We start from the raw sequence: 144,179 nt of genomic DNA, 5'->3' as shown, positions 1-144,179 counted from the left end.
CCTAATGCATCACCAGGTATGATTTGTCTAATTTTATACCAATCTGAAAGTTAGTGGAATGAAATAAGCTATTAATGTGCTAGTCAGGAAAAATGAGCTTATATTAGCTTCAAATCCAGTTGGTGCAGGGTGCTATGATGAGAGGTTGTGGAGTGTGAAACAAGATCAAGCCTGAAGTCCAGGCTTGACTGACACCTATAATAGTACTTTTGTTACTGTGAGAGAGGACTACCCTCCCCTTCATCTTCACTTTAGGATACCACAGATTCATCTGTTTCCTTTTAGTTTTTCTTTAAATAATACGTCATTTAAACTATGTCATATAAAAGCAATACTTGAAATTATTTCATAAGTAACCAGTCCTAATGAGATGGATGAAGCTGGAGCCCATTATACAGAGTGAAGTAAGTCAGAAAGATAAAGAACATTACAGCATACTAACACATATATATGGAATTTAGAAAGGTGATAACGATAACCCTATATGCAAAACAGAAAAAGAGACACAGAAATACAGAACAGACTTTTGAACTCTGTGGGAGAATGTGAGGGTGGGATATTTCAAAAGAACAGCATGTATACTATCTATGGTGAAACAGATCACCAGCCCAGGTGGGATGCATGAGACAAGTGCTCCGGCCTGGTGCACTGGGAAGACCCAGAGGAATCGGGTGGAGAGGGAGGTGGGAGGGGGGATCGGGATTGGGAATACATGTAAATCCATGGCTGATTCATATCAATGTATGACAAACCCACTGGAAAAAATAATAATAATAATAATAAAAATAAAATAAAATAAAATAAAAAGAAGCAAAAAAAAAAAAAGTCAACTGCTGACTTGAGCAAGTTATTTGAGGGGGAAAATAATAATCTTGTAATCAGGATACCCATACATCCTAGTCTCCCTGGCATAGGCTGATTTAATCCTATATTCCTAATGTGATTTTTAAAAGTGCTCCTTTCATTCTCAAAAGCCCCCCATTTGAACAATAAATGGTGTGACACCCAAATTTTAAACAACTTGAAATCATGGCATGAGTCCTGTAAAAGTTCTTAGAAAGAAAATATAATCTTTCACTGATAAATTTCCTGTTTTGTGTTAAACTTCAAAAACAAAATTATTATTGATATATTACTGAATTACCAGAAAAAAGAACAATTATTTTTTAGCAACTCTAGTCTCTAGGCACATGTGGAAATAATCCCAAAAGCAAGTAACAGAAAATAAAGAATATCCTACCTCAGGCTGACCATCAACCCTACTCAAGTCAATTGACTGCCCTTTGCCTTTTCATTCCCCTTAGTCGTGTGGATTTTATCTGGACTGATATAGAGACTATTAAGTTAAGTAGCAAATTTCTAACTTGTGCCCCTGTTGAAATAAAATTTCTTTTTACTCCAGGTTTTAATTCTAAGGAAAATTTAATAGTGGGAAACAGAAAACAAAATAAGAGAAAAAATAATTCCAAGTATTGAAGGAAATGTTTAGGTAACAGTAAGATCATGGCATCTGGTTCCATCACTTCATGGGGAATGGATGGGGAAACAGTGGAAAGAGTGTCAGACTTTATTTTTTTGGGCTCCAACATCACTGCAGATGGTGATTGCAGCCATGAAATTAAAAGACGCTTACTCCTTGGAAGGAAAGTTATGACCAACCTAGATAGCATATTAAAAAGCAGAGACATTACTTTGCCAACAAAGGTTCGTCTAGTCAAGGCTATGGTTTTTCCAGTGGTCATGTATGGATGTGAGAGTTGGACTGCTGAGAAAGCTGAGCACAGAAAAATTGATGCTTTTGAACTGTGGTGTTGGAGAAGACCCTTGAGAGTCCCTTGGACTGCAAGGAGATCCAGCCAGTTCATCCTAAAGGAGTTCAGTCCTGGGTGTTCATTGGAAGGACTGATGTTGAAGCTGAAACTCCAAAACTTTGGCCACCTCATGAAAAGAGTTGACTCATTGGAAAAGACCCTGATGCTGGGAGGGATTGGGGGCAGGAGGAGAAGGGGACAACAGAGAGTGAGATGGTTGGATGGCATCACCGACTCAATGGACATGAGTTTGAGTAAACTTTGGGATCTGGTGATGGACAGGGAGGCCTGGCGTGCTGCGATTCATGGGGTCGCAAAGAGTCGGACACGACTGAGTGACTGAACTGAACTGAACTGAAGTCCTCTTGCCTTTACCTGGATAAAGCTTGGGAGAACTATATAGCCCCTAAGGTAGTCTAAAAAGTTAGTTTTTAGAAGTCATTTACTAATATTTTGAAGATTTCACTTGCAGCTTCTACTAGCATTCAAAGGGAGTCACTTCTTAAGTTTCCACACAGATGTTTAGATTGGTAGGTAAATTCAGTCATGTCTTCTGGACAGTTAGATCCTAGCCTCTGCCAAATGAAGCTTGAAATTTAAGAGTTTTATTTGACATACATTTTGTTAAGTAACAAAGCACAACTAACTTGCTCTTAAACATAACTGTATCTAAATATTGAAAATTAATCATCCATCAATTCTGTAGTCATTGACATTGGCCTGATAACAAACAATTTTCATCTGGTTTCTTTATTGTGAAAATATACTAATTTAAGTATTATTTTTAATAGTTTTGCCTATTGGACATAAACCTTTCAGGAAATGTACAAAGTGAAAGTACCATTCACTAAACAAATACATAATAAATGCCTACTTAAATGAATGTTTCTTTGATTGAGCAAGTTAGTGGGTGTTCAAAAATCATATATTCTGACCTATGATACTAAAAATCTAAGTAGAAAAGCAGAAACATAAGCACATAATTAGAGCTCAATATACGTAATTCTTTTACAGCTTTTATTATAGTGCTTGGAGTACAGAAAGGATGGAATAACTATTAATAGTAACTGCTGATTAGCAAAAGACTATTCTTTGGGTCTTGATTGAATCAGTAGGAGTTTTAAGACAGAGAAGGTGGATAGGAATACAATTATTAGCTAAGAATATTAGTGTTCATTAATATTATTTAAAATATCTAGAATCTTCAAAGTAAGCCATTTATTTTTCAGTGAGATTGTGGAACAAGCAGAGAAAAATGCCCACATTCAACACTGAATAATTTTAGAACCAAACCTAACTCAGAGGATTTTAATGCTATTTACTTTAAAATATTAGACATAGTATTAATTTTCTCTTCCCATTAAACTTGGGTAGTTATAGTAAACTCACAAAAATACCATCATCATAAAGTTTAGGAAAGAATCAGTGAAATTTTCTGGTTAGAAAGAACATTATTTTTCAGCTAGTTCAAATTCCATTCAGTACAGATATCTCTATGGTTGCCGAAGAGTTGCTACATCTATTTACACAATTCTAATGAAGAAAAACTCTCTACCTTTCTAGAATTGGGTTTTATTCTTTAATTCTAGAAAGTTTCACATTGCAGAGAGTTCAAATTTGCCTCCATGTAACTATTGTTTTTTGATCTTAAGACCTTTCTTCTAGAATAATATAATAACTTTCAAATTTTCACAAGATAATTCTTAAAGTGTTTGAAGAATCTGTTATTTTGAATATTTGAAAGTTGTGTTTTTCTTTTTGTAGTCTAACCTCAAGCTATATATAACCAGCTCCTTCAAATATTAATTATTTATTGTGATTTTCAGAACTCTATGAATCAGTTAGCTTTACTCAATCCTATTACTCAAAGCGAAACATCCATAACATTTGTAGCATGATCATTAATGGAAGGGTTTCCCTGGTAATTCAGCTGGTAAAGAATCTATCTGCAATGCAGGAGACCCTGGTTCAATTCCTAGGTAAGGAAGTTTCCCTGGAGAAGGCTACCACTCCAGTATTCTTGGGCTTTCCTGGTGGCTAAGATGGTAAAGAATCAGCCTGTGATGCAAGAGACCAGGGTTAAATCCCTGGGTTGGGAAGATCTTCTGGAGTAGGGCATGGCAACCCACTCCAGTACTCTGGCCTGGGGAATCCCATGGACAGAGGAGTCTGGAGGACTACAGTCCATGGGGTCCCAAAGAGTTGGACACAACTGAGTGACTAAGTGCAGCACAGCACAGCACATGAATGGAAATGGTTAGGAGGACATGAATGCATGAATGCATAGTTATTATCAAGGCTTGAACAATAGTAAAACCACATGATTCCATATTAAGTGTCTGGAATGCCATCTAAGTGCATACTTCTACATATTTGGTTTATATTTGGAATGCGCATCAAGAAAAATCCAGTTTATTCTCATTGTCCTTATGATCTGTATGTGCTATCATCACAAAAATTTGTATGAAAAAAATCATTTCTTAAAATCTTTGCTGTTCAGACTAGTCCATGCCTAAGTGGGTTGCTCTGTTTGTGAGATCCAATACTGTTGCTTTGTTTGCTGTAACATGTGTCTTATGTATTATTAAGGTTAACTCTCTACCTTTTTTGCAAATATTTTATTTTTTGCATTTCAAGCTATTCTTCTTAATCCAAACAAACTAGTACTCCTTAGCACTGTATTACTCATGTGCTTATAAATGACTCTGAATAAAGCAGTGTGCCAGATGGATGACATTAAAGTGGAACTTGATAGATTACACTTGAACAAAAGTATGAAGCATTTTTTAATGTCTCACAGATAATCATAAGATGGTGCTAGAAGGTTTAAAATATGAAACCTATGGAAATCATAAAGAGTAAATTATCATAAATACTTGATATAAAAAAATGACCCTTCAGTGAGATAGAACTTTTGTTTATTGTGGAAAGAATAGCCACCATGAAAGTAAAAATAAACAATTATTTATGATTTGGGTATAATTTGCTTATGCCAGGAAGGACTTGGCTAAATACTGAGATATATGAGATGAATTGAAATTAGAAGCAAGCATATCAAGGACACGGTATATAAGTTCAGATAATAGAACTGCAACAAAAAGTTGCTGAAAGTAGATAACATTTATGGGAAAATGAGTGTCAATGAAAGAAAGAAGTTAAAAAAGAATGAAGGTGTTTGGGGACTCTAGTAAATGGTAACCCTTTTCCTCACCCAAGTCCAGAACCAACTCAGAGGTAGACAAAAAGGTCAAGTCTACTATGGTAGACCGTTATACATTAGTCACCCAAGTATGATCCCTCCCACGCTGACCTCAGACTTGGTGACGTGACTTGCCTTGAATGTAGTTTACATGAATGACCTTGTCCACACCATATGCTGCAGCAGAAGTACCAAATTAAGCCCGTCAATCCACATAATTATAAGAAAGAATAAATTTTTGTTTTAATCCCCTAAATTTGGGGCTGGTTTATTATATGCGCATGCATGCTAAGTTGTATCTGATTCTTTGCCACCCCATGAACGGTAGCCCGCCATGCTGCTCTGTCCGTGGGATTTCCCAGGCAAGAATACTGGAGTGGGTTGCCATTTCCTTCTCCAGGGAGTCCCCTCAGCCCAGGGATGGAACCCGCATCTCTGCATTGGCAGTGGTGAAGAATCTCAGTGGGTTCTTCACCATGAGCCACCAGAGAAGCCTGGCTTCTTATACAGCAAGAAGTCACTAAAACATTAGTGTAAATCAAGCAATAGGGCTGCTGATGAACATGGCTTAGGCATATAGCCTAATAGGCTTAATAAAACTGAACTCAGAATTAGGTAGTCTTATGCTTGCCCATTGGAGAAGGAAATGGCAACCCACTCCAGTGTTCTTGCCTGGAGAATCCCAGGGATGGGGAAGCCTGGTGGGCTGCCGTCTATGGGGTCGCACAGAGTCGGACAAGACTGAAGCAACTTAGCAGCAGCAGCAGCATGCTTGCCCATGGAAAATGCATTTTAACTAAAAGTCCCTCCCCGTAGATGCTGAATTTCTCCCATGAAAAATGTGCAGCGTGAAGGAGTAGAACTGAATATGCCCTGTGCAGGCAGGGAACATTCTAAAAGGAAAACAAGGAGGATTTGACAATGCAAACTCAGTTTTCTCTCTCTAACTTAATTAGTTAATACTATTTCCCAAAGGGTTCAGGGAACAGAGAGTAAGAGAGGAAATGGAGACAGGAATGCCATCTTTATTTTTGTCTCTCTCAGTTCAGTTCAGTCTCTCAGTCATGTCCAACTCTTTGCTACCCAGTGGACTGCAGCCTGCCAGGCTTCCCTGTCCATCATCACCTCCCAGAGCTGTGTATCAAGTATATACTCATGTATATCGAGTCGCTGATGCCATCCAACCATCTCATCCTCTGTCATCCACTTCTCCTCCCACCTTCAATCGTTCCAGCATCAGGGTCTTTTCAAATGAGTCAGTTCTTTGCATCAGGTGGCAAAAGTACAGGAGTTTCATCTTCAACATTAGTCCTTCCAGTGAATATTCAGGACTGATTTCCTTTAGGATGGACTGGTTGGATCTCCGTGAAGTCCAAGGGACTCTCAAGAGTCTTTTCCAACACCACAGTTTAAAAGCATCGTTTCTTCAGTGCTCAGCTTTCTTTATAGTCCAACTCTCATATCCATACATGACCACTGGAAAAACCATAGCTTTGACTAGATGGACGTTTGTTGGCAAAGTAAGGTCTCAGCTTTATAATATGCTGTCTAGGTTGGCTATAGCTTTTCTTCCAAGGAGCAAGTGTCTTTTAATTTCATGGTTGCAGTCATCATCTGCAGTGATTTTTGGAGCCCCCAAAAATGCAGTCTGTCACTGTTTCCGTTACTTCCCCATCTGTTTGCCATTAAGTGATGGGACCACATGCCATGATCTTAGTTTTCTGAATGCTGAGCTTTAAGCCGACTGTTTCATTTTCCTCTCTCACATTCATCAAGAGACTCTTTAGTTCTTCTTTTCTTTCTGCCATAAGGTGGTGTCATCTGCATATCTGAGGTTATTGATATTTCTCCCAGAAATCTTGATTTCAGCTTGTGCTTTGTCAGTCCAGCATTTCACATAATGTACTCTGCATATAAGTTAAATAAGCAGGGTGACAATATACAGACTTGGCATACTCCATTTCCGATTTGGAACAACTCTGTAGTTCCATGTCTGGTTCTAACTGTTGCTTCTTGACCAGCATACAGATTTCTCAGGAGGCAGGTAAGGTGGTCTGCTATTCCTGTCTCTTGAAGAATTCTCAACAGTTTGTCGTGATCCACACAGTCAAAGGCTTTGGCATGGTCAATAAAGCAGAAACAGATGTTTCTCAGGAATTCTCTTGTTTTTCGATGATCCAAAGGATGTTGGCAATTTGATCTCTGGTTCCTCTGCCTTTTCTAATTTCAGCTTGAACATCTGGAAGTTTATGGTTCACATACTGTTGAAGCCTGGCTTGGAGAATTTTGAGCATTACTTTGCTAGCGTGTGAGATGAGTGCAATTGTGTGGTAGTTTGAGCATTCTTTGGCATTGCCTTTCTTTGGGATTAGAATGAAGACTGACCTTTTCCAGTCCTGTGGCCACTGCTGAGTTTTCCAAATTTACTGACATATTGAGTGCAGCACTTTCACAGCTTCATCTTTTAGGATTTGAAATAGCTCAACTGGAATTCCATCACCTCCACTAGCTTTGTTTGTAGTGATGCTTCTTAAGGCATACTTGACTTCATATTCCAGGATGTCTCTCTCTGGTGAGTGATCACACCAGGGTTATCTGGGTCTTGAAGATCTTTTTTGTACAGTTCTTCTGTGTATTCTTGCCACCTCTTCTTAATATCTTCTGCTCTGTTAGGTCCATACCATTTCTGTCCTTTATTGATCCCATCTTTGCATGAAATGTTCCCTTGGTATCGCTAATTTTCTTGAAGAGATCTCTAGTCTTTCCCATTCTGTTGTTTTCCTCTCTTTCTTGGGTTGTCTCTCTACTTGTGCACAAAAGTAGATGAAAGGAATCAATCCCCAACCCCACCATTCCACCAACATAGGCCAAAACAGAGGCTGGCTACAGATACCCTAACTATCATGAGACCTCATCTTGCAAGCTATATTGCTGATATAAGTTATAATCTCTTACCGTCATATATCTTGTTTCTTCCTAAGAATTCAACTCAATGTCCTACATAGGGTAGACAAGTAGGATTGAATGAATGAATAAAAACACAGCATTTCTAGTTTAAGTAAAGTCATTGAACTTACTCAATTATTTTGCATATGGGGAAAATACCCTATTGTAAAGTTTAATGTATTTTAGTGTGTACAGATAAATTAATGAATAAGATACCTAGAAGTGTTTATAATTTTTGCATAAGTCCTAGATTTATTTTTAAAATCACCTCCAACCTCTGCGCTCTTTGATGGCTATGTGGAATTTAATTACTATTAATTACTATTATTATTTCCTGATGTTCCTTATCAGAATATTTCATTTTATGCCAATTAGAGTATAATTATTAGGATAATGGACTCTACAAAAACCAATTATGCAATGAGACTAGATAGGATTTATCTCTAGTAATTGAGTCTCACAATTTAAGACCAGAATAAGTGGATCAAAATGAAAATGTAGGTTCATTAATCCCCCAGGCATCAACAATATGGTTGAATTTGCTCTTTTACCCCAAATTAAGCTGATATTTAACAATGTCACATCAGTTGATATATAGGCCCAGTTCAGCATGAGTAAAGAAAGTTATGCTCTTCCACTTACAATTCAGCCCCAGGCCATACATCTTCCATAAAACTTTTATTTATTTATTTTTTTAGAGCTTTATATTTGATCCAGAACAACAATGTAAATATGAGGTAAATTCTCATTTGCAAAGTTTAGTTAGAACTTAGTTTTAATTCTAATTCCAGTTCTAAGGTGCATAGTATCCATTTCTCTTTAAAGTAAGCAGAATGGACAGCCACTTGCTTGGTATTAGAGTATTGCTCTGGGAATATCCCAATGCCCAATCTTCAGAAACCATGATAAAATTCTGCATCCTAGAAGATTCATTTCTTTAAGTAAACTCACTCTAAATAGGTAGATAGCAATACTTTAAACTGTATATATTTGAAAAGGAAGACCTGATGTTAAGTTTCCTAGCAGGAAGGAGAAGAGAACATGAAGGCAAAGCATACCTGGGGACAGGATGGAAATGGACAATACCGAAAGACAATATTAATTTTACACACACACCACACAGGTGTGTTTCTTTATGGAACAGATTTTGATAGTCAAAGTGGTTCTAGAGAAACGTAATCTTAAGGATGTGTTTTCTAAGTTGGTTCTGGGTTTTGTTTAAGTGGTTTGAGTGACTCAATGATAAAGAATTAGCCTGCCAATGCTGGAGACCCAGGAGAAGCGGTTTGATCCCCGGATCAGGATGATCCCCTGGAGAAGGAAATAGTAACTCACTCCACTATTCTTGCCTGGAGAATTCCATGGACAGAGCAAACTGGCAGGCTACAGTCCATACGGTCACAAAGAGTTGGATACAACTGAATGATTGATCATGTATGCACTGGATTAAAGGCACTGATATGCTAATCAAATACTTACAAGAATCAAGGTTATAAGTGACCATATATTTTTAAACTCAAACCATTTTTTGTGAAAACAAGTATAATGAAATTGTTTACTTGCTCCTAATTGCAGTCGACAAAATGAGTATAGTAAAAGATGAGCTCAAGGCTTCTAATTCCCTACTCAAGTATCACATAAAAGACCTAAATTTCTCTGTCTCCTCTGAAAAAAGTCCTTATCTCCTGTAGTTGCATAGTTAATATTGCTAAAACCCAAATCTAGAGTCTTAAACTGCAAATGGCTGAATTGCAGTACAAGCAATTATCCACCTTGCAGAGTATCTACTATTAAAGTAAGGCACTGGATTGGAAAGGAAAAGGATATTGTAAACTGGAAATATGAGGAGATTCTGATGAAGCTGGAGATATTGAACCCCTAAATTCTGATGAATATTTTAAACAGTAGAAGCAGTGCTCCCCATTTGGAGAGCCAATGCTATTATTACCCTGCTTTGCTTGAGAAAATTGTGATGACCTCCTCTGAAGTAATTTCCTTGCAAGGCCCTACTGATTTTCCTCAGAACCTCCCTCCAACACTTCTCTTTGCTTCTAGAATCATAACTACATTTAAGTCCTAGTTGTTCTATGTTTCAGTAGAGCCATGTTGGTTTTGAACTTACATAAACAGAAATCTGAAAGATTTATGTGGAAATGGAAAATAAGAGTAATGGATAATAGTGAGAGGAATAAAATTGGATGCAGTTGATATCATTGATATTGGCCCACTAAGCAGAGATTCTGGACTCAGTGTTGTAACTCGGGGATAGAAGATGGTAACCATGGGAATAACTTGGCCTGCAGCTGGTGGAATCCCCACACTGCTTCCCCGACCTATGGACTGGGAGCTATTATAGTAGAAAAGTTCAAATAGAAACTGCTAGAACTGCCTCTCCCTGAGATAATAGTAAACCAAAAATAATACTCAATTCCTGGAGAGATTACAGAGATAAAGTGCCACCATAAAGATCTTACAGTTTTTAGAGCCATGATTCCCACCATATCCCCATTCAACTTACCTATCTGGCCTGTGCTGCAGAGCTTGCAAGTGACAGTGTGAAAGTGAAAGTGTTAGCCGCTCAGCTGTGTCCAGTTCTTTGTGGTCAGATGGGCTGCAGCCCACCAGGCTCCTCAGTTCATGGAGTTCTCCAGGCAAGAATACTGGAGTAGGTTGCCATTCCCTTCTCCAGGGGATATTCAAAACTCAGGAATCGAACCCGGGTCTCCTGCATTGGGGATGGATTCTTTATCATCTGAGCCACCAGGGAAGCCCCTGGAAGTGACTGTAAGTTATTGTGTAGGTAACTGTGTGGTGACTCTAATTGTAGGTGCTATACCAGATGCAATTTCATTGCTTGAGAAAATTAGCACATACCCTGGTACCTGATATGCAGCAATTTATCTGGCAAATGCTTTTATCTTGCTATCTGTCAGTAAAACCACCGGAAGCAATTTGCTTTCAGATGACAAGCCTAGCAATACAACTTCACAGACGTACTTCAGGGATATATCAAATCTCAAGCCCTCTGTCATAATCTAGTCTGCAGGAATCTTAATTGCCTTTCCCTTCCACAAGACATCACACTGATCCATTACACTTCATTTGTGGCATTATGCTGATTGAACCCAGTGAGCAGAAAGTAACAACTACCTTAGACTTATTTGGAAAACATCTGGGTATCAGAGGATGGTAAGTGAATCTGACAAAAATACAGGGGCCTTTCAACCTCAGTGAAATCTCCAGGGTTCCAGGGGTAGGAAGCATGTTAAGACATCTCTTCCAAGGTAAAGTATAATTTGTTGTGTGTGGTCCCTCTTAAATTCAAAAGAGAGGCATGGCACTTAAGGTGTCTTTTTGGGAATTTGGAGGCAACATGGTCCTCATTTGGTTGCACTATTCTCAGTATCAAGGGACTCAAAATGCTGCTCATATTCAGTGAGGCTTAGAACAAGAGAAGGCTCAGCAATGGACCCTGTGTGCTAGTCAAGTTCCTCCTGTCTTTTGGCAATGGTGGTGGTGGTTTAGTTGTTAAGTCATGTCCAACTCTTTGCGACCCCGTGGACTGTAAGCCCGCTAGGCTCCTCTGTCCATGGGATTTCCCAGGCAAGAATACTGGAGTGGGTTGCCATTTCCTTCTCCAGGGGATCTTCCCAACCCAGGGATCCAAATTGCATTTCCTACAGTGGAGGAAGACTCCTGCATTGCTGGTGAATTCTTTACTGACTGAGCAATGAGGAAAGCTTCCACTTTGGCCACACTATTCATCAGATCCAATGGTGCCTGAAGTGTCAGTGGCAGAGAGATGCAGTTTTTAGCCTTTGGCAGGCTAGCATATGTGAATCACAGCTTGGGTTCTTAGGATTTCAGAGGAAAGCCCTGCCGTCCTCTGCATAAGGATACTCTCTTCACGGGAACCATGGGCCATCAAGTTACCATGTAGCCTGAGCTGTCCACTATGCACTGGATGTTATCTGACTTTCCAAGCCCCAAGATTGGGTGTGCACAGCAGCATTCCATCATCAAGCGGAAGGGGTAACTTCACGGTTCGGCTCCAGCAGACCCTGAATAAACAGATTAGTTCACTGGAAGGATTTCTGTTCTTCATGGATATCTCATATCAGAGCAGTAGTGCTGCAGCTGTCCTCTTTTAGGTGGTGCCTGTATAAGAAACATCTGTAAACTAGGCCTGTTTTCTCTCTCTTAGTCAACTTACTGTAGAAAACTTCCTAATAAACCCGTAGAGGCATGTGGGGACATGAAGTAAAAATAGCAGCAGTAAACCATGTGGAAATGGCCCAAATGTTCATGGGGCTCACTCCTTCCCCGAAGGACAGTGGTGACAGGAATCCTCCCAGTGGGCAGAACTTTGAGCAATGCATCTTGTTATTTTACCTAGAATAATAAATAGGCTGAGGCTCAACTGTACCTCAACCACGGGATGTGGTGAGTGGTTTAGTGGGATGGTGAAGTCCTTGGCCTGAAGACTAGGCCAGTTCAAGTCTTAGGAGTTAATCAACAAGAAATAGTAGTGGACTGAAGTGAAAGTCAAAAGAAAAAAAATCACTGAAACAGCAAAAGGAAAACAAAACAATAGCAATAAAGCATCTACAATTGTTCTTATAAACTTATGTTAAATACGCCAGGCACCTTGCTAATTTCTTTACTTACTTTAACTCAATACATCCACACAGTTCTATGAGTTACCCCATCATCATGTCTTCCGAAACAGCAGAAGGTCTGTGTGGTTTTTTTTTCAATTATATGGAGACAAGCGTCATAAATCATCTGTTTTCCTCACAGATGGATGAAACTTGCTTTCATATCAAAATATTTTATGCTTTCTCCCTACCCTCTTGCCTCTGAATCGCATATTACTAAGGTTCACATGGTAGAAAAACCAACTAATTATGTTGTTACCCCCATACTCTATCAAAAATCACTCATAATCCAAGGAAAAGACAACTACGATGACACATATAATGCTGCTTTTTCTTTAAAGTATGTGTCTGGAGCTTAGCTTTGATTATTGGTGATCACCAGTTACTCACTTGCTTTCATATTAAGTGCAATTAATTGTTCGCTGATAGTTTATGATTCTGGGATAACAAAAAGAGAGAAAAAGAGAGATTGAGGGAGACTAATTTAGAAAAAAAAATTGATAAGAATTTACAAGGTGAATTTTCTTATGCCCTTATGGTAGAAATTAAAACCAGTTCAATAATAATGGACCTTGTTCTGTGATGTTATCAGTTTCCCCAAATTATATATTAATTTATTTTTAGATTATTTTTATTATAGATATTGAATTTTATATAGATAAGTGAATAGCTTAAATCTATTAATACTTATACATTTATGGTCTTTTTCTGATCTGTATTCAGGCACGTTATCCATTGTGCCACTGACCCTTGCTACATGGTCTTCTTTAGTACAGGATACTTGTGTAAGTTTTTTTAAGTTAAGATTTAGGAAGACAGAAAAGAATAAATGTTCCTATAACTAATATAATATACTGTTTCATGATATTCTAGAATAAAGAAATGCCTGACTATATATGTAACTCTTCCATTTATAGTACTTCTTTCTTCTAAGGAAAGACAAATTCTAGTGTCATAATATTTATGTATGTTTAAGTTAGAATGTGAATTTCTGCCATTCTCTATAGGAAGTAAAACTGTTGTTTATGATAGTAACATAGCAGATAATCATACTGAAGATTTCATTTTCAGTTGCCTCCAAAGGTTATTACAAGAAGTAACAAAACCTAATTTCATTATCCACAGTACCCAACTATACTTTAAAAACTGTGTAGTTTAAATTTTTTTGGATAGCCCTTTCAATGAGCCTTATTTTTTATTTATTATGTACCAGAGTTGGGAGGAAAAAAAAAAAAAAAAGATAACATTTCTCTTCTCAAGAAGTTCACAAATGTAAACAATTCATAATACTACATATTTTTATTATAATTCTCAAATTTCAAGTCAGAGGTTAAATTTTATGAATTTGAAGAGAGAGCCACTAAGAATGCCCAATTTGAAAATGTGTTAGAATTAGTGTAGAACACTCAAAGTCAAACATAGTTCTGTAAATCTTCCTTGGAACAGCAGTGTTACAGGAGAGCTCCCACAAGTTATTTTAAGTGACTTGTATTATGCTTTATTGTTCACTTTAAGACCAGCAAAGGAGACAAAAAAACAAAACAAGAAAAAAAATAAAAAACTGCATAGCCTCAATTCCACCTAATGATGTCAGATTTTACTAAGGCATTTCTTAGGCATATACATGAGATTGAAGCAACCCATGTGAGTGGCAATTAAAAGTGAACAGAAAAATATGGCATTATGCTCAAAAAGATGATATATCTGTGAATACATCATCCTTATTAGAGACTTAAATCAGTGATACAATTTGATTTATTAGAAATAATTAGTCCCTTATTTTATAAAAAATATGTAATTATTTCATGTGCCATAATACAAATGAGACTTTGAACTACCATTTATTGAGCACCTTGAGTGTGACAGGTCCTGGACTAAGAACTATATGTATATGATGTCCTTTAAGCCTTGCAACAACACTATGAAGTGAGCATATGCTATGAGTACCCATTTTATTGAGATCAAGAAATATAAGTTCAAAGATGGTGGAGGAATAGGATGGGGAGAACACTTTCTCCCCTACAAATTCATCAAAAGAACATCTGAACGCTGAGCAAACTGCACAAAACAACTTCTGATCACTAGCAGAGGACATCAGGCACCCAGAAAAGCAGCCCATTGTCTTCGAAAGGAGGTTGGACAAACTATTAAAGATAAAAAGAGAGACAAAAGACCTAGGGACAGAGATCCATCCTGGGAAGGGAGTCTTAATAGAGGAAGTTTCCAAACACCAGGAAACCCTCTCACTGGTGGGTCTGGGGGAAGTTTTTGAATCTCAGAGGGCAACCTAACTGGGAGGAAAAATAAATAAAACCCACAGATTACATGCCTAAAAGCAACTCCCAGCAGAAAAGTACCCCAGATGCCCACATCTGCCACCAGCAAGTGGGGGCTGACCAGAGAGGAGCAGGGGGGGGGCGGGGGCGCATTGCTTAGGGTAAGTACCGGTCCTGAAAGCCCTGAGGCAATCGGAGGGAGCTAACGTGAGAGAGCAACTTAAACTGTGGGATAGCAAGAGAGAGAGAGAAAATTAACAGGCAAAAAGCATGTGAACCGAACACACTGCCAGCCGTTCACAGAACAAAGGAAGGACTGAACAATTCCAGAGAAGAGCTAACCGAGGGCAGACCCGCCCATCCCCCGCTGGAGGCAGGAGGCAGGGGGGAGGGGAAAGGGACAAACTCGGCCCCAGAGATGGCATCCCCCACCAAACAGCAAACAGGCTCCCAGTTTCTAACCAAAGAGTTCCTGAGATTCTGGATGGTTGACATCCACTGGGAGGGTCCAGCTAGAGGCCTTCTCCCCAGAAGAGGCACAAAGCGCACCGGATGGGTGCGCGCGGAAACTGAGGCAGGGACCACGGAGGGGAGAAGGCGCACTGCACCCCGGGAGAGTGCGCTCGTCAAGCTCCTGGCTGCCTGAGCTGCTCGGGCGGGGAAGGCACAAAACGCAGGCGCAACCGAGTCTGCGCTTTTGTGGAGGACCCAAAAACTGGAACCGCATGCAACACAGGGCCCACCCCATATAGAGCAGCCTGGAGCCTGAGCAGTGTAGACGGGGAGAGCACACACCTGTGAGCAGGGGCAAACCCAGTGTGGCCGGAACACTGCAGGCCCTCCCCACACAGGCCAGTGACATTTGTTTGCAGCGCCCCTCCCTCCCCGCAGCAGGACTGAACAAGCGAACCTAAACAAGAGACCACCTCTGCCTGCCTGTGTCAGGGCGGAAATTAGACACTGAAGACACCTGCAAACAGAAGCCAAATAAACAAAGGGAACCGCTTCAGAAGTGACTGGTGCAACAGATTAAGATCACTGTAGGTAACACCAACTACACTGGAAGGGGCCTATAGATATCAAGAAGTGTAAGCTGGAACAAGGAGTTATCTGAAACTGAACTGAACCCACACTGCCTGCAACAGCTCCAGAGAAATTCCTAGATATATTTTTATTATTTTTTTTTAAATTAAAAATTTTTTTTTCTTTTTTTCTTTTTCTTTTTTCCCCTTTATTTTCTTTTAAAATTCCCTATTACTCCTCTATTACGCCTTAATTTTCATTTTCTTTTAAAGTCCTCTATTATTCCTGTATTACTCCTTAATTTTCATTTTCAGTTCACTATGACCTTGACAAAAAAAGACACTATTTTTAAAGCAAACTTCATATATATTTCTTAATTTTTTTGTGTGTTTTTGTTTTTAATATTGTATTTTTAAGAGTCTAAAATCTATTGTAGATCTTTAATCTTTTTTTTTTTTTCAGTATTTGATATCAATTTTGGACATTTAAGAATCTAATATACAGTACCCATTTTTACTCAGGAGTGTGATGATTACGCTCTTCCCCTTTTGACTCTCCTTTTTCTCCACAGATCATCACTATTTCCTCCCTCCCCCTTTTCTACTCAATCCAATTCTGTGAATCTCTGTAGGTGTTCTGGGCTATGGACAACACGTAGGGAACAGAGTACTGGATAGATGTGTCTATCTCCACTTGAGTCCCCCTTTTTCTCCTCCTGCTCATCTCTATCTCCCTCCTCCCTCTCCTCTTCTTCATGTAACTCTGTGAAACTCTGTGGGTGTCCCTCATGGTTGAGAATCTTTTCATCATTAACCTAGAGGATTTATTATCAGTGCTGTATAGTTGGAGAAGTCTTGAAGCTACTGAAAGAATAAAACTGAAATCCAGAGGCAGGAGATTTAAGCCCAATCCTGAGAACACAAGAAAACTCTTGACTACAGGTAACATTAAGTAATAAGAGATCATCCGAAAGCCCCCATACCTACACTGAAACCAACCACCACCCAAGAGCTAATAAGTTCCAGAGCAAGACGTATCACGCAAATTCTCCAGCAACGCAGGAACATAGCCCTGAGCATCAACATACAGGCTGCCCAAAGTCACACCTAACACATAGACCCATCTCAAAACTCACTACTGGACACTCCATTGCACTCCAGAGAGAAGAAATCCAGTTCCACACACCAGACACTGACGCAAGCTTCCCTAACCAGGAAACCTTGACAAGCCAATCATCCAACCCCACCCACTGGATGAAACCTCCACAATAAAAAGGAACCACAGACCACCAGAATACAGAAAGGCCACTCCAAACACAGCAATCTAAACAAAATGAAAAGGCAGAGAAATACCCAAGAGGTAAAGGAACATGAAAAATGCCCACCAAGCCAAACAAAAGAGGAGGAGATAGGGAATCTACCTGAAAAAGAATTTAGAATAATGATAACAAAAATGATCCAAAATATTGAAAGCAAAATGGAGTTACACATAAATAGCCTGGAGACAAGGATTGAGAAGATGCAAGAAATGTTTAACAAGGACCTAGAGGAAATAAAAAAGAGTCAATTAAAAATGAATAATGCAATAAATGAGATCAAAAACACTCTGGAGGGAACCAACAGTAGAATAACGGAGGCAGAGGGTAGAATAAGTGAGGTAGAAGATAAAATGGTGGAAATCAATGAAGCAGAGAGGAAAAAAGAAAAAAGAATCAAAACAAATGAGGACAACCTCAGGGACCTCTGGGACAATGTGAAACGCACCAACATTCAAATCATAGGAGTCCCAGAAGAAGAAGACAAAAAGAAAGCCCATGAGAAAATACTCAAGGAGATAATAGCTGAAAACTTCCCTAAAATGGGGAAGGAAATAGTTACACAGGTCCAAGAACCCCAGAGAGTCCCAAACAGGATAAACCCAAGGCGAAACACCCCAAGACACATATGAATCAAGTTAACAAAGATCAAACACAAAGAACAAATATCAAAAGCAGCAAGGGAGAAACAACAAATAACACACAAAGGGATTCCCATAAGGATAACAGCTGATCTATCAATAGAAACTCTTCAGGCCAGAAGGGAATGGCAGGACATACTTAAAGTAATGAAAGAGAATAACCTACAACCCAGATTACTGTATCCAGCAAGGATCTCATTCAGATATGAAGAAGAATTCAAAAGCTTTACAGACAAGCAAAAGCTGAGAGAAGTCAGCACCACCAAACCAGCTCTTCAACAAATGCTAAAGGATCTTCTCTAGACAGGAAGCACAGAAAGGTTGTATAGACGTGAACCCAAAACAACAAAGTAAATGGCAACGGGACCATACCTATCAATAATTACCTTAAATGTAAATGGGTTGATGGCCCAGTCAAAAGGCAAAGGCTGGCTGAGTGGATACAAAAACAAGACCCCTATATATGCTGTCTACAAGAGACCCACCTCAAAACAAGGGACACATACAGACTAAAAGTGAAGGGCTGGAAAAAAACACTTCACGCAAACGGAGACCAAAAGAAAGCAGGAGTCGCAATACTCATATCAGATAAAATAGACTTTCAAATAAAGGATGTGAAAAGAGAGAAAGAAGGACACTACATAATGATCAAAGGATTAATCCAAGAAGAAGATATAACAATTATAAATATATATGCACCCAACATAGGAGCACCGCAATCTGCAAGACAAATGCTAATGAGTATGAAAGAGGAAATTAATAGTAACACAATAATAGTGGGAGACTTTAATACCCCATCACAACTGTGGATAGATCAACTAAACAGAAAATTAAGAAGAAACACAAACTTTAAATGACAAAATGGACCAGCTAGACCTAATTGATATCTATAGGACATTTCACCCCAAAACAATCAACTTCACCTTTTTCTCAAGTACACATGGAACCTTCTCCAGAATAGATCACATCCTGGGCCATAAATCTAGCCTTGGTAAATTCAAAAAAATTGAAATCATTCCAGTCATCTTTTCTAACCACAATGCAGTAGGACTAGATACCAATTACAGGGGGGAAAAAAAAAAAAACTATTAAAAATTCCAACATACGGAGGCTAAATAACACGTTTCTGAATAACCAACAAATCATAGAAGAAATCAAAAAAGAAATTAAAATATGCATAGAAACAAATGAAAATGAAAACACAACAACCCAAAACCTATGGGACACTGTAAAAGCAGTGCTAAGGGGAAGGTTCATAGCATTACAGGCTTACCTCAAGAAACAAGAAAAAGGTCAAATAAATAACCTAACTCTACACCTAAAGCAACTAGAGAAGGAATAAATGAAGAACCCCAGGGTTAGTAGAAGGAAAGAAATCTTAAAAATTAAGGCAGAAATAAATGCAAAAGAAACAAAAGAGACCATAGCAAAAATCAACAAAGCTAAAAGCTGGTTTTTTGAAAAGATAAAAACAATTGACTAACTGTTCGCAAGACTCATCAAGAAACAAAGGGAGAAGAACCAAATCAACAAAATTAGAAATGAAAATGGAGAGATCACAACAGACAACACTGAAATACATAGGATCATAAGAGATTACTACCAGCAGCTCTATGCCAATAAAATGGACAACTTGGAAGAAATGGACAAATTCTTAGAAAAGTATAACTTTCCAAAACTGAACCAGGAAGAAATAGAAAATCTTAACAGACCCATCACAAGCAAGGAAATCGAAACTGCAATCAGAAATCTTCCAGCAAACAAAAGCCCAGGACCAGATGGCTTCAGAGCTGAATTCTACCAAAAATTTAGAGAAGAACTAACACCTATCTTACTCAAACTCTTCCAGAAAATTGCAGAAGAAGGTAAACTTCCAAACTCATTCTATGTGGCCACCATCACCCTAATTCCAAAACCAGGCAAAGATGCCACAAGAAAAGAGAACTACAGGCCAATATCACTGATGAACATAGATGCAAAATTCCTTAACAAAATTCTGGCAAACAGAATCAACATATTAAAAAAACATACATCATGACCAAGTGGGCTTTATCCCAGGAATGCAAGGATTCTTTAATATCCACAAATCAATGTAATACACCACATTAGCAAATTGAAAGATAAAACCTCATGATTATCTCAATAGATGCAGAAAAAGCCTTAGACAAAATTCAACATCCATTTATGATAAAAACTCTCCAGAAAGCAGGAATAGAAGGAACATACCTCAACATGATAAAAGCTATATATGACAAACCCACAGCAAGCAATACCCTCAATGGTGAAACATTGAAAGCATTTCCCCTAAAATCAGGAATAAGACAAGGGTGCCCACTCTCACCACTACTATTCAGCATAGTTTTGGAAGTTTTGGTCACAGCAATCAGAACAGAAAAAGATGTAAAAGGAATCCAGATAGGAAAAGAAGAAGTGAAACTCTCGCTGTTTGCAGATGACATGATCCTCTACATAGAAAACCCTAAAGACTCTACCAGAAAATTACTAGAGCTAATCAACGAATATAGTAAAGTTGCAGGATATAAAATTAACACACAGAAATCCCTGGCATTCCTATACATTAACAATGAGAAAACAGAAAGAGAAATTAAGGAAACAATACCATTCACCACTGCAACAAAAAGAATAAAATACTTAGGAGTATATCTACCTAAAGAAACAAAAGACCTATACATAGAAAACTATAAAACACTGATGAAAGAAATCAAAGAGGACACAAACAGATGGAGAAATATACCGTGTTCATGGATTGGAAGAATCAATATTGTCAAAATGGCTATACTACGCAAAGCAATCCAAAGATTCAATGCAATCCCTATCAAGCTACCAACGGTATTTTTCACAGAACTAGAACAAATCATTTCACAATTTGTATGGAAATACAAAAAACCTCGAATAGCCAAAGTAATCTTGAGAAAGAAGAATGGAACTGGAGGAATCAACCTGCCTGACTACAGACTATACTACAAAGCCACAGTCATCAAGACAGTATGGTACTGGCACAAAGACAGAAATGTAGATCAATGAACAGAATAGAAAGCCCAGAGATAAATCCACGAACCGATGGACACCTTATCTTGACAAAAGAGGCAAGAATATACAATGGAGAAGAGACAACCTCTTTAACAAGTGGTGCTGGGAAAACTGGTCAACCACTTGTAAAAGAATGAAACTAGAACACTTTTTAACACCATACACAAAAATAAACTCAAAATGGATTAAAGATCTAAGTGTAAGACCAGAAATTATAAAACTCCTAGAGGAGAACATAAGCAAAACACTCTCCGACATAAATCACAGCAAGTTCCTCTACGACCTACCTCTCAGAATACTGGAAATAAAAGCCAAAATAAACAAATGGGACCTAATGAAACTTAAAAGCTTTTGCACTACAAAGGAAACTATAAGTAAGGTGAAAAGACAGCCCTCAGATTGGGAGAAAATAATAGCAAATGAAGAAACAGACAAAGGATTAATCTCAAAAATATACAAGAAACTCCTGCAGCTCAATTCCAGAAAAATAAATGATCCAATCAAAAAATGGGCCAAAGAACTAAACAGACATTTTCCAAAGGAGACATACAGATGGCTAACAAACACATGAAAAGATTGTCAACATCAGTCATTATCAGAGAAATGCAAATCAAAACCACAATGAGGTATCATTACACGCCAGTCAGGATGGCTGCTATCCAAAAGTCTACAAGCAATAAATGCTGGAGAGGGTGTGGAGAAAAGGGAATCCTCTTACACTGTTGGTGGGAATGCATACTAGTACAACCACTATGGAGAACAGTGTGGAGATTTCTTAAAAAACTGGAAATAGAACTGCCATATGACCCAGCAATCCCCCTTCTGGGCATACACACTGAGGAAACCAGATCTGAAAGAGCCACGTACCCCCCAGTGTTCATCGCAGCACTGTTTATAATAGCCAGGACATGGAAGCAACCTAGATGCCCATCAGCAGACGAATGGATAAGGAAGCTGTGGTACATATACACCAAGGAATATTACTCAACCATTAAAAAGAATTCATTTGAATCAGTTCTAATGAGATGGCTGAAACTGGAGCCCATTATAGAGAGTGAAGTAAGCCAGAAAGATAAAGACCAATACAGTATGCTAACACATATATATGGAATTTAGAAAGATGGTAATGATAACCCTATATGCAAAACAGAAAAAGAGACACAGATGTACAGAACAGACTTTTGGACTCTGTGGGAGAAAGCGAGGGTGGGACGTTTCGAGAGAACAGCACCGAAACATGTATATTATCTAGGGTGAAACAGATCACCAGCCCAGGTTGGATGCATGAGACAAGTGCTCGGGCCTGGTGTACTGGGAAGACCCAAAGGGATCAGGTAGAGAGGGAGGTGGGAGGGGGGATCGGGATGGGGAATACATGTAAATCTATGGCTGATTCATGTCAATGTATGACAAAAACCACTACAATATTGTAAAGTAATTAGCCTCCAACTAATAAAAATAAATGGAAAAAAAATAAAGTAAAAATAAAATACACCATTTTATCATCATGAATTAATAACTGAACTACAAGAACAACCATGGAAAAAAATGTTTACTGTATATTAAACTGAAAACAATGAACAAAAAAATTAGAAATAAGTGCTGATAATGGTGATTGAAATCAAGTGAAGAAGTTTTTCCATAATAAATAAAATTACTTTTCTGAAATTTGTAAATTACTACAACCAACTCAAAAGCAAAAGTTCTGAGAAAACTGACACATGTATGTATTGACACATTAATTTTCCATCCTCTGAAAACTCTCACAGACTGCAGGTTGGAATATAGATTGGTACTTTTGAGAGAAACATGTCAAAATATAGTAAAGTTCAACATGCATATATTCAGTACTCTAGCAATTTCACACATAGTAGGTATAAATCACAGAAAATCTCATTCCTATGTGCAAAGGAGTCATGTAAATGACTGTTGAATGAAGCATGCTTGTGATGAAGCCTAGTGGAAACTTTCCCAATGTCCACTCAAAAGAGAAATGCACTATGACATTTTGTAACTTTATAAAGTGAACCAGAATTAGGTACATTAATATGAATGTGTTAAAGATAAATGAAACTTGTGCAGTCATGCCAAAATAAGAATTTATAGATGGATATATACAGATATATATAAAATACAAATGGATATATCAGGGAAGGGTGTAATTTCCTCAGTTCTGTCTCACTGCAGCAAAGATTTGAAACAGCAGACCAGTGTTACAGCTTGCTTACAGCTCAGAGTTTTATTCAGCAAATAAAGGATAGCACACCCTCAAGGTGTGTGTGTGGCGGGGGGGTGGGGGGGGTGGGGGGGAGGTGCCAACCCCAAAAAAGAGGACTCACTCCTTCTTGGCTCCCTCTTTTTACAAGTTTTGTCTGCTCCTCCCTCAGCCTGCCCTATGCAAATTGGACTAGCCAAGAAGGGGGCATGTTTGTTTCACCTGAAGTTCTCACAGTGGTCTGCTGATTTTCTTTTGTTCCTTTTTCATGGGCTTTTCCCTTTCTTTTTCTTTTAGCCACCACCATTTTGGGCTCCTTTTCCTATTCTAAGTACCTAACAAATATATATATATTCAAAGATGAAAATAAAAACTGTATATAGTTTATGGATTTATACATTTATAATAAAATCTTGTATGAAAGAAGCAAAGAATTTTAAGTAATGGCTACCTTGGTGTAAAAAGCTTTGGAAAGGCAGGGGCCTCCAACTGTATTTTAAATATTTTATTTCTTTAAGAAAATGTTTAGAGAAAGTTCTCGTAATAACCAGTAAAATTCTAAAAGAATAGGAATCATAAAGTTGGCCTTTGATGTAGTTTAATGAACACTGGCTTTCTTCTATTTTGCTCTGTTTGATTTTCACAGTGAATTAACTCTCAATGTGAATGTTGAGGCAATACCTTGAATAAGAAAATAATAGTTTCCCCTACCCATTCCTTACAAAATGTGTTTATTGACTAGATGTTTAAATATACATCTGTAAGTCACTAATTTAAATGAGTGAATGCAAGTCATGAAATGACACTGCTGCCATTCATTTTCTCTATCTTTACCGTTTTAAAATATGCCCCTGGGGGAAAAATGTTTTTCTTTGAAAAACTGTTTTGCTTTTTACCCTCAAAAATATCCCAACTTATACCTTATGACACTTTAAAATAATGAAATCTTTCACTTTCAGGATAAACCAATTCAAAAAATATGGGATTTTATGTTAACCAGTTTCCAGCTAATTTTATTATTGCTGCTGGATGTGGGTGAATGTATCTATTGCCTTTGACACTAACAGAGTTTTAATAATGACAATAGCAAAGCTGTGGGTAAGTCAGTCTCTACAGTGATTTCAAAAATGCCCATTTGGTCTACAAATTAAAAGTATATTTTAGATAAGAAACAGCAATTTCAACATCATTGATTATGCTTTCTTCCCAGTCTTCTCCCATCTGGCATATTTCCTTGGCATCAGACCAGAAAATCTGGAATTCACAAAAAGTTTCAAGAAGAAGAAAAAAAAAAAAAAGTAGATTTCGCAGCATTGACAGAGTTGGATGGCAGTGGGAGAGGTGCTTATGAGTACAGGTCTCAGTTGGGTGACAAAACAGAAATAGAGGATTTTCCCCATGATAGCAAAGCTCTCAGGCAAAAGATCTGCTTTGAGAATGAGAACACTGAGGTACATTAATTAAGATCTTGACTGACAAAGAATGTAAGGGAAGCAACTAGGAGATGCTGTGAGCTTACTTTCTTGGTTGGTATAATATTTTATGATCTCTATGCTCAAATCAAGATATGAACCATAAAGGAAAGAAGTTTAGGTACCTGTATTATATTTCCATACATTTTTGTTCTATTGCATTTTGTAGTTAAACTGAAATAATTATACATGCTATTCCTGTTCAGAAATATTTTTGGATCCTTTTTTCTGTATTTTTAAGACAGCTTATCTTCAAACCCTGATATTACTTATTTATTTTAGGCAAATGATTGATGGATAGATTCTGAACATTAATATATCTCCTCATTCTAATCAGAAGAGATTCAGAAACAATGTTAAAAGAGAAAAACTGTAGCTTTCCAGATTTTCTGCAATATATAGTGAATTCAATTCTCAGTTTTCATGATCCAGTTTCTGTTAGGACAAGAATTTGAGTGAACTAGTGTTATACATGAATTTTGAATTTATTGTATATTTTAATTTCACCATATATTTAATTGCCTGCACTTATCTTATACATGGGGCTTCCCTTGTGGCTCAGCTGGTGAAGAATCAGCCTGCAATATGGGAGACCTAGGTTCGATCCCTGGTTTGGAAAGATGCCCTGGATAAGAGAAAGGCTACCCATTATAGTATTCTGGCCTGGAGAATTCCATGGACTGTATAATCCATGGGGTTGCAAAGAGTCGGACAACACTGAGTGACTTTCACCTTTGATATTTGCTTTCTTTGGAAAATTCTTCCCAAAGATTCATGACTCTCTCCATCATTTTATACTTAGTACTTTAAAAAACAATGTTGTTGAGTGGTAATTTTATTTCTGTTTGTAGGCTACTAAGTATGGATATTTACATGTGAGTATTTCTAGTCGTTTATCTCAGCTTCCCGCTATTCCATTTAACATACACTTACATCTATATCCCTTTCTTTCTTTCTCTGTTTTTTGGGTGTAGAGTCTTCTATTATACTTTACACTTTCAGTTTTTCTCATGTCTCTTTGGCATTGTATTTTAACACTCTTTATTAGGCCTGCTTCATACTCACACTTAGGCAATTGTAGCCACTCCTGCAATTTAATTTATTTTTTATATAATGATTCTTAGGCATATATATATATATATACATGTATATATAACATGTTATATAAGTATATATATGTATATATATATTACCAAACCAGAACACACACACACACACACACACACACACACATATATATACTGTGTGTACAAAGAGACAGAGCTTGGGTGTATTTTGTATTTCTAACTGCCAACCTGTTATAGTTATTGGCTTTATCTCAGCACATCTAAAATTGAACTAATTTTGAACTAAGTCCTGCTCTTTTCCTATTCCTATCTAACTACACAAATTTTCTCTTCTTACAACATTAAATTCTGCTAAGTGCCTCCACTATCTGTGCAAAAAAGAACCAGCTCTGTTCAGTTCAGTCGATCAGCAGTGTCCAACTCTTTGGGACCCCATGGACTGCAGCACTCCAGGCTTCCCTGTCCATCACCAACACCCAGAGCTTACTCAAACTCATGTCCAGTGAGACGGTGATGCCATCCAACCATATCATCCTCTGTCATCCCCTTCTCCTCCCACCTTCAATCTTTCCCAGAATCAGGGTCTTTTCAAATGAGTCAATTCATCACATCAGCTGGCCAAAATATTGGAGTTTCAGCTTCAGCATCATCTTTCCACTGGATATTTAGGACTGACTTCTTTTAGGATTACTTTTCTCCATATCCACCAAAATTGTCTGAGTCTGAGCCACCATAATCATCTGTCTGGACTTTTTGCCATCTCTATTTTTTTTGCTGTCCTCCTGTTTTCTCATATTGCATATAATTACTAACTAGAGTGAGTGATTTCTCCAAAATGAGGAATGAATCACATTACTTGCTATTTACCTTCAGTGCCTTCAAATCCTTGTGAATAATATTCAAACTCTTTATTGTAATTTCCAAGACAATGTTCTATTGTCTCTGTCTATGTCTCCAGATTCATCTCTTGTTATATCACCTCTCCACTCTAATCTCCAACAATATTTGCCTTTTAATTTTTGAATCTACCTAGTTCTTTTGGCCTCCAAGAGTTTGTATTTGTCAATAGCTTTGCTTACAATATGTCCCCATGTCTCTTCTCAGCCTGGACAACTCTTAAGCATCATTCAGGTACAAATTAATGACCATTTTTTCCACGATACTTTCCTTATCCTTCCAGGCTAGAGTAGGTCCTATTGTGTTTACCATGTCATCTATCCTGCATTTCCCCATCACTGCACTTACTATACTTTTTAAATTGTCTTCTTAACTGAACTTTAATCACTATGAAAGCAGGGACTATATTTATCTTGCTCACCATTTATCTTGCTCACATCTATGATCAAAAATTTGCATAAGGCTTAGATGATAGTAATTATTTTTTTAAGTGTGCAAACACAATAGTGAACTAAAGGAAAACACTGAGGCATATGCTTTTGGATAGTTAGGCAACTTTGAAACATCTATTAAAAAATCACAAATGATCAAAATAATTGGATATATGTATATATTTGTTTCACTTTATTGTGCCAAAGATTAAAATATTTCCATAAATTTATTGACAAGTAAGTGAAATATTTTCCCCAAGGCACTCTGATGAATCTAGAATTTCAATCAATTCTAGCCTTTTTTTGGTTTAATATTCCCCCTCTTCGTATTTTTTGACATTTTCTTTTGCTCAGTTGTTTGGTAAAACTATGACATTCTTTACATGCAAATAAATAATCCATGGGACAATAATACATACAGATAAGATAATACATGTAGATAAGAATAATTCTTTAAAATATAATATCTATGCAATAAGAATAAGTGGGATAGATTAATAAAATTGCTCTTTCAATATTGAACACAATTATTAGATTTAGCTAATGGGTTTTAGTTTGTGTGCCCCTTCTGACCAATTGCTAGAGGCTGTTTAATATTCAGTTGGGAGGAGAAGTGAAAAGGCATGTGATAATTAACAAGAAAAAATAACATGATTAATTATTGATTTCAACCAGGAGGGTGGGAAACAAAAGTGATGGCACGTCTGCCACATATTTGCCATCATAATATTGTACAATTATTCAGTAGAGAAATAAAAATAAATGCCAAAGGACTTCAGTAGCTTGCATAAAAGGGGTAGAAATTTGAGCTAATAGTACTTAGAAATGCCCTATGTATAGCAAGCATACATTATATACACACATATACTCACAAACTCACACAAACTCTTATACACATATAAAAGGCTGTCATTAGTTTATGATATTATAATATTTCTGAGGTAACTCTATTAAGATTCAATTAGAAAAATTGTAGTGAATCTTCCAAATCTGGTTTTATAAATGAGCTAAAATATAATTATATATTTTACAATATGCTCCACTTCTAAAAGCATAAATAGAAATATTTTATGAATTTCTATGTAAATGTTATATTAATAGAACTTGAAAAGTTTAAGATTTAGAAACAGTCTAAATTTAATTCAGTATTTGCCTTCCCTAAGCAAATATAGAGGCATGATTGTATTGTAATAAAAATTTGTGAAAAGTTGAATTTTATAAAGCTCATTTTTTTCCTTTTATTTAGAATAGTTACATAATTTCAAATGTTTTTAAAAGCTTTTATGATATCAAACAGCAATACTTATAAAATTTACTAAAAAAATTATCTAATACCTTACATAATTGTCTTTTATGATTTTTAAGAAAAAGTATTATAATGCCATTGAATGTTGAAGTATATACTTAAATTATGCTTTTAACTCAGAGGATTAAACCTTTCCCAAATAAGAATCTTTTATTATAATTAAATTTTATTATGTTTTTCTTAAATGATAAGCACCATAAATAAAGATAGTATTCTGGATTTCTTTTTCATGTTACTCACTTCTATGCATAAATTACATTGCCTGGCAAATAGTTTGTACTTAAGAAAATTTCAAAGGCTACGTCACAGAATGTACATTCATGACATAATTAATAAATGTGGAAATATACACACAATGAATGATAGTACTGATGTTTTTTAGAAGACAAAAGCATAACTTTGATTTAGTGGCTGAAAAACTGAGGTCAAAGGAGATTAAATAGCTATTTATGATGCAGAAGTTGAATTCTCTATTCTCTGACTAAAATGTACTTCACAGAATGTAATAATTAAATTAAATCTTTCTATAAAGAAATTGGTTATATTTGACTAATTCCGTAAAAGAATTCACTTACAACTGATATAATCTGTTAACACAATGTACCCATTTATGCACTGATGAATTACCTACATAACAGCTCTTAAGTAAATCTTCAAGAGAATTATTTGAGCCCTAGAGCTGGAATCAGGCCAGGGATGTTTAATTAACTGGTTTACATCCAGTCATTCCACAAGATGGCAGTGTAGCATTACTACAAATAATACCCCTCCTGCAAATTTGTGAAAATTTAATAAGTAAATGAGAAATTGTTTTCACACACATTAGCAAATTGTTTTGCTCCCCCCCTCCCATATAAGATATCTTGAAGCTAAACAAATTCTAAATGAATATTAGACTTCATAAATTGTACAAAAAGGACAAAATGAGCTTGTTTTTGATCCCCGCATGATGCAGACAATCCAAGATTTATTAAGTATCATTTCAATATCTTGAAGAGAAATCTGACTTTATTTAAATAAGAAATATCATGTATATATGATGAGGAAACAATGGATTTTATTTCTTTCAGTCTTACCAAACCACAGTATGTTGAAAGTGATGATTTCTCACAATTTATACTGGGCCAAACTAAACTTAGGGCTTCTTTGGTGGCTCAGTGGTAAAGAATCTGCCTGCAGTGTCTGAGACCCGGGTTTGATATCTGGGTTGAGAAGATTCCCCTGGAGGAGGTCATGGCAACTCACTCTAGTATTCTTGTCTGGAGAATTCCATGGACAGAAGAGCTTGGCGGGTTACAGTCCGTGGGGTTGGCACAGAGTCGGACACGACTGAAATGACTAAGTGGCAGCAAACTAAGCTAGTAGTCTGCTTTTAAATTTTAATTTCATATTTGCCTATATGCTTTGCTTATCATGAGCAAGAAAAAAATCACATAATTATTGCATGTATAAATTGATATCGCCAATAGATACTTCTATTTTAAACTATAGTCTTTTAAATAAGAATCACTAGAGTCATACAAATCAGTAAATGGAAGGGTTTTTGTTTGCTTTATTCATTTTCCAACCATAATTTTGAGTTACAGGAACCAATCTAAGTCTCAAATAGAATTCAAGATGGTCAGTTAATCTACACAAATACCCGAAGTGTATCTCATCAACACTTGGTATTTGTAGTTTTCACAAAGTGACTAAAGTCATCCTCTAGTGTTCCTGATACTCAACAGACTGCACGGGCAAGGGGGTTAGTTGTGAAGCTTTCAACACAGAAACATCGAGATTTTGGCAGATAATTTATGATATATTATTTTGTTGTCCTTCTTGTTTCAATAACTTGAAGTGAAATATGTTTGAAGTCTTATGTGCTGTAGACAAAAAAAAAGTGTCTATAGAGAAGCAATTCTATTGCATATCTTTACAGAGTTATATACAAACTAATGAATGCATAAGATAATAAGAACAATTTTATCACTCATCTTCTTTATTTGCTTTCTTCTTTTTCTAAGTCTCATTTTCTGACCTAACCAGTAATTGCCTACTGGAAAAAAAAAAAATAGTTCATAAAGTGTGAACTATTATAATATTAAGATTTCCTGAATTTGGTTTGATCTTTCCACAATTTGGTCTTTTCACTTTTTAATGGTAATAGATACTCCTCTTTTCTCCAGGAAAAAAAAAAAAAGGTATTTTTCTTCTACTTAATACTTTTCTGAAGGACTTCCAGTTATAATGCTCAGACAATTTAGTTATAGGGTTGAATCAATATCCCAGACCTAGCTAAACATTTCATTCATGCCTATGATCAGAAAAAATAATTTACAGGCAGACTTATTACTGAATCCAGGCCAATCACAGACCTTCCCTGGAACACAATATAATAGAGTTTAGAGAGAGAGAGAGAAAGAGAAAGTTCAACTGCCATATGAAAGGATTTAGCCGAGCAGGGAAAAGATGAAAGAGGTTGCAGGGCAGGGAGTAGAGAATCTTGACAGTACAAGATAATTCTTGTTTATCTTACGTTAACTCTAAGTCACCACAGAATCTTTCCAATGAATGCCATTTTCTGCTTCACTTAGTTTATTTGGGTTTCTGTTGCTTGCAACCAAAAGAATTCTGGCTGGAACAGCTATTTTTCAAGATACTTCTTTATTAACGTACAATATATTTTAAACATTTGAAGATGATATTCAAAAAAAAATGTCTTTTGATCATCTGGAGTAATACTCTAGATAAATCACAAAAAGTATAAATAGCCTAAAATGTATAATGACCATATAGACCCTTATAAATATCAGATTTGGAAGTAGAATTACATTGCAAAAAATATATTAAAAATAAACAAATATGTTGTTATAGTTTAGACACAATTTTAACTTGATAAAGGGTTGTGTTTCTTCTTAATTCAGTTTTCAGCACTACATCAACCTCTCCCACACCCCATACCTTTTCCCCCAGCACAAGTATGCAGGGGAAAGATAAGTAAGTGAGGAGGGAAAAAGGTCAAAAATAAGAAATATGTTCAATGTTATAGACTGTAAAACAAAGAGCAGAAGCCTGGAGGGATGATAACTATGGAAATATCAAGGAAATAGCAGATTCTGTTTTTATGTGGAATTAAGGAGAATAACCAAGTCAATGGCCATGAATAACAAGATGCGTGAAGACCAAACTCTAGAACGTAAGAATGGTATTGTAGAAAGGAATGGTAGGAACCAGTAGAAATAAGGAAATTATGGAAATATGGGGGTTTATTAAGGATATTTGGATATTGTAACTTAATTATCATGGAGAGCATCTTCTTTGGCAAGGCATATTTTGGTTTATCATTCTTCAGCTTTGCTTTTAGTTTCTTGCACTCTTTGTTTTGCTTGTTCTGACATATTTTTAAGAGGCAAACTGTGTATCTGTTTGATTACAAATGAAGATTGTCTTAAGAGTCACCAATTTAAAAAGAGAAGTAAAAAAGATTTAGATCTTGATACTTTTATAGTCCAAGAAAATCATGTTGTCTTTTACATCTAGATTTTTTTATAGTAGTGTGTAAAGTTAGTTGAAAGCAACATCTTTATCTTGTAATAAAGGTGGCAAGAGTAATTAAATAACCATTTTGAATTTGGAGAACAATGAAAGTGCCAATATATTTTTGAATTAGAAAACATATGCTATTGATCAGAAACAAAATCAATGATAGTGCTATGGTTATTAAGTTTTCAAGAGACACTTTGGTTCAGAAAGACAATATCAGAAGAAAAGGGCAAAAATCTCATTAAAGGACAGATTGTACTAGTGTTCAATTCTACATTTTCAGTGCTTCACTGCCAATTAAGAAAAAGCAATGAGATAAAAATTCCATCAGACTATGGGAGATTAGGTTTGCTACCAGTGTGGAAGATAAATATTTTTAGGCCACATTGATGGGCATATGTAATGAGGGAAAAACAATTCTTGACTTTTCCCCAAAATTCATTCTTCCTATTTTCATTAAACAAACTTAGTGAGTCAGAAAAAAACCTAGTTGATCTCTTCCAGATACATGTCCTACATAATGAACTTCAATTATAATTATTCAGAAAACCTCAATTCTGTATTAGTGTTTCATTTTTACTCTCAATCTAAGCCATTATCATGCTTCCCATTCTTTTTATTCCCTTTAGTGAATACAAACAATGGTGATATATCTTGATTTGATAGCATATACTTTGAAATATTTAATCTGGAAAAGTTAAAAAAACAAATAAATGCAAGTTGTTTTATGTTTCATTTTGCCAAAATGGTAATTTGTCCATAAGAGTATAACATCATTTTTTCTGGAATTATGATATAGTGCCACTTTTTACTTTTAGGGAAAAAAAATGAAAATAGTGAAGCTGTTTTCAAGGAGACCTACAGCATTATATTCCAATCACAACACTGAAAGAAAAGCGAAACCTTTAATAAGAGTTACTATTGCCAAATGCATGTTTAACAATGGGGTATCGGTTGTGGCAAAAAAATAAAAATGGCATAGAAATATTTTTGAGTAAAAAGACTGAAGGAGTGGAGACAGTACAAAAGATTATTATTTGGGCAACAATCAGCACAAATGTCTTTTTCTCAGTGCCAGTCTGAGAGAAGAAATATGATATTTTTTCCAAGAAACCTCAGAAAGCATTTTATAGAAGACATTCACCTGCCAAAACTTTGGACATATTCTGTTGAAGAAAAATATAACTTTAGTAGTATTTTTATTTTCTACACAGATTGAGTAATCACCATTAGGATCAGAATTAAGTATGAGTAGCTAAGGAAAAACATATTCAAGGTAATTCTATTTTTAGTAATTTTTAGAGAGATTGAAATCTGTATCACAGCCTGTATAGCAGAAAGGAACCACATTTGTTAATATATTTCACTATGAAGTATAAAATATTATAGGATATCAGGAAAAGTAAATCTGGGCCATTCTGATGACTTCCAATTAAGAATTTGAATAATCTCCTAATTAAATATTGAAGTGGTCATAATAAATATACAATAAGTATAAATGTATATTCTCTGAGCTTATTTTAATAATACTTTAATAAGACATATATTAAATAGAATAATAATTATGTAAGAAATCATATGCAGGTTTTCCTGGTGGCTCAGTCAGTAAAGAATCCACCTGCAATGCAGAAGACTTGGCTTCAGTCCCTAGATCAGGAAGATCCCCTGGAGAAGGAAATGGCAACCCACTCCAGTATTCTTGGAGAGAATTCTATGGACAGAGGAGCCTGGTGGGTTATAGTCCATGGGGCTACAAAGAATCAGACATAACTAATCAAATAACACTAATGTGTGTGTGCTAAGAATATACAGTTAATTCTTTCCTCAATATATCTTTTCTAAACAATTATGTTGTTTTAAAACTAAGTTAACATTTCCATGCATACATTACTAATATTAACACTTAAATCCAGTAGACCCAGCAATCATAAATGGTGACTTAGATGTAACCTTAAATTTTGTAAATATTTAAGTATTTTATTTAAAGCTAATTTTAATTTACTATTCATTTGTAATATTTATGAGATATTATACTATAATTATAGTATATAATATATATACTACTAATATATAGTACTACTAATATAATATATAATAATAATTATGAGATTATACTATATGCACCATATCAAGGGCTTTCCTCATAGCTGAGTCGGTAAAGAATTTGCCTGCAATGCAGGAGACCCAGGTTCAATCCCTGGGTCTGGAAGATCTCCTGGAGAAGGAAATGGCAACCCACTCCAGTATTCTTGCCTGGAGAACAGAGGACAGCCTGGCAAGCTACAGTTCATGGGGTCACAGAGTTGGACACAACTTAGGCAACTAAACCACCACTACCACCATATTAGAAAATCTCAAAATGGTAAGATTTTAAGTTTTCACCTTCTCTAACATATTCATGGATTCTGGAACATATTCATGCATATTTCCTTTACATGAACTTTTTAAAAAAGTATTAGAGACTTCAACATTTTAGTGCAGACATCTGTAGACATCATACATAATTAAACTGATGGTACTCCCCAAAGAGCTATAAAAATAAATGCTATTCAGTAACTGTTTTCAAGTTCATATATTTAAGAAGGTACAGAATTGTCGTTTAGTTCTGTGATGTCAGTGAGAGCCTTAGAGATCAATGGTTACATGCTGTCCGAGGCTTTAACTACTAAGTGTCATGTTGCAGATTCTGAATGGTGTTTCTAAGAATAACCGTAAGAGAGCATCCATATCTCAGAGATTCAAAACCAATAAGGCACAGAGTGTCTACCACTTAGCTTAAGCCACCTCTTTGTGGGGAAATGATGATGAATTTCCTGTGAACATGCTCAAATGACTTAGGAAATGACTGAACGGTAGTTGATATTCCAAGATTCAAGCATCTGGTGTTCGAATAAACACAATTTAACTGTGTCCTATTTCTACAAATTTGTTGTCAAGACAATTTGGGCTAAGCAGTATGGTCATGTACTTATTCCAGAGCACAACAGTCTACTAATCTAATTACAAATGGGTTCTAAGAAGAAGAAAATTAAATTAAGAAAAAATGTTTTGCATAGCAGTGATTTATAGCCTCCTTTACTCGCCAAACTTGTCAGAAATGTGAACTGCAAGATATTTGGAATATGATTTTAATAGTAAAGAGGAAAAATTTAGTATGAAGAAAAGGGGAAAAAAATAAAAACTCATCAAACTAAAACTGGAAGTCATACATCTACTGTTTTTAATAGTAGCATTTGAATAATAATGTTTCTTTATTCTTGTAAATAAAATATCCATTATTTTTCAAGTATAGCAGATTAGTTCAGTTTCCCGATTGTAGTGCAGTATAATTTTAACTTCTTGTGTATGCAAAATATTTATGTATTGATAATGTGATTTTTCTTATTATATATTCATTTCCAAGTCCTGATTATTTAAATTCCTCTGAGCTTCCTACTCCATGAAATTAGTCTTTGGACTCAGATTAGAATGTTCTCTCATATATCTCACCTAAATTAGGTCCAGTTATCTCATCATAATACTGCATGCTAAGCCATACTATATTAAATATATAAATCAAAAAGTGGTTAACTGTAGGTTGCAACATTTTCAGGCTGAAAGCATATTAGAAATATTGTTGAAATTAAAGTTTCACATACTTTACACTGAAGGGATTTTAAAACAAAAAGTCTCACAAAATGTTAGATCAATAAGTGATTTCATAGTGAAGTAATTAAATTATTTGGAAAGTTATTTTCTCATTCTACTATAGTGTCAATCAAAATTCTTCCCTCCCACTTCTATCTTTTTCTCCTTTCCTCCTTCTTTCTTTTCCTTCTCTTTTCTCCAAATCTAATATCCAGAGATCACAATTCCCTGTAAAGTTGTTATGGGCTTAATTGCCAAGTGAAACACTACTTCCTAAATTTATATTTTTGGTCACATTCTCTCTAATGAAAGGATGAAAACTATGCAGACTTATTACAGGAAAAATCATTTGACTATATAACTGTTTTACAGATTTATAAAATTATAAGATTGCTCAACCAAGCCCAAACACAGGCACCACAGTGACTGATTCTTGAAACTTCTCTCTTAAAAAGCACTTGAGTGTATGTTATTTGAAATAACTGAAAGTTAACTTAACTTCTCAAGACAAGCAGAACCTCACTATACTCTATGAAAGATGGAGAAATAGGCTAAATTTTATTTTTACTAGAAATATTCGCTGACTTTCAACATACTGAATTTTATGCATCACATGTAAAATCATGATTCATCCAAAAATTGTTTTTCAAAAGTTGTTCATGTACTGAACAACTACTGTGAAATAAGCATTGGTTTTTTTTTTTTACAGGAGTATAATTATACAGATATGCTGCTGCTAAGTCACTTCAGTCATGTCCGACTCTCTGCGACTCTATAGAGGGCAGCCCACCAGGCTCCACCATCCCTGGGATTCTCCAGGCAAGAACACTGGAGTGGGTTGCCATTTACTTCTCCATTATACAGATATATGTATATCTGTATAATTATATATATTAGTTCAGTTTAGTCACTAAGTCATGTCCCACTATTTGCGACAACATGGACTATAGCACGCCAAGCTTTCCTGTCCATCACCAACTCCCAGAGCTTGCTCAAACTTATGTCCACAGAGTTGGTGATGTCATCCAACCATCTCATAGTCTGCCTTGCTCTTCTCCTCCTGCCTTCATTCTTTCCCAGCATCAGGGTCTTTTCCAATGAGTCAGTTCTTCGCATCAGGTGGCCAAAGTATTGGAGTTTCAGCTTCAAAATCAGCCCTTCCAATGAATATTCAGGACTGATTTCCTTTAGGATGGCCTGGTTGGTTCTCCTTGCAGTCCAAGGGATTCTTAAGAGTCTTCTCCAACACCACAGTTCAAAAGCATCAATTCTTCAGTGCTCAACTTTCTTCACACTCCAACTCTCCCATCCATACATGACTACTGGAAAAGCCATAGCATTGACTGTATAGACCTTTGTTGGCAAAGTAATGTCTCTTCTTTTAAATATGCTGTCTAGGTTGGTCATAGCTTTTCTTCCAAGGAGCAAGCATCTCTTAATTTCATGGCTGCAATCACCATCTGCAGTGATTTGGCGTCCCCCAAAATAAAGTCTGTCACTGTTTCCACTGTTTCCCCATCTATTTGCCATGAAGTGATGAAACAGGATGCCATGATCTTCATTTTTTGAATGTTGAGTTTTAAGCCAACTTTTTCACTCTCCTCTTTCACTTTCATCAAGAGGTTCTTTAGTTCTTCTTCCCTTCCTGCCAGAAGGGTGGTGTCATCTGCGTAGCTGAAGTTATTAATACTTCTCCTGGCAATCTGGATTCTAGTTTGTGCTTCATCCAACCTAGCATTTTGCATGATGTGCTCTGCATATAAGTTAAATAAGCAGGTTGACAATATACAAACTTGAAGTACTCCTTTCCCAATTTGGAACCACTCTGTTCTTCCATGTCCAGTTCTAGCTGTTCCTTCTTGACCTGCATAAAGATTTCTCAAGAGGCAGGTGAGGTGGTGTGCTATTCCCATCTCTTTCAGAATTTTCCACAGTTTGTTGTGATACACACAGTCAAAGGCTTTGGCATAGTCAATAAAGCAAAAGTAGATTTTTTTTTTCTGTAATTCTTGCTTTTTCAATGATCCAACAGATGATGGCTGATTCCTCTGTCTTTTCTGAAACCATCTTGAACATCTGGAAGTTCATGGTTCACATACTGTTGAAGCCTGGCTTGGAAAATTTTTAGCATTACTTTGCTAGCATGTGAGATGAGTGCAATTGTTTGGTAGTTTGAACATTCTTTGGCATTGCCTTTCTTTGGGATTGGAATGAAAATAGACCTTTTCCATTCCTGTGGCCACTGCTGAGTTTCCAAGTTTGCTGGCACATTGAATGCAGCAGTTTCACAGCATCATCTTTTAGGATTTGAAACAGTTCAACTGGAATTCCATCACCTCCCCTAGCTTTGTTCATAGTGATCCTTCCTAAGGCCCACTTGAATTTGCATTCCAGGATGTCTGGCTCTAGGTGAGTGATCATACCTCATGGTTATCTGGATCATGAAGATCTTTTTTGTATAGTTCTTCTGTGTATTCTTGCCAATTCTTCTTAATATCTTCTGCTTCTGTTAGGTCCATACAATTTATTGTGCCCATCTTTGCATGAAATGTTCCCTTGATATCTCTAATTTTCTTGAAGAGCTCTCTAGTCTTTCCCATTCTATTGTTTTCCTCTATTTCTTTGCATTGACCACTAAGAAAGGCTTTATCTCTCCTTGCTATTCTTTGGAACTCTGCATTCAAATAGGTACATCTTTCCTTTTCTTCTTTGCCTTTCACTTCTTTTCTTTTCTCTTTATACATACATACATACATATATATATATATATATATATATAAAGATAACTCATTAGTTCCATGCAATTGTGCCATCATTTCTCCTGTTTTTTATATAATTCTAACATGTAGCATGAGGGTATAATTATCTGTCTCATAAAATATCTTAGCAGTGGTATTGAAAGGTTGTTGCTGAACGATAAGATGCCGGGATTCTTGGCCTCCGGAGGAGACAAATTCAATCCGGGGCCAGAGACGAGGCTGGATCGCTCAGAGCTTTTGTGTGATAAAGTTTTATTAAAGTATAAAGGAGATAGAGAAAGCTTCTGATATAGGCATTGGAAGAGGGCAAAAGAGTACCCCCCTCCTAGTCTTTAGCTGTATGTTATATAGTCACTCACAGTCTGTTAATGAAATGAAAGGAATGTCATAAAATTTAGAATAGCACCAGATAATTCATCCCTGGCCATAAAACGATTGACTTGAATCTTGTAGAAGGGCAGAATACCAACAAATAGTTTCGTTTACATAGATTAGGGGGACAATACCTGAGTAAGTAACTTAGTCCAGGCCTTTTGGCGCAACCAACTTGAAGATAGAGTCTGGGGTACATTAACATAGCTTAAGACAAACATTTCCATAAGAAAAAGAAATGTATTGGTTAACTGAAGGCTTGAGAGTAGTTAGCTTCAGGTGGAACCAAGTGTCATGGCAACACAGCATTTTAAGAGAAACCTCCTTTTAAACTTGTATAGAGAAGGAAAAACATATCGCTGGTTTGTTTCTTCCTGCCCCTAAAGAGAGATAAAAATGTCTGGCACTTGCAACCTCTTTCTTCCGTTTGGAGACCCCTAGCCTTCCTGCCTGTTACCCTCTCAGTATTAATAACAGATATCAATTTTTGAGCACTAGGGTATCAATTAATATACCATTAATAAGTTCTTCACAAGTGTTGCCTCATTCAATTTTGAAACCTGAGAGTAAAAAATAAAACTGTAATATGATAATAATAATTATATTAAAATGTATTATAAAGTAGAAAAAAAATTGCCAACTTTTCCATAGAAAAAACGTATGATCTGTGGAATAGTAAACTTGATCCCTGGATGGTTTGAAGATAGTAAGTGAACTAACCCACTATGAGCGGCAAATTTTAAAAATATTCATGTTTTTGGCTCCCAGAGGACTTCTCTGCAGGTTAATCCCTGAGGTACAGAAATGCCTCTGTTTCCCACCAAAGCCACTTCCCTGGAATCTATAGATCCATTCTTGCCCAGAACCTTGGGATTTCTTGCTAGGATCTATGAAAGTCACAAGAAACTACTGTCTGGTCAAGGTTGGCCAACCTCCCTGTAAAAGCTAAGCAAATGCCCAGGATACTAGGCACCTGCATGGAATGGGAGAGCCCAGTCTCCACCACAGAGCAACCATAGGATGGTGGGAAATCAGCAACAGACCCAAGATTCGATTGTCGATGCTCTGCAACCTTGAGGGAGAGTACAGCTGCTGCCTGCCAACCTAGCATATGTGTTCTCTGGCCCTTAAATACCAGATCTCAGCCTCTCCTGGCTTTCTCACAGATGATTCCCCCAGGTGGTATCTGTTGTCAGCATCCTTGCATGGTCTGGCAGAGGGGGCCCTTTGCCTTAAAGAAGGCCAGGCTGGGGAAAGAGTTCCCTCAGTACATCAACATGAGTACTTAGGAGTTGTCACTCTGCTCCTAACCTCCATCTGACACCCCATAACCTCACTGTCACCAATCAACCTTTTGGCAAGTCCTTCCCATGGATGACTCAGATGGAAAAGAATCTGCCTGCACTGCAGCAGACCTGGGTTCATTTTCTGCATCGGGAACATTCCCTGGAGAAGGGAATGGCTACTTGGTCCAGTATTCTTGCCTGGAGAATTCCATAGACTGAGGAGCTTGGTGGGCTACAGTCCATGGGACCGGAAACCAACCCAGAGAACAGGTACACCACATTCCTAGCCTCCAGTGCAGTGATCCATCCTCTGGAGGAAGAGAGCAGAAGCAGGAGGGGCAGATGGATACTGGGCAGGAATCTTTTTTGTGACATTCAGAATGGAACTACCTTCCATGTTTCACCCAAAAGCATGTCTTGAGCACCAAATGCTGTGGTAGGAAGCTATAACCATGAATACAGAAACATGACCCTGCCTTCATGGAATTTATCGTCCAGTGGAGGAGGCAAAAAAATAAGCAAGTAAGCAAAGTCAAGAAATAACATTTATATTATAATGAGTGCTCAGAAGGAGATAGTTACCCTAATAGAAAAAAAGTTTCTATTTTTGTCATTTAAATAAATTGCAAGAACGTTTATATTATATTCTACAATGTATTTCAATATGGGGAAAATGTATAAGGTGCTAGGCAGGTTAACTATTATATATCAAATATTTGAATAAAAATAACTATCCAAGAAAATACACTGTGTTCTTGTTCCAAACCTTTACAAAATCCTGGCACTTCATCAAGTACCTGGTAAGAGATTAATGTATTCTGACATGTGACCAATCTGGAATCCATAGGAATAGCCTTTATCCCACTTGGAATATTCATCTCTTCCTTACTCTAGCTGTGTTCACCTGCTTGCACACTCACACACACACACACACACACACACACACGTTCTTGGGGAGATCCGAAGTGGCAAACTGCCAGTGGCAAAGGGAAGTAGAAAACAAGAAGAGGCAGGTAAGTCCTCCGAGTCAAAGTAGTCTACCTCTCTACCACTTCTTTTTTTTTTCTCTCTACCATTTCTCACCCATGATTGTTAGCTACAAACTTGATCCCATAGGTAGTTTGCTCAGGATCTCTTCTTTATCTTTACTTCTAGCCTCCAAGAAATAAATAGTTCCTGGGATATCACTGTAAAAGAACTTATGAATGTGAAGGATTTAGAGACAGAATATTCTGATTTGAATCCTGCTCAGGTTCTTGGTTGGAGAAGATGACAACCCACTCCAGTATTCTTGCCTAGAGAATCCTGTGGACAGAGGAGCCTGGCGGGCTGCTGTCCATAGGGCCTCACAGAGTCGAACATGACTGAAGCGACTTAGCATGCATGCATATACTGGAAAAGAAATTGGCAACCCACTCCAGTATTCTTGCCTGGAGAATCCCAGGGACAGAGAAGCCTGGTGGGCTGTCACCTATGGGGTCACACAGAGTCGGACAGGACTGAAGCAACTTAGCAGCAGCAGCAGCAGCAGGTTCTTGGTGGCAGTATGAAATTTGCCCTATCTAGGAACATGATCATCTGCTTATCTGAGGTTACTGATATTTCTCCCAGCAATCTTAATTCCAGCCTGTGCTTCATCCAGCCCAGCATCTCTCATGATGTACTCTGCATATAAGGTAAATAATCAGGGTGACAATATACAGCCTTGACGTACTGCTTTTCCTATTTGGAACCAATCTGTTGTTCCATGTTCTAACTGTTGCTTCCTGACCTGCATACAGATTTCTCGAGGCAGGTCAAGTGGTCTGCTATTCCCATCTTTTTTCAGAATTTTCCAGACTTTGTTGTGGTCCACACAGTCAAAGACTTTATCATAGTCAATAAAGCAGAACTAGATGATTTCTGGGACTCTCTTGCTTTTTTGATGATGCAACAGATGTTGACAATTTGATCTCTGGTTCCCCTGCCTTTTCTAAAACCAGCTTGAACATCTGGAAGTTCACAGTTCACGAATTGTTGAAGCCTGGCTTGGACAATTTTGAGCATTACTTTGCTAGCATGTGAGATGAGTGCAATTATGTGGTAGTTTGAGCATTCTTTGGCATTGCCTTTCTTAAGGATTGGAATTAAAACCAACTTGTTCCAGTCCTGTGGCCACTACTGAGTTTTCCATATTTGCTGGCATATTGAATGCAGCACTTTCACAGCATCATCTTTTAGGATTTGAAATAGCTCAACTGGAATTCCATCACCTCCACTAGCTTTGTTCATAGTGATGCTTCCTAAGGCCCACTTGACTTCACATTCCAGGATGTCCAGCTCTAGGTGACTGATCACACCATCACGACTATTTGGGTCGTAAAGATCTTTTTTGTACAGTTCTTCTGTGTATTCTTGCCACCTCTTCTTTATATTTTCTGCTACTGCTAGGTCCATAACATTTCTATACTTTATTGAGCTCATCTTTGCATGAAATTTTCCCTTGGTATCTCTAATTTTCTTGAAGAGATCTCTAGTCTTTCTCATTCTGTTGTTTTACTCAATTTATTTGCACGATCATTAAGGAAGGCTTTCTTGTCTTTCCTTGCTACTCTTTGAAACTCTGGTATATCTTTCCTTTTCTCTTTTGCTTTTTGCTTCTCTTCTTTTCATAACTATTTGTAAGGCCTCCTCAGACAGCCCTTTTGCTTTTTTGCATTTCTTTTCCATGGAGATGGTCTTGCTTCCTGTCTCCTGTACAATGTCATGAACCTCCATCCATAGTTCATCAGGCACTCTGTCTATCAGATCTAGTCCCTTAAATCTATTTCTCACTTCCCCTGTGTAATCATTAGGGATTTGATTTAGGTCATACCTGAATGGTCTAGTGGCTTTCCCTACTTTCTTCAATTCAAGTCTGAAGTTGGCAATAAGGAGTTCATGATCTGAGTCAGAGTCAGCTCCTGGTCATGTTTTCACTGACTGTATAAAGCTTCTCTATCTTTGGCTGCAAAGAATATAATCAATCTTATTTCAGTGTTGAGCATCTGGTGATGTCCATGTGTAGAGTCTTCTCTTGTGTTGTTGGAAGAGGGAGTTTTCTATGACTAGTGCATTCTCTTGGCAGAACTCTATTAGCCTTGGTCTATAAAGCAGGCTGAGCACCGAAGAATTGATGCTTTTGTACTGTGGTGTTGGAGAAGGCTCTTGAGAGTCCCTTGGACTGCAAGGAGTTCCAAGCAATCCATCTGAAAGGAAATCAGTCCTGAATATTCATTGGAAGGACTGATGTTGAAGCTGAAACTCCAGTACTTTGGCCACCTGATACAAAGAGCTGATTTATTTGAAAGGACCCTGATGCTGGGAAAGATTGAAGGTGAGAGGAGAAGGGGATGGCAGAGGATGAGATGGTTGGATGGCATCACCAACTCAATGGACATGAGTTTGTTTAAGCTCCAGGAGTTGGTGATGGACAGGGAGGCCTGGTGTGCTGCAGTCCATGGGGTCGCAAAGAGCCAGAGACGACTGAGCAACTGAACTGAACTGATAAACATGATCATAATAATATATAATTTCTCAGATTTCCTTGAGGATTCAATGACATAACACTTATAAAAACATTTTGTATCTTATAAAATATTATAATAAAATTTTGTGTTGGCTATACAAATGCTGGAAAACCTAAGCAAAACTTAGGGACACAATTGTTTTTAGCCTGATATATACGCAAAGATTCTCTATTAAAATCCACACAGTTCCATTGTTTACCCTGACAAAATCTAAAGGATACAGAGAAAGAAGTAGCCTTTAAAAAAGCATATACATTAATAATTATTATTTGTATATGATTCCAAAGTGTTGTGTTATTGCTACATACACATAATAGTGTGTATAGTTTTTTCTTCAAATCGTCTTCTTTCCTAACCTCCTCTAGATGGGCAAAATGGAATATTTTCCATGGAGGACCAGGGGAAAGAAGTAAAACTTATTTCAAAAGTTGCAGCACAAGGGGCCAGGTAAAATCAGATGGTTTGCACAAGTAAAAAAGAACGGGTATGAATGCAAAGAGGTCTGCAATAAAACATATCCATAGAGCATGGCATAAGTAAGCTACCTTGCTCATTCTATTTCACCATACCACTGAAAGACAACTAAGGCTCTCAGCTTGGAATTTAAAAGGATCCAACCAAAATATTACACACTTTATTTCCTCAGGACACCCCTACCCTACACAAAACCTATAATCCGCTAAAATTCTAGTTGACCAAATATACATTGAACATTTATACTCCTGTATGCTTATTCTAGGACTATGTGTTAGTTTCCCATTGCTGTTAAGCAAATTACTGTAAACTTAGTGGTTTAAACAACACCAACTTAATACTGTAACATTCTGAAGGTCAGAAGTCTGAAATGGGTCTCAATGTACTGGGAAAAAAAAAAAAAAAAAGTGTCCATCGGGTTGTGTTTCCTCTGGAAGGTCTAGGGGAGAATTTATGGTCCTATCTTTTCTGGCTCCTTGGGCTGCCTTCTTCCTTGTTTGTGGCCCCTCTCTCCATCTTCAAAACCAGCAATGTAGGGTCTTCTATCTCCTTCTGATTCCACAATCTCACTTTAATTGATCGTTTTGAGTATATTGCCTCCACTTGGATAACCAGGGTAAATTCCTTATTTTAAATCTGATTAGCAGCCTTTATTCCCCTTTGCCAGGTGACATAACATACTTATATTTTTAGAATTAAGACTTGGACTTTTGGGGGTGGCCATCATTCTGCCTACCACAGATCTTACTCCAAACTAATCTCTCATATTCTCAAACTTAGAGCAATATTTTCTGTGTATGCTGTCACTTCAGTCATGTCTGACTCTTTGCAACTTAATGGACTATAGTCCACCAGGCTCCTCTGTCCATGGGATTCTACAGCAAAAATACTGGAGTGGGTTGCCATGACCTCTACTAGGGGATTTTCCTGACCCAAGGACCTGTGTCTCTTACATCTCCCGCATTGTCATGGAAGATTCTTTACCATAGCGCCACCTGGGAAGCCTCATTTTCTGTATTCTGCAATCACCTATTGTTTAACCATGAATTGTTTTATAGTATTATTTTCATCATTACTTGTTTATCTTATACTTCCAGACAACGATCTTAATACTTTAGATTTTCTGCCTTCATTTAAGGGCTTGAGGCACCGAGGTGCCAGTTTAGCAGCCCAAATACAAGGATACTTTCATTCCCCTGCTAAGTATTTCTTTCAAAAGTCTAAAATGAAAACATTCACTTTAGTCATTTAAGGTATTGCTCTTTGGGAAATTCATCTGGTTATTTGATGCTGCTTGACAATCCACAAATATCCTTCTGCGATTCAATAGGAATTCTTATCATACCACAAGACCTATGCTGATACAACAGCCAAGGGCAGACATAATTTACTCGGAAGCTACATTTCTCAGACTTGGTGCAAAGTAAAGTAGGGTCTCTGCAAACCAGCCAGGCACTAGGAAGCAAGTGGATAGGGAAAGCTTGTTGATGTCTGCTTCTGATCCCTCTGGCTCTCCTTGCTCAAGTACTCTTGCAGTTCAGTTCAGTTCAGTCGCTCAGTCATGTCCTTCTCTTTGCAACCCCATGGACCGAAGCATGCCAGGCCTCCCTGTCCATTACCAACTCCCATAGTTTACCCAAACTCAGGTCCATTGAGTTGGTAATGCCATCCAATCATCTAATCTTCTGTCGTTCCCATCTCCTCCTGCCCTCAATCCTTCCTAGCATAAGGGTCTTTTCAAATGAGTCAGCTCTTCACATCATGTGGCTAAAGTATTGGAGTTTCATCTTCAACATCAGTCCTTCCAATGAACACCCAGGACTGATCTCCTTTAGGATGGACTGATTGGATCTCCTTGCAGTCCAAGGGACTCTCAAGAGTATTCTCCAACACCACAGTTCAAAAGCATCAATTCTTCAGTGCTCAGCATTCTTTATAGGCCAACTCTCACATCCATACATGACCACTGGAAAAACTATAGCCTTGACTAGACAGACCTTTGTTGGCAAAGTAATGTCTCTGCTTTTTAATATGCTGTCTAGGTGGGTCATAACTTTCCTTCCTGGGAGTAAGCATCTTTTCATTTCATGTCTGTAGTCACCATCTGCAGTGATTTTGAAACCCAAAACAATAAAGTCAGCCACTGTTTCCACTGTTTCCCCATCTATTTGACATAAAGTGATGGGACTGGATGCCATGATCTTAGTTTTCTGAATGTTGCGTTTTAAGCCAACTTTTTCACTCTCCTCTTTCACTTTCATCAAGAGGCTTTTTAGTTCCTCTTCACTTTCTGACATAAGGGTGGTGTCATTGGCATATTTGAGGTTACTGATATTTCTCCCCGCAATCTTAATTCCAGCTTGTGCTTCTTCCAGCCCAGCGTTTATCATGATGTACTCTGCATATACATTAAATAAGCAGGGTGACAATATACAGCCTCGACATACTCCTTTACCTATTTGGAACCAGTCTGTTGTTCCATGTCCAGTTCTAACTGTTGCTTCCTGACCTGCATACAGGTTTCTCAGGAGGCAGGTCAGGTGGTCTGGTATTCCCATCTCTTTCAGAATTTTTCACAGTTTATTATGATCCACACAGTCGAAGACTTTGACATAGTCAATAAAGCAGAAATAGATGTTTTTCTGGAACTCTCTTGTTTTTTTGATGATCCAGCGGATGTTGGCAATTTGATCTCTGTTCCTCTGCCTTTTCTAAAACCAGCTTGAACGTCTGGAAGTTCACGGTTCTCATATTGCTGAAGCCTGGCTTGGAGCACTTTGATCATTACACTGCTAGCATGTGAGATGAGTGTAATCGTGTGGTAGTTTGAGCATTCTTTAGCATGGCCTTTCTTTGGGGTTGGAATGATAACTGACCTTTTCCAATTCTGTGGCCTCTGCTGAGCTTTCCAAATGTGCTGGCATATTGAGTGCAGCACTTTCACAGCATCCTCTTTTAGGATTTGAAATAGTTCATCTGGAATTCCACCACCTCCACTAGCTTTGTTTGTAGTGATACTTCCTAAGGCCCACTTGACTTCACATTTCAGGATGTTTGCAGAGATGATCCATAATGGCAGTAATCGCATTAAAAGGCAGACCTATGTATACATGGAGCTAGTCCATCTGGAGGAAAACCAGAGCCTGTATCCAAACTGTGGCAAAGTAAATGTTGCATCTAAATCGTCCTCCTCACATGACTGCCACCACTGAGACAGGCCCAGCAACACACTGAGCTAGGTTGACAGAGAATGCAAATTATCTTCCTGTAATTTTTGATTAGAATCAGAGTGCTCACAGGTAGCTAGCTAAGAACAAATTTCCTAATTCATTTTCCCTGGAGAGTCTATATGTTCATGTATATTTAAAATTAAAAGCAATAATATTTCCCAGTTCTAGTGTGTGGTTTTTCACTTTTGGAGAGATATGAAAAGCTGACAAATAGTGCAGAATTAATTTCAGATTTATAGTAGATAGGAAGTGTCTGTTTCTACTTCTCTCCTTTGTTCCTTACCTATGCTTTCTCTCTTCAGATACTTAGAACATTTTGCTATTTGTGAACTTAAACTTCCATTGCAAAAGTATACACTAATAACCATCTTGTTACTACAAACTGTAAGGTTGTAAACTTTTATACATACCATCACATCTTGCTCTCCACTGAATGGATAGGTATAATATTGCCAAATAGAGTGAGAACTATAAAAGTGGGTTCATTCAGCTTGATTCATTCTTCAGGGAAATGATATAGTATATCCTAGGCAAAACAAAGGGGCAGATTTGACACTTGGGTTATTTAACCTATGCCAAAAACCACTTTTTTATGTCATTGTCTTTTGTTAATATTTTTCTTTTCTTCCAACAAGGAGGAGGTAAAAAGTAAAGATGAAAAAAATACATGATTTTTATCCAATTTGGCAGTCAACATCTATAGCTTTCAGTTCTCTCAAAGTTTATATATATATATATATATAATTTTATTCTTAAGTAAATGTATAAACATATATGTATATATTCATTTATTTGAAAAAATGCAACTCCTTTGGCCATGGATGCATGAAAGCATGCTTTAAGTAAGACTTAATTGATTAGATTAAAATATTTCCATGAGTTCTGCAATAATGATGCTTGCCACGGTGTACTTTTTATGAAATGTAAAGTTTTATGCTTTCCTTTTTTTCTGGTGTTATGCATAGTTTAGGGCTTCCTGGGTGGTAAAGAACCTGCCTGCCAATTCAGGAGACATAAGAGGGTTAGATCCCTGGGTGAGGAAGATCCCCTGGAGGAAGGCATGGCAACCTGCTCCAGTATCCTTGCCTGAAAAATCCTATGGACAGAGGAGCCTGGTGAGCTACAGTTCACATGGTTGCAAGAGTCGGACATGCCTGAAGTGATAGCAAGCATGCACACACATGCATAATTTACATACAGATAAAAATAATAAATGGATCTCTGTAATTTTATTGAAATACTGGTAGTTCAGCATTTCAATTTCATTTGAGTGATTATTTTATTGTCTATGTGCTCTGCTGCATCAACACAGGGAGAAGGCCCTTTCTTGATGATTGGCTCAGTGCTGAGAGAGAGCACACAAGACACCAAATATCCAAGATTCCGTCATGCAGGACGAAGTGTAAATGTTTTCCTCTAATTTTTAGTGAGTGCTCACTATCATAAGCTGTAGCTCTCAGCCTATGTGTGCCCTGCAGCATTTAAGTCTAACTTTAGGTAGGGTTTCTCTGGTGGATCAGATGGTAAAAACTCTGCCTGCAATGCAGGAGACCCAGGTTTGATGGTCCTATGTTAGTTTTCTGTTGTCATTGTAACAAATTACCACAACCTTAGTGACTTAAAACAATGCAACTTTATTCTCTTATGGTTCTGGAAGTCAAAAGTCCTTGCCAAGTTCAGTTTCATGGTGCTAAAGTCAACTTGTTGGCAGGGCTGTTTGCTGGAGGAGAATGTGAGAGGTTAGCTTCTATGGCTGCCATTAGTCTTTGGCTTGTGGCCCCCTCCTTCTTCAAAGTGCATTAATCCAATCTCTCTTTCTGCCGTGTATCACTATCTCATCTTCTGTAGTCAAAAATCCCCATCTCTTTTTTTTTTTTTTTTTGGACAACTGTAATTATATTTAAGGCACATAGGGTTAATATAAATGGTCTCTCCATCCCAAGATTTTTACTTATTTTACCTTATTATATTAACTTAATCACATCTGCAAAGTCCCTTTTTCCATACAAAATAACATTTATAGATTCTGAGGATTAGTATTTGTATATTTATAACCATTAGATTCTCTACATGTTTTGGTTCACAAACTTCTGGCTTTCAAGAGAAATACCTGTGACTAATAAGGCACAAGGATTCTTAATGGAGAAAAATATATTTTTGAAAATGTCATAATTTTATAATGGTTATTAGTTCAATATTTACCAAGAGTAAAGAATGTTTTCCATGCAGCTTCTAAAAATGTTTTACCCCTTGGCTTTTGGCTTCCATAATGATATCATTAGAAACAAACATTAAATGACCTTATATGCTCAATAGTTTTTACTCAATGGAAAAATGAAAACAATGTCAAAATATAAAATGTGTGTATTATACTACTGAGTTACTGACAACCTTCCAGGGAAAACGGGCAAGTCAGTTTTGTATGTAGATGCAAACTTACTATTTTAAGATTCATCTCTCTTCTTAGGAAAGAAACATATACATTCAGAACTTTAAACAAATTTTATTTTTATTTACAGTAATAATCAATTAAACCCATTGTTTCAGATTGGGTTCCCTAGAGGCAAAACTTGAAACATAAATTTGTTTCACATGACTCATTGAGGGAGCATTCTCAAGAGATAGGGAACAAGAAAAAGATGTGTTTCAGAGGCTGTAGCTGTGGACTAATACCCCAGGGATCTCTGTAACATGAACTGCACAACAGATTCAGTCCCTTGAAGCAACAGGGTCTGGCTAGCTGTAGCCCGGATAGTCGGTCATCAGTGACAGACTGTGCCTGAAGTTGGGGGCAGACATGTGCAACTTATCTGACAACCTGACTCCCAGTCAACATTCAGGCAAGAGCCAGGTCTCAGAGAAGAGGTCAGCTGTTAGCTGTTATCATCTAATGACCACAGCAACTTGGCTGGGCAGCAAAAATGTCCCCTATATCTCTAGGGCCCCAATCCTGAAATATTTTTTATTAAAAAATGTAAGTTCTCGGAAAAACCATTTAATTATTGTATGCCCTATCTCTCCCTTCATGCAACACTGTAAATTTCTCTGGCTTCTATAATGACTTATGGCTATATCTACATAATTATATCAACCTGGCTGAAAAGGGTAAAGTTATTTAAAGAATTAATTAATTAAAACAATTCAGTGTATCACATTGTTTGGCTTCAGATTATTGACAAATATCCTCTATTAAATTGTCCCTCTACAAATAGTTAGTGGGTAACTGAAATACTAGTACTGTATATTTAAATACCATCCTACTTTGCTTCCTGAAATTGAACTACAATATATTGGATTTGGGAAATATTAATCATTTTGTGGTTTCAAGATAACAATTATTTTATACTGAATATGCAATAGCAGTTTTCATTTCTAGTATTAGTCATATAAAATTATGACTTGTCAAAAAACTGTGGTCAGTGGATGATCCACTTCATGAAGAATAGTTCTTTTATGCTTACTCCAAGGAGGAACAGTGTATTAAACAAACAGCTCTTACATCAGACCGTGAAACTCGAAATAACTTTACCAAGTGCATTTGTTGAATACATGGTAATTTTCCTACTAAATTAATTTCTCAGTGATCCATGACCTCAAAGAAAACAGAGGTGGTACATCAACTACTTGCTATACATCTGAAGAAAAACTATGGTTCCAAGTTCACCATACTTGTAATTAGCAGTCTGAAAATGTTTTCAAATGATCCCTTATTAATAGAAAGCTGCGACATTCTCACACTTCAGGCCAGCAAGGGCACAGACATTATTTGATATATAGTTAAGAAAGAGGCCCTGCCTTTAAATATACAATACAATATTTGGTTGATAAGCTGCCATAAGCCTATCCAGCATAGGAAATGAATAAATGGGAAAAAAAAGAAAAAGATTCTTTCTGAGGTCACAAAAATACTGCATTACTAATTTCCCAGCTTCATCAGTGGAGTAGACATGAACAATTAACGATTCCAAAGAAATCTCGCAGTCTTTGCTATCTAAATTTATATGCAATGTTTTACAAATATATAATGACAAAGCCAAATATTCATTTCATGGGCCTTTCTTCTTGTCTTAATCTGAGTTCCATTTTCCCTTTTAATGCTTCCTTCTTCATCATAAACACATATGCACATTTGGCAACCCAATACTCTATAGTTCTCAAAAAATCCATTACTTCTTTTCTTTCTCCATTCTGAGGCCAGATCTGATAACAAAAATACACAGGAAGGAAAAGCAGACATTTTGGACATCATCCTCCTCAAATTCACCACTGGATCAGAAAAGTATAAAATACTTCAAATTAATTTCACTCTCAAATCAGTCTTATCCAATATTCTGCAGAGAGAATGTGAATTTTTTCTTCCTGGTCTTCTAAGACTTTGGTTGTTTATATGACTGAAGCCAATATAAATGTACATAAATTACATAAAGGAGATGCATATAGAAGTTCACATAAATCAATTAAGAAAATTACATGTTGCAATGATTTACATAACCTTAAAATGATTACATAGAGCTTTGGATTCTCATCTAAATAACAATATCCATTAACAGTCTTCTGTCTTACTAAATCCTTCTGACACTCCCAACCTTTCAGCAGTCCAAGACCATAACTCCTGGGAGTATACATATTTTACTCATTTAATTTTCAATACTGTGGAGCCAATCAGTATATTATGTACTGATTACATTTATCTACTATCTTTTTTTTCTAAGTAATAAAGCAACTCTGATCCCTAGATTAGTTACCAAATCTTGCCCTAGCTCAGTATATTTATCTATAAAATGGAGAAAACATCTAAATCTCATAGTGTTTAAGAGGAAAGTCAGACACAATACTTAGGAGATAAACAATGGATAAAAATTGTTCCTGTTTAAAATTTGCTTTGGATATTGTTCAAAAGCTAAATTAAAGCAATAATTAAACTCATATTCGTATTCTATAAACTTCTGCCAATGAGGCTTACCCTCCCTAATTTGCCACAGCTTGTTAAAATTTGTGTATTTTATTAAAGACTTTATATTGTGTTATGTAACTGTTTCACAGTATAGTGGGAGAAAGTTTTAGATCCCTTGTCTTTATCTTTTTCAACCATTCCCCAGGGAAGAGGAATGACTAATAGAATTGTTTATGTTCAGAGGTCATTAGTTAGCTCATATTTACTAATGAGTAGGATGGGTGTTCTTTAAAAGGTTCATTTGCCTATATGTGGTTTTCTTTCTTCTGATTTCACATCATTAGTCTACAGAGAAATAAACAAACTCAAATTATTTGACAATGGTAATTTTTCCAGCTCTTTATATGTGTATGTACAGAGGATGACTGTTGATAGCTTTTTGTTTTGTTTTGTGTTTTTGGCCTCACTTCATGGCATGTAGAATCTTAGTTTCCCAACCTGGGATCAAACCCACATGAACCAGCACCCCTGCAGTGGAAGTGCATAATCTTAGCCACTGGACTGCCGGGGAAGTTCCTATTGATACATATTTTTATAACATGGAGCCATACAAAGCATGATAGAAAGACTTGGATTGGAGGTAAGCCCTTAAAGACATTCTTCCATCACTCATTTAAACCAGGTGCTCCTATCAATCCTTACCCATTATCTGAACTTGGGTTTATTAGGTTCTTGCTTAGTGATGAGTGAATTGCCTCACATTTATCATGTATAGCTCCCTTAAGAGTTCCCTAAGTGGGAGATGTATACCAAAGAGAGGTAAAGGTGACTGAAAAACTGGCTTAAATGTGCAGATCTGTGTCAGTTAAGGTTTAATGGCAGATGACATGAGCCAAGTTTGCTAGTTAATGTGGAAAGGATTTAATTCTGAAAATTGGGTTCTTGCTGAACAAGGCACAAAGAAGCAAGCTCCACACTAGCTTTCTAGAAGTGATCCCTAGAACAATCCACAGAACTCTCAAGTTGCCACTTCTGTCATGATCAGGAAATTGAAGACTTGGGGAACTTCTGCTTGAATTTCTAAGTATAGATCACACCACCACCCCTTCCAGAACTGAGGAATCCGAAGGAAGACAATCCTGAAAATATTGTCCCCAGGTACACACTGCTTTAATCATGATCCAGGATAACAAAAAGTAGCCTGTGCTCTGCCACTCACCACCCAGGTAATATATTGAGATTGTACTCTCATCATTGATAGGAAAACAAAAAACCCGTTACAGAAAAGCAACTGCTTACTCCATGATGAAGCTTGCCAGCAAGAACATTGCCTGTCTTCCCCACCTAGTATTGTACACAAGACATAGAAGAGCATGCTGCTTCCTGCTTCAGCAGGTCCAAACATGATGAGGTCATCAATTTGTTGTATTAATGTACAGTGCCCTGGGCTGGTGAGATCATCAAAAGTTTCTCCAGACTAAATTACAGCATCAAGTGAGACAGGTTTTATATTTCACAAAAATAGCGAAAGCATACTGCTTCCTACTCAGTTGCAAACAAGCAGATTCTACATATTATGCACCAAGTAGCAATATACAGAAAATAATGTGAAAACTTTCATTATCTGCAGTCACATATTAGATATGACCACCAGTGAAAAGATCGCGTCTCTATGAGAGCAGCACCATTGGTGTCACCAGCTGATCACATGCCCTTATAATCTATATTTCATTCTTTAGGTTCTGTCTATCCTATATATATTGTCCTGTGTATAACAAACAGCTAATTTACATAAGTATGTGATAGAGATCAACACTCCTGCATCTTTCAGATCTTTGGTAGTAACATTAATCTCTCTGGTGGCCCTGGAAATTATGCTTTTAGTTTATTCTTTCTATAGGGAAAAAGTAGCTCTTCCTACTATAATAAACCTACATTTCACAATTAAGAAAAACAATGTGAGAATTCTGCCTGTGATAAATATAAATATGCCAACTACAGAATCAGAAATATACGATATATTCCGGGAACCACTGCCCTTACTACATTTTGAGACAGATCAACCCCACATTCCTTTTATATCCCTTGACTTCCCTAATCCCTCAATCAAACTGGTGAGTGCGCCAGTTTGTTTTATAGATGTTTAGAGAATAGGGTCAACCTAATGTCAGTATCTATCGAAGAAGGCAATGGCACCCCACTCCATGACTCTTGCCTGGAAAATCCCATGGACGGAGGAGCCCGGTAGACTGCAGTCCATGGGATCACGAAGAGTAGGACATGACTGAGTGACTTCACTTTCACTTTTCATTTTCATGCATTGGAGAAGGAAATGGCAACTCACTCCAGTGTTCTTGCTTGGAGAATCCCAGGAACAGTGGAGCCTGGTGGGCTGCCGTCTATGGGGTCACACAGAGTCGGACACGACTGAAGCGACTTAGCAGCAGCAGCAGCAGCAATGCCAGTATCTCTAGAACTCTTCACAGACCAGGAAGAAGCTGTGTGCCTGTGAGTTGACAGTCCTTTCAAATGTGTCCCAACTTTCCTTCATTCAAGGTCTCTTACCTGTGAACTGACTAATGTCGGAGAACTTGAAAAACAGTAGTGAATCTATTTACAATGCAGGTACACATCAAAACTCTGTTCATTAGACTTCGTGAATTTTGGGAATTTTTTTCTGTATAACTCAAGTTTGAAAATAAAGGCAGTCAGACTATTTACCGACAAAGAGTGATCAACCAACCCCTGTCAAACATCCATGTGGGTGAAATTGTTAAACTTATTCTGGCCTAATATCTGTTCTGGGAGCTTTTGTTCATTGACAGGGGGGTTAAGTGCTACTATTGTCTGCTTAAGCACTTTGCATATTGAACTGTTCACCTAGAAAATGAAAGATATTATTCTTCTTATTTTTAAGTTAAAGATATAATTATATGTATATGGGTGAATATGATATAATGAACTTATATAAACAACAAGGACAACTAGTACGTTTCAGACCATGGAAGAGATACACAAAAGATGGTGAAATCACGTGCTTCAAAAATAAAAATAATGAAGAATGACAAGAGGATCCTGACAGAAACATTTACATGAAAGGTATACAAGTGAATGTCAAGAATACTTCAATTATAGAGTCAATGAGATAAAATTTTCGTAACTAACAAAGCAAACCTGCACTACTCTAAGGAGAGAAGCCCTGCCAACTAACGCTGATGCTGCAGGAACACCGCAAATGTTGTAGCTGAGTTTCTGATGTAATTAGTTCCCGTATGGCAGTAAACTGATGTTGAGGCTTTATAATCTAGAGTAGTGGCAATGACTGTAGAAATAATGCATGTCTTGCAGGTAACAAACTTCTGGAAACTAACCAAGTGACCTCCAGTGACAGCCTGGAGAGCATGCTGACTACACCAAGAAAACCTGTGACCCTCTCCCATAAGGCACTGTATTTTTAAAGACTTTTGTCTTCAGAAACTTCAAGGCATGCTGTTCAGTGTTCACTGGAGCTTGTAATTATGTTACCTTGTCACCTTTACTTTGCCAGACCCTGACTTACATAACTGTTAAACAATATCTTGTTAAATAGGAGGATTTGATGTCCCTGAAAACAATAGGAAGCAATCTAGGGAAACCTGGTAAAAGGTAAAAACATGACCCAACTTGTGTATTAATAAGGATCATTTTGGCAGAGTGTGGCATGATGGATTCCAGGTGGACACAAAAAGACTGAACATATGGAAATGCTTAAAAGCTAACGAGGGTAATCTAAGTATGAACCTATGTCCTGAGAAAGAAGGGATGGATTGAAAAACGTTTAATAGGTTAACTTAGTAGATATAATTAGCAATCAAAATGCCAACATTTTGTAAAGAGAAATCTAGGATGATTATCAATTTACCTTCTAAATAACTGAGTTGATGATGGTGACATTTATGAAGATTGGTAATATGGTAAGCATAAAGAGAAACACTCCTTAATTTGTTCTATCCCCCACCACCACCACCCCGCAAACTCCACTGGGTGTTTGTCTCCATCCATATACACAGAGATTAACTGAGTGGGAAACTTGGAAGGGACTTTACTGATGAAGGAGCTAAGTGATAAAGATTCAGAGCTTAGAGGAGAATAGAATGAGACTTTTTCCTAGAACATTTTCAGTTGGAATAGTTTTAAGTCTCTTGGAGAAAGTACAGGCAAAGAACCTGGGAGAATATTCAAGCCTTGAACATAAGAAGAGAGATGTCATGGACTCTGGTAGCACTGGAGAAAGCATCTTAATAATTATGCTGCCAATTTCATGGTGGGCAAGGGCAACTATGACTCTCCAAATAGCTTTGTAGACATCTCCTGGGAAGGATGAACACACATGCTCACAGCAGCTGCAAGACATAGAATAATTTGTAGGCATTTATTGAAAAGTTTCTCAGTCTACTTCCAAGAAATATTAATACTTATGGTATACGACAAAGGTTGAATATACAAAAATTTGAAAAAAAAAAAACTAAAGGAAGAGGAGGAGTTCAGATTTTATATGTGATATTGATAACAGCAGATTACTTAAGTGCAGATCTTTAGTACGCATGAGGATATATGAATCTGAGTATTTTGATGCTGGTTTGAGCTAGCTGCATAGTATCAGATATTTTGGAGAGTATTTATAGTTTGAACTATACGTAGGGGTCATTCAACAAGTAGAGTACTTCAGTTCAGTTCAGTTCAGTCACTGTCATGTCTGACTCTTTGCAACCCCATGAATCACAGCACGCCAGGCCTCCCTGTCCATCACCAACTCCCGGAGTTTACTCAAACTCATGTCCATCGAGTCAGTGATGCCATCCAGCCATCTCATCCTCTGTCATCCTCTTCTCCTCGTGCCCCAAATCCATGTAGGGGTCATTCAACAAGTAGAATACTTAGGGGAAACCAAAAACAAAAACAGAGCCAAGATGGAGCTCTGTGTAATGGAAATGTGAGATTTAGCACCTCGTTGAACATCTAGATCTGGAAATGTTCCCATTTAAAATAGCAATGAGATCGAAAAATCATATATTGTGACCTGTTCACTTTTCTCATCTTATTTAATTTTCCTCCTTTGTTCGCACATACATGCAAAACTGCTCATCACACTTAATCTCTCTCTTTGGAGAATTCCAGATGCCTAGACTGGCTTTATATGAATGATTTCTAAATTAAAGGAAAACCTTTCCCAGACCAATTGATAGATCCCTAAAATTAATTTAGCATAAAACAAAATTTTAAATTGTATTTATTTATTTTCACAGTTTTAAGCACTTTATACACATTAACTCAGGCTTCCCAGGTGGTGCTAGTGGTAAAAACCCACCTACCAATGCAGGAGACATAAGAAACATGGGTCCAATCCCCAAGTTGGGGAGATCCCCTGGAGAAGAGCATGCCAAGCCACTTCAGCATTGCCTGTAGAATCCCATGGACAGAGGGTCCTGGTGGGTTACAATTCATAAGGTTGCAGAGTCACACAGGGCATAGGCAACTTAACACACAGGCACACATACGTTAACTCACTTAATCCTCATGACAAGCCTTAGGCATGGGTACTATTAGTATCATCAGGAAACTTACACACACAGAGGGAAGTCATTCTCCAAAGGTCCCACAGCTAGTAAGCGACAGACCTGTGCTTCCAATCCAGACATCCTGATCCTGGAGTCACTACTCTTAAGCACCATGCTAAATGTTAACTATGCTCTCCTTCACTGAGCTATAAGAAAAGCAAAAGCAGGACAAATAAGCAAAAGTGACTTTCTAAAGTTGTATCAAGAGCTGATGAGGAGGAGAAGATGGAAAGGAGCCTGTCAATTTGGGGGAAAAAAAAATTAGAGATAGACTCAATACAAATATCTCTGGAGGTGGGCACACAAGACTTGATCATGTGATTATATGCAAAGACTAATATCAGAACGTAGATTGGGCTTGAGGGAGTTTGCTTATGATTAGCCAAAGAAGCAGTGTTGACCTACTTCTAAAAGTACAGTTATTTTCAGATCCATTAGTACTCATTGGCACTTTCAAAGGCTATTAGAACATCTTCTGAGAAAGAAGAGGAAGACCAGTAATTAAATTTCCATTCTTTACAGAGGCCCCTGCAGATTTATAACTATCCTGAATATTAGGCAGAACTTTAGTCTACAGGTTGAAGCAATTTATTTAAACTTACTTAACTCCTAAGAAATATTTGATGAATCAGTTTGGTTCTCCTAAGGAGTATTTTGAAGATAATCTTCAACTTAGTGATTTGCAATGCAGAAAATCTGCCTTTGAGTTTCTTTTTGTGGGTGGCCAAATGTATCAAATATATTTAGAAAAGTTTTTATCCAGCTTCACATTCCAAAATATAAGCCTTGAAACTGACCAAAGGCTCCTCAGATCTATTTCCTCCTTTCTGTTGTGCTGTGGTTATGAACTCATTCTCTGGAGATAGATGGACCACAGTTGAATCCTAACTTTATCATTTATTATATTTTGTTTGGGAAAGCCAATTAAGCTTTCTAAGCCTGTTTTTTAACCTGTAATAGAGAAAGTAACCTGGTATCTCAAATGACTATAGTGAAGTATAAAACAGACAAAATTGTCAACCTCTTAGCATATATGAAACATACAATAAATATTAACTATCATCATATTCTGCTTTTATTTTCTATTTTTGTAATTTGCTATAAGCCCCTTTCACAGGCGTCCTGGCTGTGAATCTGAGTACTGGGAAAAAAGAAAAATATTTAAACAAAAGATGAAAGCCAACTGGGGAAAATATCAACAAGAAAAGGTAGCAACAGATTAAAATACATAACTTGTAAAAAAAAAAGTCATTTTAATTGAAAATTAGGTATATTTGAAATTATCCATAACTTCTCCACTAATGGATGGAAATAGTCAAAGATGTCAGGAGACTATCTCTTAGAAACCTGTCATATCAAATTGACATAATTATACTTTAAAATACCTCATTATTCATGTGTTAACATGAAAATCTCATACTAATGTACTCCTTTGTCCATATACATGCCCAAATTCTACTATATGAAAAAGAAATAATGCAATATTCAGTTTATATTTTGACATCTTTAACTTAATTTCAACCCCTGTGGTGAAGAGCATTAAAATTTAACTAGAAAGCTACTCCTTTTCTCATTTCTTTTTTTGTGTGGCAAAAATGATGTATTTTTAGTATACCTTATTTGAGCAAGTTCCTCTGTAGGGCATTGACAATTCTACCATATAGTCTTAAGCACAAAGATAATTTGAAGTAACTTTTTAATGTTCTATGATTCTTTGACACAGTTTGGAATAACCTAAGAAATAGTCACTATGTGGCCTTTTTCATCAAAGTCACATGTTCTGTGCAAATGGTTATAAAGGTAGTCTAAAATAAATTCTTTTTTAGATGACAGAAATCATCATATTTTAAAGGAATTGGACATAAGAGAGAAATTTTATATTCTCCTTTACCTGCAACTTAATACCTAGAATCATCATATCTATCACCATCGTTATGTTTTCCCTTCCTGGCTTTTCAAGCATACCTCACAGGAAATTCTCATGCAGTTATATTTTCTGTGGGAAGGCACTATAAAGCCATTATCTTCTGCAAATAAATTCTCTCTACAAAAGCCTGAATTATTTCTTTTGCTTCTTTAGCTGTGCTTTTTGAACACTGCCTCCATAAGAGCAGTCAAACCTATCATAAAGCATGATGTTTATGCCTATCAGAATACACAGTCTAGAAGGAGTCATAACCTTTGCAAGTCTGCTCCTTTTTCTGTTCTGCATTGTGTCTTCAACTCAGGTTTTATTTTTTCCCCTAAAGATTTACCATAGCTTATCTTTTTTTCATTTTGCTTTCTTTTCCCTTATTTAGAACTCCATTACCATGGCTTTATTGTTAGACCAGTGGCATGTGGATGGATTTTTGCTTGTCCTAGGAGGCAGATGACATCACCCTTATGGCAGAAAGTGAAGAAGAACTAAACAGCCTCTTGATGAAAATGAAAGAGGAGAGTGAAAAAGTTAGTTTAAAACTCAACATTCAGAAAACTAAGATCATGGCATCTGGTCCCATCACTTCATGGCAAATAGATCAGGAAACAGTGGAAACAGTGGCTGAAGCTGACTTTATTTTTCTGGGCTCCAAAATCACTGCAGATGGTGATTGTAGCCATGAAATGAAAAGACGCTTACTCCTTGGAAGGAAAGTTATGACCAACCTAGACAGCATATTAAAAAGCAGAGACATCACTTTGTCAACAAAGTTCCGTCTAGTCAAGGCTATGGTTTTTCCAGTGGTCATGTATGGATGTGAGAGTTGGACTATAAGGAAAACTGAGCAGTGAAGAATTGATGCTTTTGAAATTTGGTGTTGGAGAATACTCTTGAGAGTCCCTTGGACTGCAAGGAGATCCAACCAGTCCATCCTAAAAGAGATTAGTCCTGGATGTTCATTGGAAGGACTGATGTTGAAGCTGAAGCTCCAATACTTTGGCCACCTGATGCAAAGAGCTGACTCATTTGAAAAGACCCTGATGCTGGGTAAGATTGAGGGCAGGAGAAAGGGATTACAGAATATGAGATGATTGGATGGCATCACAGACTCAATACATGGGTTTGGGTGGACTCTGGCAGTTGGTGATGGACAGGGAGGCCTAGCGTGCTGTGGTTAATGGGGTTGCAAAGAGTCTGTATACGATGGAGCGGCTGAGCTGAACTGAGGAGGTAAGTACAAACCACACTCATCTTCTGTTTAAGAACCCCAAGATGATAAAAATTCAGTAATTATCGCTGTTTTTTTACATAGTTTCTGCCCCGGATTTCCTGTTTTACTTGGCATTATTTTACTTTTATTTTTCAATATTTTTGCTCTGTGATAACTATCTTATTCCATTAGCCCTTCTTTGATTCTGCCAGTCTGAGAATATTTTATTTGTACCATTGGAAATGATGATTTATCATTCCCTGATTGTTTAATGATTCTTTTATATTTATTTTTTCTATCATATGCTTTCCCTCATTGTTTGCTTTCCTTACATATTAGTTATCCTACTGTAAGTAGTGATACTACTACAACTTTTTTCCTTGGCCCTGAGTCTTTCAGTATCATTATCACACTCTAACTTTCCCTGCAAAACTAATCAACACAAAACAACATTTTTAAGACATGCTGTTAAGTCAGTTTAGCAAAAACAAGTTTATGGTTCTAATAATTTTTTCAGTATCATGCAAATTTCTCATCTTGCAACTTCTATGGCAGTCCATCTTTTATGAAGTGACATTTGTAGGACCTGTAGGAATTTTGAACAACAGATTCATTTTTTTTTTCCCATCTCTAATTTTAATGTCTGCCCACATGGGGTAATACCAGCTTGACCAAAAAGTTCTTTTGGGTAAAACTTTATGGAAAATCCAAATGAAAATTTTGGCCAAACAATATAAGGTTGCGTAAAAAACTCATTGACATTGATTCAAATCCAGTTCTGTAAAAAAGTTAAGGGAGTTCAGAGACAAATGAAGCTAATCTATTTCTTTAATTTGAGGGGAAATTTCCAGAAACTGCCCAAAATAAACACTTCACTCAAAACTCTAACTAGATCAATATTATTTTACTATTGATGAACTACTGCTTAAATGTACAGATTTATATTATATTCTCCATGTAAGATTTGTTCTTTCTTGGGTTTTATATCAGATAAATTACCTCATTCATCAGTTGAAAAGAGTTTAAGTCCTAAATTTTAATGATGATTATTATGTTAAAGTATAGGAAAAAATAGGGAAAACTAAAAAAAAAAAAAAGTTTTACACTTCCTTGCCTTTAACTGTGTAACAACCTCAGTAATAACTTACTGCATATTTATTTTATTATAATTATAAATGTTGATTTTAGTGTTTAAACTATGAAGGAAACTAAAAAGCATTTGCAATCTCACCAAATGTCACTGAATATTTATGACAGGAAATTAGAAGTCACATTAATTTCTCTCTCTGTGCTGTTTCTATCCACAGTAATAACATGAATAATGCTCTTGAACTGAATTATTTTATTAACTCTTACAATAATGACTAAAAATAACTGGCTCAGTTGCAGCCTTCCATTAAATTAAGTACTGTTTATTTGTTTATATTTTATTCATTCATTCAACAGTTATTTATTAGACTCTGACCATAAGCCAAATATTGAAATTGAAAAAGGCAATAGAAAAATATATGAATGTTATTCCTCCAAGCAAATTGCTCATAATATGATGGGTCAGCATAAATATATGCAAAAATCATACCATGATGAGTGTTATAATACCAGTGTGATAGAAACATAATATAACATAACTATGGACAGAGGTTTGTGACATTGTACAGGTGACAAGGATCAAGACCATCCCCAAGAAAAAGAAATGAAAAAAGCAAAATGGCTGTCTGAGGAGACAAATAGCTGTGTATTTGTGTATTTGTAAGGACAAATAGCTGTGAAAGAAGAGAAGTGAAAAGCAAAGGAGAAAAGGAAAGATACACCCTTTGAATGCAGAGTTCCATAGAATAGCAAGGTGAGATACGAAAGCCTTCCTCAGTGATCAGTGCAAAGAAATAGAGGAAAACAATAGAACGGGAAAGACTAGAGATCTCTTCAAGAAAATTGGAGATACCAAGGGAACACTTCATGCAAAGATGGGCTCAATAAAGGACAGAAATGGTATGGACCTAACAGAAGCAGAAGATATTAAAAGAGGTTGCAAGAATACACAGAAGAACTATACAAAAAAGGTCTTCTTCATGACCCAGTTAATCATGAGGGTGTGATCATTCACTTAGAGCAGACATCCTGGAATGTGAAGTCAAGTGGGCCTTAGAAAGCATCACTACAAACACAGCTACTGAAGGTGATGGGATTACAGTTGAGTTATTTCAAATCCTAAAAGATGATGCTGTGAAAGTGCTGCACTCAATATGCCAGCAAATTTGGAAAACTCAGCAGTGGCCACAGGACTGGAAAAGGTCAGTTTTCATTTCAATCCCAAAGGAAGGCATACCAAAGAATGTTCCAAGTAGCGCACAATTGCCTCATCTCACATGCTAATAACGTAATGCTCAAAATTCTCCAAGCCAGGCTTCAGCAATACATGAACCTTGAACTTTCAGATGTTCAAGCTGGTTTGAGGAAAGGCAGAGGAAGCAGAGATCAAACTGCCAACATCCGCTGGATCATTGAAAAAGCAAGAGTTCCAGAAATACATCTATTTCTGCTTTATTGTCTATACCAAAGCCTTTGACTATGTGGATCACAATAAACTGTAGAAAATTCTGAAGAGATGGGAATAGCAGACCACCTGACCAGCCTCTTGAAAAATCTGTATGCAGGTAAGGAAGAAACAGTTAGAACTGGACATGGAATAACAGACTGGTTCCAAATAGGGAAAGGAGTATGTCGAGGCTGTATATTGTCACCCTGCTTATTTAACTTATATGCAGAGTACATCATGAGAAATGCTGGGCTGGATGAAGCACATGCTGGAATCAAGATTGCTGGGAGAAATATCAATAACCTCAGATATGCAGATGACACCACCCTTATGTCAGAAAGTGAAGAGGAACTAAAAAACCTCTTGATGAAAGTGATAGAGAGTGAAAAAGTTGTTTTAAAACTCAAACGTTCAGAAAACTAAAATCATGGCATCTGGTCCCATCACTTCATGGTAAAGAGATGGGGGAAGCAGTGGAAACAGTGGCAGACTTTATTTTGGGGGGCTCCAAAATCACTACAGAGGGTAACTGCAGCCATGACATTAAAAGATGCTTGCTCCTTGGAAGGAAAGTTATGACCAACCTAGACAGCATGTTAAAAAGCAGAGACATTACTTTCCCAACAAAAGTCTGTCTAGTCAAGGCTATGATTTTTCCAGTAGTCATGTAAGGATGTGAGAGTTGGACTATAAAGAAAGCTGAGCGCCGAAGATTTGATCCTTTTGAACTGTGATGTTGGAGAAGACTCTTGAGAGTCCCTTGGACTGCAAAGAGATCCAACCAGTCCATCCTAAAGGAAATCAGTCCTGAATATTCATTGGAAGGACTGGTGTTGAAGCGGAAACTCCAATACTTTGGCCACCTGATGCAAAGAGCTGACACATTCGAAAATACCCTGATTCTGGGAAAGATTGAAGGTGGGAGGGGAAGGGGATAACAGAGGATGAGATGGTTGGATGCCATCACTGATTCAATGGACATGAGTTTTAGTAAACTCCAGGAGTTGGATGGACAGGGAGGCCTGGCGTGCTGCAGTCCATGGGGTCGCAAAGAGTCGGACATGACTGAGCAACTGAACTGCACTGAACTGAACTGAGAAACATAATAAGGCATTCTAAAGAAGGAGTGTTATCATGGAGAAGTTGATTTTTTTTTCTGGACTTTATTAAATAAGTAGAATTTTACCAGGCAGGAAAGAGTAATATCACAGGACAGAGTAACAGCACAGAGAGCTAAAATATCTGGTAACTTTGTATGCTGTAAGTATTGTCACCCACAACATGCACAGTGGCATTTGATAGAGGACAAGTCTGGAAAATTAGTTTGGTATAATATTGTTCAAGAAATTGAGTAATTGCTTATAGAAATTAGATTTTTGTTTTGCTGAAAATGAGAAAACAATAATATATTGTCCAAAGTCTCAGAAGAGCATACAATACACTCAAAATTTGACTCCTGACACCCTCTTCAACCTAATCGCCTAGATTTACCAATAAATAATTCATGTATTTTAGGTTCCTTTAACTGATTATAGTTCTACATCACATCCATGGCTTTACAGGGTGTGACTTTCCTATGACTGGGACTTATTTTCCTTTCTAGCCCTTCTTCACTTGCCTGATTCCTACTTTGTTTTCAAATCAAATCTCAGACTACACATCACACCCTCCAGGAAATGTTGACTAATTCTGATAGAGAGTTAGGTGTGCTTTAACAATAATCATATCACTATCAAATTTATGATGTATTATATTTTTCCTCTTCTATCAGACAATGAGCTAGTTGAGGATAAGAACCATGTATAAAAACTCCTCATACAATGGAGAATCCTGAACTATTACCTTAATCTAGTGGTCAGAAGTATCGTGACCAGTAATATGGCATACAGATGTTGTGCACTCCAAGAAAGGATAAACTGAGGAGGGCACATCGCTTTTCTGGTATCATCACAAAAATTCATTACTTAGTCTCATCATGAAAAACCAGAAACAAATCCAAACTGAGAGGCATTCTGCAAAATAACTGATCTTCAAAATGGCAAAGCCATGAAAAACAAGGAAAGATGAAGGAATTTTCACAGATTAGAGAAGGCTAAGGAGACATAACAGCTACATGCAATGTAAGATCCTGGATTGGAGTCTGGAAAAGGAAAAAAAAATACATATATATGAAAAGTAAAACCTGAATAAAGTCAGTAGTTTAGTTAATAATATTGTACCAATAGTAACTTCTCGGTTATGTATTATGATTATGTAAGATGATTGCAGAATAGAAAGCAGATTGACGGGTATAAAAGAACTCTGTACTATTTTTGCAACTTTTCTGAAAGTCTAAAATTATATCAGAATAAAAAGATAAAAGAAGCTCCTTAAGTATTTGTTAACTAGGTAAGTTACTGAGACATGGCATTTTGGACTGTAAACCACTATTTTCCTATTCTGTATTTCCAAGCCATATTTATTGAATACCTAGTCTATAACTTGTACTGTTAGGCACTCAGATATCTCTTAATAACAGATGAATAATAATCACTGAACATGCACTTTAGTGAACTATTATCAAAAATTTTAATTAAATGCAATTCAATGTAATGCTAATTATATTATATATAATATATAATTCATTTGCACAACTTTTAATATGCCAGTGAGCTTTTTTTCTGGTGTCAATGTGCTACATATGTTGTATTACTGTAGTAATCTGTATTAGTATCAAGTTAGTAAATGTTGCATAATGTCAGGTAGCAACAAAGAAGCCATACTACCATGAAAAGATTCAATTTCTTGTAGAGTGAGCTATATTGGGTAGCTTTTAAAGATCAAAGTATAAATTTCCTCATGAATGTCAATCATGAAAGTTCTCAACAAACAATCCAATATAATCAAACCATTACCTGAGAAGCAGACACAGTTACAGTCTTCAAAGACATTATTTTTTAAAGCAGTAATCCAAAATATACTACAGAGAATAGTTTCTTAAAATCATCCTCAAGGGGAAGTAAAAACAATATCTTATGATATGCAGTAAATTAAAGTTTCATATTAAAAATGCACTTGGGAAATGTCTATAAATATTGTAAGTTTGATTTATTACTGACTTCCTCTTATTCTAGACTAATTGGATATTTTTCAGTTTTGTAACTATAAGGTGTAACTCAGCTTATTTAAGCTAAGGTCACTTTTTATTGTCTCATTTTCACAAAACTTCTGACAAATAAAATATTGTACATAGATTTAAATATTCCATTAGATGTTACAGGAAAGAAGATATTGACATAAGCATTTTAGAAGTGGAAAAAAAAATTGAAATTACCAAGATCTTCTTCTATTATACCATAAATTGTAAAGACCAATGTATATTTTAGCCCACTTCCACGTCTGCTTCTCTTAAGGTTTTAAAATTTATTTTTAAAGCTATACCATTCACAATCTGGTATTTACCTACAATCTAAAATTTACTCAAATTAAGAGCCATTGTTTTGGGGGGAGAGAAATTGAGAGACATTGGTTTCCACAGACACTCCCAGTCTTAGTCTATGACTCCTTTAAAAGGACCCAATGTCCCAGAAGCAATCTCTCAAAATGAAACACTGCTAAGTCTTTGTGAAGGTCAAACCTCCTTCTGTTTGAGTATCACAATTTTTGTCACTCTACAAGCATCCCTATTTCTTTATTTAAACTACATTTTATTGTTGTAATAACACTAAATATGAGATGTTGCTGCTGCTGCTGCTAAGTCATTTCAGTCATGTCCGACTCTGTGCGACCCCATAGACAGCAGCCCACCAGGCTCCCCCGTCCCTGGGATGCTCCAGGCAAGAACACTGGAGTGGGTTGCCATTTCCTTCTCCAATGCATGAAAGTGAAAAGTGAAAGTGAAGTCGCTCAGTCGTGTCAGACTCTTAGCGACCCTATGGACTGCAGCCTACCAGGCTCCTCCGTCCATGGGATTTTCCAGTCAAGAGTACTGGAGTGGGGTGCAAATATGAGATGTACTCTCTTAAAAATGTTTAAATATACAATATATTATTGTTAACTTTAGGTACAATGTTGTACTGCAAATCTTTAGATACTATTCCTCTTAACATAACTAAAATTTTATGCCTATTTTCTAGAAACTGGACGTTTCTCCCTCTCTTGCCAACCTCTGGAAATTAACATTCAACTTTTTGATTCTATTTGTTATCATTCAGCTGCTCAGTCGTTTCCGACTCTTTTCAACCTCAAGGACTGCAGCAAGCCAGGCTTCACTGTCTTTCACCATCTCCCAGAATTTGCTCAAATTCATGTCCATTCAGTGGGTGATGCAATCCAACCATCTCATCCTCTGTCCTCCCCTTCTCCTCCTGTCTTCAGTCTTTTCCAGCATCAGGGTCTTTTCCGATGAGTCGGCTCTTAGAATCAAGCGACCAAAGAATTGGAGCTTCAGGTTCAGCCTCAGTCCTTCCAGTGAATATTCAGACTGATTTTCTTTAGATTGACTGGTTTGATCTCCTTGCTGCGCAAGGGACTCTCAAGAGTCTTTTCCAACACCACAGTTCAAAATATCAATTCTTCAGCACTCAACCTTTTTTATTGTTCAGCTCTTACATTAGTACATGACTACTGGAACAACCATAGCTTTGACTAGATATACGTTTCTAGGCAAAGTAATGTTTCTGCTTTCTAAAATGCTGTCTAGGTTGGTCATTGTTTTTCTTCCAAGGAGCAAGGGTCTTTTAATTTCCTGGCTGCAGTCACCATCCTAAGTAATTTTGGAGCCTAAGAGAATAGTCTTCACTGTTTCCTTTTTTTCCCCATCTGTTTGCCATGAAGTGATGGGACCGGATGCCATCATCTTCATTAACTGAATGTTGAATTTTAAGCCAACTTTTTCACTTTCCTCTGTCACCTTCAGCAGATCTCTTTAATTCCTCTTTGCTTTCTGCCATCAGGGTAGTGTCATTTGCATATGTGAGGTTATTTATATTTCTCCTCACAGTCTTGATTCCAGCTTGTGCTTCATCCAGCCTGGTATTTCACATGATGTATTCTGCATATAAGTTAAATAAGCAAGGTGACAATATACAGCCTTTACTTATCTCTTTCCCAATTTTGAACTAGTCCATTGTTCCATGTCCCATTCTAGCTGTTGCTCCTTGACCTACATACAGGTTTCGCAGGAGATAGGTCAGGTGGTCTGGTATTCCCATCTCCTTAAGAATTCTCCACAATTTGTTGTGATCTACAAAGTCAAAGGCTTCAGCACAGTCAATGAAGGAGAAGTAGATGTTTTTCTGGCATTTTCCAACTTTTTATATGATCCAACCAGTTTTGGCAATTTGATCTTTGATTCTCTAATTTTGACTATTTTAGATACCTCCTATAAGAAGAATCATGCAGTGCATACCTTTCTATGACTGGTTTATTTCACCTAGTGAAATAAGTAAAAGGATATATCCTAAAGGTTCATTCACATTGTCACATTTTCCAGAACTTCCTGTTTTATTAAGATTGAATAATATCCCATTGTAAGTATATGGAACAGTTCCTTTAATCATTTATCTGTTGATGACCATTTAGGTTATTTCTACATCTCAGCTATTGTGATAGCTCTCAATGAACATGGGGATGCTAATATGTCTTTGATACCTTGATTTCACTTGTTTTATATAAATATACAGAAATGAAAATTCAAGATTATACAGTAGTTCTACTAGATGACAGAGTAACTTAAAAAACAATTAGTGCAAAATAATAGACTCAATTAGTATATCACTATCTTTTGTTGTTGTTGTTTAGATGCTAAGTTTAATCTAACTCTTTGCAACCCCATGAAATGCAGCACACCAGTCTCCTCTGTCCCCCACTATCTCTCAGAATTTGCTGAAATTCATGTTTATTGAATCAATGATGATATCTAACCATCTCATCCTCTGCTGCCCTCTTCTCCTTTTGCCTTCAATCTTTCCCAGCATCAGGGTCTTGTGTAATGGGTTAAGTCTTTGCAGAGATGGCCAAAGTATCGGAGCTTCAGCTTCAGTATCAGTCCTTCCAGTGAATATTCATGGTTGATTTCCTTTCGGATTGACTGGTTTGATCTCATTGCAGTCCAAGGGACTCTCAACAGTCTTCTCCAGTACCATAATTTGAAAGCATCAATCGTTCAGCACTCAACCTTCATTATGGTCCAACTCTCACATCTGTACATGACTACTGAAAAAGACATAGCTTTGACTATATGCACCTTTGTCAGCAAAGAGATGTCTTTGTTTTTTAATACACTATCTAGGTTTGTCACAGCTTTCCTTCCAAGGAGCAAACATCTAATTTCATGGCTGCAGTCACCATCCACAGTGATCTTGAAGCCCAAGAAAAGAAAATCTGACACTACTTCCGCTTTTCCCCCTTCTATTTGCCATGAAATAATGAGGCCAGATGCCATGATCCTATTTGTGAATGTTGAGTTTCAAGCCAGCCTTTTCACTCTCCTCTTTCACCTTCATCAAAAGGCTCTTTAGTTCCTCTTCTCTTTCTGTCATTAGGGTGGTGTCATCTGCATCTCCATCAGGAGAAATCCTGATTCTACCTTGTGATTCATCCTGTCCGGTGTTTCACAAGATGTATGCTGCATATAAATTAAATAAACAGACTAATACACTGCCTTGAGGTACTCATTTTTCCAATTTTGGACCAATCCATTGTTCCATGTCTGGTTCTAACTGATGCTTTTAGATCCGCATACAGGTTTCTCAGGAGACAGGTAAGGTGGTCTGTTATTTCCATCCCTTTAAGAATTTTCCAGTTTGTTGTGAATCACACAGTCAAAGGCTTTAGCATGGTCAATGAAGCAGAAGTAGATGCTTTTCTGGAATTCTTTTGCTTTCTGTATGATCTAATGAATACTGACAATTTGACTCTGGTTCCTCTGCCTTTTTAAAACCCAGCTAAAACATGGTAATCATCTAATATGGGTAATTTATGCAGATCCCATTCTATGGTATATATGACCTTCCTAGAATACTGAAAAACTTACACTACAAAGATGTTTTAGTTTTATTTCCTTTAATTTTATTTGATTGTTGATTTAAGTGTATAAGGGATCATAAGTATATATTTTATATTTTAAGCTAATTTTAAAAATGAATTTTGAAATCTTACTGTGCTAAAGTGGGATTAAGTAATTAAATACATTGATAAAATGATGTAGATAAAGGTAAAATTGAATTATTTCCTGACCTTTACTTCCCCAAGTAATTTCTTCAAGTAATGTTTAATATACAGTTATCCACAATGTATAAAAATAAAAATTTCTCCATAATCCTAAATTTGCACATATATAAACCCTCTTTTACCTGTATTGAAAAGTGTTATTGACAAAAGACAGCATCTCTTAATCACAATAAGAAAGACATCTATATTTAACTGGGAAGACAAAAATCTCAGATACTGAAGAACACAGGACATCTGTAGGGCTTTATTACATTTAGCAGCACAATTTCTCCAAGGCCCCAGTTTTCTGGGATGATAATAACACATTCTTTGCGATATGAAGCTCCTGTTTCTCTGTGTTTCCTGCCTGTTCCACATTCTTTTTTGTCTGTAGCATCTGATAGGGGTACACAGTTGGAAATATATCAAATCAAAAATTACCTAATTTTAAATTCTTCTAATTATCTAATGTGAAATCAAGGAAGTGTGTGTCATTTTCTGGGAAAAGATCTGGGTTTTAGTAATAAGTGACTGATAAACATGAAATGCTTGAAGAAACAGAACCTGCTAATTCTCCAAGTACAGAAAAACAAAACAAGATAAAACATGGGCCTGGTTAGACAAAGAGTCTTCTCACAGAGGTTGTTCTCAGTTGTACTCCTCTTTTTTCCTCAAGGTACATTTCTGAAAACAAATGCTTTAATATCTACTTTATGTGATGAGGGACACTAAAATTTGAGACCTTTGTAACTATGTTTATTTTACTAGTAGGCTGATGTTTCTTCATATCATGTTTTTATTTCTATTTTCTAATAAGCTGGGTTAAAAAATTTTATAAATGAGGGTTCTTTCAGAACTACAACTATCAAGAAAATGAAAATTTAAAACTCTTATTTACAAATGTATTGCTATTTTCTAATTAAAGCTACTTTTATTTAAGGTAAACATCTTGGCAAGTAGCCTGAGAAAATGTATCTATACACGTAATACCTTTTGCCTCCCACCACCCTGAATATTCACCGGAGGAACTGATGCTAAAGGTGAAGCTCCAATACTTTGGCCACTTGATGCCAAGAGCTGACTCATTGGAAAAGACCCTGATCCTGGGAAAGATTGAAGACAGGAGGAGAAGGGGATGACAGAGGATGAGATGGTTGGATGGCATCACCGATCCAATGGACATGAGTTTGAGCAAACTCTGGGAGATAGGAACAGGGAAGCTGGGTGGGCTACAGTCCATGGGGTCACAAAGAGTTTGACATGACTTAGCGACTAAATAACAACAAAATTAAATGACTTAAGATGTTAAAGAGTGATAAATATTGTGTCTCTTTCCATTAGCAGAAAAAAAAATGATTTTAGGAGTAAAAAGGTGACACACCAATAGCACATATATCCCTCTCCCCTCACAACCTCCCCCCCAACACACACACACACACACTCACTCACTCACTCACTCTGAGCATGACTTCAAAGTTTGAAAATGTTTACATCTCTCTATCTTCCAGTGATTTGTTCTGTCTTCTTAGCTGAATGAGATAGAAATTCATGAAGAACACTCAATGCAAATACGTTTCTCTCCCTTTGTTTCTGCTTTTCCTCTCGTTCTATATGCCACAGAAGTTAACCTTTCATATCTGACATCTTACACATAAAAGGCCTACCAACGTTTACAATGTGTAAGAGGAAAATATTGTCCAAGTTCTTAACTAGGTCATGGAAGCCAGTCAGTGAGTGGCTGTAGGTTTTGACAGCTGTTCTTTTCCCTGGCTGTAGCTCTGCTGTGTGCCTAGGGGTTGCACCTCTCTCCAGATGCCAAGTAGCAAACCAGCAGGGTACTGATGGCAATTAGGGCTGTGACAGTCAGCCAGTTTGGTACATCTCCCCAGTTGGAAGGCTACTGTCTTCAAAAGTTAGCTTTGGGTACTGCTTTCTCTGATGTTTACAAGAAAATCACAGCCAAATGCCTTGCCTGTCCATCTGTGCCATATTAGACATCTGGACAAACTTGGCCCTTGTATGCACATCAGTGGGACGGCTTGCAGATTTGTTTTGTCAACATTCACAGACCACTGGTCAAGATATGATTCCCAAAGAAAAGTCTCCTTACCTGTATTTCTAAGAAGTCCTTTGTCTTTGGATATGACTCATAAATTGGATACATTACAAGAGAACATTTATATCATGGAGGTTTTGAAAAGTCTGTTCATTCTAAAAATTCCCTTGCTTACTCAATTTGCCAATATTTAAGTGTCTTCCCTTAGCTGTGATATTAATTTTTGTATGCAGTGTCTCATTACACCAAGTCTCTATAGCTATTTACAAATTATACAACATAATTTCAGGTGGAAATTCTTGAGGATGAAATCTTATTTAACAATTAACAAATCTAACATTTAACATTGAAATCTTACTTAATATTTAACAAACATGAATAAATGTTTTATATAAATATTTTTACTTCAGTGCTATCTTGTCCACTGTCTTTTCAATCCATAACCCATTATCTCACCCCTTCGCCTGCACCAGCCATCATTGTCATTGTAAATGTGTGTACTAAGTCACTTCAGTCATGTTTGACTCTTTGTAACCCCATGGACCATAGCCCTCCAGGCTCCTCTGTTTATGGGATTCTCCAAACAAGAATACTGGAATGGGCTGTCATTTCCTCCTCCAGCAGATCTTTCCCACACAGGGATTGAACCTGAATTTCTTACGTCTCATGCATTACAGGCAGGTTCTTTAACACTAGTGCCACCTGGGAAGTCCCACCTTTATAATTAATTTACTACAACTTCTGGACTAAGGATCAAAAATGGCCACCACGTAGAGAACAAAAGTATGGATATCAAGGGGGGAAAGGTAGATGGGATGAATTGGGAGATTGGAATTGACATATATGGTTCTATGTATAAACATAGAACATCTATTGGTTCTATGTATAAAATAGATAACTGATAAGAACCTATTCTATAGTACAGAAAACTGTACTCAGTGCTGTGTTGACCTAAATAGGAAAGAAATCCAAAAAAGAAGGGATATATGTATACATACAGCTGATTCCCTTTGCTGCACAGCAGAAATAGACACAGCATTGTAAAGCAAATATACTCTAATAATTATTTTTTTAAAAAAATAACTTTCCACTTACCAGTACTCTTCTGTTTCAGAAGTACTTGGCGTGGCTGGATAACATGCTCTTCTTGCAGCCCTTATTCCTATTTGTGACAGTGACCTTTGAAATAGCTGATTTTTATCTCACCTTTTCTTGTCTTAGTCTCTTTTCATAGCTACTTTCCTGCCCTCACACTTCAGACTGACATTTTCAAAGTTCTGGCTCCATTTTCTTTCCTATATTATTTTGCTCTTGACCTTCTCTTGCCCTTAACATAGGATCACACATTGTAGACACAGTTTGTCTCCAATCCTCACACCTGCTAAACTCAGGTAATGATAACTATGTACAAAACCTACTGCATAGTACAGGTATCATGTTATTCAAGAGATGGGAATAGCAGACAACCTTACCTACCTCCTGTGAAATGGGTATGCAGATATAGAAGCAACAGTTGGAACCAGACATAGAACATAGGACTGGTTCCAAATTGGGAAAGGAGTATGTCAAGGCTGTATATTCTCACCTTGCTTATTACTTATATGCAGAGTACATCCTGTGAAATACTGAACTGGATGAAGCACAAGCTGGAATCAAGATTGCAAGGAAAATATCAATAACCTCAGCTATGGAGATGACACCAACCTTATGACAGAAAGCAAAAAGGAACTAAAGAGCCTCTTGAAGAAAGTGAAAGAGGAGAGTGAAAAAGCTGGCTTAAAATTCAGCATTTAAAAAAACTAAGACCATATTCATGGCATCTGGTCCCATCACTTCATGGCAAATAGATGGGGAAAAAATGGAAACAGTGAAGATTTTATTTTCTTGGGCTCCAAAATCATTGCAGATGGTGACTGCAGCCATGAAATTAAAAGCTCTTGCTCCTGGGAAGAAAAGCTATGACCAAACTAGAAAACATATTAAAAAGCAGAAACATTACTTTACCAAGAAAGCTCTGTATAGTCCAAGCTATGATTTTTCCAGTAGTCAAGTATGGATGTGAGAGCTGGACCATAAAGAAAGCTGGACACTGAAGAATTGATGCTTTTGAACTGTGGTGTTAGAGAAGACTCTTGAGAGCCCTTTGGGCAGCAAGGATATCTAACCAGTCAATTCTAAAGGAAAGCAGTCCTGAATATTCATTGGAAGGACTGGTGCTGAAACTAAAGCTCCAATACTATGGCCACCTGATGTGAGGAAATGACTCATTGGAAAAGACCCTGATGCTGGGGAAGATTGAAGGCAGGAGGAAAAGGATGAGGTAGTTGGACGGTATCACTGATGAGTTTGAGCAAGCTCTGGGTATTGGTGATGGACAGGGAAGACTTGAATGCTGCAGTCCATGGGGTGGCAAAGAGTGAAACTGAACTGTGTGTCTGAACTGAACGGAGTATATGTACCATAGCTCCCTCAGTGTTTCAAAAATAGTTTGCACAGTATTTTTTAGCATGTACTGTGTATTCAGTTAATTTTTAGCTGTTTTATTCCCTTTTGTGTTAGTTTACTATTCCTACTGAAACAAATTAATGTAAACATAGCCATTTCAGTTCAGTTCAGTCATTCAGTCCTATCTGACTCATTGCCACCCTATGGACTGCAGCATGCCAGGCTTCCCTGTCCATCACCAACCCCTGAACCTTACTCAAACTCATCACCTTTGAGTCGGTGATGCCACCCAACCATCTCATCCTCTATCATCCCCTTCTGCTCCTGCCTTCAATCTTTCCCAGCATCAGGGTTGCTTCAAATGAGTCAGTTCTTTGCATCAGGTGGCCAAAGTATTGGAGTTTCAGCTTCAACATCACTCCATCCAATGAATATTCAAGACTGATTTCCTTTAGGGTGGACTGGTTGGATCTCCTTGCAGTCTAAGGGACTCTCAAGAGTCTTCTCCAACACCACAGTTCAAAAGCATCAATTCTTCTGTGCTCAGCTTTCTTTACAGTCCAACTCTCACATTCATACATGACCACTGGAAAAACCATAGCTTTGACTAGATGGAACTTTGTTGGTAAAGTAACATCTCTGCTTTTTAATATGCTATCTAAGTTGGTCATTGCTTTTCTTTCAAGGAGCAAGTGTCTTTTAATTTCATGGCTACAGTCACCATCTGCAGTGATTTTGGAGCCCCCCAAAATAAAGTATGTCACTGTTTCCACTGTTTCCCCATTTATTTGACATGAAGTGATGGAATCAGATACCATGATCTTAGTTTTCTGAATGTTGAGCTTTAAGCCAACTTTTTCATGCTCCTCTTTCACTGTCATCAAGAGACTCTTTAGTTCGTCTTTGCTTTCTGCCATAAGGGTGGTGTCATCTGCATATCTGAGGTTATGGCTATTTCTCCCAGCAATCTTGATTCCAACTTGTCCTTCATCCAGCCCAGCATTTCTCATGATGTTCTGTGCACATAAGGTAAATAAGCAGGGTGACAATATACAGCCTTGACAAACTCCTTTTCTGATTTAGAACCAGTCTGTTGTTTCCTGTCCAGTTCTAACTGATGCTTCTTGACCTTCATACAGATTCCTCAGGAGGCAGGTCAGGTGGTCTGGTATTCCTGTCTCTTTAAGAATTTTCCACAGTTTCTTGTGATCCACACAGTCAAAGGCTTTGGCATAGTCACATAGTCAATGAAGCAGAAGTAGATATTTTTCTGGAACTCTCTTGCTTTTTTGATGATCCAGCAGATGTTGGCAATTTGATCACTCGTTCCTCTGCCTTTTCTCAATCCATCTTGAACAGCTGGAAGTTCATGGTTCACATACTCTTGAAGCCTGGCTTTGCTAGCACGTGAGATGAGTGCAAATGTTTGGTAGTTTGAACATTCTTTGGCATTGCCTTTCTTTGGGATTGGAATGAAAATTGACATTTTCCAGTCCTGTGGCCACTGCTGAGTTTTCCAAATTTGCCAGCATATTGAGTGCAGCACTTTCACAGCATCATCTTTTAGGATTTGAAATAGCTCAACTGGAATTCCATCACCTCCAGTAACTGTTCATAGTGATGCTTACATTGCAATTTAACACTATATAACATTGTTAATCTTACAATATTATGGTTCAAAAGTTCAAAATGGGTCTCACTGGAGTAAAATCAAAGTTTCACCCTGGCTGTATTTTTTTCTGGAAGCTCTATGGAATAATGGGTTGCCAAAAGTTTTCAGATTCTAAAAGCCACACACCTTCCCTGATTTGTGGACTTCATTCTCTAGCACCAAGGTGAACAATAGCAGGCCAAATGATTTGATCTTATATCACCCTGACCTCCCCTGCTGACTCCCTCTTTCATTTATAATGACCCTGAGGTAACATTGGGTCCACCAAGATAATCCAAGATAATTTCCCTATTTAAAGTCAGTTGATTAGCAACCTTAATTCTCTCTACCCATTTCCTTCTCTGCCCTTTGCCATCTTACTTGACATCTTCACAGTTTCTGGGATTTAGTGATTTAGAACATAGACATTCTGGTGGGAATTACTATTCTGCCTACCACACTTTATAATCTCTTTGCCTGAACTATTACTTCAGCACAACATTTTCTTGATATAATCTGTCAAAATTTAGGATAAAATATTTGGAATTTCATCTCTGAGTCTTGGGATTGGAGAGATTGTAGGGAGTAAAACTTTCACTTTTTGAGACACTTCTGAATCTTGCATTAGGCTAAGTGTATGGCATTGCTGCTGGCGATGAGAATATGATGAAGAAGGTGCTGTATGGAGGGAACGTTGGAACTGCTGGGAATGATTACAAAATGAAGTAAAGAGAGTATCAAAGAAACAAAGGGATGGAAAAATAAAAGTTTCTTACTTCAATGGTAACTTCCATAATATATGTAGGCTGTTCATAGTTTTCATGCTCCCTATAATCATCTATTCACAGCTTTATGAAATTAGAAGTTATAATGACATCTAATGACACTGCATTCATTAGATGTATATACTATGTATGTGTGTGAGAATTATGTTAAAAATGTTGTTTAAAATGTTCATTTAGAGTTTACTCTGTTTAAAGCTTGCTAACAATTTCAAAAGGTACCAAGATGATAGCACACAATCATTGCTCTGCCCTCCAGAGGGAAGAGAGACAGAGCAAGACAGTCCTGATGGAGAAAATGAGTTGCTTTACAAAGGTAACACTCTTCTTAGAAGAGTGAAATATATAACAGAGCTTTCTGCCTTTAATATTCCCACGCCTCTCACAGGAAGAGAAACAAGGATTCCTGCAGAAACAGAAGAATTCTAATAGTTTAGATTCTTATCTGGTTCGCCTTGCCCTTGGTTCATTAGCCAGGATCTTCCTTAAATATTGGGATTAAGGTCAAGGTCCCACCTTGTTTTTTGGAGTTTTGAATTAATACTTCCGCCCTTCAGTCCTCGTCTTCATGGTTATTCATGCCATCATTCATAGCTTGTCAACAGGACTATTACCCTTCAGAGTGTGGTCTGCTCTTTATGTTTGGCCTCTTAGTTCAGATATTTAACAGCTAAGATTTCTCAGTATTTTTTTTGTTACTGATTCTCATGATTGTCTGCCTTAGCCTAATGAGACTGTTTCTGTTTCTGAATATCAGTCATTTCTGCTGGCTAAGCCTTGGTTCTGACAGGAACCATTCTTAATACAGCATATTTGCTTATTTTGAATACAGAATGTATCTTTTCATATTAACAGTTCTCCCTTGTACCAAGTATCCACATAACACATTTAACATTACTGTATCCAATGTTTCCCTTCCCATTCTGTGTTGAACTCATCTCCACTGGTGTTTGAAACCCATCACTCTTCAGAAACTTAATTTTAATTCTTTTTGTAGTCACCTTTCTAGATCTATGACCAATTTTCAGACCTGACTTTACTTCACCTATCAGCAGCATTTGATAAGTTGGTAGCTACTTCATCTTTCATATATTTTTCTTCATTCAGCTTTTAAAACACAGTCTAGTATTAGTTTCATGATACCTGAATGACTAATCCTTCTCTTTTGTCATTCGATGATTCTTCCTCTTTTTTCCAACATTGAAGCACTAAGATTTTTATTCTTATTTGTTCTATCATATGCTATCTATAGGCAAACAACTCCAATATTGACATCTCTATGGTAGACCTTTCTCCTCAATTCGAAGAGAGTTCCATACGAATGTGTAACAAACATTTCAAATTTAATGTACAGAGACAAATTTAAGCTTAATCTCTTTCCCTCAATCCTACTTCTGCTTTAGTCTTTCAAATGTCAGTTAATGGCATTTTTTTTTCTTCAAAATGACACAAGCCAAAAGAATGTGGAGCCATCCTTGATTATTTTATTTTTCTCTTACAACACATCTAGTGCTTCACTCAATACTGTTGGATATACTCCATCACCTCTATTGCTATTATCCCAATCTAGGTTATAATCTTCTCTCATCTGGATTATTGAATACCCTCTTAATTGATCTTATCACTTCTGACCTTGCCGTTCAGTCTATTTTTAATATAGCATCTAAAAATGATGCCATATTTTTCCTGATAAAAAGTAAGTCATATTTTTATTATTTATTTCTTCAAAAGTCTTTAATGACTTTATTTATTTATTTGATGCTTATTTACTTATTTGATTGTACTGGGTCTTAGTTGCAGTATGTGGGATCTTTAATTTCAACATGTGAACTCTTAGTTGCAGCATGCTGGAGCTAGTTTCCTGTCCAGGATTGAACTTGAGCCTCCTGCATTGGAAGCATGGAGTCTTAGCCACTGGGCCACCAAATAAGTCCCTTTTAACACAATAAAACATAAAAACCAAATCCTGATCATGGTTTAAAAGGCCGTAAGGGATCAGAATCCTGTTCAGTATCTCATTTTATACCCTGTATTCTCCCCTCACTCACCCTGTACCAGCTACACTGACTTTGCTTCCCTTTAAGACCACCTAACTTCTCTCTCCACAGGACCCTTAATTTACTCTTACCTCTTCCTGAAATTACCAAGGCATTCCACAAATACCAACAGGGCTCTGTCTATCATGTTTGTTCTTTATGAGCCTCCATTTCCAAGAAAAAAAATAAAATTTAGACTTGCATAAAGTTTTAAAAATCTTCCATCTTATGATGTTTTTTCTTTCACACATTTAAAACCTGTGGCTAGCAAGCTGCACTATTTATCATCTCTCATTTCTTTTTACATTTAGTGTGACAATTAAAGGAGGTGGATTTGCATAGTGGTAAAGAAAATTTCAACTGACACAAGACTTTCTGAGTTTGACTTCTTGATCTCTGCTACTTAATAGTGTGATACCTTGAGCCTGATAATTTTGCTCTCTGTATTTCAATTTACTTTTATGAAAAATGAAGAAAATAAAATACCCACCTCATAGGGTTATTGAAATAAGTGAGTTAAAACAAAATAATTTAGATCAATGACTAGCAGTTTGGTCAGCAGTAAGTATGGGTCTGTATTCACCAATCATTTTTGCCTGATTAGAGGAATCACACTTATGGGTCAAATTTGGATTATGACTCAGATTGAGTCGTTTTGTGTCTAAGTGACTTCACATTGATTTCTTAAATTCTGTGAGCTTCATTTTCTACATCCAAAAGTGGAGGTGCTGTCACCCTCTCTCTTACTTACCACAGTAGTTGTGAGCAACAAGTTTGTGAGAAGACTTTGAATTCCTACAATTACTCCTTGCTATTAAACTAATCATCAATTCTAATTTCTTGGACATGTATTTTCTTATTAACATCAGAGTAAACATGACTACTGTGAATCTCAGGTATATTATTTTCAGTAACATCCATCATTTTTATTAAAATAAGTGTGTAAAACTTTAGTGAATGCCATATGTAAAGACATGGTAGTCCCTGACCTCATGGAATCTAAAATCTAACCAGATTGTGAAATCCAGTTGTGGTAAAACAAATAAATAAATAAAAGTGCAGGGTAAAAATAATAAACAGCTGTTGGAACATAGCTTTAAGCATTCTTGGGGGGGGGCGGCGAAGGAGCACATTTTCTTCATTAACACTCAACACAATGCCTGACACAATTTATTTTTATTCTTTAACTTTTAAATTAATGAATGAACTAAAAAAAAATAACTGAATGGATTTTAAACCTGTAAGTGCTGAAGGCAACACAAGGAGGTGGAAATAATTTCCTCTTTTGCTTTCAGCAAAGTCTTAAGTTAGACTTTCATTTGATCTACATCACAAAGGACAGTACTTATATTAATTGAAAGTGAAAGTGGGGGGAAGGGTGAACCAAACAAGGTGTGTAGAAAAGAAAAACCTTATTCAACATCCATTTATGACAAAAACCCTCAAGAAAGCAGGAATAGAAGGGACATACTGCAACATAACAAAAGCTATATATGACAAACCCTCAGCAAATATTATCCTCAATGGTGAAAAATTGAAAGCATTTCCCCTAAAGTCAGGAAAAAGACAAGGGTGTCCAGTCTCACCACTACTATTCCACATAGTTTTGGAAGTTTTGGCCACAGCAATCAGAGCAGAAAAGAAAATAAAAGGAATCCATATTGGAAAAGAAGTAAAACTCTCACTGTTTGCAGATGACATGATCCTCTACATAGAAAACCCTAAAGACTCCACCAGAAAATTACTAGAGCTAATCAATGAATATATTAACATTGCAGGATATAAAATTAACACACAGAAATCCCTTGCATTCCTATACACTAACAATGAGAGAACAGAAAGAGAAATTAAGGAAATAATTTCATTCACCATTGCAACAAAATAAATAAAATACTTAAGAATATATACACCTAAAGAAACAAAAGACCTATATTTAGAAAACTATAAAACACTGGTGAAAAAAAATCAAAGAGGACACAAATAGATGGAGAAATATACAGTGTTCATGGATCAGGAGAATCAATATAGTGAAAATAAGTATACTATCAAAAGCAATCTATAGATTCAATGCAATCACCGTAAAACTACCAACGGTATTTTTCAGAGAACTAGAAAAAATAATTTCAAAATTTGCATGGAAATACAAAAAACCTCGAATAGCCCAAGCAATCTTGAGAAAGAAGAATGGAACTGGAGGAATCAACCTGCCTGACTTCAGTCTTTACTACAAAGCCATAGTCATCAAGACAGTAAGGTACTGGCACAAAGACAGAAATATAGATCAATGGAACAAAATAGAAAGCCCAGAGATAAGTCCATGCACCTATAGACACCTTCTTCCAGGCCAGTGTTTCTCAAAATGTACTCTGCATATAAGTTAAATAAGCAGGGTGACAATATACAGCCTTGACATACTCCTTTTCCTATTTGGAACCAGTCTGTTCTTCCATGTCCAGTTCTAACTTTGCTTCCTGACCTGCATACAGGTTTCTTAAGAGGCAGGTCAGGTGGTCTGGTATTCCCATCTCTTTCAGAATTGTCCACAGTTTATTGTGATCTACACAGTTGAAGGCTTTGGTGTAGTCAATAAAGCAGAACTAGATGTTTTTCTAAAATTCTCTTGCTTTTTTGATGATGCAACAGATGTTGGAAATTTGATCTCTGTTTCCTCTGCCTTTTCTAAAACCAGCTTGAACATCTGGAAGTTCATAGTTCATGTTATGCTGAAGCCTGACTTGGAGAATTGTGAGCATTACTTTACTAGCATGTGAGATGAGTGCAATTGTGTGGTTGTTTGAGCATTCTTTGGGATTGCCTTTCTTAGGGATTGGAATGAAAACTGACCTTTTCCAGTCATGTGGCCACTGCTGAGTTTTCCAAATTTGTTGGCATATTGAGTGCAGCACTTTCACAGCATGATCTTTCAGGATTTGAAACAGCTCAACTGGAATTTCATCACCTCCACTAGCTTTGTTCATAGTGATGCTTCCTAAGGCCCACTTGACTTCACATTCCAGGATGTCTGGCTCTAGGTGAGTGATCACACCATTGTGATTATCTGGGTCATGAAGATCTTTTTTGTACAGTTCTTCCGTGTATTCTTGCCACCTCTTTTTAATATCTTCTGCTTCCATTGTTAGGTCCCTACCATTTCTGTCCTTTATTGAACCCATCTTTGCATGAAATGTTCCCTTGATATAAGAAGCACAAGCTGGAATCAAGATTGTTGGGAGAAATATCAATCACCTCAGATATGCAGATCACACCACCCTTATGGCAGAAAGTGAAGAGGAACTAAAAAGCCTCTTGATGAAAGTGAAAGAGGAGAGTGGAAAAAGTTGGCTTAAAGGTCAACATTCAGAAAACTAAGATCATGGCATCTGGCCTCATCACTTCATGGGAAATAGATGGGGAGACAGTGGGAACAGTGTCAGACTTTATTTTTAGGGGCTCCAAAATCACTGCAGATGGTGATTGCAGCCATGAAATTAAAAGACGCTTACTCCTTGGAAGGAAAATTATGACCAACCTAGACAGCACATTAAAAAGCAGAGACATTACTTTGCCAACAAAGGGCCATCTGGTCAAGGCTATGGTTTTTCCAGTGGTCATGTATTGTGAGAGTTGGACTGTGAAGAAAGCTGAGCACCAAAAATTTGATGCTTTTGAACTGTGGTATTGGAGAAGACTCTTGAGAGTCCCTTGGACTGCAAGGAGATCCAACCAGTCCAACATAAAGGAGATTAGTCCTGCATATTTACTGGAAGGACTGATGCTGAAGCTGAAACTCTGGTACTTTGGCCACCTCATGCAAAGAGTTGACTCACTGGAAAAGACCCTGATGCTGGGAGGGATTGGAGGCAAGAGGAGAAGGGGATGACAAAGGATGAGATGGCTGGATGGCACCACCAACTCAATGGACATGGGTTTGAGTAAACTCTGGGAGTTGGTGATGGATAGGGAGGCCTGGCGTGCTGCGATTCATGGGGTCATGAAGAGTCGGACATGACTGAAAGACTGAACTGAACTGATGGACACCTTATCTTTGACAAAGGAGGCAAGACTATACAATAGTGAAAAGACAATCTCTTTAACAAGTGGTGCTGGGAAAACTGGTCAACCACTTGTAAAAGAATGAAACTAGAACACTTTCTAACACCATACACAAAAAGAAACTCAAAATGGATTAAAGATCTAAACGTAAGACCAGAAACTATTAAACTCCTAGAGGAAAACAGGCAAAACACTCTCCAACATAAACCACAGAAGGCTCCTCTATGACCCACCTCCCAGAATACTGGAAAGAAAAGCAAAAATAAGCAAACAGGACCTAATTAAAATTAAAAGCTTCTGCACAACAAAGCAAACTATAAGCAAGGTGAAAAGACAGCCTTCAGAATGAGAGAAAATAATAGCAAATGTAGCAACGGACAAAGAATTAATCTCAAAAATATATAAGCAACTCCTGCAGCTCAATTCCAGAAAAATAAAAGACCCAATCAAAAAGTGGGCCAAAGAACTAAACAGACATTTCTCCAAAGAAGACATACAGATGGCTAACAAACACATGAAAAGATGCTCAACATCACTCATTATCAGAGAAATGCAAATCAAAACCACAATGAGGTACCATTACACGCCAGTCAGGATGGCTGCGATCCAAAAGTCTACAAGCAATAAATGCTGGAGAGGGTGGAGAAAAGGAAACCCTCTTACACTGTTGGTGGGAATGCAAACTAGTACAGTCACTATGGAGAACAGTGTGGAGATTCCATAAAAAACTGGAAATAGAACTGCCATGTGGCCCAGCAATCTCCCTGGTGGGCATACAAACTGAGGAAACCAGAATTGAAAGAGACATGTGTACCCCAATGTTCATCACGGCACTGTTTATAATAGCCAGGACATGGATGAACCTATATGTCCATTGGTGGATGAATGGATAAGAAAGCTGTGGTACATATACACCATGGAATATTACTCAGCCATTAAAAAGAATACATTTGAATCAGTTCTAATGAGGTGGATGAAACTGGAGCCTATTATACAGAATGAAGTAAGCAAGAAAGAAAAACACCAATATAGTATACTAAGGCATATATATGGAATTTAGAAAGATGGTAATGATAACCCTGTATGCGAGACAGCAAAAGAGACACGGATGTATTGAACAGTCTTTTGGACTCTGTGGGAGAGGGCGAGGTTGGGATGATATGGAAAAATGGCATTGAAACATGTAAATTGTCATGTGTGAAACGAATCACCAATCCAGGTTCGATGCATGAGACAGGGTGATCAGGGCTAGTGCACTGGGATGACCCAGAGGGATGGGATGGGGAGGGAGGTGGGAGGGAGGGAGTTCAGGATGGGGAACATATGTACGCCCATGGAGGATTCAAGTCAATGTATGGCAAAACCAGTACAATACTGTAAAGTAAAATAATAAATAAATTATTTTTTTAAAAAAAGAGGTTGAGCAGATGTAATTTGAAAGGCAATGACTTTTTAAAAGAGAGAGCAGTGGTGTCAGAAACTAAGTTCTTATTCTTGTTCAACAAATTGGGTCAACTTAAGCAAGTGGTTTGACTTCTGTGCTCAGTATATGAAGTTGGCAAGTAGTGGTTGATTATCCCTAGTTCATACACCTAATGTAGTGTTATTGTGAGTCCTGTCTAACTCTTTGCAACCCCAAGGACTGTAGCCTGCCAGGCTCCTCTGTCTACAGGATTTTCCAGGCAAGAATACTGGAGTGGGTAGTCATTCCTTTCTCTGGGGGATCTTCCCAACCCAGAGATTGAATCCATGTCTCCCGCATTGTAAGAAGATTCTTTACCGTCTGAGCAACCAGGAAAGCAAACTTGAGTAAATATTATGCAGAAGAGATTGTGAACTGTGAAGATCAAAACAATTTTAGTATTAGCAAAAGCTAAATTCTCCCTAAAAGCAAATATATAGAATTATGACATAAAAATGAAAAAATATATTTTAACTGTATTTAATCAGTTTAGATTATGAATATTCAGGAAGTTACCATTTTATTGAAGTAGAGTTGATTTACAATGTTGTGGCCAATGCAAGTTGCTTTTTAATGAAAATATGACTAAACTAATTTTGCTATAATTGTTTAAGAATAATTAATCTAACTGGAAATCCCGGAAGAGTTGAATGAAGCAAAATACTTGAATTAAATAGTCTTTGCAATAATCCTAGTGTTAGATGATAAATAGCTATAGTGTTATTATGCACAATGAATTTATGAAATATGGGAAGGATAAAAATATATAATAATTCAACACTGCTTTATAAATAAACTGAGGAAACTGAATATTATTATACAATGATAATTTGGTACACGAGTAACTGAGAAAGTAAGCAGATTGAGGTGAAAATATTTTGAGATCTAAGTAGGAGTCAAGTTAGATTATTTAAATGTTTTGGAAAATTTGAGATCACAGAAAATGCCAAAAGAAATAGTAAGCAGCTCAGAAAGCAAGAGAAGGTCAGGTTTAAGAGAAAGACATCCCATAAATGTTGAGTGTGTTAGTCAAGATATAATTTTAACATAAAGTTCATTTAAAAGGAGCTGTCCTCATCTCTTTGTGTTTTCCATATTGTGAATCTTGTTACAACTTCTCCTTAAGAAATTACTCTTTTTTTCCTCGTTGTCAGAGATCCTATGAGTAAAACTGATAAGTATTAATTACAGGAATCCAGAGATTTTTAAAGTAGCTCTGTTTTATCGTTACCAAGAGAAATAGCAACAAAGGATCAAAGACATCCAGGGTACAATTGAGCGAATCAAATCAATTCAGTACATCACAGAGTAAAGTCAACAGCCCAAGGCTCTTTGATAATTAATACCAGAAGCTGTAAAATTATGATTCACATCATGATCAAATAAAGCATATTGTATATTCAATCAAATATGTCAATATGATTGTCAAAATACACATACAGCAAGTAAAGATTTATCCAAATTAAATTTGACAGTCTCAAATGATTACTTGTCTTTTTCTTTCTTCTTTTATTTATTTTTTAAATTTACTTCTATTTTTTTTTTTCAGGTTGAAAGTATACATTTCAAATGTGGAAAGACTTTTTTGTTAAAAAACAAAAGTAAGCAACAATAACAGCAGAAACATCAAAACTTTGTTAAATTTCAAATGTTTATGAAATTCAAAACCCAAGGTCTTTCTGGATTTTGTGTATATTGCTGCTGTTTTCTTCACAGAGCTACCTGCAAGGTCAACTTTCAAAATGCTCCCAGTTGCAATCTTGACATTATTATGAGGGCTTATGTGGCAATATTTGCAGAGAACCACTGTCTAAATTCTTAGAGTGCATTAATAGAACAGACAGGAAATTGAGTCTTTAGGCTAAAGAGAAAAAAATCAGATGCCTTTTTATTCTTACAATTGAAACCTTAATAACAATGATGGTAATTACATGATAGTGATTTTAAATACTCATTTGAGCTGGAACTTATAAGAATAATAGATAGCCACAGTAGATTTATAATGGCATATTTAAATTATGCAAATTAAAGGTCATAAAACCTTTTAAAGTTATTTTATTTGATTTAATAAGCTACTCAGTACATTCCATAGTGATAACATAGTTTACATTCATTACATAAGATTTTGAAAATAAAGTGAAAATTCCTATCTGTCACAGATTTGTTCTCCAGAACATACAAACCTTGCTTGCTTACTTAGTTGCTCAATCCTGTCCTACTCTTTGTGACCCTTTGGGCTCTAGCTCACCAGGCTCCTCTGTGCATGAGATTTTTCAAGCAAGAATACTACAGTGGGTAGCCATTTCCTTTTCCAGGAGATCTTCCCAACCCAGGGATTGAACCTGCATTTCCTGTGTCTTCTGCTGAGCTATGGAAGAAACTGGTCTTCATCCCTGAAAGGTCTGAGCCTCTGATCATTCTGCTCTTTTTTGGGCTATTGCTGCTGCATTTTTCCATTTAGTGTGAAAATTGTTTAAGAGAGCACCCAAAATAGAATCCATCATGTAATGGTAGTGCTATCAGCTTCTTATGATTAGAATCAATGATCGCTGCCTGGTGTGTGTGACTTTTTTTCTTATCTGCTGGCTCCTTGGCATGAGGAATTGGAAACCTATATAGTTAATGCAACTTTCACTATGTCCTCATTTGGGAACCAGGGCCTGTAACGCCACTTACAGCACAGATTTGCAGTGTTAATTCCTGACTTCGGCCCTGAATTCTTAGATCGAGTTATCTCACCTGTTAGAAATACTAGTTTTCCCTGCTTAATATACATACTGAGTCTCAGAGATTGGTGCTCCAGTCTTACAAGTTCTTTCCTGTGAGTGGGTGATACGCCTGTGCCTTCAACAGGCTGCTCCATCATTCTATCTGACCAGAAGCTTCTGAGTCATACAATGTTGTTGTTCAGTCATGCCCAACTCTTTGTGGGAATGCAGCATGCCATGCTCCTCTGTCCTCCACTATCTCCTGTAGTTCACTCAAACTTATGTCCATTGAGTCAGTGATGCTATCTAACCATCTCATTCTCTGCCACCTCCTTTTCCTTTTGCATTTCTTTCTCAGCATCAGGGACTTTTCCAATGAGTTGGCTCTTCACATCAGGTGGTCAAAATATTGGAGCTTCAGCTTCAGCATCAATCCTTCCAATGCATACTCAGGCTTTAGTTCCTCTAGGATTGACTGATTGGATCTCATTGTTGTCCAAGGGACTCTCAAGAGTCTTCTTCAGTATCAAAATTTGAAAGGATCAGTTCTTTGGTGTTCAATCTTCTTCGTAGTCCAACTTTCACATCCATACATGAGTACTGGAAAAACCATAGCTTTGACCATACAGACCTTTGTCAGCAAAGTGGTGTCTCTGCTTCTTAATATGCTGTCTAGTTTTATTACAGCTTTCCTTCCAAGGAGCAAGTATCTTTTAATCTAAAGCTGGAGTCACCATCTGCAGTGATTTTGGAGACCAAGAAAAGAAGATATATTACTGCTTCCACTTTTTCCCCTTCTATTTGCCATGAAGTGATGGGAGCAAATGCCATTGAGAGAGTCAATTCCTAGGCAGGTTGATAAGAAGTTTGGAGGAGAAAGGGGTCTGGGGTTCTTGAAGCAGAGATAAGGGTCTGGAATTCTCAAGGAGGAGGAAAGGACAAACATCTTTTTTTTTTTTTTTTTTTTGTCTACATTCCTTAGTCTTAGTCACATAAAACGTTCTTTTTCTTTAAGCCCAGAACTGATGATCACACAACAAACAGCTCAGTTTCAACTCTGTACTAAGGATTATATAACGACATTGTATCCTGCTTGAGGATAGTTTCTCCTTCCTGAAAACCTTCTGGCTAATCCCGTTATCTTAAAATGTAAGTTATGGGAGTGTGTCTAGTAAGATATTTACAACCTTGAGACATTATTTTGATTTATTGTAATAACTAATTAAAAAAGTATATAACTCCCTTGCTAACACTAGCGAGGGGGCATTCTCCATCCCCCTTCTGACATCTGTCAGAAGATTTCTCTGTCCCTTTTCATACTTTAATAAAACTCTGCTACACAAAACCTCTTGAGTGATCAAGCCTGGTCCCTGGTCCCGAAGCTAAATCTTCTTCTTCTGAGATCAAGAATCCAACACCATTCACCATAAGCTATCACCATGATCTTAGTTTTTTTAATGTTGAGTTTTAAGCCAGCCTTTGCACTCTCCTCTTTCACCTTCATCAAGAGGCTCTTTAAGTCCTCTTCACTTTCTACCATAAGGGTGCTGTCACCTGCATATCTGAGATTGTTGAGCTTTCTCCCAGTTATTGATATTTCTCCCAGTAATCTTGATTCCAGGTTATGATTCACCCAGCCTGGTATTTCTCATGATGTACTCTGCATATAAGCTAATTAAGCAGGGTGACAATATACAGCTTTGCTGTACACCTTTCCCAGTTTTGAATCAGTCTGTTGTTCCATGTCCAGTTCTAACTGTTGCATCCTGACCTGCATACAGGTTTATCAGAAGGCAGGTAAGGTGGTCTGGTATTCCCATCTCTTTAAGAATTTTCCACAGTTTGTTGTGATCTGCACAAAGGTTTTAGTGTAGTCAATGAAGCCGATGTTTTTCTGGAATTCTCTTGCTTTTTCTATGATCCAACAGATGTTGGCAATTTGATCTCTGGTTCCTCTGTCTTTCTAAACCCAATTTGTATATCTGGAAATTCTTGGTTCACATTCTGCTGAAGCCAAGTTTGAAGGGTTTTGAGTATGACCTTGCTAGCACATGAAATGAGCACAATTATACAGTAGCATGGACATTCTTTGACATTGCCCTTCTTTCAGAGTGGAGTGAAAGCTGACCTTTTCCAGTCCACTGCTGAGTTTTCCAACTTACTGACATATTGAATGCAACACTTTAACAACATTATATTTTAGGATTTGAAATAGCTCAGCTGAAATTCCATCACCTCCAGTAGCTTTGTTCATAGTAGTGTTTCCTAAGGCCCACTTGACTTCACCCTCTTTCTGCTCTGGGCCCCCCTGAAACTGAAAGACTTTTGTGTCACCCAATTTGTGGTTCAGATAGTATTTTCAGATGTATAATATGGCAGTCTCAGAGTCTGAAGAGATGCATTCTGTGGTGAGGTTCTTGTGTGTGTGTGTGATTAGCATACTTTGTTTGGATATCCCAATGTGTTCTAGACCACTGAAGAATTTTTCAGGTATACCAGGCCCCTGTGTACTATTGCCCACCCTCCAGACCATCCTTGTTTTATTAAGACTTCTAAAGTATTAGACACTAATTGCTCAGATGATCCAGTTAGCATGTTGCCATTGATAGAGTGGATCAGAGTGACATTCTATAGGATAGCTAGACTGCTGAAGTCTCTTTGGATTCTATTTTTATATAGGATGGGAAAGATAACAATCCTGATGTATCCAAATGAGACAGGCAGTCTATTTCTTTTCTTTTTTTGATAGGAAAACCACACACACACACACACACAATGGTCTCATTCTGTGTATCAAAGACTGTGAATCTATTCTGGCAAAAGCCCAGTGCCTGTTACAGCAGATACAGTTGCATGAGCTTGTTGTAGATAATGTCATTTCCCCAAATCCATCTTGTTTTTATAGGTGCCAGATTGCTGAATCAAATAGTGAGAACCACCACTTCGACATTCTTTAGTTTTTGAAAGGTGGCCATAATTCTAATGTTCCCCTTGGAATGCAGTATTGTGATTTATTATCTTGGTTTGGGTAGATGCTGTTTCATAGTGTCTTTTCTTAGTATAATTGACTTTCCTTCATAAGCCAGGAAACCAATGTAAGGGTTGTACTGACTCCCAAATAAATCTGTTGTAGTTCTGTACTTGGGGAACAATAAAATGAACAGAGAATACATCCATGGACCCACTGTGAACTAGACCTGGATCAAGACTGTTTATTATCTGATCCTTATGAACTCTACTCTAAAAGGGGACCCAGTTTTCTCAAATTTTTGTCCCAAAACTTCCAAAATATGTGGATATTCCCTTCTCTACTGTACAGTGCCTAAATAAATGGCTATGGAACCATTTCAGGAAAGACTAGTGAATACATTATCATATAGACTTCTAGTGATTTTACACCTTCCATTAGAAGATATGAATTCTATTTCAGTCAATGTGTATGAAGTACATTAACATAGGCCCAGAAGCTGGATCATACTTTTAATTAATTTTAAGCTAATTAATTCATTATATTACTTTTTTTGTTGAGATATAGCTTATTTATGGTATTACATAAGTTTTAAGTGTACCACACAGTTTTTCACAAGTTGTAAAGAGTATGCTCCATTTATAGTTATTATAAAATTTTGGCTATATTCTCTGTGTTGTATAATATATCCTTGTAGCTTATTTACTTTTTACATAATAGTATATACTTATTAATCCCCTACCCCATTCTTTCCCCACTACTAACTACTAGTTTTTCCTCTATATTTCTGAGTCTCTTTCTTTTTTTGCTATATTCACTAGTTTGTTTAACCTTTCAGATTCCACATATGTCTTTCTGTCTGAATTATTTCACTAAGCCTAACACCCTCTATATGCACCTCAGTGTTCCTAGCAGCACTATTCACAATAGCCAAGATATGAAAGTAACCTGTGTGCATCAACAGATGAATGGATAAAGAAATTACAGTATGTGTGTGTGTATATATATATATGTATAGATATATAGATATATATAGATATAAATCAGTTCAATTCAGTCTCTCAGTCGTGTCGGATTCTTTGCAATCCCATGAACCGCAGCATGCCAGGCCTCCCTGTCCATCACCAATTCGCGGAGTCCACCCAAACTCATGTCCATTGAGTCGGTGATGCCATCCAACCATCTCATCCTCTGTCATCCCCTTCTCCTCCTGCCCTCAATCCTTCCCAGCATCAGAGTCTTTTCAAATAAGTCAGCCCTTCACATCAGGTGGTCAAAGTATTGGAGTTTCAGCTTCAACATCAGTCCTTCCAATGAACACTCAGGACTGATCTCTTTTAGGATGGACTGGCTGGGTCCCGTTGCAGTCCAAGGGACTCTCAAGAGTCTTCTCCAACACCACAGTTCAAAAGCATCAGTTATTCGGCACTCAGCCTTCTTTAGAGTCCAACTCTCACATCCATACATGACCACTGGAAAAACCATAGCCTTGACTAGACAGACCTTTGTTGACAAAGTGATGTCTCTGCTTTTTAATATGCTGTCTAGGTTGGTCATAACTTTCCTGCCAAGGAGTAAGCGTCTTTTAATTTCATGGCTGCAATCACCATCTGTAGTGATTTTGGAGCCCAGAAAAATAAAGTCAGCCACTGTCTCCCCATCTATTTCCCATGAGGTGATGGGACCAGATGCCATGATCTTAGTTTTCTGAATGTTGAGCTTTAAGCCAACTTTCTCATTCTCCTCTTTCACTTTCATCAAGAGGCCCTTATGTTCTTCTTCACTTTCTGCCATAAGGGTGGTGTCATCTGCCTATCTGAGGTTATTGATATTTCTCCCGGCCACCTTGATTCCAGCCTGTGCTTCCTCCAGCCCAGCGTTTCTCATGATGTACTCTGCATATAAGTTAAATAATCAAGGTGATGATATACAGCCTGGATGTACTCCTTTTCCTATTTGGAACCAGTCTGTTTTTCCATGTCCAGTTCTAACTGTTGCTTCCTGACATGCATACAGGTTTCTCAAGAGGCAGGTCAGGTGGTCTGGTATTTCCATTTCTTGAAGAATTTTCCACAGTTTATTGTGATCCACACAGTCAAAGACTTTGGCATAGTCAATAAAGCAGAAATAGACTTTTTTCTGGAACTCTCTTGCTTTTTTGATGATCCAGCAGATGTTGGCAATTTGATCTCTGGTTCCTCTGCCTTTTCTAAAACCAGCTTGAACATCCGGAAGCTCACATATTGCACTAAGTCACTAAGTGATATAGTCACTAAATCGTGTCCGACTCTTAAGACCCCAAGGACTGTAGCCCGTCAGGCTGCTTTGCCCATGGGATTCTCCGGGCAAGAATACTGGAGTGGGTTGCCACTTCCTTATATATATATAATACCTCTCAGCCATAAAAAGAGTGAAAATTTGCCATTTGCAAGAACAGCCATCATATTAATACTTTTTAAATTTGGTAGACTGCTGTTAGTCTCTGGATAAACCATTGTTTATTTCTTTTAAATGTACAGATGTAACAGTAGCTGTCTTGGCTTCCCACTGGTTTGCTTCTATATAACATATTTTATCTATACCATAATGTATTAGCCATCTCTATAACTCCCTGTGGGTCAGTATCCCCCACTTTGACTGACACCTAGTCTTTGCCACTCATTTACAATAATTTTATCTTGGCATCTGGTGACAAGGCAGAGTCACCCAGTCGCATGCAGTTTAGCTCTATAATGACAGCTATTACTATTAGCTGTGTTTAAATGAGAAGAGAAGCCATTTAATTTAGTAAATGATGATGGTACATTGCTCAGTGTCCTGGTAAATGTTGCATCATGTAGAACTCCCCTCTGGTGGGTTTTCCAGACTCATTTAATATATCCACTCTGGTTCTTTAATCCTTTTAATTCCTTCTTCTACTATTCTTCCCACTTTAGTGAGTTTGGCATTACTGTGTCATTTAGTATGAACCATAGATTTTTCCATGCTTCTAGTTTTTTTCCATGCTTCTTCCATTATATATATGTATATCATATACACCATTTTATATACCATATATTCATACACACACACACACACACATATATACCAATTTGATAGACTTTCTCCTATTCAGTCTATGTTGTGTCACTCTTGTTCCTCAATATATAGCCTCATGTGTGTTTTCCCAGCTTGAGCTAGTATAGGAAAACTGTATCGTGTGGGTACTTCAGACTATAGCTATCTTCTTTCCTTGTCAAATTCAGCACATTTTATTGCTACTTAATGTCCTTGTAGCCAAAAGTGAACCTGCAGAGCACTTTATGTTGTCTTAGAAAGGTGATGCCTCTGGGTCATCTCCAACAAGTTGAGGAAGGCAAGATTCCTAAAGAGGGAAGGTTGAGCCATTTCTGTATATTAAAAACTTTCAAGGGGACTTGGAAATTCAAAATTTTGAGCCCATCAATCCAGATGTCTCTATCCAATTTGGTAGGGCCACATTCTTTTTCCACCTGGGCCTTTACCTTAGTGTAATGGACCTGCCAAATTACTGGGGCTTTAGATACTTTTATGCTTAAGTCCTAGACCTTGTCTACCATTGTACATGACTTTCTGCATTATGAAATGAAGACCTCTTTCTATAATACTAAGGAAGCCTTCTGAACTTCCCACTTATTAAAAGAATTTTATTACCAGTTCAAGATCCTCAACCTTTAGTTATTCTACTCCAAAATATCAATTGAGATTAGCAACAGCAGTCCAATTCCACCATCTTTATATTTATTCTTTCCTCAATACTCTCCAAACTCTTGATCATCATGCCAGACCATATTTATTTTTACAGGTAGCTCATCTCAATTTGCAACAAATAAAATATTTAACAACTGAACTGAAAAATTGTGCTAGTTGTCAGCTGTAATCCATTTACAGAACTGATGTTCTTATTGCCATGTTGACCTAACACAAAGAGACTGTCATATATTTCTCCAGCAAAGGTAGATTTGTTTTGGATCAACAAAGAACTTCAGGTTTAGGTCTGCAACACTGGTGAGCCATGTGCATGTCCAAGTTTGCCAAGGCAAAGGAAGAAATACACTTTTATAAAGGGGATGAGGAAGATGGCAGGGTTGTAATAAACAGCCTTTAAACAGGGTTTTCATTGGCAGGAAAGAAAAGAAGTCTTTCTTTTGTTTGGCTCTTCTGTCCTCACAGGGTGTGAGGGCTTTCCCTTCTGGTCTTCCAACTCTATTTAACTGAGGTTTTTAATTGTTTATTAATTTTTACAGCCAACTGAGTGGTGGATGATCCAGCTTCAAAATTCCACCTAAGTTTTCCCTCACCTGGGTCACTTTCAGAACCACCTGTTGTAGATTAGAACCCACTATAAACAGACTCTAATATAGAAATTAGCTAGGAGGAAGCTCAAGCTATGTAAAAGAAAGGACATATAATTGAAAATAGGCTATGATACTGTCTCAACAAATACCTCAGTTGATCCTATAGGGATCTCTGACTCTAGGATTATCCTTCATATTTGTCTGGTTTGCAATGAGGTATTTATAACCTTTGCTGACCATTCATTTGACCCTGGCTTCCTTAGAAAGGAGATGATTTTAGGTGATGTGGCTCATGTCAGCCAAGATAATTGCAAAGAAGGTTAACAACTGATGCTATTCACCAGCAGCACTTCCAGCAGTGAGGGTAATAAGGTCTCTGAGTCTTAAAGGGAGATTTGCACACTACATTCAAATGCAAATCTGTAGTTCAAACTCTCATTGCCACTATACTCTTTAATTAGGATTAATCACATGTTAGTACCACCAGAGTTTAATAGAGTTACTGTCTCTCTTTGTTTTCACTTGGTTTCAGCCCCCAAACATTTGCCCGGACCTATTTTCGCATAGGATAACTGAAGTGGTTAAATAAAGTTGTATGCTGAAATTCACACTGAAAATTTGAAAAAATATGTATTAGGAATATATTATTATTATTTACCTCTAACCATATTTGTTCATATTCTTTGCTGTACTGAATTTCCTCTTATAACACATCAGATGTCTGATATAATAAAATGTATGTCCTTGTCTATACAATTTTAGTCTGAAGGAGGCTTTGATGACTTAGAATTAATTTCCTCTCTTCCAAGTGGACTCTAAGAAATATAAATGCAATCAACATTATTTTCTTTTCATTGTTATAATTCCTGACAATGAAAATGAGGTCACTGATTTTACTTTTGTGAGCACTTTTGTCTTTGATTAGAAACCTGAATCTCCTCTTTGGCCCCACAGGAATTACCTTAAGTATTGTATTCAGCATACTTGACACCTGGAGCATTATTTTTTTAACACCATACTTCTCTATATGGCAAAATTTTTATCAGTAGTAACAATGACATAAAATGATTAATAGTAACAGGAAATAAATACTCACAGAGGAAATTTATTGTTATAAAACTTTATATGGCATTGAAATTTATATGTATAATTATTTAAAGAATATGAAATAAAAGTTATGAACAATTCTTTTCAATTATATTAGTGTATTTACAAAATAGGGAAAAATAAATATATATCTAAGTATATAAATATATACCTAAATATTTAAAATAAATAAATATATACCTACATGTTGATTTGTCTTCAGTTCAGTTCAGTTCAGTCAGTCACTCATTTGTGTCTGACTCTTTGCGACCCCATGAATTGCAGCATGCCAGGCCTCCCTGTCTATCACCAACTCCCAGAGTTTACCCAAACTCATGTCTATCGAGTCGGTGATGCCATCCAGCCATCTCATCCTCTGTCGTCCCCTTCTCCTCCTGCCCGCAATCCCTCCCAGCATCAGGGTTGAGTCAACTCTTCACATGAGGTGGCCAAAGTATTGGAGTTTCAGTTTCAGCATCAGTCCTTCCAATGAACACCCAGGACTGATCTCTTTTAGGATGGACTGGTTGGAAGTCCTTACAGTCCAAGAGACTCTCAAGAGTCTTCTCCAACACCACAGTTGTCTTAATAATGATTAATGACTACAATTTCTACTTTTTGAGGTGTAACTTCTGGAAATTCATCAATGACTTCATCAAAATTGATCTCCTTTACATAATCATGTTCAATAGATAGTCTAGTCAGATTTGCCCACCTAGCTTTACTCACAGTTGATTGAAGAGTGATAGTGAAAGTTGCTCAGTCATATCTGAATCTTTGGGACTCCATGGACCATGCAGTCCATGGAATTCTCCAGCCTAGAATACTGGAGTGGGTAGCCTTTCCCTTCTCCAGGGGATCTTCCCAACCCAGGGATCGAACCCAGGTCTCCAGCATTGCAGGTGGCTTCTTTACCAGCTGAGCCACAAGGGAAGCCCAAGAAAAAGACAAGTGAGTAGCCGATCCCTTCTCCAGTGGATCTTCCTGACCAGGAATCCAACAGTGGTCTCCTGTATTGCAGGCAGATTCCTTACCAACTGAGCTATCAGGGAAGCCTGATTGAATAATGTTTTTTATTAATTTTTATTTTAAAAATTTCCTTTCACATGAATAATTGAGATATACAAATAGTTTTGAAAAGTCTTAAAGATAAGTTTGACAGAAATTTATAAAAATCCCATTTCATAATGAATTTTAGAAATGGGAATGTTAAGTCTTTGTTTCTTCAGGATTAATTATAGAAGCTTTGAAATGCCTCTGTAGAAAACAATATGTATATAAATATACGGAGAGAGAGAGCCTAAAATAAAATAAATAAATAAAACCAAAACTCCAAGTAGTCACATTGAATGACAAATGAAATTAACTTAGGTTCTTTTCTTTTGTCCTTTAAATCACTGTGCTATCACTATTCATTCTGAGTTAACAGATTAATACCTGAAGGATGTGGTACTGGGAGAGTTAAAGAATTTCTTCCAGAGTGAGCTCAAACAATCCCAAGTTTTAATGAGTTTAGTTTCAATACAAATATATGTATTTGAATCCACAAGGTTTGAGGGCAAACTGTAAAACCCAAGTTAATTTGCATATAAAATATATTGAATAAAGGATAAATATTAAGTATCTGTTAAGTTGAAAATTGCATATGTACCTAAATGTAAAAACAAATATGTTTAGAACTTAATAGCTGCAGCAGTTGCTTAAAGAAGTATTTTATCACTAACATAGAATTGCTAGCACATGTTTATAATAAAAAGCCATCCGTGTTTTGTTGCTAAATTATTGGCACTCAAATTGTCAGGCCGTCAAATATAGTCAACACTGTGGCCACAACAATTCACATCTTTCCCATGTGCAAATACATTCATCTCTTCCCCAAGTCTCCTTTCTATTAAATAACCAACTTGAAGTTTAGGGTTTGATTATCTGCATTAAGATGGAATGCAAATAAAGATCCTCAGGTGTGGCTTTTCTCCAGCTGAAGACCTTGAACTAAAGAAACATGTTATTGTCCCCAAACACCTAGCACCAGCATCCCTTTGTAAAAGAAGAGTGTGATTAACATAGTGAAAGTGTTCGTCACTGAGTCACGTCTGACTCTTTGTGACCCCATAGAGTGTAGCTTGCCAGGCTCCTTTGTCCATGGAATTCTCCAGGCAAGAACACTGGAGTAGGTTGGCATGCTTTCCTCCAGGGGATCTTCCTGACCCAGGGATCAAACCCATCTGTTGCATTGCAGGAAGATTCTTTACTGTCTGGGCCACCAGGGAAGCCCAGCACAGTAGATACTGCCATGTAAAATGGGAAGAAATAAGAGACACCAAGCCATAGCTGGACCCATGTTGTCAGAGTTCCTTGATTAAGCACTTTCTGGAAGGGCTTCTCTGAAGCTCTCAGCTTCACCCTCCATGCTCTTTGTCCCCCAACCCCTCCCCACCCCACTCCCATCCTCACCAATCTTCCTTTTTTTTTTTTTTAATTAAAAAATGGTCCAGTTTTACAACTGAAAGACTTTTCTTTGTTGTCCTACAAATAAAAGTTGTATATCAGAGGCTTGTATTCATTTGCTCTCTTTCTCTGTCACTTTTAGTTCAAAATGGATCACTCCTTTAAATTATTTGAGATATTTTTATATAACAATTTATAATTCACTCCTTTAGACAAAAGCTACCACACAAATTCCTTGTGAAGAGCTTCTCTTTACTTTGGGCTGTAAGTGTGATGTTGTGGAGAAATATTCTCAACAAACACTTTTTGTTTACCTAAGAGGGTCTACAGCTCCTATTTTGAATCATTAAAAGGTCTTGATAATGGTGTCTTTATTTGTGCCAAGTCACTTCAGTCCTGTCTGACTCTTTGTGACCCTATGGACAGTAGCCTACCAGGCTCTTCTGTCCATGGGATCATCCAGGCAAGAATGCTGGGCTGGGTTTCATGCCCTCCTCCAGACCAAGGCATCCAACCCGTGTCTCCTGAGTCTCCTGCATTATCGCTGGTTTCTTTACTGCTGAGGCACCAGGGAAGCCCAGCAACCTCTGTATGAATTATCAATTGCTGTAGAGTCAAGCATAAAAAAAGAAAATGAGAGATACCAAGGGAATAATTCATGCAAAGATGGGCACAATAAAGGACAGAAATGGTATGGACCTAATAGAAGTAGAAGAGATTAAGAAGAGGTGGCACGAATTCACAGAAAAACTATACAAAAAAGATCTTAATGACCCAGATAACCACAATGATATGATCATTCACCTAGAGCCAGACATCCTGGAGTGCTGTCAAGTAGGCCTTAGGAAGCATTAGTACTAACAAAGCTAGTGCTAGTGATGGAATTCCAGCTGAGCTATTTCAAATCCTAAAAGATGATGCTGTTAAAGTGCTGCACTCAATATGCCAGCAAATCTGGAAAACTCAGTAGTGGCCATAGAACTGGGAAAACGTCCGTTTTCATTCCAGTTCCAAAGAAGGGCAGGGCCAAAGAATGTTCAAACTATTCTACACAACTGCACTCGTTTCACATGTTATCAAAGTAATGCTCAAAATTCTCCCAGCTAGATTTCAACATTATGGGAATCAAGAACTTCCAGATGTACAAGCTGGTTTTAGAAAAGGCGGAGGAACAAGAGATCAAATTGCCAACACCCACTGGATCATAGAAAGAGTAAGGGAATTCCATAAAAAACATCTACTTCTATTTCATTGACTATGCTAAAACCCTTGACTGTGTGGATCACAACAAACTGTGGAAAAGTCTTAAAGAAATGGGAATACTAGACCACCTTACCTGCCTCCTGAGAAATCTGTATGCAGGTCAAGAAGCAACAGTTAAAACCCAACATGGAACAAAGAAGTGGTTAAAAATTGGGAAAGGAGTACGTCAAGGCTGTATACTATCACCCTGCTTATCTAACTTCCATGCCGCGTACATCATGGGAAATGCTGGGCTGGATGAATCAAGATTGCCAGTAGAAATATCAATAACCAAAGATATGCAAATGACACCACCCTTTTGGCAGAAAGCAACTAGTAACTAAGGAGGCTCTTGATGAAGGTGAAAGAGGACCGTGAAAAAGTTGGCTTACAACTAAACATTGAAAAAACTAAGTTTATGGTATCTGGTCCCATCACTTCGGGGCAAATAGATGAAACAATGGAAACAGTGACAGACCTTTACTTTCTTGGGCTCCAAAATCACTACGTATGGTGACTACAGCCATGAAATTAAAAGGCACTTGCTTCTTGGAAGAAAAACTATGACAAACCTAGACAGAATGTTACAAAGCAGAGACTTTACTTTGCCGACAAAATATAGTCAAGGTATGGTTTTCCAGTAGTCATGTATGGATGTAAGAGCTGGACCATAAAGAAAGCTGAGTGCTGCAGAATTGATGCTTTTGAACTGTGGTGTTAAAGAAGACTCTTAAGAGTCCCTTGGACTGCAAGGAAATCATACCAGTCAACCCTAAAGGAAATCAATCCCGCATATTCATTGGAAGGACTGATGCTGAAGCTGAAGCTCCAGTATTTGGCCACCTGATGTGAAGAACCAACTCACTGGAAAAGACCCTGATGCTGAGAAAGATTGAAGGCATGAGGTGGGTATGACAGAGGATGAAATAGCATCATGGATTCAAAGGACTTGAGAATGAGCCAACTCTGGGAAATTTTGAAGGACAGGAAGCCTGGCATGCTGCAGTCCATGAGGTCGCAGAGAGTAGAACAAGGCTTATTGACTGAACAACAACAACAAGAAGCATAATTTAAGCCCAAATCAGGGACTATATATTGCAGATATTCAACTTAATTATCCCCAAAATTTAAAGGGTAGATTTTACTACACTGTTTCAACTGGGTGAGGAAATCTGCCTATCTAGTTCTAGGGTTGAATATTAGGTAGTCCAAAATTTCTATGGGTAGAAAAGCTGACATTTTCTTCTCTATGTACTCCTTTTTTTTTTCCCCCATTTATTTTCATTAGTTGGAGGCTAATTACTTTACAATATTGTAGTGGTTTTTGCCATACATTGACATGAATCAGCCATGGATTTACATGTATTCCCCATCCCGATCCCCCCTCCCACCTCCCTCTCCACTGGATCCCTCTGGGTCTTCCCAGTGCACCAGCTCCGAGCACTTGTCTCATGCATCCAACCTGGGCTGGTGATCTGTTTCACCCTTGATACTCTTTTTTGTTTCCTTCTGAAAAGTTAATTTAGAAATTAATTACATCATTTGTTAGTCCTCTTAGGCCACAATTTGAACTGCATTAATTTACCATGTGTATCCAAAACACATTGGGCTTCTCTGGTGACTCGGTGGTAAAGAATCCGCCTGCCAATGCAGGAGACACAGGTTCTATCCCTGGGTCTGGAAGATTCCCTGGAGAAGGAAATGGCAACCCACTCTGGTATTCTTGCCTGGATAATCCCATGGACCAAGAAGCCTGGCAAGCTATAGTCCACGGAGTTGCACAAGAGTTGGGCATGACTTAGTGACCAAACTTACAGCAGCATAACAAACACATAACAATGCCAAGATTATAGTCGTCTTTCAAAAGCTACTTGTTAAATGAAAAAATTCTTAGCTCTATAATATGAAGACTTCTTGGAGACATCCTCAAAAGAGACTATCTGCAACCTAGAGAAGATATTTCTCCTAACTTTCCTCAAATACTGCCTTTTGAATTTCTCCTAACCTCCAGGTTGTGCATCCAAAACCAAATAATTCATTATACTAAATAAATTTTATTGTCTATGATATATGAACTCTGGTGTATTTACATGAGTCTGTGTTTAAAACAAATTTCAGCATGTATTTGTCAAAACATCATACTTAGAGAGTATAACTTATCTTAAAATCAGGGCAAGATATAAAATCTACAGAGAGAGATTCCACTGCTTCTCCTTTAGCATCATCAACCCCTAATTAACATTTCAAAATGTAACAGTTGAAAATCAGAGCTGCTTGAAAGTGAAAACATGTACTTTTTTTTTTTTTGGTCAGAATAGCAATAGAATGTTGCCCTTGATTCAGTCTTCTAGATCCAAGGAAATGATGTCATCTTCTTTTAGATTACCTCCAATAGCAAAATAATGGACATATACTGAAATAACACTCAAATTAATCACATCTAATTTTGAAAATGAGAAGCAATTTTTTTTGATGATTAGCTGCATAGGAAAGAATAACAAATATGTACAAAAAGAGTGTTGCAAGTAAAGCAAACTGAATATATTTGGTTCTAACAAACTAATAGACTTAGTAGGAAGGGTTTACAATATGTGGGTTTGATTGACAGCACTGTTTTGAATGAAAATCAGTGTACACACTTTGGAATTTCAAAAGATTACTGATTTATATGAACTTCCCCAGTGGCTCAGTGGTAAAGCATCCACCTGCAATACAGGAGACATAGGTTCCATCCCTGGCTCGGGAAGATCCCCTGGAGAAGGGAATGGCAATCCGCTCCAATATTCTTGCCTGGAGAATCCCAAGGACAGAGGAACCTGGTGGTCTATAGTCCATGGCGTTGCAAAGAGTCAGACATGACTGAAGCAACTTAGCACACACGCACACACTAATTTATATATACATGCAAATAATTGAATTTACTTGTTTTTACTCTGAATATTTGTTTAGCATGGCATATGCACAGGCATAAAATACATGTCTTGGAAAATAAATTCTTGTTTCCCTATTATGTGAATGACCATTTTATTTTACGGTTATTTCTGTGAGCAGACAGATTCCAAGATGGCCCTCAAGATTTCCACCTCCTGTTGTGAAAAGTCTTGTATAAGTTCCCCTTTTCGTGTGTGGGCAGAACCTATGGATATGATGCACCTTTTTCCCTTAATACCTTACATTGTATGTGGAAGGTGATTCAAATAATAGTAGTTTGTGTGACTTTGATTTAATCATAAGGGCTTGGGATGGGGTGGGGATATCCTGACCTAGTCAGGTGAAAATTTAAAATAGAGCTTATTCCTTCCTTGAGATGAGAGAAATTCTTCTTCTGACCTTAAAAAGCAGCTACTGTGAGATCTACAGCTTCAAAGAAATGAAGTGTTCCAACAACCACCTGAGATGTTAAGAGGACTCAGAGCTTCAGAAAGGGAGGCTGTTGGAGTGGTCATCAAAAAGGTGGCAAGGAGATTGCAGACACCATCTCCCACCAAAGATCAACAATTAGATAGCTGTTTGCAAACAAAAGCAGCCCTAGAGCTCTGAATTCCATGTTAGAAACTTCAGCGACACAGTGAAACAAAAACCTTGAGAATAACTGCACAAGACTCCATATGTGAGACAGCAAAAGAGACACAGATATAAAGAACAGACTTTTGGACTCTGTGGGAGGAGGCGAGGGTGGGATAATTTGAGAGAATAGCACTGAAACATGTATACTTCCATATGTGAAATAGATCACCAGTCCAAGTTTGATGAATGAAACAGGACACTCAAAGCTGGTGATCTGCGACAACCCTGAGAGATGGGATGGGGAGGAAGGTGTGAGGGGGATTCAGGATGGGGGACACATATACTCCCATGGCTGACTCATGTCAATGTATGGCAAAAACCACTACAATATTGTAAAGTAATTAACCTCCTATTAAAATAATTAATTAATTAAAAAAGAAAAGAATAAACAGCTTCATTTTGGCTTCATCATTCTATTCCCAAAGCTGGCATTGCTCAACGCCAAAAAAGAACTCCCCAGCTAGAAAGAATCCCCTCACCAGGCAAGGAAGAACAAGATGAGCAACAAGCTTCCCATACAACACATTCAAGTCACATAGAACTTTTCTGGGTTAGTGGCAGTCTGCTTTCTCTGTTTAGAAGATCACTATGTGTGGCTGAACATTAATCTTTAATAAATTACGAGGGCTTATGTTAAAACACAGAGAAAATAAAATTTTAAACACATTACATTTTAAAACAAAAGAGAGAAATAGAATGAAGAATGATTCTACCAGAAAATCTGGGCAAAGTTACTGCAATTGAGGGTAATCCTGAATGCTAAATTTCTAACTAGTCTATGAATATTTGCATCAAAATAGAAAAATATTTTCTTGTCTCTGAATTTCTAACTTGTAAGTTTCATAGAAGTAATTTGTTCTATGGTATAAATTAGAGTTCTGATTATTTTCATCAATTAAATTGATTACTTTAATCACCAAATCCCATAGGTGTATATTTTTATAGGTCTAATTTAGATTAGGCAGTCCCTGAGGCATATATTCACATACCTTGTGGAAGCTCTAGCATTCTGGGTCTTGGTCTTCCCCAGTTCAACACAGCCTCATAGAATAGTTTCTAAATGTGGAGAACAAGAAGGATCCAGGTTACCAAAGAGAGCTGCACATAGCCATGGAGTAGATCCCTTGACCCAACCCCACATTGCTCATCCAGCATATTTCAGAAAAATCCTACAGATATAGGGTAAGATATCTGTCTTTTCTCCAGGGCTGATTCTTCTACCTGTATTCATACCTTCATTTTCTTTTTTCCTTATCCCCACTGTTACCTTGTTCCATTAGTAATTTCAACTTCTGTTTACATTTCAAGCATCACCTCTTTATAAAAAGTTATTCCTTTTTCAATATTTATCAACATGCACTCCTACTGTAAAATAAAACAAAATCTTTCATTTGATCCTCCCTTTCTCCTCTAGTTTATATTGCATTTTTCTTCTTCTCTTCATTTCTGATTCCCTAGCATAGAGATGGGGATGGAGAGTACAAATTCTGTTAAAATTTTCTTATCTTTCTGGCACTTGTTTCTTTGCTTCCCCCCGCCCCCCACCCCAAGAGTTTATATCTTCTCTTCTGATATTTAAATCTTTCCAAATGCACTTACCATTGCTCCCATAAATTTCTGGTTTGGTATTCTCTTGCTTTCATAACAATCTCTTTCACTACATTTAAAAATTCTTAAGAATAAGAACATTTACTTATATTAATGTCATCCCCAACTGGTCCAGTGCTTCCTACAGGGTGAAAGTGAAAGTGAAAGTCGTTCAGTCATGTTCAACTCTTTGGGACTCCATGGCCTATACAGTCGATGAAGTTCTCCAGGCCAGAATACTAGAGTGGGTAGATGCTCCCTTCTCCAGGGGATCTTCCCAATCCAGGGATGGAACTCAAGTCTCTGGCATTGCAGGCAGATTCTTTACCAGCTGAGCCACCAGGGAAGCCCCTGAACATGAAGCAAACACTTTAAAATAAAATGTGATGAAAATAGTTTTCCTGAACATATATTATAGATGTTTACAGCTGCTGAATTCTCACCAGTTGGGCACATCTTGGAAGCCAGAACCCAGATTGATAGACAGAAAATTGCCATCATACCAGAAGTTCCCTCATTCTATTTTTTGTCACAAATTCACACTTCCACAGTAACAATTATCTTGACTTTTAACAGTGTAGATTAGTTTCAACAAGTTTTGTACCTTATAAAAATGGAAATACATTGTTTAAACTCTTTTATATATGAAACCTTTTATACAACATTTGTTTGTGAAATTCATTCATATCATTGCTTTTAGTTATAAATTGCCCACGCATCAATATAATCACATCATATTAATCTAATTAAATGTTGATGAACATTTTGGCATTATTTTTAGTTTGGGGCAAAAAAGAATAGTGCTTCTATAAACACTTTGGCATATGACCTTAGATGATGTATATCCATATACATAAATTTATATTGAATGTATACCTAGAAAATAATTGTTGGTTCATAACGTGTGTATATATTCAGCTTTAATAAATATTTTGAAAATAGAAATAGAAAATACAGATATTTTCAATTTACATAAATATAAGAAGATACTTTCTTGACTTACTCTAAAATATATTGCTGATTTTGTTATTTCCCCAATACCACTGAAACTTTTCTAAATCCAGCTTAAACATATGGAAGTTCTTAGTTCATGTACTGCTGAAGCCTGGCTTGGAGGATTTTGAGCATTGCTTTGCTAAAATGTGAAATGAGTGCAATTGTGTGGTGGTTTGAACATTCTTTAGTATTGTCTTTCTTTGGGATTGGAATGAAAACTGACCTTTTCCAGTCCTGTAGCCACTGCTGAGCTTTCCATTTTTGCTGGCATCTTGAGTGCAGCACTTTCACAGCTTCATCTTTTAGGATTTGAAATAGCTCAACTGGAATTCCATCACCTCCACTAGCTTTGTTCATAATAATGCTTCCTAAGGCCCACTTGACTTCACACTCCAAGATGTGTGGCTCTAGGTGAGTGATCACACCATCATGATTATCTGGGCCATGAAGATATTTTTTGAATAGTTCTTCTGTGTATTCTTGCCACCTCTTCTTAGTATCTTATGCTTCAGTTATGTCCATACCATTTCTGTCCTTTTTCGTGCCATCTTTGCAAGAATGTCTTCCTAAGTGATCAATGCTAAGAAATAAAGGGAAACAATAGAATGGGAAAGACTAGAGATTTCTTCAAGAAATTGTTTTCCTCTATTTCTTAGCATTGATCACTTAGGAAGACTTTCTTAACCCTCCTTTCTATTCTTTGGAACTCTGCATTCAGATGGGTGTGTCTTTCCTTTTCTCCTTTGCCTTTAGTTTCTCTTCTTTTCTCCACCATTTTTAAAGCCTCCTCAGACAGCCATTTTGCCTTTTGGCATTTCATTTTCTTGGTGATGGCTTTGATCATCGCCTGCTGTACAATAGTTCTGCCTGTAGTTCTTCAGGAACTCTGTATTTCAGATCTAATTCCTTGAATCTATTTGTCACTTCCACTGTGTAATACAAGGGATTTGATTTAGATCATACCTGAACGATCTAGTGGTTTTCCCTACTTTCTTCAATTTAAGTCTGATTTTTGCAGTAGGGAGTTATCTGAGTCACAGTCAGCTCCCAGTCCTGTTTTTTTGACTGTATAGAGCTTCTCCATTGTCAGCTGCAAAGACTGTAATCAATCTGATTTTGGTATTGACCATCTGGTGATGTCCATTTGTAGCATTGTCTCTTGTGTTGTTGGAAGAGAGTGTTTGCAATGACCAATGCTTTCTCTTTGCAAAACTCTGTTAGCCTTTGCTCTGCTTCATTTTATATTCCAAGGCCAACCTTGCCTATTACTCTAGGTATCTCTTGACTTTCTACTTTTGCATTCCAGTCCCCTATGATGAAACAGACAGGGTTTTTTGGTGTTAGTTCTAGAAGGTCTTGTAGGTTTTCATAGAACCATTCAACTTTAGCTTCTTTGGCATTAGTGGTTGGGGTATAGACCTGGATTACTGTGATATTGAATAGTTTGTCTTGGAAATGAACAGAGATCATTCTGTCATTCATATTTGAGATTGTACCCAAGTACTGCATTTCAGACTCTTTGATTACAAGGGCTACTCCATTTTTTCTAAGGGATTCTTGCCCATACTAGTAGATATAATTGTCTTCTGAATTAAATTCACTCATTCCAGTCCATTTTTGTTCGCTGATTCCTGAAATGTCGATGTTCACCCTTACCATCTGCTGTTTGACCACTTCCAATTTACCTTGATTCATGGACTCACCTAACATCCCAGGTTCCTATGCAATACTGTTCTTCACAGCATCAGATTTTACTTTCATCACCAGTCATATACACAGCTGGGCATTGTTTCTGCTTTGGTTCAGCCTCTTCATTCCTTCTGGAACTGTTTCTCTGCTCTTTTCCAGTAGCATATTGGACACCTACTGACCTGGAGATTTCATCTTTCAGTGTCATATCTTTCTGCCTTTTCATACTGTTCATGGGGTTCTCAAGGCAAGAATGCTGAAGTGGTTTGCCATTCTCTTCTCCAGTGGACCATATTTTGTCAATATTTTGGCCACTTGACATGATGAACTAACTCATTAGAAAAGACACTGATGCTGAGAAAGATTGAAGGCAGGAGGAGAAGTGGACAACAGAGGATGAGATGGTTGGATGGCATCACCAACTAAATGAACATGAGTTTGAGAAAGCTCCAGGTGTTGATGATGGATACGGAAGCCTGGTGTGCTGCAGTCTGTGGGGTCAAAAACAGTAAGACATGACTATAGTTACTAAACACTAAAAAAGTATATGTCAAACAGTGAAGTTTTTAGTAATGCCTCATATATGACTTTAGAGTCCTTTTTTGATGCCTTCAAAGCAGATCAAGTATGTAACTAACATTCTATTCATGTGTCCAAGGAGAGATCTTTTGCTAGAGTTTTTCTTTGTGGTCATTCATCAAATCCTGGGGAACTGAACTTTAGTCATGTTGATTCAAATTCTATCAGGCTAACCTGGCAGAGCAGTTTGTCTGTGAATATACATCATGTAAGTTATTGCTATTGACAAGTTGTTCTTTAGCCTTCTGTATTTCCCTTTGTCTTCTCACTGAGCATTTTCCATCATTTTTGCTTCACTCTAATTACCAAAAGTAATCAGATGCTTTTCTAATTCCCCAGGCTAGTACATCACTACTCTGAGAGATCATTTATTTAATCGAGAAGGATGTCTTGGAATCCAGGTAGCAGAGTTAATAATTTTCAACAAGATTCATTAGAGACTCTAAAATCTTGTTGACCAGTGAAGTCTCCTTAAATTTCCTGAGTGAAACTGCACTTACAAAATACAGATAAGAGTGTTCTTCAGTGAAACCTGCAACATGTTTCTCACATAGAATCAGATTAAAAGGATGAAGCACATCTGGAATCAGCATCTGCTTTCTTAAATTTAATTTTCTAGAATTTCAGGGGAACTACGATCACATAAGCTGTGCAATGCAGCCAAAAAAAAAAAAAAAGAATGAATAAATAAAGAAATAAAATTTCAGACAACCTATTTCTAGGATTATACTTTTTTCCTTAGTAAACTAACATCTAGAGAACAAAAGACTATGACCCCTACACTCTCCCCTCCAACTAAATGCTGTTAAATACTTACACAAGGAATATTGATAGTATGAGTACTCCAGTGAAGTGTTAATTCCATTTCTATGACCTAGAAAAGAAAACTATTTGATTCTTTTCACAGAAAACAATGACTAAACTGATAACCATAAATACTAATAACATAATATTTCACATTCTCTGTCAAGTTCTGGTTTTATATAAGCATACCTTTTAAACATAGGTACCAAAACAAATATCACTTGTATATATTTTCTTAAAAAATATTTCTAAGTACTTATGTAGCCCTCAAAATAAATCAAATGGTTTTTGTGCATTTTACCTGTGCTTTAAAAAAAAATTAGTTTAGATCACTTACAGTTAATCTGATTTGTCTCACTATGATGATGTCTATGTAAAATGAATGAGTCATTGGGAGATATAAAGGGTTAATTTAAGGTGACCATGTCAAGATTCACATATGCCTTTGAGTAGATTCACACTAGAAAAGCTTTTAGGATGATGCAGCCAGGAACCAAGGAATACCAGTGGCCTCTAGAGGTAAAACCGTCAAGGACAGATTCAACCCTGAGGGCCCCAGACAACTGATTCAGCTGACATTTTGCTTTACCTTTAGTAACACTTTTTTTCCTTTCATTTCTTCCCTTTAGAACTATAAAAACTAAACTTGTATTGTTTTAAGCCACCAAAAAATAAAAAGCTTTTAGATCTAGGATTCACATCTGAGTGTAAGCATACAGGATATCACAATAATTTACAGTTGTTCTGAATGTTATACAAGCCCAGTGGCTACCATATAACCTCAAATGCTGGAAAGTACATAAGCAACATAAGAAACTTTGAGACTCAGAGAATTGGCAAGAAAAGTAATTTCTGATGAGAGAGGAAAAATGGAAGTTAAAAACGGATAAATCCATGAAATATATATGACTTTTGCACGTATCAACCTAATAAGAATGCAAATATTGTGAATACTTTCTACTCATACAGTACTGACATTTACCAAATAGAATTCTGTTATTTGACCTCCTTCTCTAAACATTGACATTGCAGTCACATTTATAATAGATTTCTGTCTGTTTTACTGCAGCTGAATGTTTCCACCGGGAATGTTATTAGTTATTATGGCTGAAAATGCACCTGCACCAGCTGTGCGGCTGAGCGTAGAGAAGGCACCAGCCAAAATCCCGGAGTCTCTTAACAGACCTCTGCTGCGTTACTGCCACGAATCCAACATCCATCCTGAAACAGCAGGGAGGCAAAGTTCTTCCAACACTTCATTTCCATAGAAATGAGGATCTGCCTTCTACCCTTGCATTCCCTCATAACAGTATCTTCTCTTCCCTTCCTTGAATCCTAATCTTTCTCGTTTATCCATTAGCTGTAGACAGCCTCATGTTGCGTTAGTGAAAACTACTGGAAGAAGAGGATGAAGTCAATGAAGTCATAATGTTGCTGTTTGGTCTCTAAGTCATGTCTGACTCTTTGCAGTCCCCATGGACTGTAGCCCACCAGGCTCCTCTGTCCCTTCGACTTCCCAGGCTCGAAAACTGGAGTGGGTTACCATTTCCTTCTCCACAATTGAGTCATGAGACAATATAAATGTAAAAAGAAAAAAAAAAAAATGTCAACAAAAGCAAATTTATTTAAAAGCACAAAGAGAATGGGGGAAAGCAAGAATGTGTTTATTTTTTCAAGTTATTGAATTATGAACACAAATTACATAATGGAGATGCACATTATTTTATAAAGTAATTGACATAAAATAGCAATATTATTACTAATTAAATGTGTATTCACTTGAGTTATAAAATGAAAATAGTAAAAACTAAGTATAATATTCTTGTGACTCAACAAATGCAAAACTGCATTTTGATCAAATGTAAAAATAAAACGAAGAACAAAAGAAAGATAAAAATAGTTTAACTATCTTCATTGGTTAATTTATCAAATATTAAGAAAATTTCAAAGCAATTATCTAGATTCTTATAAGGGAAAATGTGAAGGATGAAATAAAAATTTTGATTACGTCAGCTTTTGACAGAGGTATAATTTACATATATTCTGGGTATGTAACAAGAATTAAATGTATGAATATAATTCAACATAATATATCTACAAGAAAATTCTGCCAACTATTTATGGTCTTGGAAAAAGCAACTGATCATTGAGTAATAATTAAATTATTCTTAACCATCTCATGTGTGGCAGAATAGTTGCCACACTTACTTTGTTAATCAATCCATTCCCATGTCAAAGTAGCATTTTTATTACCTAGAAACTACTGTGGATAATATGTATTTCCATGGTGCTCATAGCAACAGAGGCAAAAAATAGGTAGAAAATAATGATATCAAATTTAGATGGCAAAAGTTGATAAATATATTGTATGTCAGTTATATTTAAAAACACATTATATCAACTAAACAATTGTGCAATAAACAGCAGATATAGATTTCCAAACCAGAAAGAAAAACTTCAGAGTCAAAAATTAATGTGAATACAGTGTAAGCCTTCTATGAATCTTTTTTTCCCTCAAGTTAGTTACTAATTTCATAAAAGCTAGACAAGATATTATAGGAGAACCTCTTCTTAGGTACAGGCCAGATCATGCTTCCCTAGCAGAATTCCCTAGAGAAATTCTGCTAGAGAATTTCCTATTCTATATCTTTAGACAATTTTTCTCCAAATTTTTTTTAGTAATTAGTTCTATAACTAGATGTTCTTTCAGAAGAATTTTCATTGCAATTACATTGAAATTGTAAATATATTTTTATTAAAAATTTTATAATACTCCACTAAATAGAATTGCAACACAGCTTTGTTATAGAATTAATTTTCAAACTAGCTGCTCAGTGAAAATACCTTATGCCAGCCCATTTACCGTTACAGGAATGACAATAAGGTAACAAGATAGCTGATTTTTTAAAGCATGTTTTCCACACCAAATATTATACAACACATGAAAAATGTCAAATTTTGCTTAATGCTCATTATAACCTTGAAGTGGATATAATTATTACACAGGTATAGTAAATAATAAAAGTGAAGGTGGGATGAGTAATGTACTCTAGGTCACAGTCATTACATGACAGAGGCAGAATTTATCCTTGCATATGTATTGAATAAAGTACATGGGATTTAGTTCAGGAGAAGAGAATAATAGAAAAAATCCACTGTTCTATACCTCGATTTTTACATTAAAATGATATATTTTATAATAAAACTGAAACTACACAATACATTAAAATCAATTGTCCTATTTAAGGCAGAAAATAAAATGAACTCAAATATGAACAACATCCTAAAATATGGATTCTAAATCTATCTTTAGCACTGCATAACTTGAGGAAGAATCATTTTTAAATATTCAGGAGTGTATTTTTTCATTTATGAAACATGAAAATTAGACTAGCTGGTATTTAACATCTTCCCAGATCTAAGATCTCTGTCATCTTATTTTCTGAGAATTGCCAAAGACCAGTGATACTACTGTGAAACAGGGACTGGGTGAAATGTTCCTTATAACCCATGTATTTCATAAAATCCATGAGTGATTAAATAATTTTCTCTAAAAAATAACTGAGTTGTTAATATCTAAGAATAACATAATGTTACTAAAATATCTCTCTGACTAGACAGTAGAAATGGCAGATATAGGTTAAACAACACTTGATTTTGAATAACACAGAGAATGGGGAAAGGGGAGTGGCCAGGTAAAACAACTGGATAAGTAGAAGCAACTTTCTAGAATGGTGACCATTGGGGAGGGCTAAGTTTGAGAAGGACACGCTTGTTTTGGACATGTGCTAAATTGATGAGATGTGTTAGGTACTTGATTAGGCATTTAATTTTTATTAACCAATATATTGAGATAATGAATAAGAATATTTGAAGCCTTACAATATATCGCCAAATCATACTTTGAAGTGTTTGTGCAATTTATCATGTCCGTGGGTATAGTATGAGAATGCCCATTTTTCCATACTATTGCTAAGTGCTATTATTTTATATATACAGAGACTTTTGCCAGTTTTTCAAATTAAAAAAAAAAATGACATCTTTCAGGGAGAAACAGAACGTTGCCTTAGAAAGCTTAATCTGTGATGTAAATTTTATCTGAAGAGGTCATAACTGGCTCTAAAAGCATAAAATAAACAGAAATTAGAAATCTTGAGTGGTAGCTAATATTTAGATTACAAAACATAGAAACTTCCATTTTAGATCTGGTCAATTGGAGTTGATCATGAAATTTAAATTACCTATCAGAGCAAGTATTGGAGATTTCATGTATTAGTTATCAAGTGCTGCATAACAAATGACCAAAAGCTTAGAGAGGCACAAAATAGCATACATTTATTATCTCATTATATCCATAGGTTAAGAATCTGAAAGTGGCTTGGCCAGATCTAGTCTCAGTATCTTCCAAGACTGCAGTTGTGGTGTGAGCTGGACTGTGTTCTTTTTGGAGCTCAATATCCTTTTCTACTTCAAATAGTTGCTGGTAGAATTCAGTTTCTTATAGTTGAAAATTGAAGGATGGAGGCTCCTTTTTTTTTTTTTCTGTCTGCCAGCCAGGGATGCTCCCAGCTCATTGAAGCTACCTTCAATTCTTTGCTGATGTGATCCTTTTAAAAAATGCAGCTCATTTATTCAAGGCTAATAGGAGAATCTCACCCTAGTTGGCTAAAACAGTTTCATATGATATAACTTAATTGGGGAGTGACTATCCCATCACCTTCCTGTACTCTATTGGTTAGAAACAATTTACATATGCTTCCTGAATTTAAGAGTAAGAGAATGTAAAAGGGCCTGATTCACTGAAGAAACCCCTAGGGTATATTCATCACACCTCTCCTTTAGGTTACCAAAATGTATTGTGTAAGTTTTGGTTAAGATATATATGTCTCTAAGTATCAGAGTCTCTTTCTAAAACTAAATAAAAATTGGTGGGTTTACTATCTCACAGTGTAAGAAGAATCAATGTAGGGTAATTTCAACTTTGATGTTGTAGCTTCATGAAACAGCTAATGGTTTTTGGTGGTTGTTGTCTCTATGCTGTTTCTATTCTTGCGGTCACAAATTGAGCTCAGCAACTCTAGACTTCATGTAGAGGCATGAAGCAATGAAGAGACAGAATGTCTTTCATTCTTTTTTTTTTTTCCTTTTTTAAAAAAGTATTTATTTTCAATTGGAGAATAATTGCTTTACACTATTTTGTTTCTGCCATATATCAACATGTATCAGCCATAAGTATATGTATGTCCCCTCCCTCTTGAAACTCCCTCCCACCTCCTACCCCACCCCACCCCTCTAGGTTGTCACAGAGCACCAGATTTGAGCTCCTGGTATCACACAGTAAATTTCCACTGGATATCTATAACTGAAAAAGACACATGCATCCCAACGTTCATTGCAGTACTATTTAGAATAGCTGGAACATGGAAGCAATCTAGAGGTATATCAACAGATGAATGGACAAATATGTGGTACATTTACACTACGGAATATCACTCAGCCATAAAAAGGAACACATTTGACTCAGTTCTAATAAGGTGGATGAACCTAGAGCCTATTATACAGAGTAAAGTAAGTCAGAAAGAGAAAGACAAATATTTTATATTAATGCATATATATGGAATCTAGAAAGATGGTACTGATGAACCTATCTGCAAGGCAGCAGTGGAGATGCAGTCATTCACTTTTAACATGAAAGAAAATGTCTCAGAAAACATCTTGGATCCCATTGGGTTGGATTGAATACATAACTAGCCCTAGCAGTGAGGGTGTCTGGAAAAACATGTGATATTTTCAGATGCCACAGTTTTGGAAGGAAGTCTTCCATCAGAGATGGAGCATGACAATATGGCTGTTGGGTGTACTAACAGATAGTATCTTCCATATTATTAAAACATAATTTTAACAAAAATATCACCTTTTATCTAAAGCCTGCATGTAAATATGTTTTAGTATATCCAGAACTTGTAGGACAAACTACTCTCTTCCTAAAAGACTCAAAGTTTCATCCTATCAATAAGAAGCATCTGTTTTATTTCAGTTTCAGCTTTGACTGTTGCAGAGAAATCTGTTTCTAATCTTTTACATAATGGTTCCTCTGAGAGAAAAGAAATACCAGTGAGATAGGTCCCACCCTTTTCACCTCCAAGTTCACTGGAAACAAACTGTCTTCAGGACTTCAAACACCCTCACAATTAGAAACTCTGATAAACAACTATGTTTGAGATCTCCCTTCAATAAGTTCCATACAATGTGTTATTTCATTTCCCCATCTAAGGAAGACTTGCATGGGAGATGAAAACATGTGCTTGTTTAAAATGATGCTTTGATTCAGGTCAAATGGAACTCCCTCCTATTATTCCTACTTTAAAGAAAAATGTCATTTGAAATCCCAAGATAAGGCAACGAATTGCCCATAATTCAACAAAGTCTAGGTTTTCTATGACATTTGGCACATTTGAAATTCTCAAACAAATTGAAGTTTCAAATTACTAGACTATCTTCCTGCATCATGAAAATTGCTTCAAAAGACTCTCAGGCACTAATATATTTAGGATCCAATTACAGGCTTTCTGTAAACAAGTAATTTTCCTAAGTAGCTGATAAAGTTTTGTGTCTTTATTCATTGTGCTGCTGTTGATCGATGGCAAAGAAAACACAAATATGACAAAAAATTATTTTTCTAGCATTTGAATGTTTCAGAAATTCTCTTCTTTTGCATTTTGGCTTGCAAACTGCTATTGCTAGTGTCCACTGACAAAAAAAAAAAAAATGTTTCCCAGATGTGACAACAAAAAACACAAAATTTAGAAAACAAGAATTAAATAATTAAATGTTTGAAACAACACATAATTTAAAATAATAGCAGTTGATAAGTAGGATAATGTTACCCAAAGCTAGCATATGCTTTCTTAGATGCATATGTTAGTGGGAGAAATATATACATATATTATATCCATTAAAAAGTACTTTCATATAACTTGCTATTTATTTGTCTTCTCATCAAGTGATACTCTTATTTTTTTTGTAGTTGTTGTTATTTTAGACTAAAATGAGGCTAGACATTTCCAGAAATAACACCCTAGTTGTCAGGAAAATATGTATCTATATCTGTGTGCATACACACATACAAATATGCATACACATATATGTAAATATTCATGTATAAATAGACACTCGCATGTACATCTATAACAGTTTCTATATCTAACTCTGTACACACACACATATGTATATATGTATGACATGAGTTTATACCAATATGTTAATTTCAATCCATAAAGGAGTCTGTCAAGGCTGTGTATTGTCATCTTGCTTATTTATCTTATATGTGGAGTGCATCATGCGAAATGCTGGGCTAGATGAAGTACAAGCTTCATCAAAATTGCTGGGAGAAATAGCCATAACCTCAGATGTGCAGATGACACCACCCTAATGGCAGAAAGTAAAGAGAAACTAAAGAGTATCTTGATGAAGGTGAAAGAGGAGAATGAAAAAGCTGGCTTAGAACTAAGATCATGGCATCCAGTTCCATCAGTTCATAGAAAATAGATGGGGAAACAATGGAAACAGTGACAGGCTTTATTTTCTTGGTCTCCAAAATCACTGTGGACAGTAACTGAAGCCGTGAAATTAAAAGACGCTTGCTCCTTGAAAAAATAGCTATGAAAAAATTAGACAGCATATTAAAAAGCAGAGATGTTACTTTGCCAACAACAATTTAAAGGTCTGTTTAGTCAAAATTATGGGTTTTTTTCAAAAGTCATGTAAGGATGTGAGATATGGACCAATAGAAAGCTGAGTGCCAAAGAACTGATACTTTCAAACTGTGGTTTGAAAGAGAAGTCTTCTCAAGAGTCCTTGGGGGGAGGAGCCAAGATGGCGGAGGAGTAGGACGGGGAGACCACTTTCTCTCCTACAAATTCATCAAAAGAATAACTGAATGCAGAGCAAACCTCACAAAACAACTTCTGATCGCTAGCTGAGGTCATCAGGCGCCCAGAAAAGCAGACCATTGTCTTCGAAAGGAGGTAGGACAAAATATAAAAGATAAAAAGTGAGACAAAAGAGCTAAGGACGGAGACCCGTCCCGGGAAGGGAGTCTTAGGCGGCCTTGCTTGGGCTAGGGTCCGGGCCTGAGTGCCCTGAGGACAATCGGAGGGAGCTTCTGTGAGGTGCCAACTTGAACTGTGGGAGACCAAAAGAGAGAAAATTAACCGGCCGGAACACACTGCCGGCCGTTCGCAGAACAAAGGGACGGAGAAAGTCCCAAGAAGAGGTCGCAGGCTGCGGACCCGCCCAGCCCCGCCGGAGGCAGGAGGCAGGGGGGAGGGGAAGTTCGCGGCGAGACACAGGGCGCAGGCACCCGACCGGCGCGGGCGGGGACTGGGGCTGGGGACGCAGAGGGCGGAAGGCGCGCGCACCCGACTGGCGTCAGCGGAAACTGAGACTGGGTCCGCGGAAGGGAGTGAGTGTGCCACACCTGGGGATAGTGCGCCCATCAAGCCCCTCGCTGCCTGGACCGCTCTGACGGGGAAGGCACAGAGAGCAGGCGCAGCTTTTCCTTCCGCGCTTTTGTGTAACACCCGAGGGCTGGAACCTAGCGCAGCGCGGGGCGCGCTCCATATAGAAAAGCCAGGAGCCTGAGCAGCGCAGACGGAGAAAGCAGCGTCAGCCCCTCCCGGCAGCGCCAGCCCGCCCCCGCAGGGCCAGCCCCTCCCCGCAGCGTCAGCCCCGCCCCGCAGCGCCAGCCCATCCCCGCAGAGTCAGCCCCTCCCAGCAGCGCAACGGAACTAGCTAACTGAATAAGAGTCCACCTCCGCCCGCCTGTGTCAGGGCGGAAATGAGGCTCTGAAGAGACCGGCAAACAGAAGCCAAATAAACAAAGGGAACCGCTTCAGAAGGGACTGGTGCAACAGATTAAAATCCCTGTAGAAAACACCGACTTCACCGGAAGGGCCCTGTAGATATCGAGAAGTGTAAGCTGGAACGAGGAGCTATCTGAAACTGAGCCGAACCCACACTGACCGCAGCAGCTCCAGAGAAACTCCTAGATATATTTTTACTTTTTTTTTTTCTAAGTAAGGAAAAAAAAAAAAAAATTATTTTTTTTTCTTTTTATATTTTTTCTTTTTTATTTTTTCTCTTTTATTTTCCTTTAAAATTCCCTATTACTCCCCCATTACTCCTTAACTTTCATTTACATAGATTTTTACGATTTTTTTAATTAGGGGAAAAAAAAATTTTTTTTTCTCTTTCTTTCTTTTTTTTTTTTTCTTTTTTTTCTTTTTCTTTTTTTTCTTTTTTCTTCTTTTTTTTCCTTTCCATTTTCTCTTTTATTTCCTATTTTTCTTTTTCTCTTATTTCTTTTAAAGTCCTCTAGTACTCCTCTACTACTCTTCATTTTCACTTTCACTACACTATAACCTTACCAAAAAAAAAAAAAAGAAGCCCTATCTTTAAACCGAAGATTATTCTCTCCCAATCTTGACTCTCTGTTTTCTACCTCAGAACACCTCTATTTCCTCCTTTCCCCTTCTCTTCCCAATCCAATTCTGTGAATCCTTGTAGGTGTCTGAGATACGGAGAACACTCTGGGAACAGACAGCTGCATAGATCTGTCTCTCTCCTCTTGAGTCCCCCTTTTTCTCCTCCTGCTCATCTCTATCTCCCTCCTCCCTTTTCTCCTGTTCATGTAACTCTGTGAACCTCTCTGGGTGTCCCTAACAGGGGAGAATCTTTTCGCCATTAACCTAGAAGTTTTATTATCAGTGCTGTATAGTTGGAGAAGTCCTGAGACAACAGGAAGAATAAAACTGAAATCCAGAGGCAGGAAACTTAAGCCCAAAACCTGAGAACACCAGAAAACTCCTGACTACATGGAACTTTAAGTAATAAGTGACCGTCCAAAAGCCTCCATACCTACACTGAAACCAACCACCACCCAAGAGCCAGTAAGTTTTAGAGCAAGACATACCACGCAAATTCTCCAGCAAAACAGGAACATAGCCCCGAATGTCAACATACAGGCTGCCCAAGGTGACACCTAACACATAGACCCATCTCAAAACTCATTACTGGGCACTCCATTGCTCTCCAAAAAGAAGAAATCAAGTTCCACGCACCAGTACACTGACGCAAGCTTCCCTAACCGGGAAACCTTGACAAGCCAATCGTCTAACCCCACCCACTGGGTAAATCCTCCACAATAAAAAGGAACCACAGACCTCCAGAATACAGAAAGTCCACTCCAGACACAGCAATCTAAACAAGATGAAAAGGCAAAGAAATACCCAACAGGTAAAGGAACATGAAAAATGCCCACCAAGTCAAACAAAAGAGGAGGAGATAGGGAATCTACCTGAAAAAGAATTTAGAATAATGATAATAAAAATGATCCAAAATCTTGAAAACAAAATGGAGTTACAGATAAATAGCCTGGAGACAAAGATTGAAAAGATACAAGAATTGTTTAATAAAGACCTAGAAGAAATAAAAAAGAGTCAATTAAAAATGAACAATGCAATGAATGAGATCAAAAACACTTTGGAGGGAACCAAGAGTAGAATAATGGAGGCAGAAGATAGGATAAGTGAGGTAGAAGATAAAATGGTGGAAATAAATGAAGCAGAGAGGAAAAAAGAAAAAAGGATCAAAAGAAATGAGGACAACCTCAGGGACCTCTGGGACACTGTGAAACGCACCAACATTCAAATCATAGGAGTCCCAGAAGAAGAAGACAAAAAGAAAGGCCATGAGAAAATACTCGAGGAGATAATAGCTGAAAACTTCCCTAAAATGGGGAAGGAAATAGCCACTCAACTCCAAGAAACCCAGAGAGTCCCAAACAGGATAAACCCAAGGCGAAACACCCCAAGACACATATTAATCAAACTAACAAAGATCAAACACAAAGAACAAATATTAAAAGCAGCAAGGGAAAAACAACAAATAACACACAAAGGGATTCCCATAAGGATAACAGCTGACCTATCAATAGAAACCCTCCAGGCCAGAAGGGAATGGCAGGACGTCCTGAAAGTAATGAAAGAGAATAACCTACAACCTAGATTACTGTATCCAGCAAGGATCTCATTCAGATATGAAGGAGAACTCAAAAGCTTTACAGATAAGCAAAAGCTGAGAGAATTCAGCACCACCAAACCAGCTCTTCAAGAAATGCTAAAGGATCTTCTCTAGACAGGAAGCACAGAAAGGTTGTATAGACGTGAACCCAAAACAACAAAGTAAATGGCAACGGGACCACACCTATCAATAATTACCTTAAATGTAAATGGGTTGAATGCCCCAACCAAAAGACAAAGATTGGCTGAATGGATACAAAAACAAGACCCCCATATATGCTGTCTACAAGAGACCCACCTCAAAACAAGAGACACATACAGACTAAAAGTGAAGGGCTGGAAAAAAATATTTCATGCAAATGGAGACCAAAAGAAAGCAGGAGTCGCAATACTCATATCAGATAAAATAGACTTTCAAATAAAAGCTGTGAAAAGAGACAAAGAAGGACACTACATAATGATCAAAGGATCAATCCAAGAAGAAGATATAACAATTATAAATATATATGCACCCAACATAGGAGCACCGCAATATGTACGGCAAACACTAGCGAGTATGAAAGAGGAAATTAATAGTAACACAATAATAGTGGGAGACTTTAATACCCCACTCACAACTATGGATAGATCAACTAAACAGAAAATTAACAAGGAAACACAAACTTTAAATGACACAATGGACCAGCTAGACCTAATTGATATCTATAGGACATTTCACCCCAAAACAATCAACTTCACCTTTTTCTCAAGTGCACACGGAACCTTCTCCAGAATAGATCACATCCTGGGCCATAAATCTAGTCTTGGAAAATTCAAAAAAATTGAAATCATTCCAGTCATCTTTTCTGACCACAGTGCAGTAAGATTAGATCTCAATTACAGGAAAAAAATTGTTAAAAATTCAAACACATGGAGGCTAAATAACACGCTTCTGAATAACCAACAAATCATAGAAGAAATCAAAAAAGAAATCAAAATATGTATAGAAATGAATGAAAATGAAAACACAACAACCCAAAACCTATGGGACACTGTAAAAGCAGTGCTAAGGGGAAGGTTCATAGCATTACAGGCTTACATCAAGAAACAAGAAAAAAGCCAAATAAATAACCTAACTCTACACCTAAAGCAATTAGAGAAGGAAGAAATGAAGAACCCCAGGGTTAGCAGAAGGAAAGAAATCTTAAAAATTAAGGCAGAAATAAATGCAATAGAAACTAAAGAGACCATAGCAAAAATCAACAAAGCTAAAAGCTGGTTTTTTGAAAAAATAAACAAAATTGACAAACCATTAGCAAGACTCATTAAGAAACAAAGAGAGAAGAACCAAATTAACAAAATTAGAAATGAAAATGGAGAGATCACAACAGACAACACTGAAATACAAAGGATCATAAGAGACTACTACCAGCAGCTCTATGCCAATAAAACGGACAACTTGGATGAAATGGACAAATTCTTAGAAAAGTATAACTTTCCAAAACTGAACCAGGAAGAAATAGAAGATCTTAACAGACCCATCACAGGCAAGGAAATCGAAACTGTAATCAAAAATCTTCCAGCAAACAAAAGCCCAGGACCAGATGGCTTTACAGCTGAATTCTACCAAAAATTTAGAGAAGAGCTAACACCTACCTTACTCAAACTCTTCCAGAAAATTGCAGAAGAAGGTAAACTTCCAAACTCATTCTATGAGGCCACCATCACCCTAATTCCAAAACCTGACAAAGATGCCACAAAAAAAGAAAACTACAGGCCAATATCACTGATGAACATAGATGCAAAAATCCTTAACAAAATTCTAGCAAACAGAATCCAACAACATATTAAAAAAATCATACACCACGACCAAGTGGGCTTTATCCCAGGAATGCAAGGATTCTTCAATATCCGCAAATCAATCAATGTAATATACCACATTAACAAATTGAAAGATAAAAACCATATGATTATCTCAATAGATGCAGAGAAAGCCTTTGACAAAATTCAACACTCATTTATGATTAAAACTCTCCAAAAAGCAGGAATAGAAGGAACATACCTCAACATAATAAAAGCTATATATGACAAACCCACAGCAAGCATCACCCTCAATGGTGAAAAATTGAAAGCATTTCCCCTGAAATCAGGAACAAGACAAGGGTGCCCACTCTCACCACTACTGTTCAACATAGTGTTGGAAGTTTTGGCCACAGCAATCAGAGCAGAAAAAGAAGTAAAAGGAATCCAGATAGGAAAAGAAGAAGTGAAACTCTCACTGTTTGCAGATGACATGATCCTCTATATAGAAAACCCTAAAGATTCTACCAGAAAATTACTAGAACTAATCAATGAATATAGTAAAGTTGCAGGATATAAAATTAACACACAGAAATCCCTTGCATTCCTATATACTAACAATGAAAAAACAGAAAGAGAAATTAAGGAAACAATACCATTCACCATTGCAACAAAAAGAATAAAATACTTAGGAGTATATCTACCTAAAGAAACAAAAGACCTATACATAGAAAACTATAAAACACTGATGAAAGAAATCAAAGAGGACACAAACAGATGGAGAAACATACCGTGTTCATGGATTGGAAGAATCAATATTGTCAAAATGGCTATTCTACCCAAAGCAATCTATAGATTCAATGCAATCCCTATCAAGCTACCAACGGTATTTTTCACAGAACTAGACCAAAGAATTTCACAATTTGTATGGAAATACAAAAAAACCTCGAATAGCCAAAGTAATCTTGAGAAAGAAGAATGGAACTGGAGGAATCAACCTGCCTGACTTCAGACTCTACTACAAAGCCACAGTCATCAAGACAGTGTGGTACTGGCACAAAGACAGAAATATAGACCAATGGAACAGAATAGAAAGCCCAGAGATAAATCCACGGACCTATGGACACCTTATCTTTGACAAAGGAGGCAAGGATATACAATGGAAAAAAGACAACCTCTTTAACAAGTGGTGCTGGGAAAACTGGTCAACCACTTGCAAAAGAATGAAACTAGAACACTTTCTAACACCATACACAAAAATAAACTCAAAATGGATTAAAGATCTAAATGTAAGACCAGAAACTATAAAACTCCTAGAGGAGAACATAGGCAAAACTCTCTCCGACATAAATCACAGCAAGATCCTCTATGACCCACCTCCCAGAATATTGGAAATAAAAGCAAAACTAAACAAATGGGATTTAATGAAACTTAAAAGCTTTTGCACTACAAAAGAAACTATAAGTAAGGTGAAAAGACAGCCGTCAGATTGGGAGAAAATAATAGCAAATGAAGAAACAGACAAAGGATTAATCTCAAAAATATACAAGCAACTCCTGAAGCTCAATTCCAGAAAAATAAATGACCCAATCAAAAAATGGGCCAGAGAACTAAACAGACATTTCTCCAAAGAAGACATACAGATGGCTAACAAACACATGAAAAGGTGCTCAACATCACTCATTATTAGAGAAATGCAAATCAAAACCACAATGAGGTACCATTACACACCAGTCAGGATGGCTGCTATCCAAAAGTCTACAAGCAATAAATGCTGGAGAGGCTGTGGAGAAAAGGGAACCCTCTTACACTGTTGGTGGGAATGCAAACTAGTACAGCCACTATGGAAAACAGTGTGGAGATTCCTTAAAAATCTGGAAATAGAACTGCCATATGACCCAGCAATCCCACTTCTGGGCATACACACTGAGGAAACCAGATCTGAAAGAGACACGTGCACCCCAATGTTCATCGCAACACTGTTTATAATAGCCAGGACATGGAAGCAACCTAGATGCCCATCAGCAGATGAATGGATAAGGAAGCTGTGGTACATATACACCATGGAATTTTACTCAGCCGTCAAAAAGAATTCATTTGAACCAGTCCTAATGAGATGGATGAAACTGGAGCCCATTATACAGAGTGAAGTAAGCCAGAAAGATAAAGAACATTACAGCATACTAACACATATATATGGAATTTAGAAAGATGGTAATGATAACCCTATATGCAAAACAGAAAAAGAGACACAGAAATACAGAACAGACTTTTGAACTCTGTGGGAGAAGGTGAGGGTGGGATGTTTCAAAAGAACAGCATGTATACTATCTATGGTGAAACAGATCACCAGCCCAGGTGGGATGCATGAGACAAGTGCTCCGGCCTGGTGCACTGGGAAGACCCAGAGGAATCGGGTGGAGAGGGAGATGGGAGGGGGGATCGGGATGGGGAATAAGTGTAAATCTATGGCTGATTCATATCAATGTATGACAAAACCCACTGAAATGTTGTGAAGTAATTAGCCTCCAACTAATAAAAAAATTTAAAAAAAAAAAAAAAAAGAGTCCTTGGACTGCAAAGAGATCAAACCAGTCAATCTAAAGGAAATCAACTCTCCATATTCATTGGAGGACTGATGCTGACGCTGAAGCTCCAATACTTTGGCCACCTGATTTGAAGAGCTGACTCATTGAAAAAGACCCTGATGCTGGGAAAGATGGAAGCCAGGAAGAGAAATGGGCAACATAGGACAAGATGGGTGGATGGCATCACCAACTCAAAGCTTGTGAGTTTGAGCACAGTCTGGAAGATGGTAAAGGATGGTGAAGCCTGGAGTTCTGCAGTCTGTGGGGTTGCAAATAGTCGGACATGACTTATCAGCCAAACAACAACAGCAGCAACCGTAAGATTTTTTCTAGCCTTCCTCCTTCCCTTGTTTGTAAAACCTCTTCAGTTATATTTAATGGAGAATGCTGTGGGAAAGGGGAGACCACTTTACTTATTGCATTTTTATATATACTTGTTTATTTGTATACATTTATAATATCAGTTCAGTTCAGTTCGGTTGCTCAGTCGTGTCCGACTCTTTGCGACCCCATGAATCATAGCACACCAGGCCTCCCTGTCCATCACTAGCTCCCGGAGTTTACTCAAACTCATGCCAATCGAGTCGGTGATGCCATCCAACCATCTCATCCTCTGTCATCCCCTTCTCCTCCTGCCCCTAATCCCTCCCAGCATCAGGGTCTTTTCCAATGAATCAACTCTCCGCATGAAATGGCCAAAGTACTGGAGTTTGAGCTTCAGCATCAGTCCTTCCAATGAACACCCAGGACTGATCTCCTTTAGGATGGACTGGTTGGATCTCCTTGCAGTCCAAGGGACTCTCAAGAGTCTTATCCAACACCACAGTTCAAAAGCATCAATTCTTTGGCACTCAGATTTCTTCACAGTCCAACTCTCACATCCACACATGACCACTGGAAAAACCATAACCTTGACCAGACGGACCTTTGTTGGCAAAGTAATATCTCTGCTTTTTAATATGCTGTCTAGGTTGGTCATAACTTTCCTTCCAAGGAGTAAGCATCTTTTAATTTCATAGCTGCAATCACCATCTGCAGTGATTTTGGAGCCCAAAAAATAAAGTCTGACATTGTTTCCACTGTCTCCCCATCTATTTCCCATGAGGTGATGGGACCAGATGCCATGATCTTAGTTTTCTGAATGTTAAGCTTTAAGCCAACTTTTTCACTCTCCTCTTTCACTTTCATCAAGAAGCTTTTTAGTTCCTCTTCACTCTCTGCCTTAAGGGTGGTGTCATCTGCATATCTGAGGTTATTGATATTTCTCCCATCAATCTTGATTTCAGCTTGTGCTTGCTCTAGCCCAGCGTTTCTCATGATGTACTCTGCATATAAGCTAAATAAGCAGGGTGACAATACACAGCCTTGACATACTCCTTTCCCTATTTGGAACCAGTCTGTTGTTGCATGTCCAGTTCTAACTGTTGCTTCCTGACCTGCATACAGGTTTCTTAAGAGGCAGGTCAGGTGGTCTGGTATTCCCATCTCTTTCAGAATTTTCCACAGTTTATTGTGATTCACACAGTCAAAGACTTTGGCATAGTCAATAAAGCAGAAATAGATGTTTTTCTGGACTCTTTTGCTTTTTTGATGATCCAGTGGATATTGGCAATTTGATCTCTGGTTCCTCTGCCTTTTCTAAAACCAGCTTGAACATCTGGAAGTTCACAGTTCATGTATTGCTGAAGCCTGGCTTGGAGACTTTTGAGCATTACTTTACTAGCGTGTGAGATGAGTGCAATTGTGCAGTAGTTTGAGCATTCTTTCGGATTGTCTATCTTAGGAATTGGAATGAAAACTGACCTTTTCCAGTCCTGTGGCCACTGCTGAGTCTTCCAAATTTTCTGGCATGTTGAGTGCAGCACTTTCACAGCGTCGTCTTTCAGGATTTGAAATAGCTCACTTATTACATTTACTTTCTAAAAATTCAATTTATTTAAACAAAAAAGTGAAACCAAAACAATTCACCCATTTCTCATACCATCCCACATCCCTACCTCTCGCAAACATTCTCTTATTCTTTGTATCTATGAGCTTATTTTTTGTTTATGTATTTATTATTTTTTAGATAGTGCATATGAGAGAGATATGATATTTGTTCTTATCTTTCTGACTTATTTCATTTAGCATAAGGCCATTGCAGTCCCTTCATGTTGTCACAAATGGCAAGATTTCATTCTTCTTTATGTACAAATAGTATACAATTGTATAAGTTCTTTATATATGTTGGATATTAGCCCCTTACCATTCAGTAGGTTACGTTTTTATTTTTGTGATGGTTCCCTATGCTGTGCAGCTTTTGAGATTGATGCAGTCCCACTTGTTTATCTTTACCTTTGTTACCTTTGTGTGTTCAGATTTTAAAAATCATTGCCAGGACCTATGTCAAGAAGCTTACCACCAAAGTTTTCTTCTAGTAATTTAGTGGTTTCAGGTCTTACTTTCAAGTCATTAATCCATGTTGAATTAGTTTTCGTATATGGTGTAAGACAGTGGTCCAGTTTCATTTTTTTGCATGTGGTTGTCCAATTTTCCCAGCACCGTTTATTGAAGAGACTATTCTTTATGCAGTGAATGATTAGACTCCTTTGTTGTAAATTAATTGGCCATATAAATGTAAGTTTATTTCTAAGATATTTATTCCATTCGTCTCATAAATGTGTTTTTGTATCAAAACTATCCTCCTTTAATTACCTCGGCTTTGTAATATAGCTTGAAGTTGTGATATCTTTGACTCTGTTCTTCTTTCTCAAGATTGCTTTTGCTTTTTAGCATTTTTTGAGGCCTGATACAAATTTTAGAATTATTTGTTCCTTTTATGTAAAAAAATGCCATTGGAATTTTCACAGACATTGCATTGAATCTGTAGATTGTTTGGGGTATCATAATGTTAATTCTTCCAATTCAGAGTATGTAATATCTTTCCATGTTTGTGTGCATCTTCAGTGTCTTTCATCAGTGTCTAGAATTTTCAGTGAATACGATTTTCATCTCCTTGATAAATTTATTCCTAGGTATTTTATTCTTTTTAAGAGAATTGTTTTATTAATTTCTATTTCTAATAGTTATTATTAATGTATAAAAACAACAAATTTCTGCATATGAGTTTGTATCCTGCAGCTTAACTGAATTAGTTCTGACAGATTTTTTGGTGGAATCTTTAGGGTTTTCTATATACAGTACTATGTCATCTGCAAATAGTGACAATTTTATTCTTCCTTTCCATTTTATTTACTTATTTTCTTTCCCTTTACTTATTTTTCCTTCTTAAGTTGTCTAACCTGTTGGTGTATCATTATCTCTCAGGGACAGGTCTTAAAAAACTTTAAAGTTGGAGGGCCTTATGTGGAGCACAAACCCTTCAATCCTCAGAGAGAAGCTCTGGGTTTAAGTTATCTCCTGAGTTGAAAGTTGGGATGGTGTCTCAGCCCATCCTACCATTTTGATGTGGAGTCCTCGTTTGTTTGATGTGAAGGGATCGCTCCACCAGTTTTTAGTTGTTTGCTTGTTTGTTTTCTTCAGAGGAAATTGATGTTTAATGATTACACAGATAATCAATGATATGTTGAATAAATTGTACTTTTCTGTAGGTGATGCTTTCCTAACACCAAAGACAATGTATAGTCATAATGACGAACTTCTATCATTAGGATGTGTGTTAACCACTCAGCTGTGTCCGACTCTTTGTGACCCCATGGACTATTCTTGCCAGGTTTCTCTGCATGGAATTCTTCAGGCAAGAATATTGGAGTGGGTTCCCATTCCATTCTCCAGCGGATTTTCCCAACCCAGGAATTGAACCGCAGTCTCCTGCACTGTAGGCATATTCTTTACCATCTGAGCCACATGGGAAGCTGATTTGGGTTATTCTCCTACAAATTTTCCATATCAAATTGTGACTTAGCATGTTATCTAACCCTAGGTTCCTTGGCTAGAAGATATCTTCTGCTAACATTCATAACTTGTGAAAAAATATTTGAAAGAAAATTTGTGAAGATTTACAAAATAGATTATACATAGCCTAATAGTTATTATACTGTGCCTTCAGGTGACACTTGTTATGTGGGTTTCTGAAAAGGAATGTGAGCAAAGATAAAATGAATGATGCTATTTTAATTAACAGCAGATGCCTATTATATGTCAGAAAACCTCTAAATATTGTCTCAATCAAAAAATTATACCAGTAAACTGTTATTTTTGTATTCATTGCACAGGTGATGGAAAGTGCACAAGTTCAGAGGCAGTAAGCTATGCAAGGATTCAAAGCCAAGAAGCCTAGTGTTAGATAACATGCTAAATCCCAATTTGATATGAAAAATTTGTATAAAAATCACCAAATCACCAAAATAAGAATGTGGAAAAGGGCATATAGGAGAGAAATAAAATGCCTACAGCAGAATCTTCAAATCCAAGAATTATACTAAATTACTTCCAAGACCACCATCCTAGAGCCAGACATCCTAGAATCTGAAATCAAGTGGGCCTTAGGAAGCATCACTATGAACAAAGCTAGTGGAGGTGATGGAATTCCAGTTGAGCTATTTCAAATCCTAAAAGATGATTCTGTGAAAGTGCTGCATTCAATATGCCAGCAAATTTGAAAAACTCAGCAGTGGCCACAGGACTGGAAAAGGTCAGTTTTCATTCCAATCCCAAAGAAAGGCAATGCCAAAGAATGCTCATACTACTGCACAATTGCACTTATCTCAAATGCTAGTAAAGTAATGCTCAAAATTCCCCAGCCAGACTTGAATAGTATGTGAACCATGAACTTCCAGATGTTCAAGTTAGATTTACAAAAGGCAGAGGAACCAGAGATCAAATTACCAACATCCACTGGATCATCAATAAAGCAAGAGAGTTCCAGAAAAACATCTATTTCTGCTTTATTGACTATGCCAAAGCCTTTGACTGTGTGGAGCACAACAAACTCTGGAAAATTCTGAAAGAGATGGGACTATCAGACCACCTGACCTGCCTCTTGAGAAATCTGTATACAGGTCAGGAAGAAACAGAACTGGACATGCAACAACAGACAGGTTCCAAATAAGGAAAGGAGTATGTCAAGGCTGTATATTGTCACCCTGCTTATTTAACTTATATGCAGAGCATCATGAGAAATGCTGGGCTGGATGAAGCATAAGCTGGAATCAAGATTGGCGGGAGAAATATCAATAACCTCAGATATGCAGATGACACCACCCTTATGGCAGAAAGAGAAGAACTAAAGAGCCTCTTGATGAAAGTGAAAGAAGAGAATGCATAAGTTGGCTTAAAGCTTAACATTCAGAAAACTAAGATCATGGCATCTGCTCCTGTCAGCTCAGTTCAGTCACTCAGTCGTGTCTGACTCTTTGCAACCCCATGAATCGCAGCACACCAGGCCTCCCTGTCCATCACCAACTTCCGGAGTTTACTCAAACTCATGTCCATCGAGTCGGTGATGCCATCAGCCATCTCATCCTCTGTCGTCCCCTTCTCCTCCTGCCCCCAGTCCCTCCCAGAATCAGGCTCTTTTCCAATGAGTCAACTCTTTGCCCAAGGTGGCCAAAGTATTGGAGTTTCAGCTTCAGCATCAGTCCTTCCAATGAACACCCAGGACTGATCTCCTTTAGAATGGACTTCTCCTGTCACTTCATGGCAAATAAATGGGGAAACAGTGGAAACAGTGACAGACTTTATTTTGGGGGGCTCCAAAATTACTGCAGATGTTGATTGCAGCCATGAAATTAAAAGACGCTTGCTCCTTGGAAGAAAGCTACGACCAACCTAGACAGCATATTAAAAGCAAAGACATTACTTTGCCAACAAAGTTCCATCTCGTCAAAGCTATGGTTTTTCCAGTGGTAATGTATGGATGAGAGAGTTGGACTAATAAAGAAAGTTGAACTATAAGCTGAGTGCCACAGAATTGATTTTTTGAACTGTGGTGTTGGAGAAGACTCTTGAGAGTCCCTTGGACTGCAGGGAGATCCAAACAGTCCATCCTAAAGCAAATCAGTCTGAATATTCATTAGAAGAACTGATGCTTAAGCTGAAACTCCAATGCTTTGGCCACCTGATACGAAGAACTGACTCATTTGAAAAGACCCTGATGCTGGGAAAGCCCGAAGACAGGAGGAGAAAGGGGTGACAGAGGATGAGATGGTTAGATGGCATCACTGACTCAATGCATATGAGTTTGAGTAAACTCCAGGCATTGGTGAGGGACAGGGAGGCCTGGCATTCTGCAGACCATGGGATTGTAAAGAGTCAGACACAACTGAGCGACTGATCTTAACTGAACTGAACTGAGTTCCAAGAGGTCAATTGATGTCCCAAGTGGACTTAGAAGTTTAGATGAGGCCTAATTAAATATTTGATTCAGCACCTGTTTTCCATAAGATAAGAGAGATTTTTTTTCAGGATTATGTACGGGCCACTACCTCTTTATATAGTACTTTATAATATGTTACTGTTTCCATGCAAGCTGCAGTCCATGGGGTTGCAGAGTCCAACACGACTGAGGGACTGAACAACAGTATGTTACTGAAATAGAGTGCCTTAAGGCCATCCTTTCTCCCCACCCCTATGTTACTGACTCAGTAGGACACCACAGGCCCCACACTGAGGGTCTCAACATATTTAATGGTGAGTCATCAAAGAAATAATATTTATGGTTTATAAGAAATACACAATATGATTGACTCTTTGGCCACAGTATTCAATTACTGAGGTATTAGAAGTTTTGAAACTTCTTGCAGTGTAATAAACAACAACATTTCATTTTAATTGGTACTTTTTTTTTTATTTATAACAGTTTAATACGATATCTGTGGCTCAGCACTAAATAGTCTGTGTGCAATGCAGAAGAATCAGGAGACACTGGTTTGATCCCTGGGTCAGAAAGACCCCCTGAAAGAGCACATAGTAACCCTCTCTAGTATTCTTGCCTAAAGAATCCCATGGACAGAGGAGCCTGGCAGGCTACAGTCCATAGGGTCACTAACATTGGACACAACAGAAGTGACTGAACATGCATGCAGCAATATTATATCTTGATTGACTTTATATTTATTTTCTAGTGAAGTGTTTGATAAAATACTTGGCCCTTCTTTACAAGGTGATATAGATACAGACAGCTATTACATATGTGTGTGTTTGCATTATATTTAAGAGCTATATATAGAATATAGACATTTTGAAATTTTAATACGCAAATCAAGTAATCTTCCCAATTCATGAATGGCATGTCAAAATAGTTTACTTAAAGTTCTATTTCACTGATTAAAAATTATCATAGGAAAAGATAGTCATGATTTGTCTCTGGTTTCTATAATACCTTAGGGTCAAGACTGCAGAGCTCCTTCCAGCAAACACCATTCACATAATATTCAGGGGAAAGGACACCAATCACTTAATGCTACAGGTAAGAGGTTTCCTGAAATTGAGCAACACCATTAGTTTTCTTAGATTGGGCTTTCCTATCTTCAAAATTATTTAATTATCTCCAAACTTTTGTTCTTGATATGTTTATGGTTCAATACTTTTTACAATTAAAAATTTAATTTAACTGGAATATAGTTTCATTTTATTTTAAAATGGAAATTGTTTCAATATTATGAATAAACATTTAAGTTCTTTCCTCAACAAATAAGCTGTTGCAGCAATATGTTTTTAATAAGCCATTCTTTTATCTTTGATAAGAAATCTCACCAATCTTATAATTAAAATTTGACATATATTTAGTTGTATTAGGTGTGGTTAATTCTATTCATCTCATTCATTAGTCATTTATCTTGGCAGAAGTATCACTCTGTTCTGATTATGGAGATTTTCTAATATGCCTTTGTATCTAATAAGATGAAACACTCCTTTTGCTACTCTTTACTATCCAAATATTCTTCTAAAAAGAAAAAAAAAAAAAAGCAATTCAGGTAATAGAATACTGTATATATGATAACTGTGAATATTAAATGACGTGATTGCTTAGTACTATGTGAATTAGTAAGTGCCCATTAAATGCCAAGTTTTAAATAGTATGATTCAGAATTAAAAATAATATTTTCAAGGGGGAGAAAATGTGATAAAAATGAAGGGTGTGAGTTAATATAAGTATGCACATGTGCAGTTGTTTCAAGAAACAAATGTAACAATAGAATGGAGAAGTCTTGGAATCATGTCAGCTTAGAAACAAAAGTTCCAGGGAATCCATTTGTCTAATAGGTCAACCTGAATCCACAATCTGGGTATTGAAGCAGCTTAGGGTAATGCCCTAAACAGAATATATGCATTAAACAGACAATATGTGACAGATTATCTTCAAAATGTAGGATCACACACAGGATGGTATCCACAGAACAACCCAGACAATGAAGGACACAGAAACACTTCATATATGAAAGGTTTGAAAGAACTAATAATTGTTTTTCTTAGAAAAGAATTCTAGGGAAATAAGAGAAACATGAGAAATGGTGATTAAATTATTCTGCTTTCTCAGAAAACAGAGTAATCATGATTGTGTGCATTTTAAAGAAATCAGTTTTTAAGGGAATCACTTATTTGATATAAAAATTAAATTAATAAATCTAACCAAGAAGTAAGTTTTCTCTTAGTTTAATTATGTGAATGAAGGTAGATACCTTTCCATTTGAATGTGCTCAGAAACTGATGAGTGTCTAGGACTTCCTTTATTATCAACAAAATCTGCAAATCAATCAAAGAAATACTAAAAGGATATGAATCAAACTAAATCAACCATTGTGAGTTAGCACAAGTTTTATTGTGTATATTTTGGGGGCTCATTGTAACATTGGGTATTCTACTCAGGCAAATATTGGAAGTAGCATTTAGTTTAGTCTACTAAGGCTACATTTATTATAGTATAATTTAAAATATAATTTATTTTTAAAAAACATATTTCACCTTTCACAATTTGTTTAAAACGTATTTGTTACACTACAGTGATTGCATATCTAAGAACCTGATATTAAAATAACAGATGTAAATTCCCATTATTATTTGAAATTCTTTGTTCACAATATCCTGACTTCCATCTATTTACTTAAATACTACATTTTATAATTTAAACACCTGCTACTTTGAACTCTCAATATAAATAATTAAGAAGAAAGAGTTTAAGATACAAAAGAACCCTGGTCTTTATCTGGTCTGTTTTGTTTGTTTTATTTATTTATTTATTTATTTTCACAAAAGGGAAGAATTAAATCTCCAGGAAAGAGACAACAAAATTATCAATCTCATCAGTTGGCATTGTGATGAAATAATTTTAATCATGATGCCAAAAGTGGCTAGACTTTTAACTTTCAAGCAAGCATTAGTCAATGGGCTAACTTCTATATTTGAACTAATTCATGTGTTAATTACAGAAACTCTCTCAGGTAGGATGAAGAAAATGAAAAACAGAAATATTTTGTTAGACCTAGGTCACACAATAGGTAAGTGTCCTAGCCACAATTTGTCCTCAGTTCATGTGGTTATAGAATCTTCATTTTAAACATATTCTTTAATTATTTCAGTAGAATAATTAAAACTTGTGCATGTCAAATTATAATAGTACACTAATTTTTTAAAATAATGCTATTGAATATCTACACAAATAATGAAAAAAGGTACCAAACATGTGACTCCACAGCATATAATAAGAAAAATCTCAAATTTTAAAAAGACTCTGTTGATAAAGGGAATACGTCTGTGAATGTTTCTTAGAATTTCCTTGAAAAGACTTTAAGGGAAGGTTTGAAATAATTACAAAATCTAGGCCTTTCCTCGCCTCCTGTAGCAAGATACTTGAAGAAATCTTATCTCATCTAAAGCTGGATGTATCTCACAAAATTTCTCTATTTGGTAACATTACATCATTGCCATTTTCCTTGACCTTCCACCAGATGGAAAGCATCGACTCTAATAATTTTGCCTTGGAAATCGTAATGTTTGTTGTTCTGTTTGAGAGGAAATAGCATATTGTTGCATCTCTTCCAACAGTGTTCTTGTTATTAAATCAATGATGCCATTTCCATAAAAAGGGTTCCATAAGAACATAACAATCTCATAAATAAAACAGGCCCAGCTTGTCTGGTGAACTGTTTCTTACGCATCAGACAGTGCCAGATGCTCTAAGGGTACTGGTACTGGGCCACAATATTATTTTGAGCAGATTATTTACATCACATTCATTCATCCAGTTCTTCCCTTGAATAAATATCATTATTTTGTTAGCCATAGCACAATTAAAAAGACTTCTCATAATTTCATAATGATTTTTCCAAAAGGAAGTTAATATTCAAATCAGATCCAAATCAAGGAAACAGACCAGGGCTACCTAGAAGTAACAAGATTCTCTTCATCTTGGTCGACTTGACAGTATGATTCATTACAGACCAATTGATTGCTATTGTTGCTTGAGAAAGGGGAAGCACTTTACCCTTAGAGAAGTATAGAATTATTTCTTGAAAAAATTCATGATACTGTAACTCTTTAGCCAGATACTATGATCCGTAATATAGGATTTAACTGGCGACAAATCAACGTAGGAAGATGTACATGAATACGGGATTGCTTGCTTTTATTCATGTCAGATGAGTAAGAAGAGACAGACTCAGTTTATACAACATACACAGATACACCCATTACCATCACCGTCACCACACCACCACCACCATGTCTTAAAAGTCATGTTGGACTCTTCAAAGTTAACAACAGAATGACAATATCATCATATGGGAGACAATTTGGTTAGCACTTTTAAGGGTAATATTTAGGATTTATAATGCTTTTCTGTATTTGATCTTAAACATTTTTAACATTGCATATATCATCTATTCACAATTAAAGTCATATAATTGTTAGCAGTAAAGCATCAAGTGACTCAAGCACTGTTATAGAAATAAATGTATAGTTATTAATGAAGTCTTCTTTAACATTTTGAATTGTGTAACTGTAACTCAAGACAAAATTACTTTACTTTATCTATATAGCAGGAATATATTGTATTCATTTCATTCCTGCAACACTCCATTCCTGACAAGTTTTATATATGAAATTACACCTTCAATGTTACCAAATTATAACCATCTTTCTGAATAGTTTTAGCAACAGCAAACCAAGAACAAGAGTCAATGAACTATTGTTAGCCAATATTTAGTGAGCACTTATATGCTATTTTACTTAGTATAATATATTAAACAGTAATTAAATATTAATATATTAAAATATATGTAATCATACCTAATAGGATTATTATTTTGTGTATTTTACTATGAGTTACCATACTACTATGTTACTGAGAAAGAAAGGGGCATAAAACAGGTTTCTAGGACTTAGAAGTTCTATGTTTTTGTTAAAAGATACAAAACTAATGATGCCAAAATATTAGAAAATAATTGACTTTGCTGGTGGTGTAGTAAAAATTACTAGCTCAGAATATTTGATGATTAATGTTGACGAGAAAAATACTTATAAAATTTGTAGGCTATGTAAAAACTGAGCCAAACTTAGCATAATGGGTAGAATTTTTATAATTAAAAGAATAAAAAGAATTCCTTCCTAAGTAGGTGTCAATGAAGCACAAAGCCTGTCATACATGTTGAATGTATCAAACACAAGTTACAACATCGGACAAAGAGATTTCAAAGGGTAATACTGAGAAATAGGATTAAATAAATGAAGGAAAAAACTAATACCAAGCTCTATAAAGCTGAGAGCTTGGAGTTTAGCTTTTGATATAAAAGATCATTAAGAGCAGTTATATAATAAAATTTCCATTCTGTCATGCTCTATTCAAATAAAAACTTAGGTTATATTCTGTTCTCAGTAGTTCAGTTATGTGTCCAACTCGTTGCGATGCCATAGACTATATAGCCCACCAGGCAAGAATACTGCAGTGGGTTGCCATTTCCTCCTCCAGGGGAACTTCCCAACCCAGGGATCAAATCCAGGTCTGTTGCATCTCCTGCATTGGCAGGCAGATTGTTTATCACTGTGCCACCTGGGAAGCCCCAGGATATATTCAACTATTTAGTATTACTTTTATGGCAAATGATAAATATTTCATTAAAACTGATTCCAATATCCAACTACATGTCAGTTACTCATTAAAAAAATACTTTTGCTAGAATTAGAAAAGGATGAGGACTGAAATAGAATCAGGACTGGCCTACAGACAAAGAGATCCTTTGTATATAAAAACACATGTCAGTAATAGAAGAGATTGATGGCATACTGTGAACTAAGATGGGAAAGCATTGAGAGGAAAACAGAACTAAAGAAAATATTTCAGAAATTTCTCAGCAATGCAAAATGTGAATACTTTAGGTTAATTTCAAAGAGGTATTAAGGCAATAAGATACGCATTATTCTTCAAGACCTCAGAGTTGAAATGCTCTGCAGAGACTGGGACTCAAAATTTGCAACTGTGGTGAGGGATAGGAGAACATCTCTATTTAGATAGCAGGTAGACTGTCCTTAAGGTTTATGTGTCTTTGAAACTTCCTTGGCAGTCCAGTGGTTGAGACTCCACTGCAGGGTGCAGACTCGATTCCTGGCTGGACAGCTAAGACACTTCATGCCAAGCAGCACAGTCAAAAAAGTAAATAGGTTAAGGCTCTTTTTTAAAAAATTATGTATCTTCAACAAAGAGAGAAAACCTCAGGCTTCTCAACTGAAACTAATGAATAACTAAATGGAAAAATGTGTATGGACCAATTCAAGATTAGTAAATACATTTTCAAACTTCGATTTGATATCAAAGGCATCATCCCTTAAAATTCAAGGTGAACAGGCTGAAATTCATGCTAGAATGAAGTCCAAAATAAAGATAAGTACTTATTTGGAAGTTTTTATATAACTCAAAACATCTTCCTTCAGTATTTTAAGACATACTTGAATTTAATACAAATTTTCAAAACAATAAGCAATATTCAGTTGGTCCACTCTTTGAACATTATCCAGCTTTCCTATAGTTTCCTTTGTGAAAACTAAAACACCGTGCACAATGATTTTGTCTTCATCTATTTTTTAAATGCCTATTTGATCTAGATATTCCTTCAAAGAGCAAAGTGAATGTTTCAGATTATAACTGTCAAGCTCACAGCATGTTCAAAAGCTTTAGCATTTGGAAAACATCTTATATTCATTTGTCCTGGAACAATAATCAGGGTTACTGTGATCTCCCAATATGTGTGACCAAATTTAAATGTATTGACTACTATTAGCCTTGAGAAGATATCAGATGAGGGATTTTCTCCAAGTAATTTTTCCCCAAGGTATTCTCGACCCATAGAATCTTTCATGTATAACTATCAGGAATTTAATAATGACATAATTTGGAGGGAAAGCATTATTATTAAAATAATTTATTTCTAACTCTTTAGGAAATTCACCCCAATTTAATTTTTTTCATTCTAAAATATTTTAGCTTTTAAAATTTTTTTTTTATTTTATATTGGAGCATAGTTGATTAACAATGTTATGATAGTTTCAGTTGTACAGCAAAGCGATTTAGTTATACATATATGTATGTATCTATTTTAATTTTTTTCCCATTTAAGTTGTTACATATTATTGAGCAGAGTTCCCTGTGCTATACAGTAGGTCCCTGTTAGTTATCCATTTTAAATACAGCAATGCGTACAAGTCCCACAAACCCCACATACAAATCCCAAACTCCCTAACTACCTCTGTCCCCACCCTTCTCCCCTGGTAACCATCAATTCATTTTCTGAGTCTGTGAACATGCTTCTGTTTTGTGAATAAGTTCATTTGTATTATTTCTCTTTAGATTCTGCATGTAAGAAATACCATACGATATTTCTCTTTTTCTGTCTGACTTATCTCACTTAGTATGACAATCTTTAAGTCCATCCATGTTGATACAAATGACATTATTTCATTCTTTTAAAAAGCCAAGTATATTCCATTTACATACCACATTATCTTTATCCATTCTTCTGTTGATAGACATTAGGTTGCTTTCTTGTCTTGGCTATTGCAAACAATGCTACAGTGAACATTGCGGTGCATGTATTCTTTCAGACCATCTTTTTTGCTTGATATATACCTAGGAATGGGATTGTAGGAGCATATGGTAGCTCTATTTTTAGTTTTTAAAGGAACCTCTATACTGTTTTCCATAGTGGCTATGTCAATTTACATCCCCACCAACAGCGTAGAAGGGTTCCTTCTCTCCACACTCTCTCCAGCATTTATTGTTTGTGGATTGTTTTGATGATTGACATTTTGACTGGTGTGAGGTAATATCTCCTTGTAGTTTTGATTTGCAAAACTCCAATACTTTGACCACCTCATGCAAAGAGTTGACTCATTGGAAAAACCCTGATGCTGAGAGGGATTGGGGGCAGGAGGAGAAGGGGACGACAGAGGATGAGATGGCTGGATGGCATCACCGACTCAATGGACATGAGTTTGAGTAAACTCCAGGAGTTGGTGATGGACAGGGAGGCCTGGCGTGCTGCGATTCATGGGGTCGCAAAGAGTTGGACACGACTGAGCGACTGAACTGACCTGAACTGAATAAATCACCTGCCCATGAACTGCTGCCAGCTTCTCTTGTGCCTTTGTCTCAGTCCTCATGTTGGATTTCTTCTTGAGTGAGAGAGCATGGCTTGTTCTGAGGTAGAGCCTTAGCACAAACTGCAAATATGTTGGAAACAAAGATTATAACAGGAGGGTTGTCTTCACTTCCACATCTCATAAAAGTTGTATTTAGTGTCTAGGTTTCTCGTGGAAGATAATCACATATTTGTCCTCTCACACACATTAATTTCTCCTCTCTCTTGGCTATAACATCAAGGAAGCTTTGATGTTTCTGATACATAATAGCAAGAACAGTTTGGGATATGGTGGCCACTGATACTAAATGGCATTGATCTGAACTTTATTGTCTAAATGACTTGCCTTCTTGGCACCAATGGTTTATCCCAGATAACTTATCATTTGATTAATTTTTTTTTTGTTATTTTTCAAGACAGCATCATATAAACTCCATATAATTTCCATGATTAACTTTATTAAAAAATTATTTCCTTTTGCCTGATCATTTCTCCTAATTTTCATTGTTTATAGTCATGTAATAGTCTCCTCACAGGTTTTCAAAGGAACTTACTTTTTGATGACAATTTTTGACTAGATTTTTTCAAGGAGCTCAGTTCCAAAGTCTCACCCATCCAATGCACTGGTAACCATATTTCTTTGATCTGGGAGAAGTAACATGAGATTATCCATATCTCCTGAGCCAGTTCTTCAAATTCTTGTTCAGAATTTGGATTCATATTCAATTTAGTCTCCCTCTTTCTGCTCTTCCTTCTAGAATGTTAGAAGTAAAAGAGTCCCTGTGATTGCTTTAATCTCTCCTAAAATATATGTCAGATGAGAATAGTCCTCTTGAGGGGTGACTTTCAGTTCCACTATCAAGATCTTTTGTACTAATCACTAAAACTAGATGAATATTTTTGATCTAGACTTATCACAGAATTTCTTATACTGCAGAGAGACTCCTTCCATCACATCAAACACAATGATGTACCCATCACAAATGCAATCAGCTGTTTATATATCAGAGGTAAAATCCATGTGTACTAGAGTATATCAGATTAACCAGGAATCTCCCATTACTTGGGTATATGAGGGCAGGTGTGCATTGCCTTCAAGCTGGTCAGAGATCCCCACCTGCATCTAAGCCTGACACTTTTGCATATTGTAGTGAGGTGGAAATGGATTTCATAGGGATCCCAATCCTCTGCTCATTTTCTCTGCGGTCCACGTACCTTTACCCCTCCTCAGATATATCTTGACTATCATTGGCTCTTTGTTCTTCTATATGAATTTTAGAATCAGCATATCAAGTTCCTGCTTACCAGGCTACTGCCATTATTAAATATAAGAGAGTCAGTCATTGCAACAGGAGCCAACACACAGACATGCCTGATGTTGGCAGTGTTTCTCTGGAGTTGAATCATCTTATCCAAATGCTTGGACCCTGTTGCCACTTTATTTCTCATGACAACTTCAGCCCTCAACTCACTCCTCAGTACCCAGCACCACACATTTGAGTGAGGCATGAAAGCCTCCAGGATTTTTGTTTGTTTGTTTTTGTCATTGTGAGACTTCATGATTGACAGGCCTTTCTACTGCCTAAACCTGCTTTTTTAAAAGGCCTTTGAGAAATGAATCAAACATCTCTGAGGCTTGCACAGTATTGGACTAACAGACTAAGTGGCTCCTTGATACTTTCCCTGACAAAATGACTCCTTTGGGAGTTGTAACAGATCTCTCAGCAGTCTCTTCAGCGGAGGGAGGGCTATGCTAACCTAACAGCCAGCCCACTCACTCAGGGCTGACAGAGAGTGACCAGTCATCACAATTAGGAAGAAATACTATCCACCCATGAATAGGATAGCTTCTTTCCAAAAATTCATTGGCAGAGTGGAGTATGCCCCTTAATGACTAACAATTGTCTTTAAAATATAAAGAGTGTAGACATAAAATGATAGTACCATAAAGGCACAGATAAGTGATGGGGTTTACTAGGAACATCTTAGAGGCATATAAGGAATACAGTGTCTAAAATATCTTGTTATCCTATCTCATAGTCTCCACTGGACATAACTGAACTTACATGCATGCTGGCCAACATTTGAGGAGAGAGGAAGACTGCCTCAGTGATGCACTACTAGTTACAGGGGCAGATGAGCAGGGAAAATACATGGGACTGTGTAAGGGCAGAAGCTTCTTGGTTTGGGAAGTGACTTTGTTATAAGGGGAGATAATATGAAACCCATTGACCAACATCAAACTCTCCTGTCCTTGAGTAAACTTGGATCTACTGAGGATCTATCCATCAAACAACCAAAGAGGGGAGAAAATAAGCTGCCATCACCTTCCAAATCTGTCTTTCTTCACTGATGTTTAAAAATCTACTCATGAAAATATTCTTCTCTATAACTTCCTAGATTTTTTTTTCACATCTCTCATATCTGAGTCTATACTCCATCTTGTATTGTTTTTATCTGTACAATATAAAATAGAAGTCAACATCTGTGGATGTGTGTATGTGCAAATGTATACATATTTTCCAAGCTGCCAGGCTCCTCTGTCCATGAGATTTTCCAGGCAAGAATAGTGCGGTGGGTTGTCATTTCCTTCTCCAGGGGATCTTCTTGACCCAGGGATTGAACTCATGCCTCCTGCATCTACCTGCATTGGCAGGCAAGTTCTTTACCACTAGTACCACCTGGGAAGAACATAGTTTCCCATATGAGTATCTAACTAACATGAAGCAATTTATTGAAAAGGCTTTCTCTCCTGAGTAGATGGCCATTGCAGTGGCATATCTGTAAAGTAACTATATATACAGGTTTGTTTCTTAATTCTCTCTTGGTTTATTTACTGTTCTGCCAATAAATGTCTATATTATTCAATGTTATTTCATAATAACCCTTGATATTGTTGGAAGACAATTCTCCAGGTGTCTTTCAGATTCCTTCATGTTTTGCAAGCATAGGAATTGACTACTGTTGTTCTGGTTTAACTTTTCAAGGGAGTTAGTAAATTGAGAAGTCTTAGAAGATAAAAGATGGCCTCTTTCCCAGAGCAAAGGGAAACTTGGTTTATTATCTCAGAAGGTAGGGATAGTATCTACCTCTGGAATGAAAAGGACTTCCCAGGTGATGCTGATGCTAGTGGTAAAGAATTTGGCTGACAATGCAGTAGACATAGGAGATATAAATTCAATCCCTGGGTTGGGAAGATCCCCTGGGGTAGGAAACAGCAACACACTCCAGTATACTTGCTTGGAAAATCCCATGGACTGAGAAGCCTGATGGGCTACAGTCCATGGGGTTGCAAAAGAATAGGACATGACCGAGTGACTGAACATGTAGCTTGTAAAGACACTGGGAACAAAGAACAAGAATGCTCACTGTCTATTATAACAGATCAGGTTCTATAAGTTCTGACGCAATACTCTGCATATGCTGATATCATCTGGGCCTCTTTGCATTATCTTGTAGGAATTAGGGCTTAGGGAACTGGCACAAATATGCTGTTGCTGATCTGACTCAAGGATACATGCTTGTGTGATTTTGTTATGTGAAGGATGCTGGACTAAACTACTAATTTCCTTCCTTCAATAGACTGAATCATAACACTAGACCAAAAGGCAAAGGTCAAGACTGCAAAAACATACTCATTTTCAGGGAAAGCACAGAAGCAAACCATAAAGAACCACCAAAATGAATAAGTAAGGGAGATATAATTCTATCTGCAAACACAATATTAACCCATGCTTTGATAATATGATGATTATGCACTATGTTCAAAACATATAAATTTTATGGTGGTAATTTAAGTGAGGAGAAGCAAGTCTAGTATCACAGGTTTCATATGTTTTATTCATTGATTCTTTTTTTAAAAAAATTAACTCAATGTTTATCACAATAGTAATAAAGAATAGTATCTAAGCATTTCATTTTCAGAAATCAAGAAGTAACTCTGATACAATTTCATGGAATTATAAGAGATCAGATGAAGGAGATTTTGATATGTTAAGCCTATCTAACATTCACATTATGCAGTTCTGTTTGATTAATTTCATTATACTTCTTTTTATAGTTAAAGGATGTTCTTATCCATCTTGTCTAGGTATAAAATGCACACAGACTCTAAAAGCTAAAGAGTGCCAGGATTCAGTGTTAAATTTAAAAGACAATGTGTTTCAAAGCAATTAATTAAAGTTGGCTCCTATCAGGAAAAAAGTGCCATATAATAAACTCCTTAGAAACCGATGTTAAAATCTAAGAGTTAAAACAGTTAGTTTTAGACCTACTCTGCTATTGACTTGATTTGTAAGGAGACAAAGGGTTAGTATCCCCCAGTCTTGTCCCCACACACTGCTAAACCAAAGTGTTCTTGCATTTTTCATTTCATACCAAATCTTGACATCCTTTTGAATTTATTTTACATACTTGGGGAACATGAATACAACTTCATGCTTTCATCCTTTTATAAGACATTCATTATGTGCATTAACTGACAGCTGTGAAATTATCTGCCACTTGTCTTAAATAAAAGCCAGAAAATTCAAAATAGATGTGCATTCTGTACTTAGGCAAATTTCACAGAATCTTCTTTAATTCAAATTTCTCTAGACACTTCTTTTAACATAAGCTTTAAGTACAGTGAATATGTTCAGTCATTACTACACATTGAGTGTCTGATGGTTTTTGAAAGCTCAGGAGGCAGTCTACATTTTTCTCACTTGTTTTTAGTGTAACTAGGTTTTGGGAGCTCTATATGAGTTTTTACATCTTAAAAAATCTCCATCTCTATTGCATTTCATTGTATATTAATGCTGTTCTTTAAATTGTTTTAATATTCATTTTGCTATTTAAGGCAAAGTTGTCCACACAGAAATGACTAAAGAGCCCAGCATTTTCAGCCAGTGAAGCTCATGCCTCTTTTTAAAGATCATTTTGGTTACAAATATGAAAAACTAGCTAGTGAGAAAAATGTTTCCTTTAGGGAAGAGTGTCTGGGAAAATATTAATGGTCATTTCTAGATATAGGTCTTTGTTCTGCTTTTCAGAAAGATAAAGAAGATCTGATCAGATCAGAAGATAAGGACACAGAATTTAAGGGAAACAAAACTGTGTAAACTGAGGAAAAGTGCAAAACCCTGTCCTGGAAATTCAACTATGGACACTCAACCTCTTTTCACTATTATTTAGATTTTCTAGCAGTAAGTTGCAGTAAACAAATAACAG

This window comes from Cervus elaphus, chromosome 6 (assembly GCF_910594005.1).
Source record: "Cervus elaphus chromosome 6, mCerEla1.1, whole genome shotgun sequence".
Classification (NCBI taxonomy): Eukaryota; Metazoa; Chordata; class Mammalia; order Artiodactyla; family Cervidae; genus Cervus; species Cervus elaphus.
Note: the sequence above shows the minus strand (reverse complement) of the source record.